The sequence below is a fragment of the Mchenga conophoros genome, linkage group LG20 (assembly GCF_057382185.1).
Source record: "Mchenga conophoros isolate Kocher_MC1m ecotype Shallow Benthic linkage group LG20, M_conophoros_male_GT1.1, whole genome shotgun sequence".
NCBI lineage: Eukaryota > Metazoa > Chordata > Actinopteri > Cichliformes > Cichlidae > Mchenga > Mchenga conophoros.
The window spans coordinates 34,488,445-34,632,623 of record NC_140545.1 but is presented as its reverse complement, the minus strand read 5'-3'; the positions used below and the strand labels follow the sequence as shown (position 1 = coordinate 34,632,623).

At 40.5% G+C, this 144,179-nt stretch overlaps 5 protein-coding genes across 6 annotated transcripts; 1 reads left to right on the top strand and 4 right to left on the bottom strand.

Moving 5' to 3' along the window:
* Nucleotides 1-12,643: 12,643 nt before the first annotated feature.
* LOC146551277 (uncharacterized) lies at nucleotides 12,644-24,926 on the top strand. Of its 2 annotated transcripts, none has more exons than XM_085260687.1 (4): nucleotides 12,644-13,224; nucleotides 13,362-13,733; nucleotides 14,150-14,183; nucleotides 22,622-24,926. In XM_085260687.1, the coding sequence occupies exons 1-4, from the start codon at nucleotides 12,799-12,801 to the stop codon at nucleotides 22,690-22,692; spliced, it is 903 nt and encodes a 300-aa protein (XP_085116813.1). In that variant the 5' UTR covers nucleotides 12,644-12,798; the 3' UTR covers nucleotides 22,693-24,926. The 2 variants fall into 2 exon arrangements, with proteins under 2 accessions (XP_085116813.1, XP_085116814.1); XM_085260688.1 differs by lacking the exon at nucleotides 22,622-24,926 and adding an exon at nucleotides 16,697-17,441.
* A 2,939-nt stretch (nucleotides 24,927-27,865) lies between these two features.
* Nucleotides 27,866-31,170, bottom strand: LOC146551276 (uncharacterized). The gene is made up of 3 exons (XM_085259690.1): nucleotides 30,417-31,170; nucleotides 29,019-29,309; nucleotides 27,866-28,740 (listed from the first exon to the last, which is right to left on the bottom strand). The coding sequence occupies exons 1-3, from the start codon at nucleotides 31,035-31,037 to the stop codon at nucleotides 28,687-28,689; spliced, it is 966 nt and encodes a 321-aa protein (XP_085115816.1). The 5' UTR covers nucleotides 31,038-31,170; the 3' UTR covers nucleotides 27,866-28,686.
* A 13,505-nt stretch (nucleotides 31,171-44,675) lies between these two features.
* Nucleotides 44,676-63,429, bottom strand: LOC146551275 (suppressor of tumorigenicity 14 protein-like). Its single transcript, XM_085258720.1, has 19 exons — nucleotides 63,058-63,429; nucleotides 60,079-60,226; nucleotides 57,603-57,733; nucleotides 57,030-57,100; nucleotides 56,564-56,757; nucleotides 55,660-55,695; nucleotides 55,280-55,508; nucleotides 54,694-54,830; nucleotides 53,900-53,997; nucleotides 53,173-53,273; nucleotides 50,939-51,072; nucleotides 50,750-50,854; nucleotides 50,519-50,626; nucleotides 49,655-49,768; nucleotides 49,390-49,515; nucleotides 49,135-49,306; nucleotides 47,861-48,132; nucleotides 47,008-47,144; nucleotides 44,676-46,261 (listed from the first exon to the last, which is right to left on the bottom strand). The coding sequence occupies exons 1-19, from the start codon at nucleotides 63,097-63,099 to the stop codon at nucleotides 46,100-46,102; spliced, it is 2,517 nt and encodes an 838-aa protein (XP_085114846.1). The 5' UTR covers nucleotides 63,100-63,429; the 3' UTR covers nucleotides 44,676-46,099.
* Nucleotides 63,430-64,321: 892 nt separating this feature from the next.
* On the bottom strand, nucleotides 64,322-100,772 carry LOC146551274 (suppressor of tumorigenicity 14 protein homolog). The gene is made up of 17 exons (XM_085258722.1): nucleotides 100,415-100,772; nucleotides 90,729-90,814; nucleotides 89,573-89,703; nucleotides 88,428-88,498; nucleotides 86,875-87,068; nucleotides 84,046-84,081; nucleotides 83,622-83,850; nucleotides 82,184-82,320; nucleotides 81,206-81,310; nucleotides 80,775-80,879; nucleotides 79,826-79,930; nucleotides 78,465-78,569; nucleotides 73,621-73,740; nucleotides 73,359-73,542; nucleotides 70,651-70,922; nucleotides 67,867-68,003; nucleotides 64,322-66,272 (listed from the first exon to the last, which is right to left on the bottom strand). Exons 2-17 carry the CDS (start codon nucleotides 90,811-90,813, stop codon nucleotides 66,111-66,113), a joined length of 2,178 nt encoding a protein of 725 aa, XP_085114848.1. The 5' UTR covers nucleotide 90,814; nucleotides 100,415-100,772; the 3' UTR covers nucleotides 64,322-66,110.
* Nucleotides 100,773-110,098: 9,326 nt separating this feature from the next.
* LOC146551273 (suppressor of tumorigenicity 14 protein homolog) lies at nucleotides 110,099-135,119 on the bottom strand. Its single transcript, XM_085258719.1, has 23 exons — nucleotides 135,035-135,119; nucleotides 134,720-134,823; nucleotides 132,347-132,423; nucleotides 130,898-130,997; nucleotides 129,738-129,868; nucleotides 128,752-128,822; nucleotides 127,790-127,983; nucleotides 126,488-126,523; nucleotides 126,053-126,281; nucleotides 125,394-125,527; nucleotides 124,895-124,992; nucleotides 124,620-124,720; nucleotides 122,517-122,650; nucleotides 122,321-122,425; nucleotides 122,039-122,146; nucleotides 121,365-121,469; nucleotides 116,820-116,924; nucleotides 115,319-115,435; nucleotides 115,050-115,233; nucleotides 113,115-113,386; nucleotides 112,753-112,889; nucleotides 111,693-111,864; nucleotides 110,099-110,899 (listed from the first exon to the last, which is right to left on the bottom strand). Exons 3-22 carry the CDS (start codon nucleotides 132,407-132,409, stop codon nucleotides 111,703-111,705), a joined length of 2,586 nt encoding a protein of 861 aa, XP_085114845.1. The 5' UTR covers nucleotides 132,410-132,423; nucleotides 134,720-134,823; nucleotides 135,035-135,119; the 3' UTR covers nucleotides 110,099-110,899; nucleotides 111,693-111,702.
* Between the last annotated feature and the right edge of the window lie 9,060 nt (nucleotides 135,120-144,179).

Genomic DNA, 144,179 nt, shown 5'->3' with positions numbered 1-144,179 from the left:
CATGTCAATATCATTACAATCAGTGGATGTTTTATATTTACACATGTGTACAATGTCAATTATTTCTTTTTCCTCCACTGATGTGAGGAACATTGAGTTAGGGTTCCTATCAATCAGGTTTTCACTACATTCTACTGATGGCAGTGACTCAGGAATTTGTTCTGCCAGTTTTGGTCCAATATTTACAAAATAATGATTAAAGCTGTTGACCTTATCAGCAGTGTTTTCCATAATATTGCCATTATCGATAAAGTATTGTGGATAACTTTGTTGTCCAGAATTATTTTTAATGATACCGTTTAAAACATCCCATATTCCTTTCATATTATGTTTATTGTTGTTCAATATTTTACTATAATACTCCTTTCTACATACACGTATAATATTGGTCAACTTATTTTTGTATTTTTTATATTTATTTTCAGCTTCTTTTGTTCTTTGTTTTAGGTATTCCCTATAGAGTGTATTTTTCTTTTTACATGCATTTTGTAAACCCCTAGTGAGCCATGGTCTATCTGAATATTTGTGCTTTCTGTTGTATTTTATTGTTGGACAGTTTTTATCGTACAACTCCATGAATATTCTTAAAAATATGCCATATGCAATATCAATATCAGCTTCTTTGTACACCTTGTCCCAGTCCTGATTTAATAGAGCGTTCTTAAATGCAGTCATAGTTTCTTCTGTCCTTACACGTCTGTATCTCAGTTGTTCTTCATGCTGATTTTTCTTATAATTAGTGTCATAAACTGCAAAAACTGGTAGGTGATCACTGATGTCATTAATTAATATTCCGCTCACAATGTTGTTTTCCATATTGTTAGTGAAAATATTGTCAAGTAAGGTGGCACAATGTGGTGTAATTCTGCTAGGCCTGGTTATTTTAGGATGTAAACTCAAACTGTACATAGTGTTTAGGAATTCGTCGGTCATTTTATGCTTTTTTGGATTCAACAGGTCAATATTAAAATCACCACAGATAAACATAACTTTTTGATTTGTTTTAGAGAATATTTCCTCTATGAAGTCATTAAATACTTGAATACTAGAGCCAGGTGTTCTATATATACAGCTAATTATTACATTTTTTTCTTTTTCCTTATAAATTTCAATTGTTATACATTCTAGTAAATTATCAATTACAGTTGTCATACTTTCTACCACCTTGTAGTTTAGGTTTTTATCCACATACACAGCTACTCCCCCTCCACTCTTGTTCCTTCTATTTACAAAATTCACTTCATATCCCTCCAGTCCAAAGTCCATTCCTTTCTCCGCATTGATCCATGTTTCAGAAATGGCAATAATTCCAAATGGATTTGTCAACTCATTTAGATATTCCTTTATATTGTTGAAGTTGGCATACAGACTTCTGCTATTAAAATGGATTATTGATCATTTATTTTCCGTGTTGATGGTGTGCTTAAACTGTTCATCAGTGAAGTAGCAGCAGTTACAGCTGATGTTGTAGAAGAAATTATTTTCCGGGTCTATATCCTTTTCTAAGTCTAGAACATTATGGTCTGTGTATCGAAATGTTCTCAGTTCCAGATTATCATAAAGAGAATTCCAATGAGTTATGTTGATATTGTTGCCGGATGCAGATGAAGTTCTTTTGGACTGTGCCATGTGTTGTGTTGTGTGTCACGTCACATGTGTATTCATACCTCCAGAGTAAGTTGACCTCAGTATTTGTCCAGCTCTTCCATATTTCTGATGACCAACACTTTGGCTTGTTCCGGTGTTCCATTGAGTTTAATGAATACTTCGCAGTTGGTGGTCCATGTATTTTGAATTTTTCCCTGTTTCTTCAAGTAACGTGCTTTCCTGGCAATGTCCGCATTTCTTTTTATCAGATGTTCGTTCATGAAGACATCGGATCCTTTCAGTTTCTTTCCTTGTTTTAACAGTGCTGTTTTCTGTTTTCTGTTTGCAAATCTCACAATGATGGCTGGTTTGTTACTGTCATTTTTTTGGGGTAGAGGGTGGCAAGCCTCAATGTTGTTATAATCCACTTCCACACCTTTGGACCGTAGAAAGGTAACCACTTGATGCTCCGTGGAGTTGACATCTTCCTCTCCTGGCCCTCCTACATTGTCAGTGGCGACCGCCCGGGCGTATGACCGGGGTTTGATGCGAAGCCCCGTGATGATAACATCGTTCATCCAGGTGTACTGCTCCAAATCCGCCACTCTGTTCTCCAGGTACGCCAGCCGCCGATCCTTCTCGGCGTTCTGGATGCGGAGAGCCTTAACTTCCTCGACCAGGTCCAGGATGGCTTTCTGCTGCAGTTTGACAGTAGAAATCTCCTCTGTCATAAACTCCAGCGACTTCTTAATATCGTCTCCTTCCTCGGCTGACAGAACTTTTTTCGGGCCCATGCTGAGAGACGCTCTCGTAGCTTTGCCGTGACGACCGGCTAGCTACTTCCCAGAATCCTGGGTTAGTAAAGCACTTGAGAATCATGGACATGAAGCGCTCCAGGGACTCCCACCAAAAGTGGCGCTTGATCAGGGCAGTGGTATGGGCAGTTCCAGGGTGACAGGAGAATCGAGAGTCGCATGCCCATGTGATCACTGGAGCACGAGCAGCCGAAGGAATGAACCAGCGTCCGGGAGGCCGTGTTCCTGGGTCGGGTTCATCCTGGAGGGCCAGAAACGCCACTTGACAAGCCATGGGCAGCACTGAAGGAGGTACGGTCTGGTCCGTGTCTGGAGCAAATTGCGGGGAAAGAGCATCAGCTTTAGCATTCTTATGACCTGGGCGGAAAGAGAGGGAGAAGTTGAAACGGTCAAAAAACAGAGACCATCGGGCTTGGCGGGCGTTAAGCCGTTTCGTCGTTCTGAGGTAAATGAGGTTTTTGTGATCAGTGAAAATAACAAAAGGGTGCTCTGCTCCCTCCAGAAGGTGGCGCCATTCCTCCAAGGCCAACTTTATGGCTAACAGCTCTCGATCACCAACACAGTAGTTGCGTTCGGCAGGCGACAGGCGCCGTGAGAAAAAGGCACAGTGCTTTAACTTGGCTCGTGGCCCAGTGCGTTGCGAGAGAATGGCACCAACAGCAATGTCAGAAGTGTCTACCTCTAGGACGAATGGTTTATTAGGGTCAGGGTGTTGCAACACCGGGGCAGAGGTAAACAGGTCCTTGAATCTCTCGAAGGCAGCTTCAGCCTCAGGAGTCCAAAGAAATGGTCTCTTAGTGGATGTGAGCGTGGTGAGTGGTGTAGCTAACTTGCTGTAGTTGCGTATGAAACGTATGAAAAAAAAATGAGGACAGGAGAAGACTAGAAACTCAAGAACGATTCCAGTCCTCCCAAGAACTGGTAAATATTCATTTAGAGATGAAAATTGTACCAGTTGCTTTGTTCTGCGTTATCCATAAAGCTTCACTTTGGTCACATTCCCTACCTCTTCAAAGAAACTGAAGTAGAGCTTTGCATCAGAACATTTATGTGAATTTGTGGCAACGAAGTAATTGTTAATCTTTTGTGAATTCTGAGTAGGTGATTACCTAAAGTCAAGAGAAAAACTAAAAGCATCACTGACCTGTGATACATCAGAGCTACAGACAGATGAGGAGGAAGAGGGATTTAGGAAAAGAAATTAAGCCAAGGTTTGATTTTTAGAGATTTATGGCAAGTATCAAACTTAAAAAACAAAAACAAAAAAACCCCACTTGGCTAGCCATTGATCAATGGCCTCCTTGACTCCGCGCTCAAACCAGCGTTCCTCCCTGTCCAGGATGTTACATCCTCATCATTGAAGACTGTCCACTGGCCTGTAGGTGTAAACAGACTGCAGAGTCCTGGCCTGATGAGTTAGCTCTTCTGTGTTGTGCCATCTGCTTTGCCAGAGGTTGTTTGCAGCCATTCCCCAACTCTCTGTGAATAGTACTCGTGGCCATTAATCAATGGTCTTTGATCAGTGGTTGTTGATCAATGGTCATGACAATTTGCATATTAATGATCAAAGAACTGACCTCACAGTCCATTGTTCATTCGGTGGTGCTAGTCTCAGTCATTGTGCAAATGTTTATAAGATTGGGGAAACCTGCTGAGCCAGTCTGCTGAGACTTAATAAGTCACCTGGATGACTGATGAAATGTTTCTCTCACTGAAAACGCAACGTCCAGATGAACAGAATCAACTTTTTGGGATTTACTTACCTGGATGATTGAGCACGCATCAAGACTAATTTGTACTTACTCAAGTACACCATTACTTTTTGAACTTGAATAAATAAATAAATACATTTTCCAATCAAGACTTGGTCATGTGATTGGCTCATTCAGCACAAGGCAGTAGAACTATATATGTTTAATAATGTTATGAAAAAGGTAGGAAAAACAAATGCTTTGGAAAACCAACCTGTATCTACATGAATAGATACAGGTTGGGATGGCTATAGCTCAGGAGGTACAGCAGGTCATCTGCGAATCAGAAGGTTGGTAGTTTGATCTCTGGTTCCCACAGTCTGCATGCTAAATGTCCTTGGGGAAGATACTAACCCCAAGTTGCTCTCTGATGCATCCATCGGTGTGTCAATGTTTGAATGTTGGTTTGGAAGCACTTAAAAGCATAGAAAAAACGGATTGTGTAAATGTGGTATGTTGTATAAAGCGCTTTGAGTGCTGCCCGAGAGTAAGAATCAGCCCATTTACCATAAATTTAAACCAAACATCCCCAACTACTTGTTTCTCTTTAGGATCTTTTACTTTTAATGACAAACCTAGATGTTCAAACTGTTTATGCTTTGGGATGCATTTCATTTGTTATTTGAGGCATCAGCATGTTGAAGCAAGACAGGGAACACACCCACACACATAAAATACCAACCTATTGCTCCCACAGTTTTAGACCATCAGCATGCTACTTTGAAAAACCAGCAACATGTTCAAGCACGACAGGGCGGCATTTTTTTTTAAGATGTGTGGCCTCAGGTCTTCAGCACTCTTGTGGAGCTGTGGAAGGCCATGTATCCGGGGTCTTTACCTGCCTCACTGGGGGCATTATAGCAGTCTATCACCCTCGTTTTCAAGAACATTCGCTGTCTTACACACACAGAAAACGCAGTGTTTGTTTGTGTACCTTTCTTTGTCTTTATCTTTCAGGTGCTGTGTATGGTTTGAGTGTGTTTTGTTAAAGATGCAGCATGTCTCTCTGTTTCAGCCTCAACCCACCTCCTGCCTCTTTTCTCTCTTTCTGTCTCTTCTTTTCATTTTCCACACAGATAATATTATGAAAACAAGATTAAAAGATGAGCCTACAAAGAGTGGATAGTGCCATAGTGCTCCTCTTGTGAAAGAAAATGTGTTTGCATGACAAAGCATTGAGTCTATGATTCGGTTTGTTAGAACAGTTTTTTTTTTTTAAAGGCCATGGAAGTGTAACATAGTTAAATAGAGTTCAAGTTAAATCCCGCTAAATGGGACATTGGCACCACCTACTGTTGCAAAAGTCACCCTGCAATATTTACAAAGGGTAAGAAATTCTGGGTAATCCTCAGAGCAGTGGAGGATTCTCGTAGAGGTAAGGAATGTGCAAATGTCGTGGACAAAACAATCATGTAACCTGTAACAGCAATATAAGTTGATCCAGTTATTTTTGGTGTCCCAGCGCTCTGAGTAGAGTTTTGTATTCAGTTCATGTTAGATTTGTGATTATAGTTCTTGTGTTATTCATATTTAGCTTTTAGTTGAGGTTAAAGGCAGGAATTATTTATTATTGTGTCCTTGGTCTCTATGTTTGGGTTCTTGTCTAGTTTTATGTGTTTTAGGTTTAAGTTTGTGTTATCATGTCTAGTTTCCATGTTTCCTGTTTTATTTTGTGAAAAGATGGCGTAACATGACCGACTTTTTATTAATGAAACCATGTTGAAACTAAAAATCCAGATCAGGAATGGATAAAGATGAAAAGCCCCAAACAGACAAACAGTAAGGGGTTACAGATCATTCTTCTTTATCAAAGTACTACTCCAATACATATCTTACAATATAACTTATTTATGTTTTATTATCGAATTAACTCCGCAGATAAATTTAAAATGCACGCGTATTGTGTACAGCTATCTAAAATGCATTGGAATACAGTAATCTAGTCATCGTTAACGTTATGTCTTCGTATAGGCTACTTGTTTATTTATTTTTATCATTATTAGATTTTAATGGGTTTCAGGGATGTATTGACAAGTGTCCTGCTCCTGCAAGAGAAGATCAAATACAGGTTGAGCCAGCTGTCATTTTCCTCACACGTCATTTGTCTTTGTGAATCCACGTTAGCTAGTAACCTATTTATTTCCTGTCCAAGAGAGCAAAAAAATCAGAGGACACGGAGGAACACACAAAGATCAACAGGTAGGTTTATATTGTGAAGATATTTTCACCTCCACCAAGGTCACATAAATCACTAGCATTTAAATATGAGAACATAGAGCACCGGTAGAACCTGTGTGTGCTCAGAAACCCCAACAGTAAAGACAAAGAGTATTAGCGTGTTGAGCAGGAAACATACAGGGAGGTCCCCATCAGTGTTCAGGGGTCCTGTTGGGACCCAGCAGAGGCCAGAAAGCACATTTACCTTTACCAGTATAGACACACTATTTTATATGATTACATGTTAAATCTCAGTTAGGTGAATTGATCCAAAATTGATAAAATCATGCCATAAATAAATCTGAGTGAGGGATGAAAATAATACTTAGACTTTAGCTGTTGGTCAGTTTTCCTTTCAAGCAGTGGCACATTTGTCTAACAGCAGCAGCTCAGTCAGGTTTGAAAGTGATGTTTGATCTGGCAGAAATTTACCCCGGATGCTCTTCCTGACACAACTCCATATCACAGGAAGCCAAATGTATCCTGTTTTTCATACCAAGTATCACAGTCTCTGTTAACCCTTGAATTGTGTTCATGGATTTAGTTACTCAGCTAATGTTTATAGTTCTAGTCAACATTTAATTAAATTAAATCTTATTTACATACACTTACAATCGTACAATTTTACAGTTTTACCCGTATTTAATAAAGTAGAGTTTTAATTTTTTTTAGGTTCTACCGTTACCTGTTGAGTTTCATATTAATATTAAAGCCTTGTGAACTGACTGTATGGCTACGGCTCCATCCTATTGCAATAGGTGCCTCCCACGGGTCAAAATAGCACCAAATCACAACGACAGTTGCCTCAAGGCACTTTATATTTTAAGGTATAAAGTGTTGTAAGCAGTGTTTGGTGTAATGCGTTACTAAGTAAAGCGTTACTGTAATTAAATTACTTTTCCACTGAAAAAGTAGAGTAACTAATTACTGTTCATTTTTAGGTATTTTAATTACAGTTACTTACAATGTACTTGCGTTACATTGTAAAATAATTAAACTCGCTGAATATCATTGTTTAATTTCAATAATTTATCTTCTAAACATAGAAGTAAACTCTTAACATCGCTGTAGTGCAGGTGCACGTCATTTCGCACCAGTTTACAGATTTTATTGATTTAACAAAAGGTGACCCGGAACAACCAAGGAAGCAAAATTGCGCAACTGAAGGAAACCTGGAAGACAAAATACACAGCGAAGTAGGGATGGGTACCGGTATCCAGTGCCATGATGGCACCGGTTCTGTCATAAACGGTAGTAACCAGACCGAAAAGCAGCGCACATTTCGGTGCTTTATTTCGGTGCCAGCTGTAAAACTCAAAAACCAGTCTTACTTGTTATCATCTATCGCCCACCTGGGCCTTACACAAAGTTTCTGATTTCTCAGACTTTATATCTAATTTAGTTCTGAGCTCAGATAAAATAATTATTGTGGGTGATTTTAACATCCATGTAGATGCTAAGAATGACAGCCTCAACATGGCATTTAATCTATTATTAGACTCAATTGGTTTCTCTCAAAATGTAAAAGAACCCACCCACCACTTTAATCACACTCTAGATCTTGTTTTAACATATGGCATAGAAACTGAACATTTAACAGTGTTTCCTGAAAACCCTCTCCTGTCTGATCATTTCCTGATAACATTTACATTTACAATAATTGATTACACAGCAGTGGAGAGTAGACTTTATCACAGTAGATAGAGATGGTAAGCTCGAAATAGATGTTTCAACACTGTCTTGAGCGTCTGAAGCGCAGGTTCAAAACACCCAGATCATGCGAACATGACTAAACGAGTTTTTGGAGCGCGTCACCCCATTTTCAACAGGTGGTGTACAGACTGCTTCTAGGCGCCGGCAGATACGATGCTATTCTCTGTTTTTTGGGGGTTTTTTTTTTCAACTTTCACCAGAAAACTTTATTTGGTGCATCAGGTGATGTCATCCTCACTATGATCCATTACTCACATACTGTGCTGCCATAAGGAATATATTTATACTGTTAAAACATATTAAGAAAACAAATCCAATAATTACAGGTGATCTCTTAACATTTTTAGTGGAAAATCAGTTTTTCGCTTTTCCTTTTTTTAAAATTCTCCCTTATGCTTCTGGTTTGAATATCTCAGAAACACTTTAACCAAAACACCAGACTCACAGGAAAACTTCATGCCAGTGTTACAGGATGCAGCATTCATTGCAGAATAAACAACAGGAAAGGTTGTTCATGGTTCAGAACATTATCAAGCTAGAACAACTATGCCAGGTTCTAGCTTGATAGTACGAAGAACAGACTTGGTGACACGAACACCTGGAAAGTTCAAAAATCAGCTAAACACAACCAAAGTTGAGGGCTGTGCACAGAAGGAAAGTCGACTGACCCCACGAACGGCGGTAAACCTGCGTGGTTACTACAGTAAACACAGCATCATTTCCTAATGTTTTTCTTTTTAAATTGACTTATTGTGAGCAACACGAATGTTAACATTATTTTTCTTCAAAATAAGTATCGATCACAATTGCTGGCTGGCTTTTGTAATAAGTAGCTTTGATTGGAATTGTGCAGGGCTTGTCTCCCATCTCCACAGTAACACCTGTGGAGATGGGTTTCAGATTGTTCGGAAGCCTAACCTAGCCTTTATAATGTCTGAATTGGTTAAATTCAATTCAATTTAATTTGTACAGCACCAAATCACAGGAACTGTGCTTTATAGGTGTCGAAGGCCAGTGTCCTGCAGGTTTTAGAGATTACCCTGGGTCAACACACCTGAATGAAATGATCAGTTCGTTACCAGGCCTCTGGAGAACTTCAGGACATGTTGAGGAAGTCATTCAGCCATTTGAATGAGCTGTGCTGGATCAAGGACACATCTAAAACCTGCAGGACACTGTCCCTCGAGGCCTGGAGTTGCCCACCCCTGCCTGCACTACATAAAATCCATACAGGTTATTGAGTGAGCCCAGGTACCAACTGGGGATAATGAGCAGCATCTGAGTCCTCAAGAGAGCAAAGGGAGAGAGAAAGAGAGTGGGAGAGAGAGCAGCACCACATGCATGTATAAATACTCAGCTCCACAGAATGTGGATATTACCTCTAATATTAGAAATGTTGTTGTTGTTGTAGAAAGATCCAAATTCATCACAATTATTTACTGAAAGAAATTCAGTTGGTATGGTTTTGGAGGGATTCAGTTTATCAATGAATGAAAATAAAAAGCAGAATTAGACCAGTTGATTAGCTGGGAGATGATTGGCTGGCTGATTTGATTTGATTGTTGTAGCAGTAAAGTGCATTTTTGTAGTTTTCAAAATGTAATTTATTGCCATGACCATGATGCCAAGTCTCTCTTGGAAATGAGATTTTAACCTCAAGGGAAATTTTTACCTGGAAAGATAAAGGACTAATAAATTCTTTCATCGCTCCTGTAGATTCTTTTTGGCATCTTTACCTTTGAATTGTTTCTCCGGGGAGCTTTTGGTGGGCAGCATACATTACAGTTTGACAGGATAAATGTGGTCAATAATTTGGGAAATTGTATTAGAGAAGTTCTCCATCATTTCCTCACATTATGACCATAATGATAATGTACACGTTGCTATCACTGACATGATACTTGTTGATAATTTGGTTTGTATTTTTTTTTTTTTGACAGATGAACAAAATACTTCTGAAAATATGCAGTAATGATCAGAGACAGTCACATCTTGAACATTGCAACTGTGACATTGAAAACTCTGTGGAAAAAAAATCAAATCGAGGATGTCCCCTTAGGAATGTGTGTTTAAAATCAAAACATTCTAATAAATGGATAAACCGTTTGGAGTCAATCAACTCTGTGCATCCCGGGTGGTAAACACTGGGGCTTTACAGTGTTGACAGCTGAGAGTTAGTAAGTTATACATGAGGAGATAGTAAAACGAAGAAGAAAGATGGTGATTAGAAAGAGAAGTTTGTAAGAACTCAGCCACTTTCTGGCTCCAAATGGTCCCTGATATAAATGCATTTGTATAGCCCTTTACTCAGTCCCTGAGGACCCCAAAGCGCTTTACACTACATTCAGTCATTCACACACTGGTGATGGCAGCTACATTGTAGCCACAGCTGCCCTGGGGTGCACTGACAGAGGCGAGGCTGCCGGACACTGGCAGCACTGGGCCCTCTGACCACCACCAGTAGGCAAACATGGGGTTAGTATCTTGCCCAAGGATATTTGGCTGGAATCGAACCACCGACCATCTGATTAGTGGCTGACCTGCTCTGCCACCTGAGCTACAGCCACCTTCTCATGTGTCTATGTTTTGATGGCCATGATTGAGCAGCAGATGCAGGTGCTCGAAAACATGATCACTCAGTCTGGGATCATTGTTCACTCCCTCCTGCTTCAGCAGTGGTGCTACACAAGATGGGACAGGGGGACGTTACCTAGTCTTTCATAGAGGAGTTTCAGGCAACGATGGCTTCCAGAGGATTGGGTATTGCAGCTGCTGCCCCTCTTATAGGGCAAAGCCCAAACGGTAACAGTGAGCCTGCAGCTGGTATCGAGGGGCAGCTTTGTGGATGTTTAAAGGGCCACACTGCAAGAGTTGTATGAATTTATGGGATTTACTTACATGGATGATTGAGCATGCATCGAGATGCCCTTTGTGGTCACATGGCTAGTGGGCTATGCCGACTATGAAGTGGCACAGTCAGACATGGGAGGAGCCACTCAGTTTTATCAACCTCTTAAAAACATGGGGAGATGGTGAAACCGCTTCTCTGGTAGAGACCTCAGACCCCAACAGCTACTGAAATAGGGGGAAAGCATAATAAGTGTGACAGGAGTGAGCTGTTTCTGTCAGCCTCCTCTGGCGCTGCCCAATGAACATTCTGTTAGCTTTAGATAACTTTTTCCCCTTTACAAAAAACCCATCATTTAAAAACTGCATTTTGTATTTCCTTTGTCTAATATTAAAATCTGTTTAATAATCTGAAACATTTAAGTGTGAGAAATGTGTAAAAAACAAATCAAGAAAGTGCTGTAAAAAAAACTTGTTTTTTTGTACTGAAACATTTAAGAACTTTTTAGGGACCTTCAGCACAATTACCAGGATGTTTGCCTTCAGTTTATTTTCCTTGATGTGCACATGCAAAGCCATCGCCATCACTTTTATTTATATGTATTTATTTTGCTTTGTTGTGCACATTTTTCATCATTTTATTTTGCTTGAACACAGTGAGATTTTTCCATCTGCATCCGTTTTCTTTTTTGTGGAATTGTTTTAGGCTATGTTGATGTTTTGCTTCCCTTTTTTTGCATTTAGCATTTTGTGATATCAAATGGATCAAATATTGTGGCAAAAATAAAATGTTTAGGAAAATTCTTATTCATGGCATTTAAACCTAAAAAGTGAAAGGTTGTCATTACACTTTATTAAAAGCAGCTGTAAGAGAAGGAGGAACTTGGAGAACCTGTAATTCAGACAGCAGCCACTCGAGGTCGCTGCTGCATCACAGTCCTTTCACATACTGTCGTTTTACTTACTGAAGTAAGTATCTAGTTCGAAACCACGTTTCTGTCCTACACCATTATTTTAGGGTCTTTATCTTTTAAAATAAAGGGTCTGAAGGCAACTGTTGACCTGGAAGATTTTTAGGACAATAACCTAGGTTATTGTCCTAAAAATCTTCCAGACTGAGCTCAGTCTTTCCTAATTAGAAGCAGGAAATTAGAGATCATCCGGTGATAGTTGGTATGAAAGACAGGAAACATTTGTCTTCCTGTGGTGTTGGGGATAGATTCAGTGTAAAACGCTGACAAACCAAAGAGCACTTATAGATCGACTTGCTGCTGTTGTTAGCCAAATGTCCAAGCATTTCAAATGAACGAAGTCTTTCTAGCATATGTACTTAAAGTCAGTGCAAACATTAAGTTAAAATATATCTGTCAACTCCAGCTCTGCCTCCTGCCCTAAACCATGCATCATAACATGTCTCTCTGCCATCTGTCACACTTCTGTCTTCTGGGATTTTTCGTTATTAATAAAAAGTTCGTTGTGACACGTGATTTCTTCACAGCATAAAATTTATGTGGATTAAATCACCTTAGATGCTGAACGAAAAGCGTGAAATTCATTGACACGACAGTTTAAATGGTTTTGAACTGAATGCTGTATAAACGCCTTCTCATGACGTCACGTTGCGTTTGCATCCTGCCACCTGTAGGAGCAGCACTCGTGGTTCTTATGTGAGGGTGGGAGCAGAGAGCTCATATCTTCACTTTGACTGGAGGACTTGCTCACTTCACAGCTGCTATAGGACTGAGATATTTGAATTTCAAAGAGACTGTGATACTTGGTGTGAAAAGCAGGAAATATTTCTTTTTGTCTTGTGTCTGTAATTTTACAGGTCAGAAGCTGCAGCCTCAGCAGGCACCGAACTGCTCAAGATGTTGAATAAACTCCTGCAATATGTCCGTAGTGGAAAAATCGGCACCACTGGCACAGGGATCGGGATTTTGTTTGCATTTTACTATCTGCGGGAAAAGATGTGCGCTTGCTCAGGCCACACTTTTGATTGCAATGAAATGGTGGTCGTGCCTGTTCTTTTAGTATTTTTCCTGGTGCTCCTGATAGACCGGACATTTCGGAGCACAGCAGACCATCCATCCACACTTTTATGCCTTGTACTCAAGCGCGTTATCAGAGCGTTTCTAATCAGTCTGCTGTGGATTGTAGCTGTGTTGCTTTTCACAGACTGGTATAGTTGCTGTACCACTGATGAAAAAAAGAGGAAGCTGTTCTGTAAATCTTGGCCCAACACAGCTACAACTAATGAAACAACTCAAATGACTGAGCTGAAAATGAAGTCAAAGGTGAGGATGTTTTGTTATTTTTCATACACAGTGCACATGTAATGTTATTGTTCTGTTTTTTTAATTTATGAAAGTATAATAAATACACAGACACATTAATGCTGTTATGTTTTGCATGTTTGTTGCTTCTTTTTCAGCTTGCTGGTTACTCTCTGCTCCTCAGCATGACTGTTGTCGCTTTCTTCATGACTTGGAGTGGGTGGAGAAAATGGTTTATAAAAAAATACAGTTGGTGCAACAAGAAAACTTTTTACTACAAACTGATTTTGGAAGAAGAGAAAAAGGTTCTGGCGGAGCTTTTGAGGAAAGAAGCAAATGAGACTTTGACTAAAGAAATCACGAGCAACATAAAAAGGAAAGACTGGGACGGCTGTTTTAACGTTGCTCAACAAATGATCAGTAAAGCAAAACATCAAAAACCAGAAGCAACCAACCAGCAGATCAACTGGATCAGTGAGGGGAGCTCCAGCAGAGGGGGACAGCATCATCAAGCAGCAGCACATCAGCAGGTAAAAGGCTCTGTTATATACAGATGTTACAGCTGCCAGACTCTGTCAGTCTAAATTAATGAAACTATTTCATTGTTGCATTCTGACCTGCACAGTCATCCAGGTCGCCATGAATCCAACTCTACTCATTATTAATAGCATTAACATGTGTTGTTGTTGTTTAGTTAACTATGAAACCAAAAAGACACAGATTGCTATGCTATCCTGATGTAACTCTCTGATTAATCTGGGCTTGAGACCATCATTAGAGCACTCTGTGTTTCCTGCCTGGTTGCAAATATGATCTATGTTTGCTCTAACTACTAACACTGTGCAGAAATACAATGAAGAGTGAACAATTAGTGCACAGAGATTCTGTTTTTTTACTTTTTCTATCAGAGTTAACTTTCTTGCTAATTGATAAAAATCTTTTGCAGGCACAAAACTATGAACTTGAAGCAGTGGCACAAGGTAAACGCACCAACACTCCTTAATTCACCGTACAGCTCCCTTAACATCACCTAACTTCACTTTTACAGTGATAACACTAAAAACTGTCACTGATGTGAGGATGGTGGTCTGCATAGTTAGCACTATGCATTTTCCTGTTTTCACTGAGACTGTCTCACATTGAGGGCTTGCTTTGGCCCAGCTCCATGCAAAGCCTCTTTTGCATAAAGACACGACAGACTCTAAATGTCTAAATTTTGTCAGGAGCTGTAACTCAGTTTAGCCATTTACTTTAAAAACTAAAATGATAACAACAATAATAATCTCTTTCACAGGGTTGAAATATCTTATATCTCATAATGAGATTTTTAATATTGCACTGTTGAGGGTTGGAGTTAATTTTAATCACTTTAGAGATTGGCCACAATGTGTTACTGTATAAAACTTTCACACGTTGTTTGTCTCCTGCCCTCCTGCTGCACCATTTATGTTTTCATTTATAAAGTTGCTATCAAAGCTCAGAGTGAAGCAAATCTGTATTTAGCACCTCCCAGTCCTCTTATTTCCCCTTTTGTTTTACTTATGATGACTGATGTGATGATCAGTCTGTTGGAATCAGAATAAAATCTGTAAAATAAAATTTATGGTCTCCATCTTTTTAACAACTCTGTCGACAGTAATGCAGACGACAGACTGTGAGGCAGTTTCTCTGCACTGAAAACATTTACTGTTTATCACTGCAACAGTCTCTGGTTTACCCTTCCTTACTCTTCTTATTCACAGCATTCAGGGTAGTTTGGACCCAGGCAAAGAATTCCTTCGTAACGAGAGTCTACAATAAATTTTTATCTACAGATATAATAATCTGACGTTATAATAAATTAATGATTCATCCTAAATTAATCTTTTTGAGAGCAGAGAGAATTCTGGGTCCTTTGCAACACTTGATTTTGGAGACATGACAGCAAAACAACCATACTAATATAAATATATAAAAGGTTAAATAGCAAGAACATTTTGGAACTGTTAGGATTTTTTTAACTGTGTAAATATTTTCTAGTTGTTGACACTGTCCTCACTTCTATATCATCATCATCATCATCATCATCATCATAATAACAGTTAACATTTTTAAAACTAGGCTGTGGATTGAAAACAGTGGAAACCTTATATGTGCAGGAGTTGCTCATGTGACATTCCCTGAAATGGCAGCTCAGGTGCTCTTACATGGTCAGAGTCCACTTGCACTGCAGGATGGATCCAAATATGATAAAAGTCTCAGATTTAGACAAAATGTCTCATCCTTCTAAAATTATACTGAAATATCTTAAATTGAGTGACTGACATGTAGATAGTTCTATAAAAGCTCAGACACGTCTCATCACATGTGCGCCTTAACTCATTAAACTTTACATCAATTAAAAACTTTTTGTATTTTTCTTCAGCTACACCTGAAACAGTTACTACAGTTGAAGTCTGACCATTAACAGTAACTCAGTAAAACATCTCTATAGCAGAGATGGTGTAAGACAGCCGTCATATGTCAGTGAGGCAGAAATGAGATCAGATTGTAAATATTTAAACTGGGGACAAAACATTTTAACCTCCTAAGACCCGAACTCTTATATGGCATGCATTTTTAAATTCTCTTTGCTATTTGGGCTGTTTGGGACCTGATGAATGTAAAAACAAAGAATTTCCAGATATTTCTTTTTTCCCTATATCAACATATGAGGACATTTTCTTTAAATTTCGATAGAACAGTGTCAGTATAACATTCTCGTAAGTGGATATCAGGCCCTTGTGGAGTAAAATTTTGTATTTTGGTCTAGACATCCCAAAATCTGGCGTCCACCTAGGAGGTTAATCCAGTAATGACAGAAATATTGAAATGCTCTTAAAAACAGAGGTGTTATGTTTAAGTTCTTACTGAATAATTATTTAAAAAATGAAATAGTTTTTCAATAGTTTTTTATTTAATAAAAAAAAATCACCTGAGTTTGGATATTAATATCTCATGACGATGATGATGATGATGATGATGATGATGATGATGATGATGACCATGATTAAAAATACTCTTTTATTCCCTCTAAATGACACAGTGTCACATGCTCACATTCCTCAGTCTATTAAAATGGAGGCTCTGTTTTTTTACATGTTGCCATGGTGAATCATGATATCAGAGCTCCTCTGATGAATCTTTTCCTCTTCTAGTCATCCATGTACTTAACTCAGCATGCTTCCTGTAACAGGGTCCAGAAGTACACAGTTCAAAGTACAACTTCAGAAGATCACAAAACACCCTGTACACGGCTCAGTAAATGACTCCTCAGGCTCAAGTTAAACAGTCAAACCATTTCCAGTATATCTTTATTTTATGTTCATTTCTTGGATTTCATTTTTCAAGTCTTGTTTATTTTCATTCAGTTAAACAGTTCATTTTGGTTTTCACTCCAGTTTAAATATAATAAGTTTGCTCTGTACAGACACAATTCTTTGTTTTCTGACAAAAACATTTTTCTGCCCTGTAGAAAACAGAGACACCATGCCGTTATTTAACGAATCCACCTAAAAGAACATCAAGTGATGCAGCTCCAGAAACATCGCAAGTGACCACAGACATGTTATACACCTTGTCAGGCGACGTGAGGTCTAGAGAGAGAGAGGTCGGATAAAAGTTCTTAATATCCAGCCTTATGTGATTATAAATGAATTGGGATGAATCTGCAAAAAGGTTTTTGGAAAGGGAAGCAGGAGACTGTTGTTGTAGAGTAGATTGATGAGACTGAAGCTGTTCAGTTGCAAACAGAGAGTTCAGTTCCTTGCAAAGCAAACACGTTTAAAACAAGAGAAGAAAAAAGAAGAAAAAAAGTTCAAATGTTTTGTTCTAAATCTGTTGTGTTCTACAAATTATTCGAGAATTGGAAAAGGAAATAGGAAAATACATATTTTTTGTTTTTGTTTTTAAATCCTATGCCAACTCTTTTTAGCTTTGTAAATATTGGCTATAATGTATGGATAACTCTTATTTTATTTTGACTTTATTTTGCAAATTTATTTAAATTAGGCTATCCTAGGATAAATGTTATTTTGTTGGTTCTAAAGATCTGGATTATTTTTTACTTTATTCTTTATTGTAATTTTTTATCCTGTTTTTCAGTTTTATTTTTCAAGACTTGGTGAATTGACCTTTATTTTTACAACTTGGCTTACACTTTTTAGTATGTTGGCTATAATGAGAAGTGTTTTTCAGTTTCTTAGCCCCCTTGACATGGTTGGGGGCGGGGGGGGGGGGGGGGGGGGTTGCGTGCCTCAATGACCCTAAGAGCTGGACCAGCAGAGGCTTAGTCTTCAGGTGGGACACCAACATTGGTCAGTTCTTAGGGTAGATGCCTGACAATCGAATTACATGACAAAAACAGTTATTCAGAGCACCCCACCACCACCCCACCCCTTTCCTGTCTCTGTTGCCATCCTTTGCCTCCTTTACATTTCCGTCTGCCCCCTCATATATGCCTGTCTAGAACCGGCCCAGGTTGCAAAATGTTCCATCCATCCTCTTTCTTCCGCTTATCTGGGGCCGGGTTGTGGGGGCAGCAGCCCAAGCAGAGAAGCTCAGACCTCCCTCTCCCCAGCCACCCCCTCCAGCTTATCCAGGGGAACGCCTTGGTGCTCCTAGGCCAGCAGAGAGATATAATCTCTCCAGCGTGTTCTGGGTCTGCCTTCTCCCAGTGGGACATGCCTGGAAAACCTCGCCCAGGAGGCGCCCAAGGGGCATCCTTGTTATTATTGCAAAATCTTCATCCAGCGATTTGTTTTTAGGAGCCCTTTTTTCTCAAGTGGTGGGTTACCACCATCGCAGCTTTTGATATGTATCTACAAATTCAAATTGATCTTATATTTTTCATTAAATAATAAAATATTTCAGTTTAAATGTCTGATTCTGTGTATTGCTCTGAGTAAAATATGAGTTTGTGAGAGTTGGAACCCTGTTTTTATTTGCATTTTCCACAGCTTCCCAACATTTTCAGCACTGAGTTTGGGCCTATTTAAAGTTATTGTTTTTCTTCAGAGTGGCAGAGAAGATTTCATTATATATCTCTTGATGTTAGAAAATGACTTCTTAGAACAGTAAAACTTAAGTTCTACCTTATGTTCTAAGTAGAACTTCTAACTTCTCTAAGTAGAACTTAGAACATAAAGTATAGAAAAAGCAGCCGGATCAAATGAAGATGTGAAAGAAGTAAAGAACATAAATGAATACCAAAGACATCCACCCTCACCCAGGGAGAGGAAAAAGTCAAGATTGTGCAAAGATAAGATGACAGGACATGATGCACCAACTTGAATAAATATTTGCAGGAGGAAACATTTGGCTTAGGAACCTTGAACCTAAACCACAAGTGTTCCTGTGAATGCAGATGTGGCTGCTAAAGCTGGTGGACCTAAATGTTCACCTCCAAGTCCGTTCACATACAAGAGGGAGGGGAGTGAGTGAGTCAGCGCTCAGGGCACAGAGTTAAACACACAGTTTTAAAATTCGCTCCCACGGTCCCATAATCCCACAGTCCAGCATGTTGCTCTTCTGAAACAGGACAGGAATTTCTCTTTGGGGTGGAAACCACGCCGGCCAGAAGAACAAGGAGGGGGCTGCTGTCGCAGACATGTCTCCTCCTGACAGCGCGTCACTGCAGTCCCGCCCCACTCCACACCTGAACACGGCCTCCCTCGTAGCACAGCCAGATGCAGGCAGAGGGGCACCCCTGCCCTGCTGTGAATTGCGGCCATCGCCACTCACTGTTGTTGTTCCTGCCATTGGGACTGGATCGCCGAACGACTTGTGGCCCCCCACAGTCAGGCAGCAGTTCCTCCAACACATGTGCGGGCTTACACGCGTTTCTTTATCTCCTGCTCACCTTTCGTGCGTCGCTCCTCTTGTCTCTGCGCTCACTATCCCCTTTAAAAGGTCAATCTGGCGGCTGATAGGCCACCTCGGGGAACGCCCCCACCTCACAAGTGCCTACAATTGTCCTCTTCGTCCACAGTGGATTAGAAGAATATTGTGCAACAACACTAAAATACATAATATTATATAAAGATGAGGATAAAACCATGCAATATAAATATCAATAAACAAACATGCAATATAAATTTCACAATAAATTCATGCAAATAAAATCAACACTATGTACCAATACACAGATCGATAAAACATAAAAACACAAATTTCCACTGTGTGACACACAGTTTGTGCATAACGTAAAAATTTGTTTTTATTTTTTTTTTCAGCTTGACTACAAGTTTGTTGGTTATTTGTATCATCTGCTCAATGAAATAATTAATTTAAATGTAGAATTTTAGAAGAAAATAACAATTGTTAGTCTGAATGGCCAATAATCTTCACATTTAGTTCTTACTTTTGTCAAAACTAACTCTGTTCAGGTGATGCTTCATCCTGAGTAGTTAGCTGCAGCTTGTGTTCACTAAAGTTATAATCATGGGAAAACACGCATGCTGTTTTTCAAGTAAAATTTCTCTTGTGATACTTTTAAAATTCAGCCTCAGAACATTTATATTTCTACTTCTGGTTATATTGTAGACTATGAAATGAGCGGCAGGTTCTGCAGTCCAAAAGAAAATGGTAACTTGACTACAATTGAGGACAAAAAACATTCACATAGCAGGTATTGACATAAAAATCAGGCAAGCAGTAGGACACATATGTACCTGTAATGAATGAGCAAAATTTGAACTGTTTCCTTTTTCAATTTATTTTCACAGCATTATTTACAATACTTATACTTCACAAGATGACCGGCAACAGAAGTCACTGTTTTGGATGAGAGGGTGGAATGCTAAGTTAGCTAGGCTAGCAAAGTGAATCCACAGACTGTGGTTGTTGCACAAACAGCACAGATCTCTGCTAAATAGTAGATAGTCTTGTTGTTTGTAGCAAGAACCCAAACCAAAATACAAAAGGGTGTCTCAGGGACCAGAGCTACACCACATGGCTTCAAGTAAGTTCCAACAGTTCGCAAAGACATGGAGTTTCACCCACACCGCTACTAGCCCCCATTACCCACAGAGCAACGGCCTAGCCGAAAAAAAACGTAGAACACAAGGCCAAAGCTGAACATAAGGACCCTTACTTGAGCCTATTGGAATATCGGAACACCCCTGTGGACAACTTAAAGTCGCCTGCAAAACTACTCATGAGCCAGAGACTCCACTCCATCCTCCCTGCAACACCAAAACAGCTGGAACCACAAGTAGTTTGCCAGCAAACAGTACGTGAGAGGAGAGAAGTCTGCCAGCAGCGCCAGCAGACTTATTTCAACAGGGCGGCCCGACCTCTGCCTCAACTACATCCTGGCACACCGGTCTAGTTCCCTCAACAAGAAGGTTCCTAGAAACCAGCTGTGGTCACGCGTTGTGCAGACACGCTCAGAAGCTACAACATAACCACAGTTACAGGACAAGTTTATCATCGTAACCGCCAACACCACCGCAAAGGCAGAAACAGTGTAGGAAGAGAGGAGTCCATTCAACCGACAGTCAACAGTCATGACAGCACTGTGGTATCCCAGCCTCCGCCTGTGGAGCCCCCTGACAAAGACACTACAACACCCAGATACACAACTCGATATGGACGTGTTACTAAACCAAGACAGGTCTTGGTATATTGTAAAGGGTGCAGGCGGATCACTGCCCTAGAAAAAAAAAGAGAACAGCTGTTCATCTGTTTGTTGTTTCAATAATTCCACTAAATGCATCTGCTTATTATGGTAATAATTTAGCCAGTATTGAGACAAATGCTATGATAATGGATGTTGCTCAGGATGCTTATTGCTGTAATTTCAGTTGCCTGACAAATTTAACAAGCCTGAGTTGCTCTGTTGTTGATGTTTTTCTCGTCAGTCTTACAGCAGAAGTACCAGACACCATGAACTAACACAGCTGCAACCCACAGCAGAGCAATTAAAAAAGGCTCTGATAATGCGCTTGACAACAACAGAAGCGTCCCAGCGTGTTTTGCAGCACTTCGGAATGTCGTGTTTGTCAGCAGCATTAAGAAAAATATTAAATATTAAAAACTGCACACCTATAGCTTCAGTGCATCGGAAAGTTTTGGTGCTGCAACAGGAGAGGTACTGGTAATGAAAAAAACGACAATACCTACCAGGATGGGTCACGACGAATACATTGAAAGAGGTTTTTTTTGTTTTTGTTTATTTACCATCCTGTGTGCTGAGAGTGAAGCTTCCTTCCTCTAAAACTAAAGCAGTAAAATTATTTCCTGTATCTAAGTATCACAGTTTTTGTTAACATGGTGACTATTTAAAAATTCAGCCTCAGTCCTGTACTGCTGTGAAATTATCACGTCCTCCTGTCCAAGTGACTCCGTTTTCATCGATCCTCAAATTAAAAACTTCATGAACACGTGCGCCCCTGCAGGTACATAAAAGTGGTCTCGAGACATCCAACTCTGCCGCTAATTTTCTGCTTCTTAATTCAGATCAAACTGAGGTTATTGTACTTGGCCCTGAAAATCTTAGAAATATTGTATCTAACCAGATTCTTACTCTGGATGGCATTACCTTGGCCTCCAGTAATGCTGTGAGGAACCTTGGAGTCATTTTTGACCAGGACATGTCCTTCAAGGTTTAAATCTGGGACTCCCCACCATTTGACCTTCTCGGATGAGAGGTGAAACGTCTTCAAGCAACTTAATCCTGACTGGCCCTTAAAAATGCATCCTTTTAAGGCCCTAGGGACCAAAAATGGTCCCGCCCCAAAAGTGCAATAAAAAGATTATATATTCATATTTTTTTCCACTTTAAATTGGTCAGTCTTTTAAAACTACTTCTCCCTGAAATATTCATATAAAGTTTTAATTATATTTTCGTTGTTTTAACCCTTTAAATCCCAGTTTTATTACATGAGCGCCCTGTTTTTTTAGCCCCAAAAAACAAAAAAACTAAATATTTTCCAAAAAAAACATTTGAAGTAATATTTGTTTGTTATTATAATTAGGCCTTAAATGGACCAAAGATTGGCACCAACATTCATTTCGATCCACTTTTATTTTTTTTGCAGGAGCAGATTTTAAAAAAATGCATCCACCTTTATGCCTAAGGACAATTCCCCAAAAAGTGCTATAAAAACTTTATATATTCATATTTTTTTTCACTTTAAATTGGTCAGTCTTTTAAAACTACCTCTCCCTGAAATATTCATACAAAGCTTTAATTATATTTTCGTTGTTTTAACCCTTTAAATCCCAGTTGTATTACATGAGCGCCCTGTTTTTTAGCCCCAAAAAACAAAAAAACAAAATATTTTCAAAAAAACCCCCATTTGAAGTAATATTTGATTGTTATTATAATTAGGCCTTTAGATGGACTAAAGATTGGCACCAACATTAATTTCGATCCACTTTTCTTTTTTTTTTTCAGGACCAGAAAATGGTCCCCAGGCGGCCAATGCTGCTCCTCTAGGCCGAAAGGAGTGCATCTTCCCGGGGTAAGTCGCGACGATCACCGGGGCATGTTGCGTGGGACTCCTTTCTACAGCACACACGTCCGATACCACGTGACAACAAATACGTCATTTCCTGTTGACTAAAAAAAAAATGCACCCTCTCATGGCCCTAGGGACCGAAAATGGTCCCGCCCGATCAGCGGGCGAAGCCGCTGCTGCACGCCGGGAATGAGGCTTCCTTTCCCGCAGGTCTGTCTAAGCAGCCCGCTGTTTTCCAGCAGGGGTCAAATGTGAAGCAAGGGCGCCACCCGGTGGACAAATAAAAAAATTACAATTCTAAGGCCCCTAGTCCAAAACGAAACCGAAACTTAAGTAATCACCAAGACGTTAACGGTAATAATTCTGCAGTGAAAAATAGCGTTTATAATGGAAGTCAATGGGGCCGCAAACGGCCCCTAGGGCTCTAAGAGGATGTGTATTGTTAGCTTAGCCACTGAAGCTAATTTAAGGAAGTCAGACTTGAATTTTGAAATGAAATTATGCCAAACTTTTTTTTAGAGAATTTGGCTATATTCCATTCAACACAGTGCAAATGGCTTGTAACCGAAAAACTAAAATGTACAAAAATGGTCCCAGGGCCTCAGAAGGCAGAAGTCCAGACGCTTTTCTTTGCAAGATCCTTTGACAACCTATATTAAGGATTTATGATCACATTTACTCTTAAGTTGAATGGATGAAAAGAAAAATATGAAGATTTAGTATTTGCTACACTGACAGATGAATTGGTTGAAATAGGAACCTGTGGCATTTGGGTGGTTATTTGGTCATAGATCCTAGTATTTATAATCAAATATGGAGTGTGTGCTGCATATTGATCAGGTGTTTTTTTAATCAGTTTTTGCATTTTTTTCAATAAGTGTAAATACGAAGTATAAATACAAGCAAATATATTGAGATACCTACAGCTGTATTTGGTATCTCTGTTATCTGTTTATTTTCTATTATTTTTATCATTTTTATTAAACATTTACCTGACACTTTATTAGGTGCACCTTGCTAGTATCATGTTGGAGCGCCTTTTGCCTTCAGAACTTGTTGAGATGTTGAGAATCTCCTGTTCAACATCACAGTGGTGCTCTGTTGATTCCATTTTGAAAAAGCCCTTATTGGACTCCAGAATACTTTCAACGGTACTTTGAAGTATAGTTACTGAAACAAATTTAAAAGTGTCAATCTAACCATGATAAAATATTGATACTTTAACCACTCTTAGCTGTGACATAGAGGCAGCCATCCACACCTAAATGTTTCAGATCCTTAAACAAATTTTAATAGTAGACAGTGGAAATCCAACTAAATGCTCCTAGCTCTGTCTGAAAAAGACTGCTTGTGCCACCGGTGGCCGCAATAGACTTCTTTGCTGAATTGCATTAATTCAGCCACACTGGAGAGTTTGAGCATGAACAGTTTTGGCAAATACAAAACAAGCTTTTGTGTTCCCCATTAGATGACCTCTAACTTCCTTAACTTCAATGAGAACAAAACCGAAGTGATAATGTTTGGACCAAGCGGCTATCCCAGCACCTCTAATTTTAACCTGCACAGTCTTGAACCTTTTGTCAAATCACATGCCAAAAATTTGGGGGTTATATTTGACAGCAATTTCACCTTTGAAAAACACATAAACTCAGTCGTACAGCGGTCTTTCTTCAAACCGAGGCTTTTATCTAAGGTGAGATCATTTTTGAACGGGTGATTCATGCTTTTATTATATCCCAGCTGGACTATTGTAACTCCTTATATGCTGGAGTCAGCCAGACTTGCCTGGCAAGGCTGCAGTTAGTCCAGAATGCTGCAGCTCGTCTTCTGACACGTAATAAAAGATGTGAGCACATTTCCCCGGTGCTTGCCTGTCTTCATTGGCTCCCTGTCCACTTCAGAATTAATTTTAAAATTTTATTGTTGACTTACAAAGCCCTGAATGGACAGGCTCCCGGGTATTTGTCTGACCTCTTGCAGACTTATACCCCCTTAGATCTCTTAGATCAAGTGATCTTTGGCTTTCAGCCGTACCAAGGTCGAGGCTGGTTCATAGAGGCGATCGAGCATTTGCAGTCGCAGCACCTAAGCTGTGGAATAATTTGCCCCTATACGTCAGACAGGCTCCTACTGTCAATCTTTTCAATCTTATCTTAAAACACATTTTTATTTACCGGCTTTTAATACAGCATGAGAGTTATTTGTTAATCTATATTTGGTGTTTGCTATCAATACTCGAAGTTATTTTATTATGTATGTTGTATTCTTGTTCAGCACTTTGGTCAATGCTCCTGCTGTAATTAAATGTGCTATATAAATTATTAAACTATTATTAAACTATTGTTGCTCAGAAGTCATTTTCATGTTGGAACCCTTGCATGTGTGTAGATTTTGCCCATTTTGTTTTTTGTGCTGAGGCCTGCAGTTCTTTTGATATTGTTCTGGGTTCTTTTGACCTCCTGAATGAGTCATTAATGAGTCATTATTCATTCTTTAAGTACTTTTGGTCAGCAACTATTAATGGAAAGTTTAACTGCTGTTCCAGTTTTCTCTAATTGTGGATAATAGCTCTCACCATGGTTCACTGGGGTCCCAGAGGCAGAGAAAGGGCTTTATAATCGTTTCCAGACTGATAGATATCGCAGACTTTGTTTCTCAGCTGTTTAATAAGATTTTGGCATGATGTGTTGTTGTTTGCTTCATTAGAAGGATTTTATATAAGTGATTTCTTCATTCAACATATCTGATATTTTGATAGAAAAATTAAATTCAAAACATGTTTTAGATTTTAGAGTCTTCAAAATATCAACCCTTTGCTTTAATTACTGCTTTGCTCACTCTTGGGCTTCTCTCATTGAGTTTCATGAGGTCGTCACCTGAAATGGTTTTCCAACAGTCTTGAATGAGTTCCCAGAGATGCTGAGCACTTGTTGGTCCTTTTGCCTTTACTCTGCGCTCCATCTCATCCCAAACCATCTCCACTGGCTTTTGGCCAGGTGACTGTGGAGGCCAGGCCATCCTGTGCAGCACTCCATCACTCTCCTTCTCGGTCAAATAGCCGTTACACAGCCTGGAGGTGTGTTTGGGTTCATTTTGCTGTTGAAAAATAAATAATGTTTATTATTCCAAACTGTGCCTTCAGTTTGGAATAAATTCAGCAAAGCACCTCCTCCTCCATGCTTCACGGTTGTGCATGAAAAGACTATCTTTTTACTTTTTCTGCATCACACAGAGACACGCCAGGTGGAACCAAAGATGTCAGATTTGAACTCATCAGACCAAAGCACACATTTCCTCTGGTCTAATGTCCATTCCTTCTGTTTCTTGCCCCAAACAAATCACTTCTGCTTGGTGTTTTTGACCATAAAGGCCTGATTCACACAGTCTCCTCTGAACAGTTGATGTAGAGATATTTCTGATAACTGGACCTCTGTGTGGCATTTATCTGGGCTCTGATCAGAGCTGATGTTAACTTGCGATTTCTGAGGCTGGTGACTTGGATGAATTAATCCTCTGCACTTCTGCACTCCATAACTGATGGTCTCAAACCTCATTAGGAAAGAAAGAAATTTCACATGTAAAACCTGACAAGGCAAGTGGAAACTGTTTCAGGTGACTACAACATGAAGCTCATTGAGAGAAGGCCAGTTTGCAGCACTGTCAACAAAGCAAATGCTGGCTTCTTTCAGGAATCTAAAATATAAGACATATTTAGAGTTATTTATCAATTTATTCATTGCTACATACAGTAATTCCATATATCTTGCTTCATATATGTAATGCCTTCAGTATGTATCAACAATGTAGGAAGTAGTAAAAATAAAGAAAAACCTTTAAATGAGAAGGTGTGTCCAAACATTTGGCTGGCAGTGTACATATAAATCTTGAAGTAGTCTGATGTCCACATGTCATGTTCGGGGGGCTTTTTGTAATACCTTGGAGGCCAAAGGTAAAAAAAAAAAAGCACACCCTTTTTAATATCTAAGGTTTTATGAATTTTGACTTCTTTTGCTCCTTTCAAGAGTCGCCACCAAGGACCACCTCTGTCCATCTCAGAATGATGAAGTTTTATGGAGCTGTAAGGCTTTGTCCAATATTTCCACCTTTCCATCAATCCTGTCCACATGTCTAAACCTCACCAGCATTGCCTCTCTAACTTGTCCTCTGTTCCTCTGACCCATTCATTTCTAATCCAGTGATTCTGGTCACTTCAAATGAAAATCTTAACATCTCCAACTCTACCTCCTGTCTTTTTGTCCCGGAAACAGACAAACCATACATCATACATACAAGGTCTCACTCCCACCTTGTAAACTTTGTTTTTCACAAATTACTCCTTGCACTCATCTCAACTCCGCCCTACGTGCACTCTCTCCCTCCCATTCACACACTTATCTTCTGTCTTCATCTACTGACTCTCATTCCTCTTCTCTGCAGTACATGGCCCCACATCTCCATCTTCCCTTCCATCTGCTGTCACTCAAACAACAGATCATAATGTTGTCTCCAAACATCAAATTTTGGACCTGGCCACCTTGCAGTATCTGAGACACCATCTCATATACTCACACTCAGTGGTTTTCAGGAGCCCATGCAGTGATCGCCATTACAGAATCTGTTCTCGATGCAGTGCAGACTGAAAAGCCATCCTTGTGAGTCTGTGTGCCACAACACCTGAAGGAATATGCTAAATATACATAATAATTGTTTTTGACAATTAATAATAATAAAAAAAAATATATAAACATACAATATGGACCAAAGTTTCCTGGATGATGAGGCAAAAATATTTGCACTTTGAGCATTTGTCCTCCAGGAGGCGCCAAAATAAGAGATCTGTCAGTAGATTGTTTTTTTTTTAAACTGATGATTAGATAAATACTTAAATATTGAATTCATCAGTTAGGACCTCCTACTATTTAATAAAAAAATAACTGACATAATAGCTGAAAACCATTGAAATCTTTTGGTGTCCAAAACATCTGACTTCATGTGGTCTGAAATCATCTCTTAAAAACCTCTGGAAACCTATAGATACAGATAACACAATTAGCAGAAACAGTTACAGTTCAGCATTACCTTTAACTTGAAGTATGAAAACATTTGAGATGCAGAATGTCACCGCCGATCTCGTATTAAACCACAAACAGCACAAACAGCTAAATGTTCAGTGGAAAAAAGGAACGACAAATAACAAAATGCAAAGCTCATGTTTTTTTTATTCATTTTTACTGAAACACATATTACAGTTCAAATTGTGCATTTCATTTGAAAGTATTTATTAAAATATCAGCTTAGCACATTAAAATCCAAATCTCTGTTTTTCTCTTTCTAGACCCAAAAGCTTCATTTTTATGATTTCTGTCAAACCTGAAACTTCACAGCTTCTTTGAGCATGTTGTTTATACACAGGTGGCATTAAATGTTACAGGAACAGTGAAAACTATCTTATTAATGTCTTTAATAGGCTACTTGTAAAATTTGAGCTTAAAGAGACGGTCACACATAAAGCAACTAGAAACAAAATAGCCAACGTCAGTGTGAAGCCAGCAGGTCAAAAGTTAAACTAAACTAACAGAGTGATAAAGTGGCCACGAGGGAGAGTGAAGACTACAGCTGATCCAAATATAAAGGGAAAGTGTTCCCAAGCCAACCAAAGGCTACAAGATAGAGACAAGCTGTCAGCTACCAAGTGATGCACAATGACTCTATAAGGCTTTCTGTAGAAGCTCCTTATAACATGCTCACATTTGTGAAATTCAAACAATATCATAGCGTAAAAATAGCACCATTAAAAATCTACCCTCATGTGACATAAAAAAAAAAACTTTGAAATATATGAAACATACATGTATCACCATAACATGGTATTTAGAAGCATAACATAACAATCTTACTATAGTTTCCTTTCACTTGTGACGTACAGACATATTTTTTTTCTGATAAACTGAAAATGAAACTTCTGAATTCTGATAAGACGGTCGCAGTGACGATAATTTCCTCACATTTCTGTTGTGCGTTTTTCTGAATCAGACTCCTCCATTAGTTTGCCCTCCTGTTTACATTTAAAACACACACACACAAAACTTAGATTACTTAAGTTTGAATAGAAAACAAAGAAAAACAAAGTAAAGTCAGCACAGAACAGACAAAGTGATGATAAAAATCTCTGTTCCTAATTTTATCTGTAATTAGGATCCTAAAGTAAAAACAAAAAACAAAACACGAGGTTGAAATAATACAGAATGTAAAACTGCTTTTGTAGATCCTGAAGTGGTTTACATGTTTTTTTTAAAAAGTCACTGGAGTCTTCATAGAGCAACATGATATTACCTTCTGTGGAGTTTTGTTTTCAATCAGCTTTTCAGCAACATCAAAACATTCCCCCCATGTTCCACTGCCAAGTTTCTTCTGCATTTCTTCGGTCAGCTTATCTTTTGCTGCTTTTCTTATCATCTCTGTGAGTACATTTTCTTCCTCTTCCAAAATCATTTGGTCGTAGAGAAGTTTTCTGTCGCAGCAACTTGGGCAATTCTCTCTCTCTTCACAGCATTTCTTCCATCCAAGTGGTAACACAAAGGTAACAAAAACAAAGCCAACCAAGAGTGCACCCAAGCCAATAAGCTGAAGGAGAAGCAACAAAGATTATATTTTAAACTCGTATTCTGAAATCACAAAACTGTAAAAGAGGGCATGTATTTAGTTAAACAGGTGATATCTGGAAAGAATCCAGTCTGTGTTCTTTTTTTCTTTTCAACTCATCAGTTTCATCGACAATTGACAGTACAGTTACAAAAACCAGCAAATCTGGTGTGCATCTGCTAATTAACCCCTTCCTATAAAGTAGGTGTGAAGTCAGAGTAGAGAGAAAAAAATTAAGTGGAACAGACTAGAGTGCAAAAGCCTCATCAGCTGATGAAGACTTCTGGAACAACATCCTTTGGATTAATGCGACCCAAGGGTTAGGTGGTGAACACCTGAAATCGACTACCAAGCATGGTGGTGGAGTTGTGAGGGTTTGAGGCTGTTTAGCAACCACTTGTCTTGTCACCTTGCTTTGATGGAAGCGTGATTTCCTCTGTATGCTAAAGTATCCTAATGTGAGGCTGTCTGGCTGACAGCTAAAGCTTCGCCCCAACTGAGTCATACAACAGAAAAGAGATTCCAAGCACAGCAGCAAATTTCCAGCAGAGTGGTTGAAAAAGAAAAAACCAACATGCTGCTCTGGCCCAGTCAAACTCCAGACCTCAACCTGACTGAACTGCCCGAAGAGAGCCGTTCATCAACAAATATCTGTGAACCTCAATGAACTGAAGCAATGTTGTAAAGAAAGGTGGACCAGGGATCTGGACCACAATGATATGAAAATCATACAGAAAACAGCTCATTAAGTGTAGTGTGTAGAGTCACGTGAAAACATATCAACATTTGGTTGTTTTGTTCCAAACATTGGATGGTTTCAGCAGCTCTCTGATGCAAAGTCTTCCTGTATTGGTAACTGGACTCTTCAAGGTCAGATGTAACCATCCATACCATCCATTTATACTTGTAATTTACAAGTATAATTAGTGAAAGAGATCTAAAATTTAAGTGAAATAAACTTATTACAAACTCCCTATATCTGCAGATATTCAGCTTTATCGTAGATAAAGGAGTAAAAAAACACAATAAGTCGAGAGAGCAACACAGAGTGGTACTGTATGATGTGTGAAGAACAACAACTTTACTCACCATGGATTTGTTTTTCAGCTTCGCAATCAGGACTCGTTCCTCAGCTGTAATGTTTTCTTTGTCTTTGCAGCCTAACTGTGGATGTTCTTTATACGTATTGCAACAGCAAACAAACCAGTCTCCATCGATGAACACGGACAATACCCAAAGCAGACCAATGCAAACTGCCTTCATAATTTGTAAACACAAAACCAAGAAAAGTTTGCACCTGCATTTGCATAAACAACAACAACATGTGCATGTAGGACATGTGTATTTCCAGACTCTCTTGAATGGCTCGTCTGTCCAGAGTTGTAAAGAAAATAAAATTAAAAAAGGTAGAACCAAGTAGAAAGAGCAGGTTGTTATATCAGCATCGCAAGTGCAGTTTAAATCCTCATCAAGCACATAATTGTGAACAAAAATCACAATCATTGCGACATACGTGCTGTATTGTTTGATGGCAAATTTTGGGAAGAAGGTCTTCATCTTGGGTGCTGAAGTTGGCGTCTGCTGAGAGCTGAAACTTAAACTAAATATTCTGAGAGGAAACTGTGCTCTTCCTGTACACAGAAGAATAACTGCAGCCTCTTTTTTTTTTTTATCTTCCTGGGCTTTGATCTTGAGAAGTTCTTCCAGCATTTTTTCTTATTTCTCTGAATATTTCTTCTGTATGTTGTTCTTAAAAAAAGAAAAAGAAAAAGCTTCTAAATTACAAACTATTGAAGAAATCAGCCAGATAACACTGCAGCTGCAAAGAGTGAACAAAATGTAGCACAATGTAAAGCCTTTTAAAAACATGCATGTTTTTGTGACCACTTTCACATTTGACCCAGTCCTTCAAATCTCAGTAGAAAGAATCTTCACTTGGAAAGATTTTGGTTAAATCAAACAAAAGTGTTGCTAACCAAGCTATGGAGACAATATTGTCATCATTTAAGACAATATGCAAACAAAGACATATGATGTGGGATTGACAGCTGACTTTTTAAAAAACTTTTGTAACTTGTAGGGCAAAAGAGGATGAAGATCAGGGTCCAGCACATGGAATAATTCAGTGAATTCAAATTAATTTGTTTGAGTGAATCTTAAAACTTCAGAAGAAGAAATGAAGATGGCACAAAGACGAAGACACAGGAAGTGTGAAACTGTATTCAGGAGGAACTATTTGGGCTGAGAACAAATTTGAACATAAACCACAAGTGTTCATGGTTACAGGTGCACAGCTTTGTGAATCTTTTGTTTTTTCTTACTACCTAAAGCCTGTTGTTTTCTGCTTTTTTTTTTTAACCTAGTTGCAGGAGGAGAATTTTGGCTTTAACATCTTTAAAACATGTCTGTGAAGTTATTTTTATACTATGCTGTTTGCACTTTGACTTTGGTTCAGTTAAAAAAATGTGCAGTGTGTAACTTAGCATGCAGAGGGTGCAAAACATCAAATAAAAGTGCTGGTGTGACTATACAGCACTGATATGATATAATGAGAAGTCAATATGATCGAGCTTTCATTCTGCTGTGCATTCTCAGCTAAACTAAACTAAAAGTTCCTTCAGCATTGCGTACTGAGGCTGACTCCGGGTGACAGGAAGGAGAACAATCTATAGAAAAGACAAATGTGTTTTTTCCTGCTTTCCTCTCACGTTCTCTTTCTGACTTGCTGTCAAACACAAAATTCTAAAAAGTAAAATTATTGTCACAATAGTAAACAGATACTAATCACACTGTCACATCTGTGGTGCAGATGTTACAACCACATCTGCACCACAGATGCCACAAAGTTTCGGTTTTCGAATTAGTTTATATGTACTGTCATATCTCTGTATAACAATGAAATGCAGAGCTGCTTGTTTTGTTATAGTTTGTGTTCACAGCTCTTTTTAGCTCTCTCTTTGCATTGCAACGTCATTATTAAAATAGTGGTGCTCAGTTAGGCTTTGTCAGGGTCAGGGCAGGTCTTTGTTTCTCTCTGTGTTCAGTTGCATGTTGCTTGGAGGGTGGATTCTACTGGGTTTCCGTCCCCGGGTGGAGCCGAGTCTCCAGGTTTGCTGCCACACACCTGAAGCAAGGCCCAATTTCTTTTCGGTTGTCTTGGTCGCACATTTGTAAAGGTATTTTTTTTCACCTGTGTATCAACACATCAAGCAAAGGTGATAACAAAGTCACGGCAAGTGCTCCAACTAACAACAGTGCAGGCGGCAAATATAGACCCAGGACTGGAAGGGGAGTGTATGAGGTGTGATCCCACTCCTGAAATTCAGATAAATTATCTCCACTTGATATTTGGGATCTGATTTTTATGTGCTCTCAAAGTATCTCACTATTTAATAACTGCATTTTGAATACCAGGAACAGCTAATATCATTTCTGCAGCAAAGTGCAGTCTCATCCCACTCAACTGATACTCAGCAGCAGCAGAGACGTGGAGATACATCAGAACTGAGGAAATGCAGAACAAGGAAAATACAGAGTTTAGAGCAATGAAAGTAGGTTGAAGGTGCATACGTTAGCATCAGAAAGAAATGAGATAACACTGGGTCTTTTATCCCAGTGAGAAAGTCAGTATATTTCCCCTGATATCTCTTATGTAACAACTGGCTCTCAGAGCGGTCTAGATGTGGGGTGGCTCTCAAAGGGTACCAATGCACAACTGACTCTGTAGAAGCTGTGGTACCAAAGTCAGGCCAGACTTAACTGCCACAGAACATCAGACAGACGAGTATATGTGTTAAAAGAAAATTGTACATAGTGTGATCAGCTACATGAAATGTGCCCTTTTTAGGATCACTAAGCAAACCACATGTCTATGTGACCTGCCATATAACAACTTTTGAGTGATAAACTTATTTTAGCAACTAACAGCTTCCTCTATTCTGAGAACATACAGATGTAGAAAAGGGCAACCTCAGCTCTGAGTTCTTGGAATAACTTTGTTATTTTTGTACACACGTGTAACCAGCTTGTATAAATACAGAACGCAGACAGTGAGAGAGCGCCAGTCCGTGAGTGTCTGTCTGCGTATGAGCGCTCTGTGCCCGCCTTTGCAAATAAATCAACTGCAGTGTGTTTGTGTTTTCTAACTCAGTTGTCTCAGCTGCAGAACTGTTTGGGAGATTCTTAGGAATCCCCTGTCAATATGGCACATACACTATACTGCTAGAAATATTCGCTTGTCTGCCTTCACACGTGTTGTTCACACATATATTTGAGTGGCATCTTATTATTAATCTATAGAGTTTATTGGATGTCAGCGCACCCTTTGCAGCTATAACAGCTTAGGCTCTTCTGGGAAGGCTTTCCACACGTTTTACGAGTGTTTATGGGAATTTTTGACTGTTCTTCTAAAAGCGTATTTGTGAGGGCAGACACTGATGTTGGACGAGAAGGTCTGGCTCACAGTCTCCACTCTGATCCCAGAGGTGCTCTGTGCAGGACTCTGTGAAGGCCAGACTTGCTCACCCATGTCTTTATGGAGCTTGCTTTGTGCACTGGTGCTCAGACATGTTGGAACAGGAAGGAGCCATCCCCAAACTTTTCCTGCAAAGTTGCGAGCAGGAAATTGTCCAAATTGTGGTGGTATCCTAAAGCATTAAGAGTTTCGTGACTGAACTTGTTGCACAGGTGGTATCCTGTCACTGTACCACACTGGAGTTCACTGAGCTCCTGAGAGTGACCAGTCTTTTACAAATGTTCTGCATGCCTGGGTGTTTGATTTTATACACCTGTGGCTGTGGAAGTGATTGGAACATCTGGATTGAGTTGTTTGGATGGTTGAGTGAATACATTTGGCAATGTAGTGTGCAGGGGGTGGGGAACTCCAGGCCTCAAGGGCCGGTGTCCTGCAGGTTTTAGATCTCACCCTGAGTCAACACAGCTGAATCACATGACAAGTTCATTACCAGGCCTCTGGAGAACGTCAAGACATGTTGAGGAGGTCATTTAGCAATTTAAATCAGCTGTGTTGGAACAAGGACACATCTAAAATGTACAGGACACCCGCCCTCAAGGCCTGGAGTTCCTCACCCCTGCTATGTTGTGTAGCTGAAAAACAGGGAGAGGAGAGATCTCCCACCAACTTTGAATATCTCAAACAATACAATTTATATGATCGTATTAAATTGTAAGATTAGTAAAATCATGAAAAATATTCAAGTCATTTCAAATCAAACTTTTATTAGTCACAACTTGTAGTGTACAGCGACTCTGACAATAGCGATATAATAAACTTGCAAGCGTATTTGACCGTGTATTGATATCACATCCTATGAATATTTCATCATCACGCACCTTTATCGCAGTAACAGACAGGAAGATTGACAGAAATAATGTTTTGTCTTCTTGCAACAATTATTATATATTTGCAGCCGTATTTGCCAAAATACAATGTAATATACAACAATGTAAAAAAAAAGAAAACATACAGCAAAGAAACAAAAAAAGAGGAAGAGAGAGGTAAAAAGCTGCCCGGCGTAGTTCATATAAAATGTTAAAAATGTTAAACTGTATAGTAAAAATGAAATGAATCTGTAAAAACAAGATATACTTTTAGCTGGACTTTGAAATTTTGATTTCAGGAAACTGCACCATGATTCAGCATTTCACAAAATAAAATCAATCAGCGCTGCATATGTTGATGTAGACAAAGCTTTGGATTCGGTGGTGGTAGCATCTCCTGCGGCCGCATCTGTAGCTCATCTTTTAGTTGTTCTTGTTTTTTCGAAAGTTTTGGTTCACTTGACTTTTCAACCATGTTTGCAGCTGCGTCGAGACATTCTATCCAGTCCTTTTGAGTTTCACTTATTTGGTTAAAGATTGTTCTGGTTAGCTCTTCTTTTGCTGCTTTTGTGAGAATCTCTTTCAGTAAATATTCTCCCTCCTCCAAGATCACTGTGTCAAATACAATTCTTCTGCTACAGCAGCATTCACAGCATCTCTTCCAGTCGAACAGTGACATCAGGGCTGCCAGAAAAATGATGCCAAAGAGCAGAACGAAGCCAATGTTCTGAAAAGGAATCGTGAAGACAACAGGCTGATCGGTCAGAATAAGAACAATGTACAACCTGAAAATAAGGTAAGAACTACTCACCCTTGAGTAATTTTTCATTTCAATGATGATTATATTTTCCTCAGCTGTGATGTTTTGTTTGTCTTTGCATGCTAAGTTTGTCCGATTATTAGACTTTTCTAGATTACAGCAAACATACCAGTCTCCATCCATGAGCACAGAAACGACCCACAGCAGACCAACACAGCCTGCTTTGAGAATACGAGTGAGAAGAACTCCACATAACTCTGTCCTACAGCATTTAGTCTGCTCCTGCCGTTGCTCCTGCTCCTGTGATGCAACAGCAGCAGGTGATGGTGACGGTGAGTCACCATCTTTTTTTGAACTTTCACATCTACACGCGAACGTAAACTTGCAGGCTGTCTTAAATTTCTTGTCTGTCCAAAGTATTAAGATGAAGATAATACAAGTTGGCAGAGCCATGTATATGCCACAGTCAGGAGTTCCTTGTTTGCAGGTGCACGCCATATCTCTCTCAAGCAAAAGATTGTAAGTAAAGCTGCCAACGATGGTGACAAAGATGCTGAGTTCCCGAAAGGGAAAATTTGTCAGGAAGTCCTTCATCTTTGGACAACAGTTTACTTCTGATGAGAGCTGCAGCTTGAAATGTAAAGATGCATCAAGAAGACCACAAGCATTTCCTTTTTGAAAAAAAAAGAAGAGAAAATCAAACTGTACAATGTAGAAAGCTCTTCTGAAAAGGGGAGGGCTTAGAGGTATTCTTGAAAAATCAGCTCTCTGTGCAACATTTCTGATCATCAGAATAATATTGTTTTTTTTTATTTTTAAATACAATGATAAAAAAATGAAAATAACTTAAAATTATTACATATGTAATACATTTTACCATTCTTATTACTATTATTTGAATTATGGATAAAATGGGGTTACATGGTGGTGCAGTGGTTAGCACTGTTGCCTCACAGCAAGAAGGTCCTAAGGTTGAATCTATGGGCTGGTTTTGCATGTTCTCCCTGTTCCCTGCAGGTTCTCTCTGTGGATTCTGGCTTCCTACCGCAGACCAGAGACATGCAATTCATGTATTTCCTGCAGTTGTGATGTGAGCATGAATGAAGGTTGTCTGTCTCCCTGTGTTAGCCCTGTAATACACTGGAGACCTGCCCAGGGTGTACTCTGCTGTTCATCATGGGACAACTGGCAAAGGCTGCAGTAGATGGGCTTGATATTTGTTCATGGAGATGACCCAAAACAGCAGTCAGTGTAGCAGATTATGTAAAGTGGCTGAGGTTTGCATCTTGCATCTGCTCAGAGCAACAGTATATACCTTCGAAGCATATATGCACAGGAAACCGTGGATTTCCTGTTTTTTTTTCTTAAAGCATATTTGCATTTCATTGAGTTATTGTTAATGTATAAAATCTCAATCTTTAAACGTTTTCTTGTTGTCTATTAAATTAGAGTTTTGCTACAATTTTCCTTCGTGATCATGCCTGTGCTTCCTTTAGTTTAATGTTTTATACACTAATTTAAATGATGGATGTGCTCACTGTACAATCAGCTAGATTTGGCATTATCAGGTCTTAATTTAAGAGCAGGTGTGACTGCCAGTTGTTTGTTATTTCTTTGTTTTTTGTTTTTATTTTAACCGGAAGTGACCATTTTACAGTACTAAGCTACAAACTAATGATAGAAGACTTAGGTAACAAGCTGTTCATCAGTGCAGAAACAATCTAATAAAATATTAATACCTTACTCACCAAAACCGAAATCTTTGGATGTATTATTGTACGATCTACTGTACAATATAAAGCGCCTTGAGGCAACTGTTGTTGTGAAGTCTGACGCTAAAGTTTAAGCCTTAATAGCCTCCAGATCGAAAAACAATAACAAACATGGATGTTAAAAAGACCATCAGTGAATTCCAAACCTTGTTCTTGTGTGTCAGCACAATAAATTTCAGGTTAATGCCCCAAGCCTACCTGATCTCCTGCCTTTTGCACCCGTATCAGGGAGCGTTGGGGCTTAAGAGGTTCACAGACCTTCACCTTTTATTTTCTAGTAATATCCTGAAAAATAGTGAGGTGACTTGAGATAGATTACATCACTTTAACTGTATCTAAGCTTTAATTTTCTGTTAAGCTACAACATGACTGAGGATGGTCTCATCCCATCAGCGTCGCTGAGGTGGGTCTGTCAGTTTTCAGTGGACCACAATCTAAAAATGTTTCCTAATTTTTTCCTAGTATTTCCTACTATTCAGTGCATAAACCTAAAGAGTTAGTGAAAGTGAAAGTCAGAAGCAAGTTGACAATAAAACAAATTTGTAAGTAGGAAAAGGGCGGAACAAAAAATACAAAGCACAGTTAGCTGAAATCTGTAACTAAACTTCTCAAATGGCTCTTATGGGTCTCTAAAACAGAACTGCAGACAGCAAAGGCCACGTTGTGTATACTGGGAGGATGCAGGCATTATTTGACATAACAGATTTCACCCAGTACCAGGACATGCTGAATATTTACACTAAAATTCACACATAAATTGTTCCCTCTATTCTTTCAGAATACATGAAAATAACAAAGTATTTAGCTGTGAAGATGGTGCAGATACAGAGACGGGAGGGAGGCGTTTTATGTTCACATACTCTACATCTTATTGTGCAAGGAGGAAATGGCATTAAAACCACACGGGTTTGCTTAATACCTTTTCATCTTGAAGGTGCCAGCTTCTCCAGCTCTGCAGTGCATGCTGTTTACATTTCCCCTCACTCGTCTGTATGCAGCGCAGTACGGTGGTTAGCACTGTTGCCTCACAACACATAATATCTTTACACATCTGGGTTAAGTTACCCCATTATGTGTAATCTGTGTAAGTGGTGGCACAAAAGTGGTTATCAACTCAATGACCAACCCAAGGCTTCCCAATCTAGCTAAGAGAGCTTTCACACGAAAAACAAAGAAAATCAAACTATGTAAATATGAAGAGATAAAAACAAAGATTGAAAACAGCAGCTATTGCAGCCAAAGCTTCTGAATAGAAACGATCCTAGTTATGGGCTCATGACCTACTGATAAAAGTCCTTTTTTTAAGAATTGCTATATCATCTATTATGAATCCATCAGACTTTTTTTTTAAAATTCAGTTTAGTTTGAGTTAGTTTCATTGTAGTTTCATTACTACACCAGGGTGCCAGTTTCTCTGTTACTGCTCCCTTCTTGACAAAAAGCAGCAGCTAACCTTTGTGGCACCGGACAGTCAGAGCAGCTCTCAGTAACATGTGGCCAAGTTTACAGCTCAGGCCTTTTTTTTCAGTCAAATGCTATTCATGCCTCTCTTTGCTACAGCAGTTGCTGAGTCTGTGTTTCCACAAACCCCGCTAGTTTAGAGATTTATTCCTCATGATGAGCGAAATTAAGACAGAACATCTTCAACCGGTCTTTAACTCACTAACGAGGGAAGCTTTGGTCAAAACCAGGCAGTGGAGCAATGCTCATCACCTGTCTCTAGCCCAAATCCTTGAACGAGCAGCTGTCCTCGTAGCCTTTTATTCCCATTACAGTTACAGTTCACACAATACAACACAAGTAAGCACCACCCTACATAAAAAACCCCTTGGTTACAAAGACAAGGCACTATGTGTGTGTATGTGTGTGCACGTGTATGCGTGTGTGTCATGGGGGTGCGTTTGTGTGACCTCCTGCTCACCAAAAGGGTCATAAAAGCAGGAAGCTTACAACAGAAGAAACAGATCGTTCAGATAGGATGCATCTACAATAAAACCTCCCCCAGCACAGAGTGGCTGGAGAGGTGGTCAAAGACAAAGGAATGGCTTTGATCCTACTGCGTGAACTAAGGCTTTACAAATTTAAACACCACAATGACACATTTAACAATTTGACTTAACAGCAGTTCATCCTCCCAAACCACTGGTTCCAAATCCTTCCCCTCATAATTCCTCAAGATGCTCCCTTCATTTCTCATGTGCTCTCACCAGCATCATCTGTCACAGTTGTCACACTCCGGTCCTCGAGGGCCGGTGTCCTGAAACTTTTACATGCATCCCTGAACACACCTGAATAAAATTAGTAGATCATTAGCAAGACTCTGTACAACTTGAATGCATGCTGAGGTGGAAATTCAACTGGATTCATGTTACAGCAGTTCAGTTCAAATGAAATAAACAAACAGTAAGTCAACCCCCTCTCCATCTCCTGCTTTTATGATAAACTCAAGCTGATCTGGCAGGCCCATTACCTCAAGCCTCGAAACTCCCAGCATGCTTCACCACCAGAGCTTATGTTCAGTCCAGCCCCATCGCTACCTTATTCAGGTTCCCCCCTCTCATCAGAATTTCTTCTGATCTCTTCTTCTGTCGCTCCTTCCCCATATTTGCAACAAAGCAGCCTCAATTCATGCCCAAGCCATCTGCAATAATCTACTCACAATGCTGTCAGAGCTAAAAGTAAGATGTGGTCTCAGCTGGTGAATTTAAACCTAAAGGGGAAACCTCCCTGAGTTGTGAATGATAACTACCTGCACTTTGAGCTTTTACCCTCAGGGAGGCATTATAGACAAAAAGATGCTACACAGCAGTATCCTGTGAACTCTGCAACCCCAGGAACTGAATATCCTGACATTTTTTTTAGAGATAAAAGCTGCAATGATCTGAATTTATAAGCAGATAAACTTTCATTGCTACGTAGTTTATCCTGCATCCTTCGTATTTATGTGGTCTGAATCACATTACTGAGTAATTACTGTAACTGTTCAGTAATCTAATTCTTTAAATGATTCTGCACATCATTGAGTAACATAGGACTGCCTCTAAATACTACAAAACTACAGCATTCTAATTACCATAAAACCTGTGTTGATTATTTGTTGAAATGAATTAAAGACTGAAATGAATGAGATTATGTTTTTATTTATTTATTAATCTGTATGCATGCTCAATCATCCAGGTAAGGAAATCTACAAAGTTAATTCTGTTCATCAGTGGGAGAAAATTTCTTCACTCGTTCAAGTGACTTCTTCAGTCTCAGCTGACGGCAGGTCTCTCCAACCTTATAAACAGTACATTTGCGCAATGTCAGTTCCTTGGTCATTATTATGCAAATTGTCATGACCATTGATCAACAGACACTGATCAATGGTCATGACAATTTGCATATCAAACCCCCTGAAAAAGCTGTCCAGATGAACAGAATGACCTTTTGGGGATTTCTTTCATGCAACAATTTTTGCTCAAGATTAAATTTTTTTTAATTAAACCAGTAAATTTCCATTCAAATTCAATTTATCACATGATATATATTATATGTATATAAATGAATGGCCAGTATTTGATATGTTGGGTTTTATAGTGTTAAGCTTTTCTTCTTCTTCTTTTAGGACCAGAGTATACTGATCGAACATACAAAGGTTGAAATGCACGATTAACAAAATGAAAGAAAATGAATAATTACAATGAAAAAAAAATGTCCATCCAACCATCTTCTACCGCTTTATCTGGGGCCAGGGCATGGGGGCAGCAGCCTAAGTAGAGAAGTTTTTATTTTTATTGCATGATTATTGGCAGCTGTTTCCTAAAAGTAAACACATGAACAATCCCCATGTGAGTTTATTACAGCTTAAAATTGAAAAAGAAAGAAAAAATATTATTCTTCAAAAGAAAAACAATTTTTTTAGGCTGACAAAACAAGACCAACCACATTTTTTCTCTGTTCTTTATAAAACATCCATCCATCCATTTTCTTCCGCTTATCCGGGGCCGGGTCGTGGGGGCAGCAGCCCAATCAGAGAAGCCCAGACCTCCCTCTCCCCAGCCACCTCCTCCAGCTTATCCGGGGGAACACCAAAGCGTTCCCAGGCCAGCCGAGCGATATACTCTGTCCAGCGTGTCCTGGGTCTGCCCCGGGGCCCAGGACGCGATATACTCTGTCCAGCGTGTCCTGGGTCTGCCCCGGGGCCCAGGAGGCGCCCAGGAGGCATCCTTGTCAGATGCCCGAACCACCTCAGCTGGCTCCTTTCGATGTGGAGCAGCAGCTGCTCTACTCTGAGCCACTCCCGGATGGCTGAACTTCTCACCCTATCTCTAAGGGAGAGGCCAGCCACCCTTCGGAGGAAGCTCATTTCCACCGCTTGTATCCGCGATCTCGTTCTTTCGGTCACTACCCACAGCTCGTGGCCATAGGTGAGGGTAGGGACGTAAATCGACCGGTAAATTGAAAGCTTTGCTTTTACACTTAGCTCTCTCTTCACCACGACGGACCGGTGCAGTGTCTGCATCACTGTGGCCGCAGCACCAATCCGCCGCAGCACCCTTCTCCCATCACTCGCGAACAAGACCCCGAAATACTTGAACTCCTCCACCTGGGGCAGGAAGTCATCCCCGACCCGGAGTGGGCACTCCACCCTCCACCATGGCCTCAGATTTGGAGGTGCTGGTCCTCATTCTCGCTGCTTCACATTCGGCTGCGAAGTGTTCCAGTGCAAGCTGGAGGTCTTCACCCGATGAAGCCAACAGAACCACATCATCCGCAAAAAGCAGAGATGAGATTCTGAGGCCACCGAAGTGAAAAAAAAACTGTGTACTTTAGAATTTTTCACATGAGTGTTAAAAAAAGAAATCATTTTTGATTACAGCTTTGATTAGAGGTTATTAATAATGTAATGAAGCATCTAACAGTGTGATTATTTAATCTGGTTCTTTGCTGCTCGTGCTCCTTATTCAGAAATCCTCGGTGTAGCACCCGCTCTAATCAGTTCCTCAGCAACATCGAAACACTCTTCCCATTGTTCAGCACGTATTTTGGTCTCAACTTCATTGCTCAACCTGCATATTTCCTCAGCTTACCTTTCAGAACACTTTCCTGCTGTTCCAATGTCAGTTTGTAATACAAATGTTTCCTCTCTGAGCTCGAAGGTCTCTTCCATTAAATTATTGACCACAGGGCACAGAAATGATACCAAAGAGCAGAAAGAGAGCCAATAGTCTGAAAAGGAACCAGAAAATGTTAAATGAAACCAACAGCTACTTCAGCAGTTGTTTATCTTTAGCTTGATGTAAAGCTTAGACTAGCTGCAAACACCTGGGGAGCAGACATATGAGTGACTAGAGACCTTCTTTATTGAACTTAAGCACATAAGCTTCATCTCTTGCAGTTGCTGTAGTTATCTCTCCAGTTGCTCCTCCATCAGGTTGTGCTCCTCATCCTTCCAGGTGCTGCAACTCATGCCTTGGCTGTTGTTGATGGTCTTGGTCCTGTTGTTATTGTTCCATTAGCCATTGTCTAATTCTCTCTTTTTGCTGATCAGAGAGTCTTGGTTCACTGGCGTTTTCAGTCATTCCTCCAGCAACACCAACACATTCTCTCCATCTTTCTCCCTGTACTTTGTCAGTGATGATTGCTTTCATATCATCTGCTAATGCTAATCAAAGTCTCCTTTACAGGGAGTGCAGAATTATTAGGCAAGTTGTATTTTTGAGGAATAATGTTATTATTGAACAACAACCATGTTCTCAATGAACCCAAAAAACTCATTAATATCAAAGCTGAATGTTTTTGGAAGTAGTTTGTAGTTTGTTTTTAGTTTTAGCTATTTTAGGGGGATATCTGTGTGTGCAGGTGACTATTACTGTGCATAATTATTAGGCAACTTAACAAAAAACAAATATATACCCATTTCAATGATTTATTTTTACCAGTGAAACCAATATAACATCTCCACATTCACAAATATACATTTCTGACATTCAAAAACAAAACAAAAACAAATCAGCGACCAATATAGCCACCGTTCTTTGCAAGGACACTCAAAAGCCTGCCATCCATGGATTCTGTCAGTGTTTTGATCTGTTCACCATCAACATTGCGTGCAGCAGCAACCACAGCCTCCCAGACACTGTTCAGAGAGGTGTACTGTTGTCCCTCCTTGTAAATCTCACATTTGATGATGGACCACAGGTTCTCAATGGGGTTCAGATCAGGTGAACAAGGAGGCCATGTCATTAGTTTTTCTTCTTTTATACCCTTTCTTGCCAGCCACGCTGTGGAGTACTTGGACGCGTGTGATGGAGCATTGTCCTGCATGAAAATCATGTTTTTCTTGAAGGATGCAGACATCTTCCTGTACCACTGCTTGAAGAAGGTGTCTTCCAGAAACTGGCAGTAGGACTGGGAGTTGAGCTTGACTCCATCCTCAACCCGAAAAGGCCCCACGAGCTCATCTATGATGATACCAGCCCAAACCAGTACTCCACCTCCACCTTGCTGGCGTCTGAGTGGGACTGGAGCTCTCTGCCCTTTACCAATCCAGCCACGGGCCCATCCATCTGGCCCATCAAGACTCACTCTCATTTCATCAGTCCATAAAACCTTAGAAAAACCAGTCTTGAGATATTTCTTGGCCCAGTCTTGACGTTTCAGCTTGTGTGTCTTGTTCAGTGGTGGTCGTCTTTCAGCCTTTCTTCCCTTGGCCATGTCTCTGAGTATTGCACACCTTGTGCTTTTGGGCACTCCAGTGATGTTGCAGCTCTGAAATATGGCCAAACTGGTGGCAAGTGGCATCTTGGCAGCTGCACGCTTGACTTTTCTCAGTTCATGGGCAGTTATTTTGCCTCCTCTCGGTGGGACATGCTCGAACACCTCCAGGAGGCGGCCAGGAGGCGTCCTTGTCAGATGCCTGAACCACCTCAGCTGGCTCCTTTTGATGTGGAGGAACTTCTCTCCCTATCTCTAAGGGAGAGGCCAGCCACCCTTCGGAGGAAGCTCATTTCCACCGTTTGTATCCGTGATCTCGTCCTTTCGGTCACTACCCACAGCTCGTGACCATAGGTGAGGAACGTAGATCGACCGGTAAATTGAGAGCTTCGCTTTTACGCTCAGCTCTCTTTTCACCACGACGGACCGGTGCAGCGTCTGCATCACTGTGGCTGCAGCACCAATCCATCTGTCGACCTCCGGCTCCCTTCTCCCATCACTTGCGAACAAACCCCGACATACTTGAACTCCTGCACTTGGGGCAGGAACTCATCCCCGATCTGGAGTGGGCACATCTGAGCATTTACATTGTGGAGTAATGCTGCTAAGTGATATTCTTTACTATCATCATTGTTATTGTTATTACTATTATTGTTATACTGAGATGTATATATACGCTGCATATATAAATACAGCCAGCAAAAGACACGTCACAGCAAAGAGTGTAAATACAAAAGATAAGACTGTGGCAAAATCAGCTTCTTTAGGGAAGTGCTGCTTAAAGAAAGACAACAAAGGCTTTAATTTTTAACAACCTTAAAAAACAACACAAACTTATAAAATGCCCCCAAAAATGACAAGTACAAAGGTTTTTAAAGGTAACTTCTACTATCTCACATTACTAACTGCTCTAATCTAGAGAAAAACAACATTTAAAATGAGAATTTTGGAGGTTTTGTTCTGTCAGCTCCTTTTCTGTTAAAGCTCACCTCTGATACACAAATACATCAGAGTTCCCAGAAAGCTGACTCTGGATGTAGCATTTTGTTTAGATCAAAGTTTTTAGATGAAAGTTTTTATCCCCTCATTCAAAATTTTGAATGCATTTATTTTTGCTGTGTTTTATCTTTCAAGTTTTCATCTGAATTCCAAACTTACAGCATTTTACTGCTTATTTGGAACATTTTTAAATTTATTCCTCAATTAAATGTTGTGTAGCTGCAATATAAACTCCACCTGTAGAAGAACCTCTTTATGTTCAAGATGTCGAAGCATTCGGACGTATGTAGCGGCACAGTGCTCTAAACTGCACAGTTGGCATTGAGCACCTACAATTTTGTTATACATGTACAGTACAGTAAAGTGCTATTCTATTCTATTCTATTCTATTCTATTCTATTCTATTCTATTCTATTCCAGTGCCACCTCTCATTATATTTACTTCAAATGTTAATTTAAAAGTTAATTAACATTAACAGAGAACTTTTTCTCCCTAATAAATAAATTAGACTTCTAGATGAATTTGAAGAACTGGGTTAGCTAATGACAAAAAACCCTGAGCCCCCAAAGTAAACCTTTTATTATGAGATCATATTTCTGATTTGGCCTTACCTTCAAGCCTTTATCCTGTTCAACTAAATCAGTTAAATTTGTAATTCTGTTATAATTAAAATAGAAATCCTGAGCCTTGAAGATATTTACAATTTGAATGTAAGTAAGCAATGAATATTCACAATATTCCATTATGAATATCCTATTAAGCCCCGAGAATATTTCAAGCACCATTTTTTACAAGCCAGCTCACCTTCACAAAGAACATATGTGGGACCAGGATGCGTCACAAACTTCCACCACAATTTACCAAAAGCAGTGCAAATTAGCAGGGCACAGAAGAGCAGACCTGATGGGTGATTAATATCCTTACAAAAATAACATGGTGAAAGTGCAGCTTTTACACTCTGGAAACAACAAGGCAGTTCATATAAAAACAGGCAGTGGATGAGAATGGATATGTTCTGATGTAAGGGTAAAGTCCTGATAGGAACTCGCAATTCTCAACAAGACAGTTTATGTTGGATGTTGCAAAGTTTTGTGCATGTGCTGCAGAGAAAATACATGCAGAGCCGTTTTGGTGCTGCGCATTCCACAGTGAATCCAAGAGAAACACCCGTAATCCAGAGAACCTGTGCACGTTCCTGTTCCTACACTCCACTATTTTCTTTTATCCAGTTGCGATATTTGGTAACTTGGGTATAGATGCCAGGTTTGTTCTTGCGAGCGCAGCCTTCGCCCCAGCTCGTCACACCAGCCAGGAAGACCCGCCCCTTGGTGCTGGTGAAAGACAGGGGTCCACCAGAGTCACCCTGAGAATCAGAGAGGAGAGAGATTATTTTCAGCTTGAAGGTTTTCTGTGAGTCCCAATAAGCATTAAAAAAGGACATATTAACCGATCCCCGATAACCGACATGATCCCCTTTTTTGGGACTTTTGGAAAAACACTCTGTGGACTGATGAGACATAAACTGAACTTTTTGTGTCCCATAACATCTGGCGTTAAAGTAACAGCATTTCAGAAAAGGAACATTATACCAGTACTTTTGGGTTTTGCAGGACAATGATCCAAGATAAACCAGCAAGTCCACCTCTGAATGTCTTAAGACAAACAAAGTGAAGACTGTGGAGTGGAGTAGTCAAAGTCCTGACATGAATCTGACTGACATGCTGTGGCGTGACCTTAGAAAGGCATTTCCTACTTGAAAACCCTCCAGTGTAGCTGAATTACCCCAATTCTGCAAAGATAAGAGAGCCAGGTTTCCTCCACAGCGCTGTAAATTACTTTGATTGCCATTAATTGCAAATGCTTGATTACAGCTGCTGCTGCCATGGGTGGCCCAACTAGTTACTAGGTTCACTGTTTCACACAGGGCCATGCAGGTTTGGATTTTCCCCTTAATAATTAACACCTTTATTTACAGACTGCATTTTGTGTGTTATCTTGTCTAATATTCAAATTCGTTTGATCTGAAACATTAAAGTGTGACAAACACAGAAATGTAGTTTATTTGTTTTAAATAAAACATCTGTCTATTACAAGCATTCGAGTTTGTACCTGGCAGGCGTCCACGCCTCCTTTGAGGACTCCAGCACACAGCATGTTGTCGGTCACCGGGTCTGTCAGGAGACTCTTGCACACTGTGCTGTTGATGATCCGGACTGCTGCCTTCTGCAGTACAGCCGCCCCAGAACCTGATAGACAGCAAAATTACTTCTAACAGCGCTCTGGTTCTTTGTCATGATCTGACTTTCAGATGCTTAAAGTTTGTTGTTTATGTTTTTGTTTTTTAGATCAGTCACCTCTTTTATTCATCTTATCCAGTTACCCAAAAACATTTTAACGGACACACTGTGCACCGTGCCATGTTAAATTTTCAGCTAACAGTTTTTAGGGTACAAAAATACTCTTATACCTGTAAAATGTAAAGTGGTGTATAAACACAGGGCAACTTGAGAAGCTCCCAGCAGTCCTATTGCAGTGAGGGAGAGTTTAGGCTCTCTCTCTAACTTTAAGTTTTGTCTAAAGGGAACGTTTTAAGCCTAATCTTAAAAGCAGAGAATGTGTCTGCAAACTGAAAGGTCCGTGGAAGAGGGCCTGAAAAATGAAGGCTGTGCATCTCATTTTACATGTAAATATCGCACATTTGAACCAGCAGTCTGAGAGTGAAGTGCTGTGGTAGGGTGAATTTTATGTTGAGGAACATTGTTATCTTTACTATTAGGTCTTTCAGAACAATGCTTAGTGTTGAATCCACTGGCTGGCTGGGCAGACACATCTGTGGGATCAGTTAAGTTTGTTTGTGGGAACGTTTCATTGCAGACACATTTAAAAACTTCCACAACACTTCCAGTGTGGGATATTCGGACGTTTCAGACAAGCTGTGTTCTCGTCATTCTCATCATCTCACCTCCCTCCCTGGTAGCTCCCCAGCCAGTGATCCAAGCCTCTTCTCCTACTGGGAAGTCATGCGCGGGGGAGGGCAGGCAGATGGGCCAGATGTTCTGGTTGAGCGTGACGCTGTTGTCCAGTTCCATGAGAGTGATATCATTATCGTAGGTCTCAGGGTCGTAGCCCGGGTGAACGATGATCCGCTTCACGCCCCGCTTCATGGTCCACTTGCTGGTCTGACTCTGCTCGTGAAGACCCAGAAGAGCCTCCCATTGGTTAGCCTGAGAGAATCTACATGAAAAAACAGCCAAGGAATTCTTTCAGTTCATTTATGTCATTTGTCTGATTTTACATTAAAAAGCACATACAAGTACATTAAAAAAAACAAAAAACTGTAAAATTTGTGGTACACAAAATTCAAAGCTAGAGCTCCACTAGAAAGGATGTGACTTGTGTCTGGTTTTGGGAGGAGTAGTTAGAGATCAAATGAGCAGGATGTATAATATACAGGAAAATACATTATTTTGTAGTTAGTGATACTGAAACAGCCGGTCTGTAATCATGCTTCTGTGATATATATGAAGTTATTGGGTTCTGAACTGCAAAGAAACAGTTGAGTGCATCTCATAGTTTTCGATCACTCTACACATGTCCCCCACTTATACCCATGCCTCTACAAAGTGTATGCAATCTAGTTGAAGGAGTGTCCTTTATTTCAACAGCGGTGAAAAAGTCACAGTGACTCAAATGTGGTGAACAGCACTGGTGGTGAGCAAAGATTGATTCAGTATCAGTAAGGCTCTCGTGTTTTCAGTGCACTCTAAGCTGACAGATGACGGCACAACCACAGTCCCAGTCGTTTCTACCTAAAGTTCATCTCTGACACAGTGTTCACAATCTAAACAGGGATTCACAGTACAAAGTGCCACGGATGATGAGTGCTCCACAGGCCGCTGGTCTTGCTGCTCACTTGTAATGACATATTCACACTTTGAAAGTCTGAATTCAGCCTCTAAGGACAAAATGTCTCTGTTATAGTTGGAGATTGAATTCTCATCAACGGTGATGCTTAACAGAGAATTTTGGTCTGAAACAAAAGCTGATGTCTGCACAAGTCTGACGTCCACATTAAAAATAGAGAGCACTCAGTGTAAGTGGTGAGAACAGGAGAGAGAGATGGGCAAAATTTAAATAAGGTTTTTGGTTTTTCTGAGGTCTGTTTCTGGAACTTTTTAATCACACTTCATATCAGTAAACACTCAGCCCCGTCATTTCAGATAGAGGAGCTCCTACTTGTCCTGAACGCAGTGGGCGGCGGTCAGCAGCCAGCGGTTGCTCAGCACAGAGGCTCCACACACATGTCCCATTCCCTTGAAGTGGAGGCTGACCTGCCAGGGCCACTCGCCCTCCCGAGATGCTTGTCCTCCCACGATGCGAGAGCTGCGGTACGGCCTTATCCCGCACTCTGAAAGCACACATATGTGCAGGCGTTACCGCCACTAAACTCCATAACACAACCATCTGTAGGCAAGTGTGTGGTTAACTTACCACAGTTATCCTCATCAGAGTCGTCGGTACAGTCCTGCACTCCATCACACTCTGGGTTCATTTTACTGATGCAGAGTTTGTTTTTGCATTGGAAGGTGAACTCTGAGCATGTCTGCAGCACCAAAGCTGAAAGACGAGAGACACGTGCAGTATCAGTGAGCAACTCTGACCCACAGGTATCCTTTACCTCAAAATGCTGTTTGATTAAAGATTTTCATGAAAACCATACATTTTCAGAAGTTCTTATTTGAACTTTACTTCTTACATTTTTCACATTTGGACTCATCAGACGCATCACCGCAGTCATCTTTTCCATTGCACTTCAAATTCTCTGCAATACAGCGGCCATTTTTGCAGGAAAACTGCCCTTTGCATGTTTCTGTAAAACAAGAGAAAAATCACTTATTTACTACCCTCCACTCGAGTGTTTAATTTGACCTGTTGCTATTTTAATTCCAGAGCTCTTTTAAAGGAGTCAGTTTCAACAAAGACAAACACAGGCTAGTCTTCCACCTTTCTTCCACATACACTGCCTCTGCATGTCAACAGATTCTTATGGAAATGTGATTGCACAACCCTCTGGTCTGATTTGCCTGCTGGGCTTCCTACATTCCTCAACAAAACTGGCTTTACCGGCAGAACAACCTCTTGCATTATCTGCCACCTTGCATTTATAGTCCAGTTTTTATTACAGTACTGTTTATGCACATATTACTTTAAAATGTATGGAGAAAAGTGATAAAATTTGCCTGTTGCTTTGGTGAAGTTTCAACTAATTCTTTGTATCAGTACTTATTGAAAAAAGACATCTTTTTGGCTTTTATTATTTCCTTCAACTTGAATGTCTTTATACATTTTTTTAATGCAGACCCTCAGTTTATTCTCCTTTTTTTAATCTCCTCAGGTTTCTTCTGATTGGCTGCCCCTCCCAAATATAAAGGATTTGATTGGCAGGCAGGTGGGGCTAGTGCAAATGCAGTCAGACCTACTTATCTAACAAGAGCATATTTGGGATATCCTCTGTCACTGACAACACTGCCTGAGTTTTTAGTGCAATAAACTTTAAGCGATGTTTAAAATAAACATCAACTGCTGAAATAGCTCCAGTTTATTGTTTCGCTGCACTCACCACAGTTTTCTTCGTCCGTGTTGTCTCCACAGTCGTCCACCCCATCACACAGCCAAAATTTTGGTTTACAGTGACCATTTTTACACTGTATCTGAGACGCATCACACTCTAATGAGGCACACAAAGAGAACCCAACATTGTTAGGGACAGAAAAGGTGAAAGACCATTTTCGATGTGCTCCTTTAATTTCATTCTTTTCAGACAGAAAGAAGTTTGACGGTTTGGACTCACTGCAGTTGATCTCATCGCTGTCATCTCCACAGTCGCCCCAGCCGTCACACCGCAGAGTGTTATTGATGCACAGGTTGTTGCTGCACGTGAACCTTCCTGGACAAGCTGATAGGACAAACATAATATTACCTCATTTGTTCGCCGGCTTCAGAGAACGCTACAGTCCTTAAATTAAGCATGTATCCTTACGATTGTTCGGGGTGAAGGCCTCGTACTCAGCAGTGAAGCCCTGATCAACGTAGGAGGAGTCCGACTTAAATGTAATGGTCATCTTGTTGCTGTTGATGGTGAACACTGGGCTCTTCAAGTCGCTGCCACACAGCCTATAACAAAAAAACACAAAACAATGTAACTAGGTTACATATTTTACACACACACACACACACACACACACACACACACACACACACACACACACACAGAATTCTACTTTATTGTCATTGCACATGTCACAAGTATGAGGCAACAAATTGCAGTTTGCATCCATCCAGAAAGGGCTTTTGCAATAATATAGATATAATACAGGATATAGATCTATTATAGGTATGTTACACATATGAAGGTATGTTATGAAGATACTATAACTTTAAGTATGTACCGGCTGTAGCTGTAGTGAGTGTACAAGCTATGTACAGGTTATACATATGGTTAAACAGTTGTAAACAGTTATAAAACTGTAATTATTGTATTGGACAGTATGATTGTCTACACAGCATTTACAGTAGTACACTTATCTACTTTTTCTGTCATTCTCAGTCCGGTCCTTGTACCCGACCATTGGGACAAAATGTTTTGGTTTATTAAGCCACTCATTAATCATAAGTGACTAATCATGACTAACTCATCAACCATTCAAACATCAAGGCAACAAACTCATGCAGCAACATTACTGCAACAGTCAGTAAACATTTGGACAGAAATCAGAATAATCAGCAAGTATCCAAAGACCTCTGAAATGATCTTCAGGAAGCCTGGAGAACTATTCCTGAAGACGACTTCAAGAAATGATAAAAACACTTGCCCAAGAATAAAAAGTAGCCATTCCAGGTTTTTGCCTCATAGGCTACGTTCACACTGCAGGCGAAAGCGTGTCAAATCCGACTTTTTTGACCATACCCGATCATGGTGTGACATCGTGAACGGCACAAATCTGATTTTCAAATTCGACCTGGGTCACTTTCGTATGTGGTGCTGAATCCGATACATATCTGTCTAAGGAGTTTGGAAAGAAAAGCGTCTGGACTTCTTTAAGTTGCTTGAAGACGTTTCACCTCTCATCCGAGAAGCTTCTTCAGTTCTAAGGTCAAATGGTGGAGAGTCCCAGATATAAACCTAGTGGGAGTAACCCCCCACAGAGGGACAAAAGGACCCCCTGATGATCCTCTAATCACATGAGCCAAGGTGTGAAAGCGAGTGCGGGTCCCAATCAGCCAGGGTTTCGGGTGAGCTCATTGTGAAACCTGGCCCCACCTTATCATGTGATTTCCTGAGGTCAGATGGCCCAGGATGTGAGTGGGCGTTAAGGCGTCTGGGGAGGGATCTCAAAACTGGATTATAGATTGCAGACAGTTGGTGTCGTAAACCCCGCCTCTGTTCAAAGATGGTCGCTCACAGTGGACATAGATGGCTTCTTTCACTCCTCTTTCAAACCATCTGTCCTCTCTGTCCAAAATGTGGACATTGGCATCCTCAAAAGAGTGACCTTTGACCTTTAGATGCAGATGGACTGCTGAGTCTTGTCCTGTGGAGGTGGTGTCGCATTAAATCCGTCTTTTACGTCACCGACACAAGACAGACACCAATTATCAGCACCTGAGAAAACATCGTGAACGCTTCCTGGCCATCCAGTGAAATTGTTGCGAAGACAACGTTGGAGAAATGCGAACATTTTCTTTGTATATAATCTGCAGATTCTGACAGAAATCTGCAACTATCCTGTGAAGCACCGCTCCTCTAAAACAGCAATAATGATCATTATTAGGTCAAATGTAAATAACAAAATAACTTTATAACTTAAAGCAAAATTGGGAAACGTAAAATCCGAAACAAGTCTTTATATTAAGGGCCATCAGTCAAACAATGCTGTTTTGGTCTGGGTCCAAACAGAGCGCGTTGTGTGTGACGTCTTCTTTTGAGCATGCGGAGCTCTCTGAGGATTCACACTAGAGCGCGTTTGCTGTCACATTTTATTTGTAGTGTGAAGAAGCAGACAAAAAATCAGATTTGATCAAAGAATCGGAATAGAGCATCAAGACCTGCAGTGTGAACCTAGCTATATACTGTATTTCCATGTATTTCACTTCAGCTATTTCCCGTTCTTCAAGCTAAATATAAGGACATTGGTGGTAATGTAAGACCTTTTAACAGCACTGTATACTAAGAATAATCTTTCTTTAAAAGGCATAACACTGCTCGTTACTGACCTTTCACCATTGATCTCAACATAGTCATGGCCGCAACCTTCAGTTTTATTTCCCAGCGAGAACTTATTGAACAGAACCTTCAGAAATTTGTTGTTTGCAACCTGAAAAACAAAGTAAAAAACAAATGAAACAGGAGTGTAAAATATTTAAAACATGATCAACTAATAAAAATAAGTCCAATAAATAGATTTTCTGATTTGTGCTTTTAATAAATTTAAAATGAGCAATGATGGAAAAATGTCATTGTCGTCATCATCATCATCTATGGGGTTTATCTTTATAAATAATAATTATATTGTTTTGCTAAAGACTCAGTTGGTCAGTGTAAGAGAAAAGTTCGTTTGGTTCTAGGTCAGCTAACTGAAAAGTGTCATTTCAGTGGAGGGAATGAAATTCAGTTTGTGTTCAGGTTGGCAGTGAAGCATTTGCACCTGGAGGCAGAATTTAAAGTTGCATACAATCACTAAATGTCCTGCAAATTATTAATTAAACAATAATCAAGCCAAAATGCAAGAGTGCATAGAAAAATAAGTACACTCCTATTAAGAGAGTGAGTACTCGAGTAATTGAGCATCATCCAGAGTGAGCGCCTCTATAAAAACAGGTGTTTTGGCAGTTTGCTGGTCTTTGCTGGTTGTTCAGGTGTCTGTTACCATGAGTCTGCTGGAGTGCGGTCGTAGGAACAAATAGGATGCTGTGCAGAAGCCTCAGTAAAATGAAGGCTCACCTCGATGTTCCACACACATGTGGTGCGAGGAGGGTAGTTGGACGGGAAGAACGGTGAAGAGATGGAGCCTTTCTCTCCAGTCAGCGTGCCGCCACAGTCTGAGGGACGCACAGTTCATACTGACATGTTAGATCATCTACAAAGACTTTAGCTGCAGAATTAATAAAGTTTATGCCGAGATAGCATCCTTTAGATCTGACCTTTAACACATCCATCCATCCATCCATCCATTCATTCATTTCCGCTTATCCTTTTCAGGGTCGCGGGGGGCGCTGGAGCCTATCCCAGCTGTCATAGGGCGAGAGGCGGGGTACACCCTGGACAGGTCGCCAGTCTGTCGCAGGGCCAACACACAGGGACAGACAACCATTCACACATAGTGACAATTTGGATTATCCAATTAACCTATCCCCACAAGCTGCATGTCTTTGGACGGTGGGAGGAAGCCGGAGTACCCGGAGGGAACCCACGCAAACACGGGGAGAACATCCAAACTCCACACAGAAAGACCCCGGCCTGATGGTGGAATTGAACTCAGGACCTTCTTGCTGTGAGGCAACAGTGCTAACCACCGTGCCACCGTGCTGCCTTTAACACAATTACTATTATTATTATGTACTGATTGAAAAATTATTACTGTAATCTCTGGGCTGGAAACATTAGGCAGTCTTAAGATTTCTGCTGCTGTTGCATTTTTTCCCAACACACATTTAAGTCACACATTTCAAGTCTTTCATGCCCTGTGGAAATATTTCACAAAGAGCTGACAGCTGTTCAGAAGACGTTTGATTTACTTAGTGTAGTCTGAGGAATCGGAGAGTAGTTTGCTCTGAAGCCGGGGAAGTTTTTCTCCTCATTAGTGACCAGCATCAGCAGCATGACGTTTCCAGAGGAGATGAAGGACAGCGGCTGGTGAGGGTATCCACACTGTCTGAGCGGACAAGGGAGAGACAGAAAGAAACCTTTAGTGCTCCTGGGGCCGGGTGCATAACGCATGTGTCGGCACAAAAACGTTTTAATGCCTTTTCCCCAACACAAACTGGTGTTGTACGAGGCATGCCCTCTCCCTCCTCTGCGTATGCCTGACATGTCCCTCTGATTTCCTCATTCCGTATCCTGTCCAATTATGGTCACTCTGAAACAACTAAATATATATCTCCATATCTTTACATTCGTTCCATAGTCTCTGCCAATTTTTTAACCTGAGCCAGTGTTTCAGGGTAAACAATATTCAGGAACCCGGTTACTTTAGTCTGAACATCCCTTTGTGTTAAAAATGAGCAGCTATTAAAACACAGAATAAGAATATCAGCCTGTTTTGTCTTGTTTTCTCTGAGATAGCTGACACTTTAAATTCTAGGAAGAGATCGTTCGTCTCACTCTGTCATAGCGCGTTTCTCTATGGGGACGAGCGAGTCGTAGATTTTGATGAAGTCTCGCTGACAGTCGTCCTCCAGGATCAAGTCATCAAAGTCGAGCTGGATTCGGTGTTGCGGGTCTGCCCGAAACTTCCACTGCAGGTAGGCGTTTGAAGGGTACGGAGAGTTTGGAAATCCCGGAGACTCAACGTGCCCGGAGTTTTCGATGTGGATGTCGATGCTTTTCCTCTCTGAAAATATGACGAGAAGAACATGTTTTGGATGAAGTACACCAGTTGTGAAACAAGCAACTTTAATTTTTTTGGAACATTTTAACAAGTCAAACTTTACATAGAGAATTACAGAAAAAAAAGAAGTTCCCACCACGAAACTGGTTTATACCTGAAAGCTTGGTTTTGGTCAAGCGTGGATCTATAGCTGTAAACACAAAGATAAATGTGTTAGTAAACCACATATATCAGTTCCTCGTTACTAATTAAAACAACAATAATCATTTTTGCGTTTTTGATTAAACTTTACTCGATGTTTTTAACAAAACCTTGGAGGAAGAATTCAGAGCAGATGTAGCGTCAATATTTGAGAACAGACGTATCGTAGCGGGACGTCTTGATGCCTCACTGTCGTCATTGGAAACAAAAGCTTACTGCTTAGTTTTGCTGTACAAGCAGCAGTGCTGCAGTTTTTTGATCATTTGTGAATCGCAGTGAGACACAAGTAAGCTCCTGTCTGTCACCAAATGTTATAGTTATGATTATACATATACACCAGGACTATGACTCTTACTACATATAACTATATATCCTCCAAGGGTTTATGCAGTTTCACCACTTTAGGAATCTATTCGCTCCTCAGTCTTTAACAGTGTCCAGCATCATGTTTGTATGAGACAAAGAAGCTTCTAGAAGATGTTTCCCCATAAGAAAAGATAAGAGCTGAGTTAAAGAATCCATTAACCATTAGAAGAAGAACCATTCATCGTTAAAATGTCTGCATGTAAGTTAAATATACTTTTTAAATTAATTTAATAAATTTTTTTTTTAATTAATTAACTAATTTTTCCAAGAGTTGTCAAAGACAGCACAGTGCTCCAGGTTTAAAGGGTCATATCAGAGCGTAGATTTTACTTTTCAGTGCAGGCAGATCAAGAACAGACATATGGAGAACAGCTGGTGGTTAAGTGCCCATAGTGAATACAAAGCTAATAATAATTTGATGTAAAAAAAAAAGCTTGAAAATTGTTTTGGATGAACAACCTTGTAGAAAACTAATCTGTGAGCCGTCAAACCTTGTGTCACGATGTCGTTGACACTCAGGGCGTCTGTGGGTTTCAGCAGGAATCGTCCTTTTCCGCCCTCCTGACTTCCTGCTGGAGGCTGCATAGAGTCGATGGCTTCATCCAGCGAGGCTTGCTGGGGTGGGGGGACATCAAACTCTGATTCGTAATAAGCCACAATGGTGTTCGACCCTCTGTCGCCCTCACTGCACAACAGGACACACAGAGGATTTGTACAGGCTTCATTCAGTGCAACAGAGAAGCAACTGCGCATTACAGCTATGTACCAATCAGCCGCCTCAATACAACAATCAGATTAGTACTGTGTAGGTCCATTTGCTCTCTGAACTATCAGAGCATGGACTGCACTTATTGCCTTTATTTCTGACCCCTTAAAAGATCTTCATTGATATTCACTTTTCCCGTCACTGGTGATATTGTTGTGGCTGGCTGGTACACGCTGTCTCTTTCACAGTACCTGAAGGCCTGAACGGACGAATGGTTGAAGTATCTGTCCAGCAATGAGTTTTTGGAGTACATCAGTTTGAGCTGAAGAGAAAAAGGTCACATTATGGCACCTATTACCTTTATGGCCTCAACAAATAGAGAAACAAGTGACAGAGGAAGACACAGAGCAGAAGTGGTTAGAAGTAACATCAAGGTTACAACTCAGACTCGCAGCACACAATCATGTAGTGACGCAGAGTGGAAGTGTAGGAGTGCTATCACCTCTGCCTACTGATAGTGCTGATAGTTGTTGGAGGGTTCTATGTTAGAAATTTGTGTTTCTAAGTTGAGGGTGTAATGGATGCTGGTGAATGAAGACAGCTGCACTCCAAGATACCAATTACACACACACACACACACACACACACACACACACACACACACACACACACACCACTATACATGCATCTATATTTCAGATTGTTCTTGTATGTCTTCTAAATATTTATCTCTATCACAGAGCAAACCTGAAGGTCTCATGATGAATGTATAACACCGCATATATGGAAAATTCCCATGATGCTTTGGAACTGTCAGGTCTCACCTGTTTGCAGACCTGAGCAGCCAGGTTAGTGAACTCAGAACTGCCAGGCTCCTCATACTGTGGCAGGAATTGCTTGTTGTTGATTTCCATGGAGCCGATATAAATTCTCTTCATTTTCACATGCTGGGGCTCTGAAGACACACAGAGATGTTTCCAATATCTTTATACACAACATTCTGATCACAACTGTATATAATTGTTATGACAATTTTATGGGTGAGTTTCCCTTGTGGACTGGACCTCTCTCTCTTACAGGACAAATAACACTGCTACAGTCGTGAGAGGAAAGCTGGGGTAGTTTCTTCACTCATTAGTGAGACGTCCTGGCTTTGCCGAGGGTATTTTTATAGTGACAAACTCTTCTTTCCAATAAATGAAGATCTTCTAAATTAGCGAGACACCATTTCCTCTCCATTATCTGCATCAAGCTGTGTAATTGAGATTTATATCAGGGAGTCAATTATTCTGAATTTGAAGCTTTTGTTTTCATAGGAGCCATAGTATCCAGAGTCATACGCAGCGAGGACGTAACACTATTAATGAGATAATCCAGTCCAGGTAGCTGCTCTGTTTCAATTAGACCTTACACCTGCCAGACAAGGTGTGTCCTAGGATGCTTAAGGCGTGTGCTGCTGAACTTGGGGAGCCGCTACAACGAGTCTTCAACCTCAGTCTGCGACTGGGGAGAGTGCCCGCCCTATGGAAGACATCCTGCATCGTCCCGGTCCCCAAAAAGAACCGGCCCAATGAGCTGAATGACTTCCGACCGGTGGCACTGACGTCACATCTTATGAAGACTCTAGAGCGGCTCTTCCTCAACCTCCTCCGACCACAGGTACAACATGCCCAGGACCCACTACAGTTTGCATACAAGGCGGGTGTCGGAGTGGAGGATGCCATCCTGTACCTCCTACACAGAGCCCACTCACACCTGGATGGGGGAAAAGGCACGGTCAGGATCCTGTTTCTTGACTTTTCCAGTGCCTTTAATACCATCCGGCCCTGTATGCTTCAAGAAAAACTGAACAGGATGGAGGTGGACCCCTGCCTGGTGGCCTGGATCTCCGACTACCTCACCGACAGACCACAGTACGTCAGGCTGAAGGACATCACGTCTGACACTGTGGTCAGCAGCACAGGAGCACCACAGGGAACTGTGCTGTCCCCTCTTCTCTTCACCCTGTACACCTCTGACTTCTGCTACAACTCTGAATTATGCCACATTCAGAAGTTTGCAGACGACACAGCCATCATGGGGTGTATCTGGGATGATCAGGAAGAGGAGTACAGAAGTCTGGTGAGGAACTTTGTCGCATGGAGTCACACAAACCACCTGCAACTCAACACCTCAAAGACTAAGGAACTGGTTGTGGACTTCGGGAGGTCCAGAGAAGGTCCACTGCCGGTTCAGATAGAGAGGGAGGAGGTGGAGGTGGTCAACAAGTACAAGTACCCCGGGCTGTGGGTGGACAATAAACTGGACTGGTCATGCAACACAGAGCACCTGTATAAAAAAGCCCAAAGCCGACTGTACTTCCTCAGGAGGCTGAGGTCTTTTAACATCTGCAGGAAGCTCCTGAGGATGTTTTACCAGTCGGTGGTTGCTGGAGTACTTTTCTATGCTGTGGTGTGCTGGGGGAGCAGCACAGCAAAGAGGGACTCATCCAGGCTGGAGAAACTGATCAGGAGGGCTGGCTCTGTGGTCGGCATGAAGCTGGACACTCTGGTGACAGTGGCAGAGAAAAGGACACTAAAGAAACTGATGGACATTATGGACAATGCTGGGCATCCTCTGCACACGGCCATAAACAACCAGAAGAGTCTGTTCAGTGACAGGTTGCTTCTCCCCAAGACAAGAACTAACAGACTTAAAAACTCCTTTGTCCCACACGCCATCAGACTGTTTAACTCCTCTCTGGAGGGGAGAGGGAGGGGAAACAGGAGGACAAAGGAGGGGGGAACAACTAAGCTGTAGTGCCTCTTCACCTCACTGTACAATACCTTGTGCAATACTTTTGTAAATAGTCAACAGTGCAATAGACTCAATACTTGAAATGTGCAATTCACTTGTATTTTTATTTTTTATTCCTATTTATTCTATTTATCCCCTTTGTATATTTTATTTATATTGTCTCTGTATTTATATATGTGTGTGTGTGTGTGTGTGTATGTATATGTATATATATATATATATATATATATATATATATATATATATATATATATATATATATATATATATATATATATATATATATATATATATAACAATTCTGTAACTGTAACTTCGGTCGTTGTGCTTTTTTTTGGAAGTTGAATTTCCCAGAGGAACCCACCCGAGGGATTAATAAAGTTCTATCTTATCTTCTCTCTCTTATCTTATATCCTGTCTGACATCAAGGCGCTCAGATATGTATTTTCAAATCCAACCCCCAGCATCAGGTTAGCTGAATGTAGTTTGATGAAGTCAGCTTACGGCAAAACAGCCCGACCAGCAATGCAATCACAGCCAGAACACCAATCACCAAGGCGACTCCTATCCCTGCCCCCTTCTTGTTGCATGACTTCTTCTCCACGTCCTTGGGATCTGAAGCCTGCAGAAATGCTTCCTCAACGTCATTGTCCTGCATACAGAGATAGTTGGAGAAGACAAAGTTTATCAATTGGTTCAGGACTGTACAAAATCTCAAAGTGGCCTCAACATTTTTGTTTTGTTCAAGGCCAAAGTTTGTTTTTTATCTTTGTTTTTTTGTGTGTGTTTTTTTACACAGTCTGGCGTGCAACGTTATCAGGTAGGAATAGCAGGTTAGTAGACAGCAGACTGTGGGCTATTTACTCGACTGCAGTATTGGATGGTGTTTTCCAGTGACAGCAGCACAGCGCTCGGTCTAAATTCAACAGTCCCCCAGCTTTTTGAAGATGCTGCTGTTCAGCATGTTTGTATTCACTACAGACTCTATATAAAAATGTAGAAGACTCACTGTGAGATTTGAAGCCTGAACCAGCAGTTTGCAGTTTTTAAGGATTAAAATGTCCAAATTGGACCACAGAGTGGACTCCTAACTTAATGGGAAACATAGTGACCTGAGTAAGTTATTATATCCATGTCACAGCCTGACTGAGAATCCAGCCATCTTCTTTTGCTCATCCTTATTCCGGGCAGCTGGAGCCCATCCCAGCTCTTACACCCTTGACTGATCCATTAACAATAGTCAGTAAAAGGCACCAAGCAAAATGGAGTGCTCCATCTGATCCCTAATTTCAAGTATTAAAGTTAACAAAAAGAGGAGTTATAAAAACAGCTATTATGACAACTAGAAAACTAGCCCCACAGGGTAAACCAGATTTTGTATAACAGATGTAAACGTGTTTATTTCTGTTGTATAGTTGTGCTCTTTAATACGGGAGTCTGTGGCGACTGACTTAGTATTTTGGCACCTGGTTCAACTGTGCTTCCTGTTTGCAGGTTAGTGACAGATACATAAGTTCATCCAAGTTCATCTCATGTAAATTTGACTTCTGTCAACTTGTTTTTTTTTTTCACAGGTTTTGTGTTTGTACAGCCACAGCTTTTCAGATTACTTTTCAAAACTGCCTGTTTTGTTCAACAAACATGTTTGATGCACATTTTACACAAAACTACAAAAAAGAGAAACTTGAGGCAGCATGTGCATATGTACCTCCATTCCTTCCCATCAGTCTTAAGCAAATATGCATACATTAACTTTTTCCTCCCCTCATGTCACTGCTGACATTTTGAAAATAAAATGATCCAGCAGTGTGAATGGGAGAAAACATCTAGAACTATTAACTAGTGCTACAACAAAGTGGAGTCAGAATATACAGTGAGCACAGCAGACTGTAAGCACCAGGGACATCGCCCCAACCTGATACTTTAGTTCAAAGTTGATGATAAATTTGTGAAAAGGTGTTGCCTTCAGTTTTTAGTTGTACTTATGACTGTAAAGGCAGCAAATGAGGACACAGTGTGTTTTCCAATGCACTGTAAACCTGTTCAGCTGTGTCAAGCAGGGTGTTGCTGCACAGGAATGTCTCTATGACTGTTATGAAATGCCAGCATGTTGTATCCTGGACACACCATTAGATCTCTAATGCAGTGCTTTAAAGAGCTGGTTGGTGCCTCATTATAGGGTGTGACATAAATGCTCTCCCTTCAAACAATCCAAAAAATCATTTGTCTCAAAGGCAAAATTGTGTGAAGCAACTATGCAACTAGCAACTGTGAACTAACCCTTCCACAAACCCTGACATAATGTGCACATCTAACCACAATGTGTGATTAACATTAATCTCTTTAATAAACTAGATATTACACGCTTACATAGAAGATCCAGAATGACTGACCAAACAAACACTGTTTGTCTTCAGAAGATAGAATTGATATCAGTATAGTTTTGCGCAGCTTTTCTACCAGGTTCTTGAATGAGCTCCAGCTCTATTCTGGATTTTTGAAGCCATTTGGTAAAGAGGTTAAGGTCAGTATTACTTTACTAATTAGTTACTACTTTCATGGGGGAAAATACTTTGTGAGCCTTATTTTTTTAATGTTACAACTGGCAAAGGGCAAGAAATAACCAATCTAGTCCAAATACTAATCACTCCACTGACGTCCACACACCTGCAGAAACACTGGTGGTGAGATAAGAGTTGTAAGGTTGCACACCCTGACGGTGCACACCCTGGACCGGGTGCCTAACAGTGGGGTTGTTTGTGCCCAGGTCACTGATCACAGGGGACCTTCAACTGTGTCCACAGATTATTTACTGACAGGTGTGGAGGAGGTGAAACCATCTACATTCTTTCGATGCCTGAGCAGTGTTTAGTCTACTTCTGGTTTCACATTAACAAACATACAAACACATTTACAGTGAAACTGTATAATGTTGCCACATTAATCAGGCACTGGAACATAACTGCTTTTGGGGTGGAAATTTGAGATTGATTGCTTCAATCCATCTCCATGTCGGTTTCTCAAGTTAAATGTTTGATCAGAAAATGTTAATCAGCTCATTATCATATAAAACACCAGAAATCAGAAAAGAACAAACGCTGATGTCGTTTCCAGCTCTTTGATTATTAAAACTGAACCAGGCGCCGTTCTGTCATTTAAACAACTAATCAATAAAACCAAAATCCACCCTCAAAGAGTGAAAATATGCAGGTTCAATGCCAGAGGCGCGCCAGGTTTCAGTGGAGTTCAACAGAAACCAGTGCTCACATTACTCGAACAGATCGCACTTAAACTAATAAAACCCGCAGTGTGACGTGGGAACAGGTTCAGCCTATGTTGTAAAGCTAATCCAGAAATCCTTCTGCACATTGTGCATATCAGTACGTTCATAATTCCGATATAAATCAATCATATTTATGTTTTTTAAAACCTGTTCCTGGTGTGACGTCACTGAGAGGTTACCATAACAGGTGTTGGACTTACCGGTTTGGGACGGAACTTTTGTCCTGAATCCAGGGAATCCATTAGTCCCTTTGACTTTTTCTTTTCTTTCGTTTTTTTTCCCTCTTTTGTCGCTTATCGATTTTTGTCCAACACTAAAATCGCAGCGCGGTCATGGCGGCGACAGGTGAGCAGCGGCAGGTGTCTCTCTCTCTCTCCCTCTCTCTCTCGCTCTCTCTTCCCAGCTGAGCAGAAACGTAAACAGCTGTCTTCTTCTTCTTCTTCTTCTTCTTCTTTGGATTTTTGTCTTTTTCTGACAGGTTAGTTAAAGATGCTGTAGCCTGGCCAGAGTCGGTGGTGTTTCTGGGTCGGTGTCAGAGCGGGTTCTACAGCGAGAATGAGGAAACAGGGCAGGGCGGAGATCAATGGGGGGGCCAGAGAGGAGGAGACTGTGTGCTGCGGGTGGAGCACACACCTGTTACTTCATCTACAGACTTCCCATCAGCCGCGGCTAAACTCATCAGCGTATGCACCTCGTATCTGGCTTCATTGCAGTTTTGACATAGTATTTATTTTATTTTATTCTATTCTATTGTTTTTGTTATTTTATGCTGCTCTTAACTTTGTGCCGTCCGCTTTCTGCCGTGACCAAGCACATTTCACAGTTGTGGGACTAATAAAGGTTTATCTTATCTTATCTTTTATACAGTGTGTACAGTAGTACCTTATTTATACAGCGCTAAAACAGCAATGCACTTTATTCTGCAGTATTCAACAGATCCTGCGTTATTATGATATTACATTAAATTCAATCCAATAATCAGATGATCTCCCATGTGCACGCAGCATTTCACTTCAAAATGAGGTATTAAAAACCAACCAGTTGTATGTACAGCAAGTAAAATGTTGTAATATGAATAAGGAACACTAGAGGTCAGTGTTTATTCAGGTCATGTCCCTGATACTGTGACACAAATGATCACGTCAAGAAAGCATTTTTGTCCTTTTCATTTATTCTGTCGTAGCCATTGTACAATGAACACATCTGGTGTGTGTCCCGTTTGCCTCCAGATGATTAAACCTGATTACTTTAATAGCGGGACAGTACTGCAGCTGGTAGAGTCTAAGCTACTCCTGATGGAAACTGCATCACAATAAAAATAAAAACAAAACAAAAAAATCCATATTTGATTCAAAACCAAAAGGAAAATCTGACATTTAAAATTAAATAAATCAAAAAATAGTTGCTATTAAAGCTAAATTCATTTATTTGATCAATAAATGTAAAACATATTGTTGGGTTATTTATTCAGCCAATTATAAAAGGGACTAAATCATATTAATATACTGATGTAATAACCCTAAAGCAACCATTAATAAAAGTAATTCGGAGAAGTTATTTTTTTAACTGTGATTTTAATGATTGTGTTATTTATATATTGCCTCCTCAAGTACAGAGCCATCTGCAGGTGAAAATGTTGCTCTATTCCTCAGTTAATTAAGAGGCCAATTAAACTGCTAATCTATTGAAATTATGCTCATTAATTACAAATCACTGTACTGCTTATTCTATTTACATTATGAAATAATTTTCATCATGTTTGTAAATGGAAACATTTTTCAAGCCGTTTGGAAAATGAAATATTGAATAATAATAATAATAATAATAATAAATATTATTATTATTATTATTAACTGGGCATTTGTGGTTCGTATAGGCATCATTCATTTATCAGATATGCAGAGTGGTCCACTGTGGGGACTCCTTGTGACAAGGGAGCAGCTGAAAACATGCCAACACTCCCGATTTTTCCGGGAGAATCCCGAATTTCAGTCCCCCCGTCAAATAGAAGTGTGAGATGGTCGAAAATTTACGCCAGCGTCCGGTTATATTTTAGACAGCAAGGAGCAGACGGTGACGTAATTCTGAAGGCTAGAGCGTCCAATTTCACAGTCGCTTATTTCCGATCTACCTGGTAAGTATGGCTGAAAATATCTTCTTCAGTGATATTTAAAAAGATTTTTACTCAAAGAGTGTAAAGACATTGATAAAGAATTACATGTTTCAAGTTCAGCCTAAGTTCAGCCTACATCACCTGTGAAGTGCATAACTTGGAAAAAGCCAGATCAAACCAGACAACAATCAACCACTTAATCGATCAGTTTAGCAAGGTGGCAAGAGTGGATCAATAACTAATGACTAAACAATATAAGGAGGCCATTATGAAGTCATTCTGTGATTAAAATCGTGAAAATTACAATCAGATCAAATACAATGCTAATAGCATAAGTCATCCATAAAAAACATAAAAATGTATTTTTTTATTTTTAAAAACAATAAAAATACAGCGACAATATTACCCAGAGAGGTGGAGATGTTTTGAATTCAGTTAGGTTAACACACATAAGCACCACATTTAGTTTATTTATATGAGATTAAACTGAGTAACTATACTTTGAGCGAACTACAACTATGTTGCTGTTTTTCACATATTTTTAAAAGATACAGTACCGCACTATGTCTGCTCAGTCATGCTGCTCATGCACGAATTTCTAAGTGCTCCTAGTGGGAGTTGCAGCCTGCACAACACAACGCCCACTAGGAGCATTCATGCCTGCATAAACTACCTTTTGCCTTTAAGTCCCATTTCTATGACTCATTTAAATCCTCTTCTAACTCTGTTGATGCCTCAGAGGTGTAAAATTGTCTCTGTGCCTGTCGAGTTAGTCCTTAAAGATTTTTAATACCAAAACAATGTTTTGAGCTGTTGCAACCTGATAATAACTTTGGTCCTGCTTTTTCTAGAATTTGTGCATACTGGATTATTTATAGTTTATAAAACATTTGTTTGCAATTTTTACATCTGCAAAATCAAAGGCCAGCTGAGGTTAATATATTTAAATCTTATTAGAGATGCTGCCATTCAACTGAGCATCTTATCTTAATGTAACAGTTTAACTGTTAAAATACTGCATTTGATGCCTTGTAAATGTGCATGTCATCATTTTTGGTATTAGGGTCATTAAAAAAAAAGTTCAAAAAATGTCAACATCTGGTTCCATTTCCAGGAGGAATGTGTGTAATCCATAAGTTTCTACACTCCAGTCTTCTGTTTTATCCAGCTGCGGTATTTGGTAACCCGAGTGTAGACGCCGGGTGCGTATATGCGAGCGCAGCCTTTGCCCCAGCTCGTCACACCTGCCAGGAAAAAACGCCCGCGGGAGTTGGCGACAGACAGGGGCCCGCCGGAGTCACCCTGAGAGAGAGCAGAACATTACAATCAACTATTGCTGTGAAATATCTGCGACTGAGCTGCGTCCCAAGAAGCATCACATTACAAACAATTTTGAAATCCACTGTATTCTTAATATTCTGTTTTTTGATATTGTCAATGTGTTTATACAAAATGCTACTGTATTTAATCAGTGCTGAAGCAACAGTCACCCCAATGCACTTTATACTGTATTATTCAACAGATCCTACATTATTATAATAGTCAGCTTTAGCTTTTGGGTGCTACTACAGGTGCCTTTGACGGTGCAAAACGTTTCGTCGACATTGTTGTGTTTGTTGGGTAGAAAACTTACAGTACAGCACTTCAGAGTCACACTGCTAGCGATTGAAGACTTATGTATATTTGACCAGCTGAACGCATTCTGTACTGTATAGGAGACACGGCACGAGATTGATTGACAGTGGCCTACGGCCAATCAGGACACACAACACAATGCGCTGTAAAAAAAAAAAAAAATCAGCGAAACAGCGAGGCCACGTAAGGTGAACCGCGTTATGGTGAGGGACCACTGTACTGAAAACCAACCAGTTGTATCTGTTGTAAAATGTGCCAGGACTATGTGATGTAATATGAATAAGAAACACTAGAGGTCACTGTTTAATCAGTTCATTCCCTTTATACATGTCATGTCCCTGATACTGTGACACAGAAGCTCACATGAAGAAAGGATTCAAGAAAGCATAGCTATCGTTTAACAATGAACACATCTGGTCTGTTTCCTGTTTTTCTCCAGATGATTCAACCTGCGAGCAGAACAGTACTGCAGCTGGTAGTGTCTATAATAAGCTACTGCTGATGTAAACTGCATCACAATTAAAAAACAAAAAACTTAAAATTAAATAAATAAATAACAATAGTTGCCGTTAAGGCTAAATTCATTTATTATGTTTCATATACATACATTGGTTGCTTCTACTGTGTAAGTTTCCCTTAAGTTGCAACGTCTGGTGCCGAAAACCTTTATACCATTTATTAGTAATTACCTTTGCAGACTGGTCTTAAAAATAATCAGAAGTTATTGTGAGCTGCATAACTCACCCAGTGGGTTTTTTTAAGGTTTCAAGTTTTAGGCATGGCCCCCTTAACAGCACAGGCAGCATAGGCTCTACATCATCAAATGGACTCATCTGTGATCATATAGCTGTGTGGTACCACACTCCCAATACATTTCACTTCTGCTATATTATTTTTAACCTGTTTAGCATAGCATGTAGCTATGTGGAGCCTTATGGACTTAGCTTGCTAACCAAGCTAGCACTACCTACTCTCTTCATGCACTTCCTACACTCTTCCAGACATGGTCACTTTTGGCTCCAGAAAATCACATATTATAGAGCTATGAAGCTAACACTGAGGCTGATGAGTAGCTCACAAACCAGTAGGTGGCAGTGAAGTGGCTGTATGCATCTTTTATATACAGTCTATAGGTTCCTCTTTGAACTAAGCACCCTTGTTTAGTAAATTCATCAAACAAATGCAGCTGTAAAAACCAAAACAGCAGCAAAGTACTTCACCTTTCCTCTCACTATTACGAGTGTGTGTGAATTATCTGTACCTTACAGGTGTCCACGCCTCCTGAAAGGACTCCAGCACACAGCATGTTACCTGTGACCCTGTAATTCAGTAGAATATTACACAGCCAGCTGTTGATGATCTTAACTTCCGCCTTCTGGAGGATGGCCGTCGCGGCACCTGACAGACAACAAAGTCGTGTTCTATAAAGCTTGTTGATGAATGACAAAGCAATTCACTACTGTTTGATCCTGTTTATGCTGTTTTAAAGGCAGCACATAAATCCTAATTTCAAAGTGGGGTTTATAATCAATCGTAGCTTCTAACAAGTTGCTAAAACCTTGAACTCATTTGGTTACCCTCTATTCTTTACTCAAGTCAAGAAAACCTTGCTTCCAGTGGTACACACTTTTGAGTAAGAAATACAGGCTAGGCAAACACATTTATAGGCAGCTGTAAAACAAATATGATGTCAACACAAGCTCAAGTTGTGGATTATAGCTAGAATAATTACTCTTCTGACCCTGTCTGTTGCTAGGTCAGGTTTTTTAGCATGCTGTATTGCTCCTGAGGTGGATTCCTCAAGTGATAGATGGCAAGCCTTCCCACCTTGACGGATTTTCCATCGTTTTCCACTTGAGGATCTGATGCACCTTACGGTATTGTAGGCCTGTATCACCCACATGTTCACACACAGTTGGTTATACATAAGACCACTGACTGACATTTTCTCAGTTGCATTTTTGGACTATAGGCTACCCCTTGGACAAGTTTTATTTGGGACTGTCAATAATAAGAAAATATTCTCCACATTTGAAAGGTGTGTGAGATCTTCCTTTGAATGGACACTGAATTTGAGAAATCTGTTTTCTATAACAGTTTAGGATTCAGGTTACCAGGGTGCACCCAACATTGAGAACTGAGAGCTAAGACTTGGCCAAGTCTTTATATTAGTAGTTTTATGTGCTTTTACCTTTATTTGTTTATTTTTCATTTCTTTCTTTAGTGAAGGTTACAAATGATCTTCTTATGGCCTCTGACAGTGGACTCATCTCTGTGCTTGTCCTGCTAGACCTCAGTGCAGCGTTCGATACTGTCGACCATAATATCCTATTAGAGCGATTAGAACATGCTGTAGGTATTACAGGTACTGCGCTGCAGTGGTTTGTATCATATCTATCTAATAGACTCCAATTTTTGCATGTAAATGGAGAGTCCTCTTCACACACTGAGGTTAATTATGGAGTTCCACAGGGTTCAGTGCTAGGACCAATTCTGTTTACAAGCTTCCCTTTGGTAATATCAGAAGACATAGCATACATTTTCACTGCTATGCAGATGACACCCAGCTCTATCTATCCAATGAGTTAAATTGCAGGAATGTCCTAAAAACATAAAGACCTGCATGGCCGCTAACTTTCTGCTTCTTAATTCAGATCAAACTGAGGTTATTGTACTCGGTCCTGAAAATCTTAGAAATATGGTATCTAACCAGATTCTTACTCTGGATGGCATTACCTCGGCCTCCAGTAACACTGTGAGGAACCGTGGAGTCATTTTTGACCAGGACATGTCCTTCAATGCACATATTAAACAAATATGTAAGACTGCTTTCTTCCATTTGTGCAACATCTCTAAAGTTAGAAATATCCTGTCTCAGAGTGACGCTGAAAAACTAGTTCATGCATTTATTACTTCCAGGCTGGACGACTGTAATTCATTATTATCAGGAAGTCCTAAAAACTCCCTGAAAAGCCTTCAGCTAATCCAAAATGCTGCAGCAAGAGTCCTGACAGGGACTAGAAAGAGAGAGCAGATTTCTCCTGTATTGGCTTCCCTTCATTGGCTTCCTGTTAAATCCAGAATTCAAAATCCTGCTCCTCACATACAAGGTCTTAAATAATCAGGCCCTGTCTTATCTTAATGACCTTGTAGTACCATATCACCCTATCAGAGCACTTGGCTCTCGCTCTGCAGGCCTACTTGTTGTTCCTAGAGTATTTAAAAGTAGAATGGGAGGCAGAGCCTTCAGTTTTCAGGCCCCTCTTCTGTGGAACCAGCTTCCAGTTTGGATTCGGGAGACAGACACTATCTCTACTTTCAAGATTAGGCTTCAAACTTTCCTTTTTGCTAAAGCATATAGTTAGGGCTGGACCAGGTGACCCTGAATCCTCCCTTAGTTATGCTGCAATAGACGTAGGCTGCTGGGGGATTCCCATGATGCATTGAGTTTTTCCTTTCCAGTCACCTTTCTCACTCACTATGTGTTAACAGACCTCTTTGCTGAATCACACTTGTTATTAACCTCTGTCTCTCTTCCACAGCATGTCTTTATCCTGTCTTCCTTCTCTCACCCCAACTGTCGCAGCAGATGGCCCCGCCCCTCCCTGAGCCTGGTTCTGCTGGAGGTTTCTTCCTGTTAAAAGGGAGTTTTTCCTTCCCACTGTCGCCAAAGTGCTTGCTTATAGGGGGTCATATGATTGTTGTGTTTTTTTCTCTACCTATGAAGCGCCTTGAGGAGACTTTTATTTTGATTTGGTGCTATGTAAATCAAATTGAATTGAATTTTTTCCACACTTGTGTAAAGTGCCTTATCCCTGTGGTTGTCAAAACTTATGGTTCGCTAAAGGCAGCTGGTTCTTTTCAGTCACATTCCTGTCTCTGTCTCTCTTAAACACACCCCTGTGCTCCTATAGTTGAACCTATTGGCCCATTAATATAATCTATTCAGTAATTCCCCTTACTGTGTTACATTGTCATCACCTTCCAGTGTAGAAAGATATTAACTTTGATACAGTGTTTCAGTACTTCTTTATTCTCATCTCACCTCCCTGCAGGGTAGTCCCCCAGCCGGTGATCCAAGCCTCTTGGCCTGATGGGAAGAAGTAGGTGGAGGAAGGCAGGCAGATGGGTCTGATGTGCTGGGTTAGGCTGACTCTGGTGTCCAGCTCCATCAGCGCGATGTCACTGTCTTCAGTGTATCTGTTGTAGTACCTGTGAGTGATGATCTGCTTCACACCCCTCTTTACTGTCCACTCATTGGTCTGGTTCTGCACTTGCAATCCCAGGAAAGCCTCCCATTTGTGAGCCTGAGACAGCCTGCACCATGAAAACAGTCAGGGATGTAAACAAATGCTTTAATTGCAATTGTAATGTAATTACACTTCAAATGAAGATGGTTCAAAAATATTAAACAAGGATTAATGCTGAGAAAAGACATGCAGTATTTAATAATGACGCAGTAAACTATCTTTTGCCTTCATTAGGTCACATTTGTTTGATTTAAATTCTCTTGTAATTTTGTTGATGTCTCTACTTTCTAAAATTGTCACTGTAACTAACTGACTAAATTCTTAGTTTTTAACACCAAAACAATGTTTGGAGCTGTTGCAGCTTCATAGTAAACTGACATAAAGCTTGCTTTCAAAAAAAAAAAAAGATTTTTAGACACAAAGAATTTTTTGAAGCATGAATAATAATAACCACTGCAGCCAAAAAGAGAGCCTGACGAGCCCAGTTGTAAGTAAGCTTTTAAGACTCGACTGTACACCGTGTTCGTGTTTTCCTCTGAAACAATAAGCTCCGTTGGAGCAGCCTTTCAACACCTCTCTCTGTCTCTTGCTAGCAAACTTGAACCAGACAGTAAAGCTAGTTTTCGGCTACGAGCCCGACACGAACCCGAAGTATTAGCCAGAGGTCCCTTTACTACGGTTCAGAGCCGCAGACGTGGCCGAGGTAACAAAAGAGTACAAACAAAAAGAAAACTATTTTCACTAGCTGTCAAAAATGAATGTGTACACTTATGTCTGCATTTTTATTTTGTTAAATACAAACAAATATAGTAGAAGTGCTGACATGTGTCTGGCCAGAAAGAGAGGACCAAATTATTTATTTGGTAGTTTAATGAAAGGCTTCAGTTGCAGTTTTGTTTTGTTATACAATATTTGAAATTGCGCCCTGAAATCAAACAAACACTACATTTTAGGAAATATTTGTGAGTCTTTTCTTGTTTGTTTGTACTACTTGAACACTGAAGTGGCCCTCCAATGTGATGATGGTGCCAGCAGTGGCCCGCGGCTGATTTTAGTTTGAAACCCCTGCTTTAAAGGAATTTGAATCCTTGTGCCGAGGGAGGGGCCTTCCATATCCTGTGGAGTGGGAGGGGTACAGACTGGAGGAGCATCCCCAGGCTGCCATCTTGTATAAAGTGATGCCTACAGACTTCCATTGTGAGCATGTGCGGCTTCCAGGAGGTTCCCATTAAGGGTAGAAGAAGAAGGGGTGGGGAGGTGGGGTGCACTGCTATGGTCCCGCCTTCTCTCCAAGCATCTTGCCACACTCTGCCTCTTTCTCTTTTCACTCTGTTGTTTGTTTTGGTGTCTGTATTCATGCGAGTACTCTGCCTGGGTTCCCGCCCTGCACACCTGAGGAACATCACCCACCTAGTGCTGACGAGTTGTTGCTGCGACCTCTTTGCTGGATCGTTGACCTACCTCGTTAGTGACTTTCCCAGTGTCTCATCCCTGGTGTATAGTGAGAGAGTGTTCCTACGTCTGAGAGAGAGCTTTTATTGTGAACTGGATGTGTGAGCCTTCCCTCTATGTCCCCGGAGCCTTTGGATAACAATCCCCTGTGTCTGTGCTTTTTGGATTAAGTGACTGTAAAATAAATCCTTTGAAGTTTTAAGAAAGAAGCAAGTCCCATGTCTCGAGTCCTGCCAGCTCCATTGGATGTGACAAAAAGTTTTACATTTACAACAAGAAAGAGCAGGTGAGGTGGCTACTAGTTTTCAGTTCAATTCAACTGTGACACATTTGTAAAACCAAACCACAACAACAGTTGCTTCAGAGCACCACGTTGTGAGGTAAAGACCCAATAATAATCAAGAAAAAATCCCAAACAGTAAGACAACTTTTCCATTTTAATAGGAAGAAACCTCGGGCAGAAAAAGGCTCGGGGAGGGGCGGGGCCACTTTTAAATACTCTAGGAAAAAGGAGTAAGCCTGCAGTCTGTGAATGAAGTGCTCTATTGCAGTGATATGATACTATGGGCATTAGATGGGGTCTCATTATTCAAGGTCTTTTATGTAATGAGAAAGATTTTAAATTTAATTCTGGATTTAACAAGGATCCAATGAGTGAGAAACATGCTCTCTCTTTTCTACTCCTTGTCAGTACTTTCGTTGCTGCACTTTGGATCAACTGAAGTTTTTTCAAAGTGGGACATTTATGTCCAGCACATCCCACAGATGCTAGATCGTTAATCCCCCACTGTTCCTTCCTTGGACCATTATAGGTATGTGGCGAGTTTCCTGCTGCAGGCGCAATGGACGCACCTGCGTGGCATCTACAAACCACTCCCCGCCACAAGGTACATAGTGACCACTGCAGACTGGGAACTACAGGAGAGACAGTTTTGGAGATGCTCTGACGCAGTCACCTAGCCATCACAATTTGGCCCTTGACAAATTTGCTCAAATCCTTACACTTTACAACATTTGCAGCAATATTTATCACTTAAAATAGAGCTCCTACTTGTAAACTGTAGTGTCTTGGACGCAGTGGGCAGCAGTCAGCAGCCAGCGGTCACTCAGCACAGAGGCTCCACACATGTGTCCTAGCCCCTTGAAGTGGAGGCTCACCTGCCAGGGCCACTCGCCCACATTAGCTCCCCGACCCCCCACAATACGAGTGCTACTGTACAAACTCGTACCGCAATCTGAAAGCAAACACAGATCTTAATACACTAGAAAAATCACACTGCAACCATCTGTGGGTGAGTGTGTGGTAAACGTACCACAGTTAGCCTCGTCAGAGCCGTCCTCACAGTCCTGCTCTCCATCACACTCTGGGTTCAGTTTACTGATGCAGAGTCCATTACTGCATTGGAAGGTGAACGCTGAGCACACCACTGAAGCTAAATGAAAGGAGACACACATGACATTAGTCTCTAAGAAAATTCTAATACAAAGGCATCTTTTAGGTCAAAATATCAATTAAAATGTTTTTTTCATGAAATCTAATCTTAATTTTTAGTATCTCCAAATCATTTATATTAGCTTAAAGTTTTGTCATTCTTCACATTCATCAGGCCAGTGTTTCCCAACCACTGCTCTGGTGTTCCATCCATCCATCCATTCGCTTATCCTTTTCAGGGTCGCGGGGGGTGCTGGAGCCTATCCCAGCTGTCATAGGGCGAGAGGCAGGGTACACCCTGGACAGGTCGCCAGTCTGTCGCAGGGCCAACACACAGAGACAGACAACCATTCGCACTCACACCTATGGGCAATTTGGATTAACCAATTAACCTATCCCCACTAAGTGCATGTCTTTGGACGGTGGGAGGAAGCCGGAGTACCTGGAGAGAACCCACGCAGACACGGGGAGAACATGCAAACTCCACACAGAAAGACCCCGGCCTGATGGTGGAATTGAACTTAGGACCTTCTTGCTGTGCGACAACAGTGCTAACCACCGTGCCACCGTGCTGCCCTATAAAATAATTGCACCAGAGCAATTATTTTGCTCTGGTGTTATTTATTTAAAATTATTTAATTTTAATTAACTGGTGCAAAAAATACAATTTAATGATTACAGCAAATACTAAAATCATTGTTGGGCATCTGTGCTTTCAATGCAGTGACTGGTAGAGTAATTACTCTTTCATGTCAGTAGGTGGCAGCAGGGGCGGAGCGTGGGGGTGGCTTACGGGGCTTAAGCCCGGGTTGTTTTGTCAGAAGCCCGGGGTATTTTGGAGTGTAATTTTTTCATAGTTAGATGCCTGGCTGACAACTGTATAAAACAAAAAGTACACACAATATTCGAAGCACATAGTGCACACTGTGGGAATTTACGACTGTGCGTGAATCCCCCCTGATATTGGTATGATCCAAGCTCAGGCACTAAGCGACTGAGCGAGGGGGCGGGGGGAACTGCTGCCCGTGAGTGCGCTGTTGGAGAGACGGAGCCAGCCATACTAAGGAGAGCTTAAGTTTGAGCAGGTACCAAAGCAAATCATTCGTACCGTACAAATAATGTAAATATGACGGTGCATCACGAAAGATTGATATGAAACTGATCACTTGACCAATATTATTTTACTTGCTCTTCAAGTGAATCAACAAATGGCGAAATGAAAAGCCGAACAAATGCTATTTTTTAGAGAGTCTTAGCTTACGTGTGTTTATTTCATATTTTCAGTTCTTACCCTCCCCGACTAAATCAGTTTCAGTTATGTACTGAAATATAAGAATGGACATTAGAGGCTTCTTTCAAAGAAAAAACTCAGGTAAATGTTATTTTATATATTATGCTTTGTATGTTGTTCAGTATATTTCTATGCAAAACAAGAGGGATTTCAGTACACAGCAGGATATTCACATTTGTAACCAGATATTTACATACACTTTAGGGAGAAAACATAAAACATTTTTACTGTACAACATCAATTTAGAGTAAACTTTTGTTTTAGATAAATATTGAAATATATTTTGAATTAGTTAAATGTCAGAATAAAGAGAGAGAGAGATCTATTTTTATCACTTTCATCAAATTTAGGAGTACATGTACACTAAGTTTATTGTTAATTAATAAGAAAACTCCAGACGACTCCATTCTGAGCTGAAGAAGCTTCTGATAGGTTAGTAGAGTCCATGTGAGTAAATTGGTGGCACAGCTGTGGATGCATATAAGGCAAAACACAGAGCCTGTTTCTTTGACATGGGAAAATCAAGAGATGTCAACCAAAACACCAGGAAAAGAATCGTGGAGCTCCATAAGTGTGGCTCAGTTTGAATACAATTTGGTGCCATTTGCAATTAAAAAAACACAGACAGTTTCTCTCTTTACTCTTAAAGTTAACAAATATGTTTTTATATTTATCAATCTAAAAAAATAAACATTTAGTCTGATTTGATGTTACAATTAAAAAAGTGTTTGTGTTTTGATCTGAAGAGTTTGTAAATATCTGGTTTCAACTGTATATTTGATGATTGTCAGCACAAAGAGGGAGAGAGAGGAGCAGAGATTGAGATGGAGAATGAGGACAGAACAGAGATGAACAAGAGCAGGTGAGACACACATGTTAGTCAAATGGTTGCTTACTAAAAGTATCACTGTATCATAGGTACTCATGTATCTCGTACCTAGTGTTTCTTTTTAGGTTTGCTATTTTTCAAATTCTATATTTATTAAGTTCTGCAGGCTTGTTTGCACAACAAGGCTAAATAATTATATAAACTTTTCTCAATCTAAATATTGTACTTTGGTAGAATTAAAAAAATAAGTGTAGTGCAGGTCTATGATGATTTTTAGTGCTACTATCATCTAGTTCTGATTGTGGTTATGTCTTGGTTAAGTCCTCAGTAATCCTGCTTTTGAACTGTTGTAGTCCTGTTTTAATTCTGGATCAGTTCTGGGTCTGGTTGAATTGGGGTTTAGTCCCTGTGTCTTGATACAGCCCCGACTTCGTTCTGTCTTGCTGCTCAATTAAAAAACTAGTTTAAGGTGTCCTGCATGTGTGATATATATATTTCCCTATATGAAGTCATTCTTTTTTGAACAAAACTCAAAACAGAGCCTATTAATCTTTCAGTCATTTCTACACCCCCCCCCCCCCCCCCCCCCAAAAAAAAAAAAAAATCCCACATGCATACTACCCTTTAGGGCTAAGCCCCGGGTGTTTCAAATGTCTGGCTCCTCCTCTGGGTGGCAGTGGGTAGCGAAAAGTGAGCTTGCTAAGTTAAGACAATAGAATTAGTGATGCATGTGGTACGTGGCAGTTGGAAGACATACAACAAAGCTGAATAAATATTTGAAAGGAAAAATTGTAGACTCCAAACTGGGGCCTGGACAACATTCTAGTCCAGAAGAGCCGAGTATGAGTGGTGGTCAAAAGAAAGCAAAAATCGGTGGGCTCGAGGCAGTACAGCAAAAGTTATCTTTTGTTTGGATTTACTTTCACTGGAGATCCAACTGCACCAATTCTATTATGTTTGTGTGGGGAAAAGCTCTCAAACAGTGCCATGGTCCTAAGCAAGGTTAAACACCATCTGCACACAAAGCATCCCTCACTTCAAAACAAGGACGCAGACTATGTTGTTTGCCTGCGTGAACATGCTGAGAAACAGGTAACTTTAATGAGAAAAAACACAAAGGTGTCTGAAAGAGCTCTCAAGGCTCTCAGATAGCACTTGTGTTATGAGAGATCTCAGATAACACAATTGCCAGACTTTCTAAAAACTAAAAACAGAGTGCGATTAAGAGCTGTTGAGGAAGAGCTTCATGTTTGCCGTTCTTCAATTCCTGCCAGAGTGTCATCTTTGTGTTCTGCTAAACAGGCCCAGGTTTCACACTCAGTGTAAAAAGATCAAGAGACTAACTTGCCATTATGTGTACTGTATTAGGCTAGAATGTGTCATTTTGGTTTGGTTGGTGGTGAGCCGTGGGATATTTTTAATCTATAAAATGTGCCGTGACTCAAAAAAGGTTGAAAAACACTGCATCAGACACCCGTCTTTTCCACGACAGATGCAGATCCTATTTTTGCATCAATATTGCCCATTCACCAACAAAACTTTTCACTTTTCAAAAACTATTTGAAAAGTGTTTTTTTCTATCAGACCTTTGACCCAAAGCTCCTTTGAAAAAGCCAATTTCATTACAATGCCACAGCTTAGGCTGCTCTCATTTCCAGAAAGCTCTGAGTACATATGGAAGTTAATAAATCACAACAAAAATTTCTGGCACAACTTCACATGCTTCCGAGGTGCATGGAGAGGATGAAAAAAAATCACAATGCGGGGACTCCAGCAACACTTAAAGGGAAGAGGAACAAATTTATTGACTGACCAACACGTTTTGGCTTTTAAGACAGGTGGAGATTATGTGTGTTCCCCCCATCAATAGAATAGAATAGAATAGAATAGAATAGAATTCAACTTTATTGTCATTGCACATGTCACCAGTACAAGGCAACGAAATGCAGTTTGCATCCATCCATATTAGCCATAATATAGATATATTACAAAATATATATTAGCAATAATATAGGTATATAGATATATTACAGAAATGGGACTGTTATGGGTTTGTTACAATGTACACGGTATGAAGGTATGTTATGAATATGCTATAACTATAAGTATGTACAGGCTGTAGTTGGTATACAAGCTATGTACAGGCTATGAACAGGATATAAATATGAAACTATACATACATATGAAATATAAAGCTATACAGAAATATGCAAGTTATAAACAGTTATAAACAGTTGTAGAATTATAAGGATCTAGTCCAGTATTTACTTGGGCGTGACTTAACCAATTAACCAATACCAACCTGTTATATGTCAGCTGGTTTATCTATGAAGATGTGATTGGTTAATTTAATTTTTTTTTCAGTTTCCTGCCTTTTATTTAAGCAAACTTCTACTATGTGTTACTTTGACCCTGATGAAGGCCACAAGCCAAAACGTGTTGGACAGTCAAAAAAGTTGTTCCTCTTCCCTTTAAGTGTTGCTGGAGTCCCTGCATTGCATACATGTGGAAGTTACAGTGAAACCAGTCATTTCTTGCACTAAATATTAGGGGCTAACTTTAACTCTTTTTAAACGTTAGACAAAGAGATGTTTGATGGACTTACTGCAGTTGATTTCATCGCTGTTGTCCCCACAATCGTCCCAGCTATCACATTGAGAAGTATTGCTGACGCACCTGTTATTGTTGCACTGGAATTTTCCTGGACAAGCTGATAAGACAAACACAAAATCAGTTCATCTATTTACCTGATTCAGAAAATATGTTAGTCTTACAAGACATGTAGATCAAGTCGATCAAGTAAATCAAGTTTTTGTTTTCCTCTCTCATGCTGACCTCCCATAAGGAGCCCAGTATGAGTAGATGTCTCTTTTTGCCCTCCTCCACTTGCTCATTGTATTGTACATTTCAATCTTTTTTTCCAAATTACCACCTGTCTCTGACCTGTCTTCCCACGTCATGTCTTTGCTATGTATGTATGGTCACGGGCAGAGATGGGCAGTAACGCCTTACTTGTAACAGTGACAGTGACGTAAGCGAGTGCGACGTTCGTGACAACAGCTGTGTGCAGATCAACAATGGATCATATATCGAGTGTGGGAGAGAGTATGAGCGTGCAGCGTTTAAAGCGTGGAAGTACTGACCTTACTTTGAGTTTGATTCCATAAAAAGTGACAAAAACATTAGTGTCCGCTGTGTGTGGGAAGAAAACTTCTTTTTACAGCGAAAAAAACCCCTAAACTTCCGAGCAAGCACCGAGTAGCTACGACGTAATGGGAAACTCACAGAGAAACTCGCGGATTCTTCCACACCTGCACCAGGGTAAACCTCCGCCTACCCCACTCCTGCTTTACAGGTGAAAATAGAGCAACAGGACCGCTGAGTCTTTGGTTTTATTTATTTTCTGCTGTGTTTTACTTGCATCTATTTGAAAGACTGAGTGTAAACACAAAAATATTTTATTTTATGTGCTGGAATGTGCAGAAAATAGGTTTAAATATTAAACAAATTTCTTCCAGTCAGAGAATGGTGCATATAATTTAATTTTTGCTTGATGCATAAAGTTTAAAAAGATTAAAACTAATAAAACAAGTTTAAAAAAAAGAGACTTTTCCATTTGATTACATTTTGTATGATGGATTATGCAGAAAAAGTAGAATTGGGCTGAAAGATCTATCGCTTTATCACCTCTTCAGGTTGTAAATCGTGCTTTTAAAAAGTAACTAAGTAATTAATTAATTTTGAAAATAAGTAATCAGTAAAGTAACGGGATTACCTTTTTGGGGAAGTAATCAGTAATTAGTTACTGATTACTTTTTTCAAGTAACTTGACCAACACTGGTCACGGGTCTGTGCGTGTGTGTGTGTGTGTGGGATCCAATTTTGATGCAGGTGTAAACATTGCATGTAACAAATAAAAGGCTTGATTGATTAAACTTTACAAAAAGACACGTTTGATGAACTCACTGCAGTTGATTTCATCACTGTTGTCACCACAATCGTCCCAGCCATTACAGTGAGAAGTATTGCTGACGCACTTGTTGTTGTTGCACTGGAACATTCCTGTACAAGCTGAAAAGTCAAACAAAAATCAGTTTATCCATTTATCTGGTTCAGAAAATGCGTTAGTCTTTCGTGTAATCACTTATTTAAAAAAGAAAAAAAATCATCTTAGTGATCGTTTGGGTTGAAGTCGTTACTCATCAGTGAAACCCTGGTTTATACATAGAATGAGTTAAGCTAAGTGTTGATTATGTTGTTTGTTGCTTTTGATGGTGACCACTATACTTTACATATATATTTATCTCAGTAAGTACAAATAATGGATTGCATTTATATAGCGCTTTTCGGGGCCCTCAAAGCGCTTTACAATTGCACTATTCATTCACACACTGGTGGCGGCAGCTACAGTTGTAGCCACAGCTGCCCTGGGGCAGACTGACAGAAGCCAGGCTGCCATACTGCGCCATCGGCCCCTCTGGCCATCACCAGTAGGTGGTAGGTGAAGTGTCTTACCCAAGGACACAATGACTGAGACTGTCCGAGCCGGGGCTCGAACCAGCAACCTTCCGGTTACAAGACGAACTGCCAACTCTTGAGCGACGATCGCCCAAAGCAGAATAGTTTCAATTTCTGCTGGTCTTGATACAGTTTTCTTTATCTGTGTTGTCACCATAGAGATCCAACCCATGACACAGGCATTATTTTGGTTTATATGGACTTTTTTTTATATTGTATCTTAGAAGTATCCCACCCTAAGCTGACACTCCAAAAGATGGGATAGTAAAGAACGGACTTAGATAGACTGAGTGTGACTGCCAGTTCTTCTTAAACAATTTCTAGTTGAGATTTAGTCCACATTTGCTGCTAAACCTTCCTTTTAGACTTCACAAAAGGAGAAGTTTGATGGACTCACTGCAGTTGATTTCATCACTGTTGTCCCCACAATTGTCCCAGCCGTCACATTGAGAAGTCTTGCTGACGCACCTGCTATTGCTGCACTGGAACATTCCTGTACAATCTAAAAAGACAAAAAAAATCAGTTTATCTATTTACCTGGTTCAGAAAATCTGTTACTTTTTCCATGTAAACATTCATTTTAAAAAGAAAAAAAATCATCTTAGCAATCACTTGGGTTGAAGTCAGTACTCATCAGTGAAATCCTGCTTGAGATGTGGAACAAGTCAAAACTTAAACTTAGTAGTCATTATGTTGTTTTTTGCTTTTGACAGTGACCGTTATACTGTAGATGCACATTTATCTCAGTAAAAAACAAATCCACATTTGGTGCTAAACCTTCTTTAACTCTTTTTAGACTTTAGACAATGAGAAGTTTGATGGACTCACTGCAGTTGATTTCATCGCTGTTGTCACCACAATCGTCCCAGCCGTCACATTGAAAACTCTTGCTGACGCACTTGTTATTGCTGCACTGGAATCTTCCTGGACAAGCTGATAAGACAAAAAAAAATCAGTTAATCTATTTACCTGGTTTCTACCTACTTTAGAAATTGCTGCAGTCCTTCAGTCAAACTTTTTTTTTTAAAGACAAAAATATCTTAGCAATCAGTTGGGTTGAAGTCCACAATGAAATGCTGGGTGACACCTAAGAGGAGTTTGAGTTAAACTTAGTGGTCAGCATGTTGCTTGTTGATTTTGTTGAAGATCATTATATAGCATTACAGCACAAGGTGAGCAGACTGGACATTTAACTGTAGAGATATTGCGCAAATGCAAGAAGGTTACAACTCATCCTCTTATGGCCTCTGAGAATGGACTCATCTCTGTGCTTGTCCTTCTAGACCTCAGATCAGTGTTAGATACAAATGAATATCTGCTTTTCTCTGGTCTACGGAGCTTGGAAAGAAAAGCATCTGGATTTCTTTAAGTTTCCTTATAGACTCTGCTAAATACCTTCAAAAAATTACTGTCTGTACTTTTCACATTTCACATATGTGGCATACAGGCGATCGTGGCTCAAGAGTTGGCAGCTCGTCTTGTGATTGGAAGGTTGCCAGTTCGAGCCCCGGCTCGGACAGTGTCAGTCGTTGTGTCCTTGGGTAAGACACTTCACCTACCGCCTACTGGTGATGGCCAGAGGGGCCGATGGTGCGATATGGCAGCCTGGCTTCTGTCAGTCTGCCCCAGGGCAGCTGTGGCTACACCTGTAGCTGCCTCCACCAGTGTGTGAATGAATAGTGCAATTGTAAAGCGCTATATAAATGGAACCCGTTGTTATATGCATTTTCGTCACATATTCCCAGTGAAAATATTTGTTTTTAAAAAGAAAACAAACAAAACAATACAAATTGTATCTGAATTTACTTTGTTTAGCCAAAGGAATCTGGGAGTAGCTTGCTTCAAAACCAGGGAAGTTTTCCTTCTCATTTGTGACCAGCGTCAGTAACATGACATTTCCAGAAGAGAAGAAGGACAATGACTTTTGAGGATTCCCACACTGTCTGAGAAAAGAACACAGAGACAGAAAGGTTAACCTTTAAAGAGGAACTTTACAGAAGCCTGAAAAGCCTGTTTTATTTCTGATAACACACAGCAGAGATACCACAGTCCTGGGGCAGGATGCATAAAGGATGTGTGTGAACAAAATTCCTCTTCTTGAACATACACTGGAATTTATAGTAAAAGACTGGTGTTTTAAAAATACACAGCTATCCCATATAGTTTAGACAAGGTTTATACATGGTTTTGTTATGTTTTTTTATAATTGTCTTTTTACGTAAGTTAAACAGGAATTAAAGAAGTTTGCATTTAATTTCCAAACACATCTACTTCATTGTGAATGTTATAATTCCATCAATTAAAAAATTTGTGCATGTTTCATGCATCTGGCCTGCATGGTACATCTGTGCATCCCTATAATAAGGTGAAACGTCAAACACACAGAGGTCACCAAATGCAAGACCTTCAGTTAAGATGGACATACATAAATCTTTAAATGTCTTATTTAGCCGTAAAAGGGTGGAGTGCCCACTCCGGGTCGGGGATGAGTTCCTGCCCCAAGTGGAGGAGTTCAAGTATCTCGGGGTCTTGTTCGCGAGTGATGGGAGAAGGGAGCCGGAGATCGACAGACGGATTGGGGCTGCAGCTGCAGTAATGCGGACGCTGCACCGGTCCGTCGTGGTGAAGAGGGAGCTGAGTGTAAAAGCGAAGCTCTCAATTTACCGGTCGATGTACGTCCCTACCCTCACCTATGGCCACGAGCTGTGGGTAGTGACCGAAAGAACGAGATCGCGGATACAAGCGGCAGAAATGAGCTTCCTCCGAAGGGTGGCTGGCCTCTCCCTTAGAGATAGGGTGAGAAGTTCGGCCATCCTGGAGGGGCTCAGAGTAGAGCAGCTGCTGCTCCACATCGAAAGGAGCCAGCTGAGGTGGTTCGGGCATCTGACAAGGATGCCTCCTGGGCGCCTCCTTGGTGAGGTGTTCCAGGCATGTCCCACCGGGAGGAGGCCCCGGGGCAGACCCGGGACACGCTGGAGAGATTATATCTCTCGGCTGGCCTGGGAACACCTTGGTATTCCCCCGGATAAGCTGGAGGAGGTGGCTGGGGAGAGGGAGGTCTGGGCCTCTTTGCTTAGGCTGCTGCCCCCGCGACCCGGCCCCGGACAAAGCGGATGAAGATGGATGGATGGATGTCTTATTTTTTCTGACCTAAAAACCCAAACATTCAGTCTACTCAGGCAACAAACAGAAACTTTGAGATAACTGACAGTTTAAATTCTGGGAGAGGGATTATTTGTCTCACTCTGTCAGAGCACGTTTCTCTATGGGAGCCAGCGAATCATAGGCTTTGATGAAGTCGCGCTGACAGTCGTCCTCCAAGATCAGAGTGTGAAAGTCGAGCCTAACTCGGTGGCCGGGTTCCGCCCGAAGCCTCCACTGGAAGTTGGCATTTGGAGGATAAGGATAGTCTGGAAACCCCGGAGAATGCACAATTCCACGATTCCTGACATGGATGTTGAAGAACTTCCTCTCTAAAAATATGTTAACAAAGTAACATTGCATCATTGTTACTGTGCAACAGGATATGAAGGTCTTATGCTTTGTAACGTATTCACCTAAATAAATAGACTCTTTTACATTTTGAGGCAACTTAAATCTGTTTTAAATTATTTTAAGAAAATTTAAGCTTTACATTTAGAAATGCTTGAAGAAAACCCAGTACTCACTAGTTAATTTGGACCTGGTCAAGCGTGGATCTATAACTGTAAACACAAAGATAAATGTATTAGTAAATCACATAGATAATAAACTTTGCAGTCCTAAACACCTCTCTGCTTCTTCTCTCCTCCTGTTAAAATTGTGGCCATTTGAAAAAATAAATAACTTGTAACCATTTTACAGATGTAACATTATCTACAGCTAATTTCACTACCATTGGTAATTATTTAGAGTCTTTTTATTCAATTGATCTTTCTGAGTTAACTTCAGTAATTACTTCCTCCAATACCCATTCCTACAAGACTGCTCAGGGAAGTCCTACCATTAATTAATGTTAATGAAAAGTTTCAGGTTTCAGAGCTCATCACAGCACAGAAACAGCTTTAGTGAAGGTTACAAATCATCCTCTTATGGCCTCTGACAGTGGACTCATCTGTGTGGTTGTGCTAGACCTCAGTGAAGCATTCAATACTGTTAACCATAAAATATTATTACCGTGATTAGAACATGCTGTAGGTATTACAGGTACTGTGCTGCAGTGGTTTGAATCATATCTATCTAATAGACTCCAGTTTGTGCATGTAAATGGAGAGTCCTCTTCACACACTGAGGTTAATGAAGCGCCTTGAGGCGACTTATGTTGTGATTTGGCGCTATATAAATAAAATTGAATTGAATTGAATTAATTATGGAGTTCCACAAGGTTCAGTGCTAGGACCAATTCTGTTTACATTATACATGCTTCCCTTAGGCAGCATCATTAGAAGACATAGCATACATTTACACTGCTATGCAGATGACACCCAGCTCTGTCTGTCCATGAAGCCAGATAACACACACCAATGAGTTAAACTGCAGGAATGTCTTAAAGACATAAAGACCTGGATGGCCGCTAACTTTCTGCTTCTTAATTCAGATCAAACTGAGGTTATTGTACTCGGCCCTGAAAAGCTTAGAAATATGGTATCTAACCAGATTCTTACTCTGGATGCTATTACTTTGGCCTCCAGTAGCACTGTGAGGAACCTTTTTTGACCAGGACATGTCCTTCAATGTGCATATCAAAAAATATCTAAGCCTCCTTTATTTGCACAATATCTCTATTATTAATTCATTAAATCTCAAAGTGACACTGAAAAAGTTCATGCATTTATTATTTCTAGGCCAGATGATTTCATCTTATAATCAGAAAGTCCTAAAAACTCCCTGAAAAGCCTTCAGCTAATCCAAAATGCTGCAGCAAGAGTCCTGACAGGGACTAGAAAGAGAGAGCAGATTTCTCCTATATTAGCTCCTTGTTAAATCTAGAATAAAATTGAAAATCCTCTCTTAAATAATCAGGCCCCATCTTATCTTAATGACCTTGTAGTACCATATCACCCTATTAGAGCACTTCGCTCTCGCTCTGCAGGCCTACTTGTTGTTCCTAGAGTATTTAAAAGTAGAATGGGAGGCAGATGACATTGACTGTGACAGAAGTTATAAGTGTAAGTAGTAAAATCACAGTCTAATGTGGATGGAAAGATGGCGCTGTCTAGTCCATGTGACACTGCGAGTATTTCACCTGCTAATATACTGCATACAACCTTCTTGACTCTCACAACCATGCAAGGGGTGAGAACTTTCCACCTCACCCCATTAAGTTAATACAGTGTCCTCGCTGAGTGCTCTTGTCTGAGGCTCCACTAAACACAATTAACTTCAAGGCACACATACTGCCTAAGTGCTGTAAGTGCAAAACAAACATTGCAGTTTACTGAGTATATAGCATGCTTCATGCAAAGTGTACACAGTCTCCTTTTTTTTTCCACGTAGTTGCTTGCGTCAAACTTTACATCTATCAAATTTAGTAGTTTTACTAATTTACTAGGAGGCATTAGTAGGCCATTATTCTTCTTGCAAGAAAGCGAATTTTGCTTCCCAGCTCATCGTCATCAAAATATATGGACTGCATATGCTGAATGTAGCTTCCCTGGTGTATTTTCACTTGTCAGATCTGAGCACGCTGTGAGAAGTAACTCACTTTTGCATTCAAACATGCAGTGCCAAACAGTTTAATAGCCAAAACAACATTGAACAGCACTATCTTGCACACAAGACTGTATTGTTGTTCAAGGTCTATGGATGTAGGTTGCCGTGCTTACATTGAGACTCTCCTTATCAAAAGATACCAATGATGCTTGTAAGTATAATACTTATGATTCATATTTATGAAGCATTACAAGCACAACAATTATCGTGTTTGATCATTTTTTCTCTTAACAATTGCATTCTTTCTTACTCAGTTTTGGATTTCTCAATGATTTCACATTATCTCAATTATGGCAAATTTATTGAAAAGATGTAGGATCCATCCATCCATCTTCTTCCGCTTATCCGGGAATGGGTTGTGGAGGCAGGAGCCTAAGCAGAGAAGTCCAGACCTCCCTCTCCCCAGCCACCTCCTCCAACTTATCCAGGGGAACACCAAGGCATTCCTAGGCCAGCCGAGAGATATAATCTCTCCAGCGTGTCCTGGGTCTGCCCTGGGGCATCCTTCACGTCGGACATGTTCGGGGCACCTCGCCCAGGAGGCATCCTTGTCAGATGCCTAAACCACCTCAGCTGGCTCCTTTCAATGTGGAGGAGCAGCGGCTCTACTCTGAGCCCCTCCCGGATGGCTGAACTTCTCACCCTATCACCAAGGGAGAGGCCAGCCACCCTTCGAAGGAAGCTCACTTTGTATGATCTTGTTCTTTCAGTCACTAGATGTAGGATTTGTTTGGCAATAAAGTTGGTAACAAACGATGAAAAAACCTGTGGAAAACTGAACTTAATAAATCTGTGAGCTGTCAAACCTTGTGAGATGATGCTGCTGATGTTCAGGGTGTCACTGGGTTTCAGCAGCCCTTGTCCCTGTTGGCTCCATTCACTTTCTGCTGGAGGCTCCAGAGATTCAATGGCTTCATCCACAGTGGTCCGTTCAGGGACGGGGACATCAAACTCCGACTCATAATACACCACAATGCTGTTGTCCCCGCTGTCACCCTCACTGCTCCACAAAACACAGAGAGGATTTATACAGACTTTATTTTTAAAGTGCCCCACTGAACAAGAGAGTTCAGTATTTTAGGTACAAACCAATCCACCATATTAAAACCAATCATACTCTGCAGAATCCCGAATGGAGCTGCAATGCCAAACTTAGCAATGGAAGACACACCTGAGTGACGGGCTGAGGTTGAACACCAACAAGACTGAGTACTTAGAAGCCGGCCCCCAAACCAACCGGAACATTAGCGTTGATGGAAAAGATCTGGCAAAGGTGTCTCACTTCAAGTACCTCGGATCGATGATCAGCAACGATGGCAGCATCCTGCCAGAAGTACAAGCCAGGATTAATGCGGCCTGGATGAAGTGGCGCTAAGTCACTGGTGTTCTGTGTGACCGACGAATCCCCGACTGCCTCAAGTGAAATATCTACAAGAGTGTAGTGCGCCCTGTGGCCCTTGATGGATCCGAATGTTGGCCGGCAACCGCAACGCACGAACAGGCCCTTCCCACAATGGAAATGCGGTTGCTGCGATGGTGCCTGGGCCTGACACGATGGGACCACATCATGAACATCAGCATCCGAAAGCGGCTGGGCATCACACCGATCACAGAGAAGATGCAAGGAGCGCGACTGCAATGGTATGGGCACATGGTCAGAAGTGATAAAAACTCAGTGGCAAGAACAGCACTGCGACTCAGCCCCCAAGGCCGGCGATCAAGGGGCAGACTAAAAAGGTGATGGATGGATAGAATCAAAGATGACGTGAAGAAGATAGGTGCCAACCTGAACGATGCCCTTGATCGTGCTGAATGGAGGCGGCTTTGCAGAAAAGCGGATCCGGCAGAGTGGCAATAATGCTAGGAGGAAGAAGATCAAATCATCTGCAGATTCATAAACTTTTGCATGTATAACCAGCACAGAAACTGGGTGGGGCTACATGGCATAGGTTTCCATGGCCAAGGCACTCCTGTAGCTGCAATGTATTGATGTCTCAATACTTTTGTGTATAATGTATCTACGCATGCCTCTGAGCATTACTGAGCCCCGGGCACACAGCAGTGATTGTCCTTCCTTTGACCTTTTGGTCAGAACGAACTACTGGATATCAGGAGCAAGCAACAGACCAGCTGTTCTGGAAGCGCAGTCATAACCATTACATCTTGATACATGTCAGAGTTGCACTGACTCTAATCCATCTTAGGAAACATTACCTTCAAGAACTGACAGTTCAGCACCCTAACATCTTTAACTAGATAAGCTGATCACAGTGAACAAATGACAAACACACAACACTTAGCAGTCAGCATGACACCATGGCCAACTGACAGGCACAGTCAAGTTCCTGTTTCACAGTACCTGAAGGCCTGGACGGAGTTGCGGTTGAAGTATTTGGCCAGCACTGAGTTTTTGGAGTAAATCAGTTTGAGCTGAAAGAGAAAAAAGTCACACATCATTGCAGTGACTTCCTTTAATTGCCTCAACAAAGACAGAAACACACAACAGAGGAAGCCACAGGTTTGTGATAACATCAAGATTACAATACAGATTCATAGCAAGCAGTCATTTTGATCCAAATCGACAGGATGGCATGGCGCGTTATCTTTATGGAAGCATCAGAAGGTAGGTACACTGTAGTCATAAAGAGACTGTAACAATCCTCAGACAGGCTGTGGTGTTTAAATGATGTCCAGTTGGTACGAAGTGGTCCAAGATGTATCAAGAAAATATCCCCCACATCATTATAGCACCAGCAGCCTGAAGTGTTGACAGAAGGGATGATGGAGTCATGGTTTCCTGTTGTTTTACACCAAATTCTGACCCAAATGTCACAACAGAGACTTAGAACTCAAGACTTTTTGAATTTCTTAGAGTTGATTTTACAGGCCAATTTATGAAACTGTATGCAAATAGAACTTTAGGATTGTTGTAATCTCACAATAAATGCTTTTATAGTGCTTAACAAATTTATTCGGCCACCATCCACCCTAAGGTTTATGCCGCAGTTGCCCCGAATTAGCAGCATCGGTAATTACCCAAATTATTTTTTATGTTTCCCCCATGGTTAGTCAACCAGTATCAGCAGGCTCTGTGACAAAAATTCTATATTTTTTCATCTTAATGCCATTTTTTATGTCATTGAGATGCTAAATTACTGTTATTTACTTTTGTTGGTGTTTTAGTGGTTGAATGTTATGCTTGATTAATTTCTGACTTGTGACAGTGTGCTGCCTCAAATTTGGGTATAAAAATGTCAATTCAGTTGGAAATTCCTCACTGTTGTTCAAAATGGTCAAATATAAAGAACTCACTGAAAAGGAAACCGTCTGCATTAAAGCACTTTGTGATGCTGCTCTTTCTCACTTTTATGACAGGTGTGTATATTTCATACTACTCTTCTTTGTTTCCTGAATAATTCTTTCTTCACAAGATAAAAACTGGAATCATCATAAAGTCCATAACGTGTCATAAAGCATATATGCTGTGAGTCTGTTAGGTCTCACCTGTTGGCTGACTTGAGCGGCCAGCTGAGTAAACTCTGAGCTGCTGGGGTCTTCATGCTCTGGCAGGAATCGCTGGTTGCTGATTCCCATGGAGCCGATGTAAATTCTCTGCACCGTGTCATCGTTGTGTACTGATGACACATACGGATGTTTAAAATATTTTATACACAACCTGGAATTTTTTCAAAATTTACTCAACTAAATTGAAAAAGTTCATTTTTGAACACTTAGATAAAAAATGTCACAGTTAGCTGTGAAAGCATGTTTTTCAGAAAAGTTACCCGAGTTATACCAAAACCTTCAACTGCAGCAAGTTTCACTTTATATTAACAGGAACTAATACAAAATATTTGTGGGAAAGTAACACACAGACCATAATACAGCACATACACAAATATTAGAATACTTAATATTGAAACACAGCCTCCATCATGACTTGTGATAGTTTGAAGAACTGCAATTATATAGCAAATAGAGAAATGAATGTGTTATCAAAACTGGCTGCAGTGGGGAATTGTTTTGCCATTAGCTTATAGTCAGCAGTAGACTGATTACAGAACGAGCCATCCTTTATTTACAGTTCTCCCATCATCCTGGAAAGAAGGTTCATGTTCTCTGTAACCCCCACAAATGTGGCATTGATAGAAAACCCAGCATGTCCTCTTGACAGTACGATAGGACTGAAATAGATTGTGTAAAAGGTGAATGACATAGAGGTCTCGGATTCATGTCCTACACAGAAGACAAAAATGAATTGCTGGGTCTTAACCTGACTTGACTGCTGTCACTTTTTAGTTATGGGGTCACAAATGCCAGCTCTGCAAAATGAATCTGAAAGGACTGCACACAACAGCAAAGTTCAAATTCTAGTTAGTGTCCTTATTTTATATTTGGCTCCATTTTTATCTATTTACTTATCTTTTAGTTATATATATATATCTGTTCTTAGTAAGTTTGTTCTTATATTCCCTTTTATTGTAGTGTAATTAGTGCCTTCAACCTGCTGAGATATGTGGTACTTTGTTAAAGAGCATTTTATTTAATCATGTCTTAATTTCCCTGTTTCTATTGTAAAGGGCGTTGGTGTACTGTTGGTTTTTTAAATGTGCTATATAAATAAAGTTGTATTGTATTATGTTGTATAAAGGCAGCTTACAGTGAAAGGGCCAGGGCAGCAGTTGACTCATCACAAGCAGAATAGCGACTGCTATCAGCAGGGTGACTCCTATCCACACCTTCATCCTGCAGAGATGAAGTTACGTAAACAGTTACAGTTTATGTAACTGTAGACAGAGAGGGAGACCACTGTTAGAGTTTATCAGTTGTTACAGACTAAAAAATATTCCACTGAAATACAAAAAATGGTATTATGAGGAAGACAATGACACGCAGACACTGCAGAACTGAAGACGGCACACAAGGACTTTATCAGCCACAGAGTGCTGCAAGGATATTTAAAGGAACACATACAAGATTTGGCTATTAAAACATTTAAGCTATGACAAATATGAACTACGAAAGGAAGCCTTTAAAGGGACACTGACCACAACAACAACAAGAAAAAGATATTTGAGGAGTGCCTTGAAATTTTAGATGAAGTAAAGTGTAGCATCAATGATGACAGAATGTTAACAGGTTTTCAAGACTATGCACACATATCTGTCTAACACAGCTATAGGGTCGGGCTGCATGTCTGCATTTCTTTTCAGAACATTTGCAGAGGAACCCACTGCAGCCCAGCACAGATGCATTTAGTTCTTTGTTGACTGAGACACTGTGCTGTGCTTTATAACGCCTGTAGAAGAAATCACAGCACAGGTGGTGCCATCTCCACAACGATGCACTTTGTTCTAAAGTGTCTGCATATGCCACTGACTGTAGTTCTGCCTTTAATATGATTTATATTCATATTGTGCTTAGCAAAAAGGATTAACCTTCAGCTGAACAATTCTTTATTAGGAGGTATCACACCTTTTATGAAAAGGAAGTGAAATGTAATTCAGTTTTATGTGACATCACAAGTAGCACAGTGTCACAGAATGGCTGTGCGCAGGCAGGAAAGGACCCAAACACAGACTTCACGGAGGCGAAATGTAAACTCAAAAGCAGCTTTATTGCTGACACAAGGGAAATGATACCAAACTATACTGGGGCATGTCTGTGAACTAGTAAATGAAGAGGCACACTGGGAAACACACAGCCATGAATGAGGGAGATCGCAACGCTGGACAGAAGAAAACAAAAGACCTTAATACACAGGGAATGACGAGGGAACAGGAAACTCATGGGGAACACAGTTGGGGCAAATTACACACAACTAGTGATGGGAACTCAGGCTCTTTTTAGAGAGCCGGCTCTTTCGGCTCCCAACCGGCTCTTCAGGTTGTTTTGTTGCTTTAATTAATTTATTATCAACAACAATATGAAATTATGCACAAAAGGAATTCCGGGTTGGGAAGCTTATCTTGTAACCAGAAGGTTGCTGGTTCGATCCCCAGCTCTGTCTGTCTTGGTCATTGTGTCCTTGGGCAAGACACTTTATCTACCGCCTACTGGTGTTTGCCAGAGGGGTCGATGGCGCGATATGGCAGCCTCGCTTCTGTCAGTCTGCCCCAGGGCAGCTGTGGCTGCAACTGTAGCTGCCTCCACCAGTGTGTGAATGTGAGAGTGAATGAATAGTGGCGTTGTAAAGCACTTTGAGGGTCTCGAAAAGCGCTTTATGAATACAATCCATTATTATTACTAATGTAAAAACAAACATATAAATCTAAACGGTGGCCCCTGGAGACAAAGCACAGAGAGAAAGAGAGCCAGGGACAACAACCAGAGACAACATAGTCACATTAGAAAGGTATAGTAATCGTCCGTGTTGATCATCCACAATTATTTTCAGTTGCAAATGATAAAGGATTCAGAAGGTTTATTCATGCAGTGAATCCTATGTATGCAATTCCAAGCAGGAAAACACTCTCACACTTTAATTTATATTTAATTGTGTTGTGGTTTGCAGTGTTTTGTGTTGTTTCACTTTAAATTTGTTTAAAAGGAAAAAGCTGAAAATTTAAATAGTTAAAAGTTGAAATGTAAATACTTGGTTTTTGTATTTTATAATTTATTTATTACATTTTATGTGGAGTGAATAAATACAAGTATATTTACGGTGGCCCCTACAGACAAAGCACGTACAAACTTCAAAACAACACAAAACACTGCAAACCACAACACAATAAAATATAAATGAAAAGATGCAAAGAAGATGCACATTCTCTGTCACATAGGCCTGGGATGATTTTTTGGGAGAGTGTTTTCATGCTTGGAATTGCATACATAGGATTCACTGCATGAATAAACTTTCTGAATGCTTTATCATCCACAAATGAAAATAGTTGTGGATGATTACTATACTCTTCTGATGTGACGTTGTTGTCCCTGCTCTCTTTCTCTCTCTTTAACTCCCACTCTGTTCCTGTGCTACTGCGAGCGTAACCACGGCCCCTCCCCCCTCTGCACTAGAGACCTAGACACTAGAGAATGAACTTAAGACTACCAAAGAGGACTTAAACATGAAACATAATACAAAATGACATCAAAAAACAAGAAAACTCAAAACACTGGGTCAAGTAACCCAGGATGGTGACACACAGGGATTAGTTTACCTCCTTTGTTTAATCCTGTGAAGCAAGAGAGGAAAGGTTCATGTCATAACCATCATTTGCACATTTTTGAATGGAAAGTAGAAGAAATGAGCCATTTTTCTTTTACCTATTCTAAAAAATTGTTACAACTAAGCAAGATGGGGGAAAAGTTTAACAACTATTTGGGAAATTGTCATTTTTAAAGTAAACTATAGTGATATTCATCGGTGACTGCCAACAACAGGCAACTCATTGGAATCCTTTATGAGAAAGACTATAAGACTGTGCACAGACTATTTCCTGGTGTATAAACAGCTGAGAGGAGGAACCACATGCATCCTTTAAATGCCTGTGCAGTTATATTCGGTTCAATGTTATTCATACAGCACTAAATCTTAACAGTCACCTAAAAGTCCTTTGTACAGAACCTCTAATACAGGCTAGTATGTCCACCTGGTAATACGGTGGATTTTTAATATCAATTTTGCATTCAATAAAGAGGGCCACTGCTATCCATACCAACAGACCTGGATAAATCTGTAATCAGGTCTTTGGAAAACACCTGACCAACTCAAGAAACCAACTGAACTGAAACACACAAAACCTCAGCATCTGAATTCAAGCATTTCACAAAATGTGACGCATATCAGTAAACCACAAACAGTCAAAGTGGAAACACCAGAATAATTTCTAAACAAAGTACAGCATGGAAAGCGAGCAGTACAACACATGCATAAGTGCATGCGGTTTATGAGGGTTTGAGAATGAGCCAGATGATCTGAAAGAAGCTGAGGTCCAAAAAGAGATGCAGATAAGAGACCGCGCACGGCCACTACTCAAGATCAGCTCAGATATTTGCTTCTGACAAAAAACAAAACGTATGAAAAATATAACTAATACTAAAACTAAAAGCAAACTAAAGTCAAATGTTTTTAATAATAAAAACTGAAATGATTCTGGAAACTTACTGAAAGAGAAAAAATAATAAATAAATATGCAAATATAAGAGATAAATGTAATAATGCTACGAAATAATCTTGTGTTTTAAAATGGCTCATTTGATTGAAAGATTTCAATATTTCTTCGTTTGAAGCACAGAACATCCTACTTGTCCATTACTTCTGTCAGTGTGGGAGCAGCACTGCAGAGATCCAGCTACAACCATTCTCATCCAGCAACCACTTGCACCTGGATGTTGTGCGATATAGTTTGCTGTGTTTAATATATCTTCCTACCCACCCTGGAGTAGGAAATTTCAATCATTCTTTGAGTTAAGCAGCAGGCTCTAGTTTGTATATACTGGTCTTGATTGTATATATTTCTGTCTTACTATTTATGTTTTATTCCTGCACAGTTCCCTCGGAGCACCCATAAATTTGTTTTACATGTACAATGAAAATAAAGGGCTACTCTTCTTCCTCATTGTCACAGCAACACTATGCTACTGACATGTGCATTTAAATAGTTTTTGCGTAATAACTATTATAGGCTGATTAGTCATGTGATCAGTGCTACATATGATACTGACAAATACATTCCTTTATTCTATAAAAATACTGCACCTGCATTTATTTAGAGTTTGTGTTCGGTTGGATAGAATTGGGACACGTCTCTGGAAACCATCCAACCTCTCCTGACTACCAGCAATGCAAATTTGTCCTCTGTAGAGCACCTTTCTAAACCTGAATATCTCCCATGCACTGCATACTACAGAATTGCCTCCTTTTGGTATCTACAGAGGACATTTAGGGCTTTCCAATGATACCAAATGTGAAGGGGTGGAGCTTTGGGAACTTTAGTTTTTTCATTAAGGAACATGGCAGCCATCGCTGCAAGCACATTTTATGGGAAGAAGAAAAGTAAGTGCATAAAACTTCTTATTGAGCAATTTTTAGCTATAAATGTTGTTAGCATATTTTAAACAAGTCTCTTAATAACACATTAAAACATAGTATGCTTAATTCTAACTTCATTTTAGTATAGTATTGAAGTGTTTAAAAAATGGCCTCCATAGTGGACATTTGTAGTCATTTCTTCCATTTTGTTCTGTTTTTTTAAATGACCAGAAAAGGAGTCCTTTTTAGAAGCAGAAAGAAACTTATTGCAGTTTGATGAGGGAAACCCAGATCTTGAGTTGTCTGATGAAGAAGATCATAGGGAATAAGCCCCTGAAGAAGAAAGAAGGAGGAGCATCAGGGATGGTACTCAGACCTGAACTTGCTGTCATTAAGTGGTTGGACAGTTGTCATGGCATCCTCTGCCTATGGCAATCAACCTCAGGACAGATGCACAAGATGGTCTAAGAAAAACAAAAGGTTTGTCCATGTGCCAAGTCCACTGGCAATTGCTGAGTACACTACCAATATAGGTGACGTGGACCATATTGAATGTTGAGATTCTACAGGATGGTCTCTCACACTCAGAAATTGACAGTATGTGCAGTTTTCTACTTTTTGATCTGGCAATCACCAACTCGTGGCTTCAGTATAGCAGTGACTTGCAGTTTTGGGGGAAGAAACCACTACAGTTCCTTGAGTTCAAACTTCTCCTTGGTGAAGAGTTGAAGAAAATGTTTGCCATCAAAGTTCATTTTTACACGTTCGGCCTTCCAATGTCCTCTGCAGTGGACGTGTGATATCTAAAAAATGTAAACTTTTTTTTCCCAAAAATTTTTTTCAGTCTTCTAATTACCTTACAAACATTGGGGGATTTAAATTTTTTTTTGATTGGACAACATTTTTTTTCCTGGTAGTCAGGATAAAGCAGCTATATTATTAAGAAAGGGTTTATGAATCTGCTGGGATTGAGTCACTGACAAACATTAGAAATATCTGTTTCAACCACAGACTTTAATGACCTGAAAATAGTAAAACTACTTTTCTGTAAAAATGTTTTGTTTCAACAAATTTCCCTTTGTCTTTCTTATAGATGACGTTGGTTCTCTGGCTAACCACAAGGTGACTGTAGGTAACTGTGACGTCATTATTTTTTGTTCCAAGTGCCATCTTTTGCCATCATTTGTCCCGGCTCAGGTTCTTCCTCCAGTCAATGTAGAGGAACCACAGAAGTACAAATTTCACTGTGTAAATGTGTCATGAAGGCAGGAAACTGCAGTGTTTTTGATTTGGTATGACCAGTGTTGGAAATCCCGTTTTCTTTCTTTTCTTTCTTTGTAATTAAGCTTCTCTTCCACTTCTGAGAAGCATACTTGTTAAGCGAGTAGTGTGCTGAGAGTGCTTAATGATGTATGTACTCCACAATCTTTGTGCTTGTAGAGAATTTAAACAGTGCCTCACATATGCAACAGTGGAACTTGCTAAAGGAAAAAAATGTTTAATAAATGAATTAATCAAAAGGTGCGAATGTCTGCCGCAACAATAATCAACAAATTAAGATGACAAATTAATTGTAAAAATGTAGCAAGATGTGTGAAACCACGTGTTTTTAAGGTATTAGATAAGGTCAGGGGCGGATCTAGAAGGGTGGCATGGGGTGCCACCCTAGTTTTGCATATGACAGTGTTGTTTGTTAAAATAAGATAGCATTAACACTTTGAGTGCAGTTACAGTTTACAGTGAATCTAAATTCTAAAACTGAATTTATTGCATAGTGTTAGGTTTGTCCTTGTGCTGTTCTCCTCTGTCTTGTGGCGGACAATTTTTTTTACTGGCACAAGAAGTTTGTGGGGCATCTTATTGTGACACCTGATTGTTCTCTCATTTTAGTTTTAGTAGTATTTTTAAATGGTTGTGCCAAATTTTAAAAATGCCAGCTGTATTGGCTGCATTTTCAGATAAAGTTGTATATGTTTACAAAATGTGTGCACAAGTTTTCAAAATGTACAATTTATATTTGCATTTCAAGTTATAAAAATTATTTACTCAACATGTCTGTGGTTTTGACAGTAAAAAAATAACTACTAGGATTTTATGTTTTTTGTGTGATTTCAGATCAGTTGTGTTAATACAGTATGTCAATGAAAAAAACAACTAAATTCAGACACAAGAGGTTGAGCTGAAAAGAATGATGCAGGAAAACAAGGCAGGAAAAAAATAAATACAATGAAACAATTTGAGGGTGAAATACAAATGTAAAATCAAAAGGAGTCAAAAATGTCCATTTATATTTTGTTATTTTGTATCTCAGAGGGTTAACCTAACAAAGTTAGTCATGAAAAGTTAGGTTTAGATTTTTGTTCATGACGCTGCAGATTTCTGACATTTTGTGTAAATTTAAGCATGTACAATTTGTTTTTTTTCTAACAAAAACAGTGTGAAACTGAAGTTAGAATTGTGTTTGTAAAGCAACCACCCCATGTTCTGTTGCTTTCTGGATTTTATACTTATTGGGCTACATATTTAGTCATTTATTATATAGGCTATACCAGCGGTCCCCAACCCCCGGGCCTCGGACCGGTACCGGTCTGTGAGTCGTTTGGTACCGGGCCGCGAGAGTTGAGGCTCAGGTGTGAAATGTATAGTTTTCAGGGTTTTTATCGGTTTTCAGCGTTATTTTGTTATCGTTTTTATCGTTTACTCGGTTTTCCTGGGTCTTTTCACGTGTGAATAAATCTTCTTTTTTACGGTACCGGAACTAGTTTTATTTTGTTGTATTTATCCGCGACACCTTAAAGGCTGGTCCGTGAAAATATTGTCGGGCATGAACCGGTCCGTGGCGCGAAAAAGGTTGGAGACCGCTGGGCTATACAGTACATAAAATCAAAATTTGCATGTGTTATGTAACTAAAGTGTTTAATTATATGGGCTACAGAAAATAATTCAGTTATAGACTATATTTATATGAAAAACGTGTATACTTACTGTAATTGAATCATTTTAACCATATGCAACCACCTGCATATGTGTTTGAAAAAAAAAGACACCCTATTTGACTTCCCTCATGATGCTGGCACCCTCATGCCACCCTAAGAAAATTTCTCTAGATCCGCCCCTGGATAAGGCATTTAGTCTGTAATGGTGATCCTGGTAACTTAACACAGCTAAATTTCCTGGGAGCAGAAACAGCTGGAAGGTGGCTGTGAGTGGGAGAAGCGCTGTAAACGGTGAAATTTCTCAGAACGTCTGTTTTTTTAATTGAAAATTTACCTGAATGTAACGTGGGACAATGTTCCCTCAGTGCTCCCCTGTTAGCTGGGTAGTGTTCTGTATTAGGAAGTGTTTCAATCCTTTTGCACATTGACGTGGAAAGCCTTGATTAGAGAGGATGCCCACTCCTGCTGTGTGGTTTAATCAAACAGGGAAGTTGAGCAGGTGCCGGTTACACCATTTTCAGGGTAGCATGTATGAAACATCCCATAACTGACTGAATTTAGAAAGTTGAATGCGTTTTGTAATATTTACATTGATACTCTAGATATTGGCAGTTGACCGTGGTGCTCAAACCTTTTAATTCAGCTACTATTGTTGTTTGTTTTTTTAATAATATATTATCCTCATTTTTAAATCAAGGCGTAGGCCTGTTTTGTGATATTCATGGCTTCTAGACTTCAGGAAGTCATCGACTGCAAATGATATTCATCCAAGTATTAAAAACAATGCTTATATTTAAAAACTATGTTTGTTAATTTTGTTACTCTGTTTATAAAAACGGTTGTTATTCCTTATAATTTACTAAGAACTTGTATTTATTAAAAGCTTTTGAATTTAAGCTTATTTTTACTTTAATCACATCTTAACTGCTTCATTTAAAATCTGCTGAGGTGGTGTACAGAGGCAAAACTACAAAATTAGTGTCTTAATTCAACACATTATGAGCCTTCCTGTATACACGTAGGAACTGTTTCATAAAAGATTCTAAATACAGGCATGTCAAAAAAGCCAATAATTTCGGCTTTTTTATATTTTTTACAGCATTTTAAATGTACAATAAACAAAGCAGGAAAGTATTATACAGTAAACCAGAGTTAACATAATTTAGTATAAATCTGTCATACAAAAAATTATGAGCCAGGAGTAATTACTGCACTAAATTACACTTCGTTTTATACCTGTAGCAATTTATTTGAATAGAACATGCTGCTCGCCTTAATTGGATGTCCGAATTTAGGATTTGAGGGAATGAAGGCATGCATGGTGCAGAGGCTCACAAAGCTTTTGTTTGAAACTTACATACAGTTCATATTTTCTGCCTATACACAATATTGCACAGTTTAGGTCAATTCTGACCTGTGCCAAGAATTCCCTCATAAGTATCTATAGCAAATTTAGGACTGTGGATACATTTAGAACAAGCTATCTGACATTATTAAAAGGATGTTAATGTGAGTCCTTAATGTTTCAGAGGAGGGAACGTCTATCTTTTAGAATTTACAACACTTGTTATTGGAAAAAGACCACATCAAGTCCTGTTTTACTAAAGACATGACAACATAGCAGCCACAATGATTTAAATATATTTTTATCAAAAATGAAAAGTGGCATGAACGTTCTGAACCTCTCACTGCTGTATCGTCAAAAACATCCTATTACTTTCCATTTATAACAATAAATATAAGTTCAGTATTAATTAACACTTTGAAAACTAGTTTGTGCTTTCAAATCACAAACTGGGGGAGGGGGGCAAATGGCTGCTCGGCGGTCGTCATAATTTCCCCCTGTTGAATGGTCTAGTTTTAATCTCAGAATGAGCTACATTGTGGGTGATTGTCCATGCAGGTGAAACTTTAATATACTCATTTGTATATATAGCATAAATACAGAATATTTCTCTAGCTTTACTGCCCACTCAGAGCAGTTTTAACAATACCTTCATGAAGCTCTTTTATGTTTATGCTTCTAGAACATTTTACAGCCAAAGCTGATTTAGAATCACTAGTTTAACTAGTAACCTTGTTAATATGAGGCAGCGGTGCTAACCACTGCACCACCATAACACCTTTTTTTCAAATCTTGTGCCTGTTGCATCTCTGACCTCTGTAGCGCTTCAGTTTCATTTGTGCACCATATACTGTTTTACTGTTTTGACACATCATTCAAAGACCAACAGGTACATTAGAACCATCAGTCAAAGGTACAAGAGGCACCAAGTCATGAAAATACTTTAAAGGTAACTGTACCATTCAGAGAGAGTCAGAATAGATTGCTGAAGAACATTAGCAGGTTTAATCATGTTAAACATCAGATTAGTTGACTGCATGTACAAAATGAATATAATTGTATGCATTGAGACAAAAACATCAACAACTCACCTTTGACTTATTTTACAGCTCAGAGGTGTTTGTGTGGCTGACAGGTGTAGATGTAGCTCCTTGTTTTAGAAAACTTCAGCAGATGTTTAAAACTCTGCACATATGGCAGGTTGTAATCTACAGAACTAAGTCACTTTGATCCTGATACATCTGAACCGACAGGAAACCAAGTCTTTCTTCGGGGTGTGACTTCAGTTGACACATTCTCACCACCCACCACTGCTAGAGTGTAAAAAACTAACAAACAAAAAAAACAAAACACGAAACATGAATCGTAGTGAGATGTGCATTCATTTACTGTTGTCTGTAGTACTGGTGTGAGACTTAAGACTTGGTGTTCATGTTTGGTGTGGAAGAGAGAAAATAAAAATAACTACATGAAGGGAGAAAGAAACAAATCAATGCAAATATCAGTGAAACCGTCCAGATACAGTAAAGTCTGATCCAAAATGCTGCAGCAAGAGTCCTGACAGGGACCACAGAGAGAGAGCATATATCCCATATGTGGGCGACCGTGGCTCAGGGGGTTGGGAAGCGCATCTGTAACCGGAAGGTTACAGATGCGCTTCCCAACAGAGGCTCTCTGTCCTGGTCGTTGTGTCCTTGGGCAAGACACTTTACCCTACCGCCTACTGGCGGGCCGAAAGGGGCCGCTTCTGTCAGTCTGCCCCAGGGTAGCTGTGGCTACAACCGCAGCTTTCCTCCACCAGTGTGTAAATGCGAGAGTGAATGAATAGTGGAATTGTAAAGCGCTTTGGGTGCCTTGAAAAGCGCTGTATAAATCCAATCCATTATTATATCTCCTGTATTATCTTGTTGAACTTGTTGTTCCTAGAGTATTTAAAAGTAGAGTGGGAGGGAGAGCCTTCAGTTTTCAGGCCCCTCTTCTGTGGAACCAGCTTCCAGTTTGGATTCAGGAGACCTTGGATCTCTACATTTAAAATTAGGCTTCAAACTTTCCTTTTTGATAAATCTTATAGTCAGGCCTGGATCAGGTGTCCATTAACCCTCTCTTAGTTCTGCTGCAATAGACCTAGGCTGCTGGTGGCTTACTATGATGCAGTTTGTATTAAATAATTAATCATTGATAATGATTAAAAATAATTTTGATCTCTGGGTGTGTTGCTTTTGTCCTTTCTTCCTCCCCTCACCCCTCACCCATCAGAGCAGATGGTTGCGCCTCTCTGAGCCTGGTTTTGCCGAAGGTTCCTTCTGTTAAAATGGATGATTTTTACTGACACTGTCACTCATGGGGTCGACTGATTGTTGTGGTTTTCTCTGCATTATCGTTGGTCTTTGCCTTACAATATAAAACACATCAGTTGACTGTTGTTGTGAATTTGTCTTAACTATTTAAATAAGTGAAGAGGACAACCGATTCAAAATCTCTGCACTCCTGAATGTGTGAGAGATGCATAGGAAGAAAAAAACTCTGCACATTGACTTACTTATCACTATTTTATGAGTCTCAGTGTTTTGTTCCAACTCACCTTCATGAGGTATAAAACATCCAAAAACATTCCAACTCACTAAAGTAGAAATGGCCACAACTCAGTACAGCAGCCAGAGAAATGGAGATGAAGAACATGACCCGCTCACACTTAGTGTTGGAATGCTGTTTGTTGGACTGAGCCTCTGCTCAAAGTAAAGCCTCACTACAACCTTTGATGTCCTGTAGCCAAGTGCATTTATGCTGACATTTGCATAAATCATGATTAGCACAGTCTAACAAATCTAATAACAGAACACCACTTGGGTTTAGATTGGCCCAGCAGTTCCTCCCAGTCACACACCCCCAGCTCTCACTGTTACATTGACCGAGACAAAGATTTGGCTTTTACATCTACTGAATTTTTGGTATTTGTTTTATATATCTATGTATATAACTGAAAAAGTTAATTTCCCTTTTCTTTGCCTAATTATATCTATAATGGTCGTCATCCTCATTATCAAACAGAGTTTGAGAAGTAAATGTTACCTCATCAACTGTGTCCATTGATTACCTTAGATACAGACCACAGCAGACCGATAAAATTTCATATGGTAAATGGCCTGTATTTATATAGCGCTTTACTAGTCCCTAAGGACCCCAAAGCGCTTTACATATCCAGTCATCCACACATTCACACACACATTCACACACTGGTGATGGCAGCTACATTGTAGCCACAGCTGCCCTGGGGCGCACTGACAGAGGCGAGGCTGCCGGACACTGGCGCCACTGGGCCCTCTGACCACCACCAGTAGGCAACGGGTGAAGTGTCTTGCCCAAGGACACAACGACCGAGACTGTCCAAGCCGGGGCTGGAACCGGCAACCTTCCGATTACAAGGCGAACTCCCAACTCTTGAGCCACGATATAATATATAATAAAAAGAAAATAGAGAGACTTGAAAATTCTAAACATGTGTAATTCCAGAACCTCTGATAGATTCATCCCATGCAGAGAAATAGGACAACCGCAGGCCGAGTCATATATAAACAGGGAACGGTGGTCTGCACATCCACACAAAATCATTTTCAAATAAGACATGATGGGACATGATGCAGAGAATAGATGGCGGTATTTTAACAGACTGGATCACTACATGATTCGTTGTGACTGCATGTTTGATAAAAGGTGAGAATTTACTGAGGAAACAAATAGCCTGCAGCCTGACACCTGTGAACAACTGTGGTTTCCAGCATGAAACCAGTTTTCTTTTTCTTTGAATTTCCATTGCAGTTGCTTGTGGTTTGATCTGCATTATAGCTCATTTGCCTTCAACCAAACTCATGGGAACCACACCAGCACCTTACCAGTACTTGACACATTTGTCATTTCTGCTAAATCCATCAAAGTGACTCACTCATTATGTAGGTCAGAGATATATCAATGTTTTGTTTTTTTTAAATGGGCCATCTGAATTAAAAAAAGAAAAAAAGAAAGAAAAAAGAAAAGAATAAAGCAGTGTGGAAACAGTGTGGACCATTTATGTAGAAACACCAACATGATTTTCAGGATCAAGTGAAGATTTGTTCTTTTATGTAGATGAATTAAAATGGGTTGAACAAGAGTTTAAACATGTTTTTTAATTGAATAACTAATTTTACCTGCTTTTATTTATTAAATAATTTATTTATTACCTGCTAAGTATTTATTAAAAGTCATAATTCACTTTAAGCAATAAGAAAAGGCAGAATATTATGCAATAGATTTTTATGTCTATCAGCTAGAGATGATTTCAATAATTTTACCCATTATGAAATATGTAAAATAGTAAGTAATCAAAGCTTTGAACTAAAGCAAAGTAAAATACTGGCCTCCAAATACAGTACAGCCATCCAGAGTACAAGTTAAAAGTAGAACAACACAGAGATGCTTAAAATACAAACATTCATTTTGCACAGGAAAGTACTCAAGTAATAGTATTAAATTACATCTGAACACTCGGCCTATCACCACTGGAGGAGACAGTGATGTTGGTCACTACAAACTTCCCCTCCCAGTTTGTAAATGATACCAGCATTACTAAACTGTTTACTGGCCATGTTCAGACACTGATGACTTTTGACTAGTCTGTAGTGCAGTGCAACCACGAGACAGGAAGCATGTACTGTACCGCTCTCTGTCATCAACTGTGTCCCACATACTGTGATGAAGACACTGACACCACTTACTAGCAGGTTAAACTGTTTATGTGAATGTGAGGTTATTTTTATTATAACACTATGTATTAATAGACCTCTCTGCATTGAATCATATCTGTTATTAACCTCTTATGAAGCGCCTTGAGGCGACTTTTGTTGTGATTTGGCGCTATATAAATAAAATTGAATTGAATTGAATTGAATTTCATTAGTAATATTATCATACTACACTTTATGTTAATATTACTATGGTTTATGAAAGCACTTAAGCTATTCACGTGCTTGTCTTCCTCTTGAGCTGGCGTCTTCTGCAGTGATGATGGTTACTGTTGTGAGCTGTGTTGGGACTAACGCGTTATTAAGTAACGCGTTACAGTAACTACGTTATTATTGTGGTAACGAGCACGGTAAGTAGTTATTATGCCAAAATCAGGAACGCGTTAGTCGTTACTGGGATTTAGATAGGCTCGTTATTCGTTACTTCGTGTGGTGGCTATCGCGGAACTTCCACAGATTCAGTAACATTAGCAAGTGGTGGAGGCCAGCAGGTGGATGAAGGAAAGGGGAGGCAGGAGGAGAGACCCGAAGCGGCCGCCGGTCCGAGTGTCAGGTGAACTGAACTTCAGGTAAGAAGTTATGACCTGCAGTCTATCTGGGTCAGATATAAACCAAGTTTAGGTGGAGTTTATTTTCGTTATGCTGACTTTTCTTTACTAGCTAGCATGACGGAGTTTCTATACAGCTGGGTGGGTGCTATGTTACTGATGTTAAACTTTATTTTGTTCATAAGGTTAATTATTAGAGTTTCCAACCGTCCCCTAAAAAACTGAGTCGTCTGGTATTCAGAGAAAATATTTTCGTTTCGTATTGAGGTGAAAAGGAACACAGTTTGTCCCGGACTTCAGCTAGAATGAAAAAGACACAAAGCTGGAGTTATTCTGCGTCTTTACGCTGCAGCTGCCTCTTCTTCTCTCATTCTCTCCCCTCCCTCTCCCGTTTCTACTTCAATCATGAAAACTGATCAATGATCAGCTGATCGGCTTTTCTCTCTTGTTTGTTTATCGCCCACTTTGGGCCAGAAAGAGGAAACCAGTGGATGTCGCACTAAACAACAGCAGCACGTTTAAGCTTGATCAGCTGTTGTTAGAATTTATTTAATATTAATTTCTAGTATCAGCTGATGTTTGCTGGAGCCACAGCTGTAAAGCTGCTGGTCATGATATGGTTTGGTTATGTGGTGAGAGGGAAACATGAAGATGAAACCAGGAGATGTCCTTACTGAATTATCAGAGCTGTGATGGGGAAACAGGTTTACCTTTTAGGTGACATGAATGAGTTGAAGGGAAGTTATGAACTGTTTCTGAGAGACAAATAACACCAGGATCCTTTTCTGTGTAGCTGACAGCTGGTAACTGTGCAGGTGCGGATCTAGCAAAGTGTTGCCAGGGGGGCAGGTAGGACATTAACAGGGAGAGGGGGGCACAAAGAAATACTTTTCTTACTTATTCTCATTTAAAATGTCTCACTTTTAATAAATAATTATCTGAATCTTACAACAAACGATAGATTGATACATATATACCATCAAAACAGTGTACATCACTGTCACAACAGTGTTTGTTTTCATTCAAAGGCTTTATGATTTTTCCTATAATGGCGGCCGGTCAGTCAAAACGCCCGGGATGATTTTTTGTCCCAGTCCAGCCCTGTATGCAGCTCATCTGCAGTCTGGTGTTACCCACATCTTCCTATTCAGAAGGCAGAATTTCAGAGTTCTGAGTACAATCAAAGCACCACGACTGCAGTTTTTGTGTTGGATGTAAAAGCGCACATGACGCTGTGACGTAGGCTAGAATCATGGCAGCAGTCAATGACGGTCCAGGCGTGGGATTTCTCTCGTGGAAATATGCACATTATCTTTTCCTTTCTATTGGTAGGTGGCACAGTGCACCGTGGCAAGTAAGCAAGCTAGAAGACTGGAAAAGTTATGGAAGCAACACATTAACAAGAGAAGTCTGAGTAAAACCAAAGTTACTTTCCCTAGTAACTAGTTACTTTGAAAGTAACGAGTAACTTGAAGTAACTGAGTTACTTTTGATGGAAGTAACTGGTAATGTAACTAAGTTACTAATTTAAAGTAACTTACCCAACAGTGGTTGTGAGTCCACTGCCTAACCACATGAAACCAAAGAAGGAGAGTTAACTGAAAGCAAAACAAAGTAGTACTTTCTTACACTCATTTCAGCTGAATCCTCTGCTCCCACAGGAAGTATGCAGTGTCCTCATTCTGACAACCGCATACATTAAAATCACTGAAGACAATTTAAATGAACGACGAATTCATTTTATGTTATAATGTTTATAAATAAAATTGAAAAATTTAATTAAATTTTGAATTAATTTTTATCAAAATGAGACATTTTCAATTTTTTAAAGAAAAAGAAATACTGAAACTGAACAATCACTTTTATGTATGAACAATACAATTTTTGTTTTAATCTTATTTTTATTAAATACTAGGGTTGGGAATTTAATGCGTTAATTGCGATTAATTAATTTGAAAAAATTTAATCGCACTTTGCATTCCAAGCAAAGGGGAACTTTTGTCAATGCAAGATTTCCTGGTATACTGATTACACTGATGCACACATCAGAGCTACAAAGAATCAGGAGAAAGCATGTTGCTTGAACTGATCTGAGGCAAATTTCATTTCAAAAGACTACCTGACCAAAGCCTTGATAAAAGCGTGGTTTTGTGCAAATTGTGCAAAATGGAGCTTGCATACAACCGAAGCACTTCAACCTTACAGTACCATCTAAATGCAAAACACGTTGCAGCATTCCACAATTTGGGATTGAAACAGAGATCTTGGTAGGGAGGCGAAACTGTCTAACAACTATGCCCCCGAAGGCCGCTGTTAAGGTTCAAATATTGAGGAAGGAGAGTACAAACAACCATGGTCCAGAAGATCTTGGTCAAACAATTGATTTTAATGAATACACGCGTGGGAAGACCATTCTGTACGCAGACAGCACTTGATCTTCGACTTAATCAAAGCATACACAGATTTTTATAGCATCAGGGTTTAAATTAACGACGCCCCTTCATATGTCACAGACAGAATATATACACACGTCAAATCAAAACCACAATGACTTTTAACACAGTTTAAAGGAACGTTGTCTTCGTCTCTGATTTTTGCAGATGATGTGGTTCTGTTGGCTTCATCGGGTGAGGGCCTCCAGCTCGCACTGGAACGGTTCGCAGCCGAGTGTGAAGCAGCGGGAATGAGGATCAGCACCTCCAAATCTGAGGCCATGGTTCTCAGCCGGAAAAGGGTGGAGTGCCCACTCCGGGTCGGGGATGAGTTCCTGCCCCAAGTGGAGGAGTTCAAGTATCTCGGGGTCTTGTTCGCGAGTGATGGGAGAAGGGAGCCGGAGATCGACAGACGGATTGGGGCTGCAGCTGCAGTAATGCGGACGCTGCACCGGTCCGTCGTGGTGAAGAGGGAGCTGAGTGTAAAAGCGAAGCTCTCAATTTACCGGTCGATCTACGTCCCTACCCTCACCTATGGCCACGAGCTGTGGGTAGTGACCGAAAGAACGAGATCGCGGATACAAGCGGCAGAAATGAGCTTCCTCCGAAGGGTGGCTGGCCTCTCCCTTAGAGATAGGGTGAGAAGTTCGGCCATCCGGGAGGGGCTCAGAGTAGAGCAGCTGCTGCTCCACATCGAAAGGAGCCAGCTGAGGTGGTTCGGGCATCTGACAAGGATGCCCCCTGGGCGCCTCCTGGGTGAGGTGTTCCAGGCATGTCCCACCGGGAGGAGGCCCGGGGCAGACCCAGGACACGCTGGAGAGATTATATCTCTCGGCTGGCCTGGGAACGCCTTGGTATTCCCCCGGATAAGCTGGAGGAGGTGGCTGGGGAGAGGGAGGTCTGGGCCTCTTTGCTTAGGCTGCTGCCCCCGCGACCCGGCCCCGGATAAAGCGGATGAAGATGGATGGATGGATGTCTTCGTCTCGTCTGGAACACGAGCCCCACATCCTGCCAGACGCTGTTCCTCTTTCCAGAGACAAACATGACCAACCTCTCACCTATAAATGAGTCTACTAATGTGTGTGTGTGTATGTGTTGACCCTACATGCTCTCTCATCTCACCCGTTGCACTTCTGACCTTTTACCAGACCAGAGGCTCATCCTTATGTGTAATAACCTAACTGAAACTACATGTACTATGTTGAATAAATGTTTTAATCAAGAACCTCTACTAAAAGCTTAGTAAAAGAATATAAAAGTATAACAGACAATTTGAATAAGCTTGTAATTCAAATAGCCTCGTCTAACCTGCTACTCAGAATAACTTAGACTCTGCTTTCAGTTCTACAAACTCTCTGCAACTTCCTGTCAACTCCTGCCTGCAACTTAGTCTTTCTGAAAGACACACTGTTTAAACCTCTGAATACAATATCAATGCTGCAGATTATATTATTAATACAATGGTAATGATGATGATTATTTAACAATAGCAGTAAAATAATTTCCCTGCTCCACACCGCTAAGGGGCTAACGGTAGAGGATGACAGCTATGTCAGTGTTTGCACGCTAAAAGCTATGCTGGAACAGCAACGTGAGGATCTGACTCATCAACAGCAAGATAGCTTCAAGCCATTTGTCAAATTCAAATCATAGATAGAACTAACAAGAGGTTGGACAGCATTCTGAAGGAATGATGGTGCTGTTGATGAGCTGCAAACTGAAGAGAAGCGTGTGAAAAGCAAACTGAACGAGTTTGAATCAGCGGTCAGCAGCATGCACGAGAAAAACAAAGAGTTAACAACCAAGATGGATTGTTTAGAAAATCAGTTGAGGAGGATGGATGGAGGACGTAGCAGAGGATTAATAGAAGAAAAAGCAGAAACTTGGGAAACATCGGAGGATAAAGTCCGACACTTGCAGAAGAAGAAGCTGGGCCTGGCCAGTGACAGCACTGAAATTGAACGCGCTCACAGAGTCGGTCCATACAAGTAGAATGGACGAGCTGGCAGACTGTGGACAGATGTAAAAAGAGACAATTAATCCTCTCATTCGAAAGAAAGCTTTACAGTCTTTACATCAATGAAGATGTTTCAGAGTCCATCAGGAAGATGAGAAAATTACTGTTACCACAGCTGAGAGTGGCCAGAGACAGAGGTGATATTGCCGTCCTTAAAAATGATAAATTAATTGTCAAACCGTCAGACGTCAGTAATTTTGTCATTTGTAGCTTTTATGATTGTCTGTTTGTAAATGGCCGACTCTATACTTCTATATACTATACTACTCCCAGATTCTCCAGAACAGATTTTTCAGTAGCTCATGTTAATATTTCTGAGACACATTTAGAAGCTGCCTTTGAGAATAATGAATCTGAAATGAATGGTAAGTTGTATAGGAAGGACCGAAACAGATTTGAAGGAGCCGTAGCCCCTTATATTAAGTGTCTTGCAAGGGGAGAGTGAAAAGAGGTTTATACCAGCCTTGAGGCCCTGCTGCAGGTACAGTGTAAAGATGCCACCACAAAGGAGCCAAAGACAAGGAGCCTCATCCTCTCTGATTCAGATGAGGAAGCCCTGTATAACTGAGCCCTGAGCTTGTGCAGAGCAGAATCCACCATCAGCTAGACGACTGCCTGCTGCAGTGAGGGTCCAGGTGAGCAGGGACCCACCCACAGCTGTCTGTACTGGCCCGCAAGTATTTGATTAGTCCCACCACTTCTGTCCCATGTGAGTGACTGTTCTCACTTGGAGGTCACATAGTAACAAAAAATGTACTTAAAGTACTTAAAATAACACTTAATTTTTAAGTCTGCCCAGTTTTGTCCAGGGATATTATTTTTGTTTCCCTGTTTTGAATCGGAATGTAGTTTAAATGTTGTTGTTTTTTTCCATAAATTAAAAGAGCTTGAGTTTACAATATTCATGTCCGTGTCTATTATTTGATTCTGCGCCCACTAAAATCCTTTTAAAGTAAATAAAAAACCTTCTGACAGTTTCAGCTGAAAATAGTTTGACTGGTAAAGATTTTTATTGAAACAGTGTAAACACATTATGATTGATTAAGATGACATGTTTCAAAGACATTCACAATACATCATCTGCAAGTTTGTTGTTGCTTATTTAAGATATTCAATCAACCACTTAATCAGCTTAGCAAGTTAGCAAGCGTAGAACAATAATTAATCAATAAGCAAAATATGAAATCTTTAAGTCGTCACAAGTAATTAAAATCATGATAAATGACAAACTGACCAAACAGCATGATTCAAGTCTTAGTAACAAGAGTGAACATATATTAAACATATTTTAACTTCATTAAAAGGAACAGTGATGGCATCAAACAACACTTTGACATTTTATCTCATGTAAAGAAAACAAACTAAGTACAATACATTTTTTGAGCAAGCTAAAACTATGTTGCTGTTTCATATAATTTTAAAAAATATAATTCTGGAAAACGTTCAGACTTCTGAGATGCAGAATCTCAAAGGCCCAGCAGTACTTCTTGTGCCAGCTGCCTCAGGAGTTTTTATGCAGTAACCCAGTGTGCTCATCTATCACTGTATACTTTAGATCAGCCACCAAGCAGGAAAAAAAAGACTGCAATGCACTGTGATGTCTGCAGAAAAAATAATTTGTGCTGACTCGCTCTCGATTCAAGATTTTTACAAATCCAGTATCAGGAAGCAGGAAATATCACTGCAGAGCCATCACGCCCTCCTCACAGCCTGATCCAGCTCCTCCCTGCTACAGAGCAGTGCACGCCAGGATGGCCGATCGGAGCAGCTGATAGGAGAGGAGGTGGCAGCAGGGACTGAGCTGACATGGCATAAAATAAAACAGAAAGTTCACAAGCATCCATACATACATACCTTACACATATTGTATATATATGAACTAGTTATGCATATTTTAGATTTGCATTTAGGCATACGTATTCGATAAATAATCGAGAATCTCTGCACCATAAATGTGCTATATGTGTTTTTATTGTCTGTGACATTTTGATGTCAGGTTGACAGTACTGTCGCTGTCAACTGTGTTCTGTACACTGAGAGCAAGGGAATATCTGGAGCCCCCCCCCCCCCCCCCCCCCCCCCCCACCCACACACACACACACACGTATGATTGACCAGTATAGAACACTTATTAATCTATAGTCTATCTAAGTTCACTTGCTAATGTAAACCTGTGAACAAATTGTGGTTTCCTGCTAAAAGCAATTTAGTTTCAGGCAGTACATGGTGTATTATGATGATTTAGTTTCATATTGAATAACAAAAAGTTTACTGGATCTATTTATTAAATTCCTGGCTAAACTTGGATCAGGGTTAGGTTAGGTTAAACTTCCAAACTAATGAAAATGCAGAGTATTTACATAGTAAACTTTGAAGTAAATGGCAGAATAAAACATTTCAACTTGGGGTTTTATAATAATGTGTTTTAGTTTTCAATAGATAATTGAAAGGCTGATTTTATTGAGCTCTCTTTTACGTCTTTGTGATTGCTCCTTAGCACTTTTCATGCAAACAATAAACAAAGCTGGGGTTCAAAATGTCAACATCTGGTTCGATTTCCAACAAAAATATCCATAATCCGGAGAACTGTTCACCTTCCTGCTGCTACACTCCACTTTTCTCTTTTATCCAGCTGCGGTATTTGGTAACTCGGGTGTAGACACCAGGTCTGAAACTTAGAGCACAGCCTTTGCCCCAGCTCGTCACGCCTGCCAGGAAAAAACGCCCATGGGAGTTGGCGACAGACAGGGGCCCGCCAGAGTCACCCTGAGAGTTAGAAAGAAGAGTCACAGCAGAACTTGACATTCAGCTCACTTAATTTACTGAGAAATATCTCCGACTGAATCCCAACAAGCATCACAATACAAACCATGTGAATTTCTGAAGGCTTTTACACACTAAAAACTGATGTTATTTTGCTGGAAGGATTTGTGGAATTTCTTTTCTTGAACCAGGCTCGATTTTCTGATCCGAATAATCATATCGCTGATTTTGGAAATCATATGAAGCTGCCAACAAGAGCTCAAACTGCCTTGCAATGTGTACGACAGCTTTACTGCTGTCTTTGCCAAAAAGTGATTTCTGGTGTTTGCAGGAATTTAAGGTCTTATAAATAACTTGTTGACCTAAAATCTGTCAAAAATAGGTCAATCACATCTCTCATGAAGAATATCAATTAGCCAGAAAGTGACTTTTATATATGCTTTAATTATCCAGGTAAAATTAACATTGACATTAAAAATGTATTTTAAGCTTACTTGAAGTGATCAAAAAAGACCTGGATTGATGAGAATATGGGTACAAATAAAAAGAGAAGATATTTGAAGAATATTATGAATATTATGAAGATATTTCAAAAACAGACAATTTCTTTGTTTTATATGTAACCCTGTCATAAATCTTTTTCACGACAGTCTTTTTACTGATATAAGTAAATATATCAGACGTAAAAAAGAAAAACCCACAGACAACCATTGGAAATCACTTTTTGGCACAACACTGGCAACAAAGGAAATTTCTACAAATCAACTACAATAATTTCTACAATCAAATCAGTCGATCTGAGTCGAGTCGAGTCGTGGCCAGTCGATCAGAGTAGGCACTAAAGAAAAGGTGCTAACAACCAGATTGCAAGCATGTGTGAATGGTTTGTACCTGACAGGTATCCACGCCTCCTGAAAGGAATCCGGCACATAACATGTTATCTGTGACCCTGTAATACAGGAGGAGATTACACAACCGACTGCTGAAGATCAGAATTTCCGCCATCTGGAGGACACTCGCTGAGACACCTGAGAGACAACAAGATCAAATCATGTAGAGCTTGTGGATGAATAACAAAAAAAATAGATTCTGTTTGTAAAAGTTTATATTAAACCAAACTACCTCCACAGATCTGCTCCCACTAACTACTCAAATGTTTGTCTTTCTCATTATTTTATTCAAACTCATCACTTCCAGTGTGGAAAGAGCTTTGAGACGGGCAGTGTTTCAGTACTTCTTTATTATCAGCTCACCTCCCTGCAGGGTAGTCCCCCAGCCGGTGATCCAAGCCTCTTGGTCTGAGTGGAAGTAGTAGGTGGAGGAAGGCAGGCAGATGGGTCTGATGTGCTGGGTTAGGCTGACTCTGGTGTCCAGCTCCATCAGAGCGATGTCATTGTCTTCAGTGTATCTGTTGTAGTACCTGTGAGCGATGATCTGCTTCACACCCCTCTTTACTGTCCACTCATTGGTCTGGTTCTGCACATGGAGGCCTAAAAAGGCCTCCCATTGGTCAGCGTGAGAGAGCCTGTATCAATAAAACAGACAAGGCTGTAAACAACTTCTTTAACCTCAAATCTGGAATTGAATTTAAAATAAAATACTGAATTAGATCAATGATTATTAGCCATTCAGTGAAAAGACTAACTGTCAGGGATTCTAACAGCTAGTCCTTTTACTGAATGGCTAATCATGTAAATTAATAAATAGATCATTTTAAATTTATTTCTACTTATATTTAAAGGCATCTTTACTTTTACGTGGTTTTAAACAAAGCATTAAAAGGATTGAGGAGAGACTTGCATAGCCTCTTGTTTTTCTTAGTATTTAATGATGGCACAATAAACTACCTTTTGCCTGTAATAAGTCACTTTTGTATAATTAGTTTAAATACTCTCCGAATTCTGTTGACACTGTAAAACTGTCAAAGTATGCAAACGTTAAAACAATGTTTTGAACTGTTCCAAACTCAGAGTAAATTTGTTTGTTTGTTTGGTTTTTTACTGTCTTAAAAGTACAGTTTGTCTCCTGAATCCAAATTGGGAGTTGGTTCCCACATAAGAGGTGGCTAAAAGGCTCTGACTCCCATTCTACTTTTAAATATCCTGGGAACAAAGGTAAGCCAGGAGTACAAGACTTAGGTACCTGATTGTTCAAGACTTTAGGCAATTGTTGTTCTATTTCCCCGCTATATAAATAAAATGAAATTGAAATGAAAGTTGAATTGACCTTGTGTGTGATTAGAAGGGTTTTAATTTTGATTTTGGATTTAACAGGGAGCCAATAAGGAGAAGCCAGTACAAGAAAGAGATGCTCTCTACTCCCTGTCAGTGCTCTTGCTGCAGCTTTTATGATCAACTGAAGGCTTTACAGGAAGTTTTTAGTACCGCCAGATAATAACGACCTACAGTAGTCCAGCCTAGAATTAATAAATGCATAGGCTATTTTTTTTAGCATCACTCTCAGGCAGGATATTTCTAATTGTAGAGCTACTACTGCAAGAAAGCACTCCTACATTTCTGTTTAACATACACATTGAAGTACACATGGTGGTGAAAAATTCCAAGATTCCTCACAGGAAGCCATAGGAATGCCATTTAGAGAAAGTATACAATAATAACTAATAATTCAAAAACATAATGGGGTTCTTAGGATAGAGTTACATAACCTCCACATATTATTTAATATAGTCCACTACTTATTGGCAGTGAAAGCCCTTTTCAAGGCCATATTAACAGTGTCTGTCACACATGAATTGTTATAAAAGGATCTGTGACTGGCCTCAGACTACAGACTGAAACCTTACCTGAAATAAATTAAGCTGATCTGTCATTCAAGGTCATCTTCTGAATCTCGTTCAGTGTGTCTAAATGGCAATCATTAAAAAACATTTTTGTTTTTGTGAAAAAAAAGCATCCAAAGTGAGGCACATTGGATGCTCGGGGTTAAAATTTTGGGTCTGAGATGGAATTTCAGACGACACAACCAAAGAGTGAGAACTGGAATCCCAGGTAGAGAAAACTAGCATTGCACTGGAAGCTGTCTAGAAATTCCAGAGTAGATGACTATGAACGAGAGACTCAGGCAAGGTTTTAAAATTTTAGATGTCTGATCATGGATCCAAGTACAATCAATGATCAAACATCTGAACACTACTAAACACTCAGTACTTCAGATGGAGGAGCTCCTACTTGTAAACTGTAGTGTCTTGGACGCAGTGGGCAGCAGTCAGCAGCCAGCGGTCACTCAGCACAGAGGCTCCACACACGTGTCCTAGCCCCTTGAAGTGGAGGCTCACTTGCCAGGGCCACTCACCCACACTAGCTGACTGACCTCCCACGATACGAGTGCTACTGTACAGATTCGTCCCGCAATCTGAAAGCAAACACAGATCTCAATGTCCAAGTAACTAGAAAAGTCACACTGCAACCATCTGTGGGTGAGTGTGTGGTAAATGTACCACAGTTAGCCTCGTCAGAGCCGTCCTCACAGTCCTGCACTCCATCACACTCTGGGTTCAGTTTACTGATGCAGAGTCCATTACTGCAGTGGAAGGTGAACGCTGAGCACACTGAAGCTAAATGAAAGGAGACACACATGATATCAGTCCCTAAGAAAACTCTAATCTAACATGTCTGTGAAGGTTCTCAGTCATCCAGGTCATTGTAGTCTAAGGAGCTTGGAAAGAAAAGTTGCTTGAAGACGTTTCACCTCTCATCTGAGAAGCTTCTTCAGTTCTAAGGGTCAAATGGTGGAGAGTCCCAGATTTAAACCTAGTGGGAGTTTCCCCCAAAGAGGGACAAAGGACCCCCTGATGATCCTGTAGCTAATCACATGAGCCAAGGTGTGAAAACGGGTGTGGGTCACAATCAGCCAGGGTTTCGAGTGAGCTCATTGTGAAACCTGGCCCCACCCTATCATGTGATTTCCTGAGGTCATATGGCCCAGGGTGTGAGTGGGCGTTAAGGGGTCTGGGAAAGGATCTTAAGCTTATGTCTTCTATATTGTGTGATGATTCATGTGCCGAGTTGATTTTTTTTTCTATTCTCAAACTGATCTCCCTGTTGGAGCTCAGTCTGGGGGAGTTCTTTTTTTTCTCCTCGTCTTTCTTCATGTTGTGCATTTTCCATTGTTATAACTCTCTGACCTGTCTTCCCCATGTGATGTTTGTGTAATGTATGTATAGTCGGAAGGAATTCCTGCGCTGAAGACACGCACAACTGTCGTCTACAAACTTTGCCGGGTCCTGATGATTACCCTCGTCAGTGGTCCACAACTTAACAGTGTGTGGCTGAGCTTCAATCGACACTGGATCTTTGAGTGACCTAGTCAGTACAGCCCTGGCTCTGATATGAACCTGTCTTTTGCTCTTGTCTGTGTGAACGCTAAATTGATCATCATATCCTGTTTTATTAGGAACCTGAAAAGGCGTGTGTCACAGGAGAAGAGCATTATTGTAAATATCGAGTGTTGGGTTTTCATCTTTCACACCATGGACCACGAGCACTGTGCGGGAGTTGGGAGTACCATGAAGAAGTCACGTCTTTGGAAACTGTTACATTATTTATAATGAATAGTGAGTAAACAAACTAACTGTCACTAACCACAAAGTCCTGCATTTGGGTCCTGTTCGTGCCCTGAACCTGACATGGGGAGGTAGGTAGGTAATCGGCGGGGTAGGGAGGTGGGCGGGGTGTTGACATGCAGTTGTTGCTTGTGAAATGAACTATCAGTTGTATGTCTGGGACTTTTGTATAAAGAAAAGAAAAAACTGTTCTATAGATAAAGTTGGGGGGGTGGGAAGGATTCTATCAGAATATTTACTTCATCTTCTTTTAAACAGGCTTTGTGTAGCTTTTAGCTCTTCTGAGACCAATTCAAGTTGAGATTTAATCCACATTTTTTGCTAAACCTTCTTTAACTCCTTTTACACAAAGAGATCTTTGATGGTTTGGACTCACTGCAGTTGAGCTCATCACTGTTGTCTCCACAGTCATCCCTGCCGTTACACTGCAGAGTCTTCTTGATGCACCGGTTGTTGCTGCACTTGAACTTTCCCGGACAAGCTAACAAGACAGAAAAAAAATCCCTTCATCTATTCGCCTAGTTCAGAGAATGCTGCAATCCTGTAATTAAACATTTATAAAATAAATAAATAATTCTATTTAAAATGATTTGGGTTCAGGCCTCCTCCTGGCATCTCCACCTCTCTGCTCATGTCATGGTCCAGGCTCTGTGACTCCATGTTTATGTTTAGTTTATTAGTATTCTGTGGTTTTGGTTACCTTGGGTGTTTGTACTCTTCTGTTTCATGGTTCATGTTCCTATGTTCTGTGTCCCCCAGTCTGTGTTAAGTTGGTGTGTTATGTCATTGCGTGTATGTGTTTCCTGTTTTATTGTGAAGGTCTGCGTCTTATGTGAGTGTTTTCAGTTTGCCTCCCTAGTCTCGTCACGTTAATCACTCCCAGCTGTGTTCCCCACCTGTGTGTAATCTCCCTGTGTTCAATTCAATTCAATTCAATTTTATTTATATAGCGCCAAATCACAACAAAAGTCGCCTCAAGGCGCTTCTCAGTGTTCTCTGAGTGTATTTAAGTTGTGTCTTCTGTCATAGTAGTTGCTGGTTCGTCTGTGTTGTTTCCCCTCGGTCTCCCTGGGTCTCTCCGTATGTATTTCCCCAGACCTCCCTGCATCTTCGTTTCTGGTTTGTTTTGTTAGTTTTACCCAGTTTAGGTTTTCCTGTTTCACCTTCACCCACGCCATTGCTGTTTGTATTTTCTTTTGTTAAATAAATGGTAAATGGCCTGTATTTATATAGCGCTTTACTAGTCCCTAAGGACCCCAAAGCGCTTTACATATCCACCCATTCACACACAGGTGATGGCAAGCTACATTGTAGCCACAGCCACCCTGGAGCGCACTGACAGAGGCGAGGCTGCCGCACACTGGCGCCACCGGGCCCTCTGACCACCACCAGTAGGCAACGGGTGAAGTGTCTTGCCCAAGGACACAACGACCGAAACTGTCCAAGCCGGGGCTCGAACCAGCAACCTTCCGATTACAAGGCGAACTCCCAACTCTTGAGCCACGATCGTCCAAATAAATACTCACCTGCACCAGAGCTGCCACCTTTTGGGTCATTTCTACAACTCCACACGTCTGCCACACCGCGGTCGTGACAGTACGAACCAGCCAGCATGGACCCTGCAGCACTCAATCCGTCCGAGGAGCTCCAGGATGACATCAGCTACAATGTGGAGATCCTCCTCGGGCTGTGGCTGGAGAATCCTCCGTACGAGCTTCGCCGCACTGTTGAAAACCGGCTACAACGGCTCTTTTCCGGCCTGCCATTGCTTCTAAAATCGCTTCCTCTGACCATGCAGGCTTTTCTCCGGCACACACCTCACCTTCTCTCAGCCACTCCTGCCTCGCTGCCCAACTCGCCGGATGTGATCTTGCCCGGCCCGTCGGAGCCGTCTGCGGGGAGGAAACGCCGATCGCGCCGCCGGCGCGCCACCCCACAGCCGGACGTTCGGGCTTCTAATTCGCCGGCTGTGGTGAGTGAGGACTCTTTTCCGTTTTCGGACTGTGTGACTGTTCATTCAGGGGCGGTGTTCTGTGCGGCAGATGATATTGTGAACAGCATATCACCTGCTCAGCAGCCACTCTCAGCTCAGTTAGCTGCCCTGCAGCCACTCTCAGTTCTGTCTCCAGTGTCACCAGTGTCACTTTAAGTTCAGTCTCCAGAGCCTCCAGTGTCATCTTCAGTTCAGGCCCCTGCGCCTCCAGTGTCACCTGTAGTTCAGGCTCCAGTATTACCAGTTTCACTCATTCACTCCATGCAGGGAGAAAGTCTAATTTCAACTCAAGGTGCTTTTCATAGTTTAGCCGCCATTGGCACAGTTTGCCGCTCCAGGGCTTCCCCAGAGGCTAGGTCTCAGTCCCCAGCTCATTCTGGACCCCTGAAGTTTAAGCAGCCACCTGAGAACTGCACCATGTCAGCGTTGCCTGGGCAGAGCCAGTGCTCAGTGCATTGCTAGTCGCCTTTGTGTCAGCTAGTGGCCTCCATGACTGCTGGCTTAGTAGTGACTTCTGCTGGAGGGTCCGTAGGACCGCTCCGGCCTTCATCTCCAGTCTCCGCTGGAGGGTCCGAGGGGCCCGTCCGGCCTTCGTCTCCTGTCGTCGCTGGAGGGTCCAAGGGATCCGTCCAGTCTGCAGCGCCTCCGGCTTCCACGCCACCGCCTGCAGTGCCCCCGGCTTCCACGCCGCCGCCTGCAGCCTCGTCTGGTCCAGCTTCAGAGCCGTCAGCCTCGCCAGCTGCAGCCTCATCATCCGCGCCAGCTGCAGCCTCTGCTTCAGCGTCGCCTGGCCCAGCCTCTGTGTCTTCATCCTCGTCTGGCCCAGCCTCCGTGTCTTCAGCGTCGCCTGGTCCTGCCTCGTTTGGGTCTGCAGCTAACCGGACACTTTCTAGGCCACTGGCCAGGCGCCATCGCCGTCGTGGGCGGCCCCCAGACCCTCTTCGCCTGAGTGGCCGCCGTTGCCTTCCGCACGGCCGGCCCCCGGTCCGCCATCGCCTGAGTGGCCGCTGTTGCCTTCCACACGGCCGGCCCCCGGACCAGTGCTGTCGTCGTCACCGTTGCCTTCCACATGGTCGGCCCCCTGAACTGACTCCTGTGCTGGCCGGCCCCCTGACATCTTCTGTTTTGGACTCTGTTTTCCTGTGCTCTGGTGTGCTTCTTTTCTTTTGGTTTTGGACTCGTGTTTTGTTTTTCTTTTTGTCTTTTGACCTTCTGGTGCTCCTGTTTTGTTTTTGCCATGAATGAGGAATTCCTAATAAGCATGGGACAAAATCTTGTGCTGTTCAGTGGTAACACTAATTGTCTTCAGAGCAGTACATCAGGAGTTTAAATCCCAACCACTAATGGCCTGTATTTATATAGCGCTTTTTTACTAGTCCCTAAGGACCCCAAAGCGCTTTACATATCCAGTCATCCACCCATTCACGCACACATTCACACACTGGTGATGGCAGCTACATTGTAGCCACAGCCACCCTGGGGCGCACTGACACAGGCAAGGCTGCCGGACACTGGCGCCACCGGGCCCTCTGACCACCACCAGTCTAAGGTGGTGGTCAGAGGCTAAGGCCCCCAGGCTACATATACCAAAGCTATCCAAAGCCTACTTCAGTATATGAGAAAGAAATATATAAATGAAGCAATGCCCGCTCGGACGTTGCCTATATTAACAAGATCCACATCAGGTGTTGAGGGGCACGGCATGTTAATGAGTTATGAGAAAGCTATGAGAAAGGGTATTATCAGAATGCTACTACACCAGTTACCCCTATGAAAGAGATTACATGAGGATTTGGGACCTATGAATTATTTAACGCCACAATTTACACTTACACTCAAACATATAGTTGCTCACTGTTCCAACATCTGTAAGAGTCCACAAGAAGCAACTGCTATTACTTTCTATGAGGTCTTCTACTAGAATATCTGAATACTGCATTACAGACAATCCCCCTCTGGCAGCACCATGTGGAAGGTCCTGTCCATTTGGCTAGGATAAACAAGCACATGGCTCAAAAATGAGCAGTGCCCAGAAAGGAATTGGCTGAAACACCAGAGGGGCAAAACACCATCTGCAGATAGCACATTCACTTCCTTTCAACCTGTGCACTGCCTGGATTGACGAAGAAAGCCTATGAATTAATGTGTCACACATTGGTGGCCACAACTGCCCGTGTGCTTAATGAATAACGCAGGCAGCAGAAACCCAAGAAAGAAGAGGAGCAAGAAAGTGAACCATCGTGAAAGGACGGGCCCCTGCATGGCATGTAGCAACAGCAGAAGAAGTGGCTGAGAAATCTTCCCAACAGCTGGACCTAACGACAGCACAGAGACACTGATCACAGCACAAGAACAAGCTTTAAGCACAAGATCGATAGAGACTGGGGTCTACCACAACAGGGAAGACCCTACGCTAGCAGGCAGGGCATACATGAAATGCCACAACCTAGTGGCTGACAGTTATATTTGTGCCACAAAACCAACCAATCACAGACTTGGATGCAAAAAATTCTGATTGGCTGTTTTGGTCTCCAGTCAGCTCACTAGCCACTGTAGCTAAACCCAGGCAAATATCCCAGAATGCATTTTGTCCAAAGCTCAAACGAGGCAGTTGTGGAGGAACGCAGAGTGGCGGAGTTTGAAATATTACTCTTTCTGGGTCACAACATAAACTTTGTTCATTTCTTCACTCAAAATAAATGTCTGCTCAAAGTGCAACACTTATACAATTTTTTAAAAAAAAATTTTATATACGCTCTGAATAGTGGCACAGAAATAACGCCATACTCCACAGATGCTCGACCTATTACAAAGCCATGATTTTGGTTTACTGCGAGTGATTTCTTTTTCTTTTTTTTGTTAGTATCCAAGACACGTCACACACAAAGCACAGTCACAAAGAAAACCCGTGTTTGTGTCTGGACTCACTGCAGTTGATCTCATCGCTCTTATCTCCACAGTCGTTCCAGCCATCACATTGAGAAATCTTGTTGATGCACAGGGTGTTGTTGCACTGGAACCTTCCTGGACAAGCTGATAAGACAAAAACAAAAATCATGTCATCTATTTATGTCATGGTACCAGAATTTTAGACTTCTGCATTCTATTTTTTGCAGGGTTATCTTTAGTTTTCTTCTTAGTTGTTATCAAGGTTTCTGCTTTGGCTCCAGTTGTGATTATGATAGTCTGTCTTTCAGTAACACTGCTTCTCCAGTAAGAACCATGTATTATGAAGTCTTCTTTCTGTGATTTTTCCTTGTTTAATCGCTTCCTTCTTTATTTTGCCAACCCTAGTCACCTGTGTTTAGTGTTCTGTTTTATTTTGTCTTGTTTCCCTGATTAGTTTCAGCTGGGTTCCCTCGTGTTTCCTGGTTTTTCAATGTTTTCAATACTTTCCTTTGTTACCTTTTGGGTTTGGATTGCCTTCAATAAAGAGTTAATTTAATCCCTGCCTGACAGTCTGCATTTGGGGTCCTCATTCACACACACACACACACACACACACACACACACACACACACACACACACACACACACACACGCACAGCTTTGAATGAACAGATTAGTAGAATATGTAGAAATTAAATTTCTGCTTTACTCACTGCAGTTTTGTTCATCTGTGTTGTCTCCACAATCATCAATCCCATCACACAGCCAAGATTTGGGTTTACAGTGACCATTTTTGCATTGTATCTGAGATGCGTCACATGCTAAGCAGAGAAACAAATTGAACACAACAACAATAAAATGCTACAGACTGAGAGTGATTTACAGTTTTTTTGAGGTCAATTCCAGTTGATATTTAATCTGGATTTTTTTTTGCTAAACCTTCTTTTATTCTTTTTAGACTTCATACAAAGAGATGTTTGATGGTTTGGACTCACTGCAGTTGATCTCATCGCTGTTATCTCCACAGTCGTTCCAGCCATCACACTGAGAAATCTTGCTGATGCACAGGGAGTTGTTGCACTGGAACCTTCCCGGACAAGCTGATAAAACAAAAAGTCCCTTCATCTATTTGCCTGGGTTGGAAAATGCTGAAATCCTTTTATGAAAATGTTTTTTAAAAGTCCTCTTTACAGTCAGTTGGGATGAAGGCCTCATACTCAGCAGTGAAACCCTGGTCAACATAGGAGGAGTCCGAGTTAAACGTAATGGTCACCTTGTTGCTTTTGATGGTGATCACTCTGCTGTTTAAGCCATTGCCACACAACCTACAACAAAAAAAGAGATAGACAGACACACACTGAGCTGTCTGTCAGTCTGTCCATCTAAACAGACATACATACAAGTCCTAAAATAGTGTTTTCAACACAGTCTAGTAACTAATACTTTCAGTACATAATAATGGATTGGATTTATATAGCGCTTTTCAAGGCACCCAAAGCGCTTTACAATGCCACTATTCATTCACTCTCACATTCACACACTGGTGGAGGCAGCTACAGTTGTAGCCACAGCTGCCCTGGGGCAGACTGACAGAAGCGAGGCTGCCATATCGCGCCATCGGCCCCTCTGGCCAACACCAGTAGGCAAGTAGGGTAAAGTGTCTTGCCCAGGGACACAACGGCCAGGACAGAGAGCCCGGGGATCGAACCGGCAACCTTCCGGTTACAGATGCGATTCCCAACCCCCTGAGCCACGGTCACCCATACAGTGTGATTCTGTTGAATAACACAGAACAATACTCGTCCAGCTACAGAGAAGCTTCATGACCAAACAGCCAAATGTATAAACTCAAGTTTGTTCCTGAAATGTAAATTTGAGCCAGAAATCTGAGCTACAGACTCCTCAAATAGATCCAATCAGTCATAAGCTCAGGTACTTAAATCCCCCCACCCCACCCACTCAGTGTGCAATATCACTGATCACACTCCACCTCACAATGCACCTGCTCCTCAGAGGGCATGTATGTGTATGTATATATATGTAAACGTGTATGTGGAAATATGTGTGTGTACATATGTACGCATGCATGTATGTATGTGTGTGTATGCATGTATTTATGGGTGCATCCATGCAGGTGTATGTATAACTTGTACATATCTTTCTTGTGTACATTTGTCTGTGTTATTGTGTAAATACGTATGCTTTTGTGTACTTCACACACATGGAGAGATGCCAAACTGCCTTTCATTGTTTTTGTAACAATGGCAATAAAAAGCTATTCTATTCTATTCTATTCTAGTCTATTCTACATGTTGAACTAGTTGGATGTGAGAGAGTAACTTCTTATTTGTACCAGAAAGAACACCGCTCCAGTAATGTAGCCAAGAAAAAACAAAAGAATATGTGACTTTTTCATGCAAAGCATGACTGCACAACTTACTGATGTGTGGCTCAAAGGTTAGAACTGAGTCTAATTTTACCCCCTTTAGATTGTAGCAGTTGGCTTCACATTAGCATGTATGGGGATGAATTTCAAAATTGTTGATGTAACTTTCAAGTAATTTTTCAAGTGGCCTTGAGCGAAAGCTTTGCAGGCATGAAGAACAATGACCCATGAACCATTCAAGTATAAAAAAAGGGATGGGGCAATGTTGTGCCAACACATAACCAACTACAGTAATTCTACATTAATTCTGATTCTGTGGTCATCACCCAGTGTGCCAATGGTCAGCACAAATGCAGTAAGACAATTTTTTTTTTGTTTTAAGCGTGCTGTCAATTCTAAAATAGGAGTTTTTCTACACCTGGGTCTGTATGATCTCAGATATTAGGAAAATCCTTTATATGGTCACCGTGCGCACACAGCTGTGCCTGTGAGCACACAACCTCCATCCACCTGCTGTTCCAACATTCTGTTTGTGAGCATCAGTTCATTAGTAAAAAGTTGGCTTTTTAGAGAGGAGCTTGTTTCAGACTGCGCTTAGAGGCTACATCAAAATCCCATTATCAGATATATTATTATTATATGAACAGTGAATCATGCAAAGCTACTCTAGTCCAGTCCAATAACAAAAAATTGAGATGAAAATGAGCAGAATAAATCAAATTTAAGGCAATATTCACAATTTGAGTGATCAAGTCATAAAACTCTTCTGACACATTGACTTGTGGTCTTTATTTGGGACTTGCTGACTCAGAACTCTGCAGTCTTAATTTTGGACTCATGCAATCCCACCACTGACACGGATGATGTACAAAGTCAGTAAAAGGAGGCATAAACTGATGCTTACTTACCTTTCACCGTTGATGTCAACATAATCATGGGGGCAATGCTCACTTTGATTTCCCACAAAGAACTTTTTGAAGTCAACCTTCACAAATTTTTCCTTTGCAACCTGAAAATCAAATACAGCTCAAATGTGATTATTAACTGAGAAAATGTTGTGAAAATGGATGTCAAGGTCATCACAAATCTGATGTAGATGATAGCAACCCCTTATTCATTTTTTTATTCTTAATTTTTTAATTTTTAATTTAAATGAAATTAAAATAGGATCTTGAGGACTTACCTCGATGTTCCACACACATGATGTGCTTGGAGGGTAATTGGAGGGGAAAAATGGTGAAGAGAACAAGCCTTTGTCTTCAGTCATTGTGCCACCACAATCTGAACAACAGATAGTTCATCACTATACTCAGCTTCCATTTATTAAGTTTCTAATATCACAAGAATCAGCAGAAATGTCAGGAGATGGCGTTTACACTGACACAACATAATCCTGCAGGTCAACTGAATTCTATTTCCGTACACATTCACGTGCATAATCCCAGTTACAGTGACATGTTTTTGCCAGTGAGCTCAAACTTATGGGTTTTTTTTTATTGAATAATTATACATTTCTGAGAATGCATCAGTTTCTTGGAAGACAAAATTACACATTAATCTATGTATATAAGTGCAATATTATTTTCATGAAATTCTTTGAGACCCAGTGAAAACAATTGTTTCTTTTTTTCCTTAAAAAAACATGAAGAAGTGATAACTGTTCACAATGTGTCTGCATTTACTTAGTTTAGTCACAGGAATCTGGAAGTAGCTTGCTTTGAAGCCAGGGAAGTTGTTCTCCTTATTTGTGACCAGCGTCAGTAACATGACGTTTCCAGAGATGAAGGATAATGATTTTTGAGGATGACCACACTGTCTGAGAAAAGAACGGATATATTAACTTTTAAAGAGGAACTTTAAAGAAGCCTGAAAGGCCTGTTTTATTTCTGATAACACAGAGCAGTGATACCACAGTCCTGGGGCTGGATGCATGTAAAGATGTGAAAAAGAAAAAAGAAAAAACATCCCAAGCATTTATAAAGGAAGAATGTGTCATACAAATACACAGCTCTCCCATATAGCTCAGACCAGATCTACACAGTTTGGTTTTTAAGTTAGGCAGGAATTAAGGTAGCTTACCAAACTAAAACATCTATCTACATTATTACAAACTTAGCGTTCAAAAACTTCTTTGCAAACAAATCCAACAATAAAAAGAACGAGTGTATACACTCATACACCTTTCTGCCTTTTCCCATACACATAGCTTTAGCTGTGAATTTGCAAAAATTCATGCATCCACCCCTGAAGTATATCTGCCCATCACTGTAATAAGCTAAAATCTCAAACACACAGAGGTAGATGACAGTTTAAATTCTGGGAGAGGGATTATTTGTCTCACTCTGTCAGAGCACGTTTCTCTATGGGAGCCAGCGAATCATAGGCTTTGATGAAGTCGTGCTGACAGTCGTCCTCCAAGATCAGACTGTGGAAGTCGAGCCTAACTCGGTGGCCCGGGTCCGCACGAAGCCTCCACTGCAAGTTGAGATTTGGAGGATAAAGATAATAGGGAAACCCTGGAGAATGAACAAATCCAGGGTTTCTGACGTGGATGTCGAAGAACATCCTCTCTGAAAATACATTGAAAAAAGTTCTTGTTTGACCCACACCAGCACTCCCATGAATGCATCACTTTTTTTTTCCCAACAGGATATGAAGATACAAGCTTTTATATTTTGTAACCTATTTACCTCCATAAACAGACTTCTTTACATTTTAATTTTAATAAAGTTATATACTTTACTACACAAATGCTTGCAGGTAAACCAGTTCTCACCAGTTAATGGGGTCCTGGCCAAGCGTTGATCTATAGCTGTGAACACAAAAATACATTTATTAAGACACCACATATCAGTTCTTCACTACTAACTCAAATTTCATCATGCTGAAAATGTTCAGATAAATACTGGTGGAATTTTCTTTTTTAATCGAATTAAGCGAAAATGGAGACAATGATGCATTTTAGTCATGTGATGCAGTCATGTGACCAATTAAACTAAGATAGCAGAGGGCATTATACAACAGTTGTTTTGTTTGCTCTCAATTTTGACAGCCCTGTTAAAGATTAATATGTCTGCACATGCTCCAGATAGCTTTTCTTCAAATTCTTTAACTCTCACTCGCTTTTGCACTTTTGTACATTTGTGATACTCAACATCTCCACCTCATTGTTAGTCCATTTAAAAAACTCAGTGCTTTTTCTCAACATTTTGCTGCAACGTTTCAAAGAGCCGGAAAGCAAATAACCGGCTGACAGAAATGATGCAGGCTGAAACTTCTTGCGATTCACGCACGTGCAGGACTGGGACGTAAGCGTTTTCGGCTGTTTTAATGTGGAAGCACAACTCTGTGAAAACGATTGAAAACAATAATGTGAGGCAGAGCGTTTTCAGGCAAAAAAATCTGTTTTCAAATCTATCCGGGCTGGTGTGGACGTAGCCTGAGTCCCCATTGCCTTATTAGATACAACGCAGCAGTCTAGCAGCCACTAGAGCAAATCCAGTGTTTCAAAGACTTCAAAGTTTCTCACCACTGGGAGACAACAGTGATACAGAAGTAGATATGTTATTCTAAGTGGTCTCCAGCAAACATCAGTGTTGCATGTACCACACACTATAAGCCATTTTCAGCAGTTGTGCAACCACTTAGGAATCTCTGATATATTCTGAATCATTTAAATCAACTAAAATCCCACTGTGAGGGAAGTGGATACCAGAAGATCTCAGATATATGTTAACTTAATATTTTTTAAAAAGTAAATATGGTGCTTTGAGTTCAAAGGCTCATATATTAACCTAACTTAGATCATTCCTGCACTTTTCAGAACTTTTGAGATGGTTGAAGAAATGTGTCCTCTTATGGACTATGTGCATCTTCCTGTCTCATGCTGCCATCTGTTAGTCACTGCCGAGTCATATACCTGTTGGAAGTCTGAACTACTTCCTTGACCAGAACGACCTCTTGACCAGAAAGCAACATTTACTCCAGGAACCCATTTACAATGGCAATTGATTGGGTAACAAACCACAAACAAACCTGTAAAAGAGTGTAAATTGCATGGATCTATGAGCTGTCAAACCTTGTGAGATGATGCTGCTGATGTTCAGGGTGTCACTGGGTTTCAGCAGCCCTTGTCCCTGTTGGCTCCATTCACTTTCTGCTGGAGGCTCCAGAGATTCAATGGCTTCATCCACAGTGGTTTGCTGAGGGACGGGGACATCAAACTTCGACTCATAATACACCACAATGCTGTTGTCCCCGCTGTCACCCTCACTGCTCCACAAGACACAGAAAGGATTTATACAGACTTTATGTGCCCCACTGAACAAGAGAGTTCAGTATTTTAGGTACAAACCAACCCACCATATTAAAACCAACCATTGAATACTCTACAGATGTATAGAGTTAGCAAGTTTTGCACATAGTCCAAAAAAATTGAATCAATAATCAGGTTCAGACCTCCTGTGACATAAAAATCAGCACAGAAAAGGGCTACAGCTCAGCGTTTAACATCATAATCCCAGACATCCTCAAAACCAAACTGGCCATATTTATAAAACCTAATTTATGTATTCAAAATATTAATATGTGCATTGCTGGTAAATATGGACCCAATTTTGAATATCCCTTCTTTTTTCATACCTCCCAGTCTTACATATGTGGTTTTAGTGTCAGGGTCACAAGGTTATGTTTAGGCTGAGGTTTATGATTAGGCATTCATTTCTGATGGTTAAGGTAAGCGGCTAAGGAAAGCATTGTGTCAAAGACAGGTCCCCCCTAGGATAGCAACACCTGATATGCGCATGCGCGTGCGTGTGCGCATGGCTGGGCATGGCTGCCTTCTGACCACCCTGGGAGGCCATTGCATCTTGATCCATGTCACAGTTGCACAGACTCTAATGAACTGACTGTTGATTCAGCACCTTAACATCTTCAACTAGATAAGCTGATCACAGTGAACAAATGACAAACACACAACATTTAACAGTCAGCATGACACCATGGCCCCTGACAGGCAGTCAAGTTTCTGTTTCACAGTACCTGAAAGCCTGGACGGTGTTGCAGTTGAAGTATTTGGCCAGCACTGAGTTTTTGAAGTAAATCAGTTTCAGCTGAAAGAGAAAAAAGTCACACATCATTGCAGCGGCTTCCTTTAATTGCCTCAACAAAGACAGAAACACACAACAGAGGAAGCCACAGGTTTGTGATAACATCAAGATTACAATACAGATTCATAGCAAGCAGTCATTTAGCAAAATGAACCATGTTGTAACTGAATCATTAAGCAGTTAACCCTGCAATTTAATCAGGTCTCATTGTGTGGATATATGCATGAACTGCTTTAATTCTTTGTGGCACAGATTAAACAACAAGATCTTGATCCATCTCGACAGGATGGCATCACACAGTCGCTGGAGATTTGTCACATGCACAGTGACATGTGAGACTGTGCATGTGACAAAGACCAGTTGAGACCAGTTGACTACTGTGAAGTCAATGTCATGTTCAAGAAACCAGTGACATGGTGCAGCCAGGAGAAGTTGAGTATCATCATCGAGCCCAAAGAGGCCCAAAGTGTACCAACAAAATATTCCCTACACCACTACACCACCACTACCAGGATGAACTGTTGACACAAAGCAGGATAGGGCCATGGTTTCCTGCAAATACTGACCCTACCATACAAATGTAGCAGAAGTCAAGACGCTTAAAACTGGGCAATGGAAAAAAAAATTCATAACATAGAAAAAAGTCTTAGTTTAAAAATGTGAGATGTTTTCTGTCTTCTATTGTGAATAAAATATTGGTTTATGAAATGTACAAATCATTGCAGTCCTATATTGTACAGTTCTTTTGATGTTACTGAACAGCCACAGTTTCCTGTTCCCAGCCGACAGGAGACGTACCCAAAGTGGATTCAGAGATGCTGTTCTGCAAACCTTGGTTGTAACCAGTGGTTAAAGTGATACATGCGATACAGCATACATGGAGAACACCCATCATGCTGTGAGTCTGTTAGGTCTCACCTGTTGGCTGACTTGAGCGGCCAGCTGAGTAAACTCTGAGCTGCTGGGATCTTCATGCTCTGGCAGGAATTGCTGGTTGCTGATTCCCATGGAGCCGATGTAAATTCTCTGCACCATGTCATCGTTGTGTACTGATGACACATATGGATGTTTCAATATTGAATATATAATTACCAAAATTTTCAAACAACTGTTTGCATAGAAAAAGCCATAAGTAGCTGTGAAAGTCCAATTCAGAAAAGTCACCTGGTGTTATACCAATTACTCCAAACCAAGTTTCCGTTTATTTTTATATTATATTATATTATATTATATTATATTATATTATATTATATTATATTATCAAATAAAGAAGCTGATGTGTTATCAAAACAAGTGTCTGCATGTTTTCACTTCATGGATGAAGCAGGATGAACAGGTGAAAGAAGTAAACTTTTTCAGTACTTGGGGAAAACAAAAAAAGCAATATTATAAAATTAACTAAAAAAATATATAAAGTTCCTTATAGTTTGTGGCTGTGACTCAGCAGGTTGAGCAGGTCATTTGCTAATGACTTAAATGTTTGGTGCTTTGATTCCTGGCTGCTACTGTCTACATACCAAAATATCTTTGGGCAACACACTGAACCCTGGGTTGCTGTTCATCAGGGTGTGAATGTTAGACAGAAAGCACTTAGAAGCAAAAGAGCGCTCATATAAATGTGTGTGTGAAATAGAAATGGTGTATCTCAGTGCACAAAGTAGTAGTATTAGTAGAAAAGCAATTTAACTGTCCACTACATTTCTGTAATCCTAATAAATCAAAGTTCAGACTCTCAGATTGAAGACCCAGTTGGAATTTTGGCAGTACAATCACTAAATCTGCAAAAAAAAAACATCACTTAACCCTAATCCTTGTAACTGTAAAAAATAGAAGCAACAACTCCCATCATTCTGAAAAGAAAGTTCATGTGCTCTGTTAGCCCAACCATGACTGTGGCATTGACAGAATGTCCTCTTGACAGCACAGTAGGACTGATATAGATTGTATAAATGGTGAATGCAGAGGTCTCCAACTCATAAAGAATTGCTGGGTCTTTGAAGGATACCTGCTGTTACTCCACTGAGCTGAACGAACTGCACACCTTTACAAATGAGTAAAGTTTAATAAAGTCTACTTACGATTAAGCGTCACCAAAGCCAGAAAGGATACTATCAGCAGACCGACTCCTATCGACAACCTCTTCTTGGACAGACTGCAGTTTGTGCAACGGTCACCATACTGCAGACAGGAGACTGTTGTTAGAGTTTGCTCAAGATGCAGATTTGGTCACTTAAAGAATCAAACAATATATTATAAGGAAGACAATGACATTGATCAAGAAACATCTTAGGACTGGAGTCAGCACAAATTGACTCAGTCAGTAACAAAGTCCTGCAAGGATGCATTAAAAGAAACACACAAACAAGGATTCTCTATGACAAACATTTAAGCTATGGAAAATATGAACTATAAGAGGAAGCTTTTGGCTGCTGGCAATGAGACAAGGGCAGAGAAAGTGAATTGTAATCGACACTTAAGGAACATTTTATTTTATATATTTTTGTCAAGTCAGAAGTAAAAATATTGAAGAGGAGAAGGTGGAGTGCTAAGTTACTGGGAAACACTAGATTAGTTAAGGTTTGCTAGCACCTGCATCCATAAAGTGTACAGCTGAATTACACACATACAGACAGCTGCTCATTGTTGTTAATACATTTCAACATGTCTCGGTCCTGGGTGGGTGACCCAGTGCTTTGAGTTTCTTGTGTCTCTGAGTTTTTGTATTAGGATCTTAGTTCTTTGTTGCCCCAGTTTATTCTTTAGTGTCTTAGTTTGGCTTTCTTGTATTCTCTTTAGTTCTCTGAGTATTTAGCTGCAGTCTGTGTCTCCCTGTTATTGTTCTCTGTGTTTCTTAGTTGCTCTGTCTCCCCTAGTCAAGTCTGCGTCTGTGTTACATTTCCTGTTTTACTTTGAAGGTCTGTGTCCTACGTGAATGTATTGAGTTTCGCTTCCCTTGGGTCTCGTTATGTCCGATTTCTCCCAGTTCAGTGACTTCAGTTAGCAGCTGTAGCTACAGCCACACTCCCAGCTTCAAGCCTTAAGAGTATCCAAACCAACAAGTGGTCTAAAAATGGTTAGGGTTATTTTTATGAAATAAAACCAGTTACTGCGACTCATGTCCACCATCTGGATTAGTCACTGTTTTCATTAATGCTATTTTTAGGCAGCCTTCTGATGACAGCCTGAGAAATCACCCCAACTTCTCGCTATAAGTGGGCGGTTTCTCAAAAGGCAGAAATTCAACCGTTTCCTTCTCTTTTTTTTTTTTACTTTTTGTGATTAGCGTTAGGGTGAAAATATGAAAAATGATTAATGAGATTCTGTCTCTTCTAAAGAGAAAACAGTGGTGAGAGAAAGACTACAAGACTGTGTGCACAGATTATTTAGCGGTGCACAGAATTTGGAACCATTAACAACATATTAATATAAAACAAGAACATCTCTGTTTTTTAATCTAAGCTGAAACCAACAAACCTGTTCCTGATGTGACATAATGGGCAGGTTAACATTACAGATACTGGACTCACCTGTCTGGTACTTAAACTCTCCTGTGAACCCAGTAAATCCACAGTGTCAGTGTCCCAACTCATGGTTCCCAGGGGGCCTTAAAAAAAGATTCAGTGTGGTTTATTGTCCTCTTTATTTTTTTTAATTTTTCTTTATTTAAAGATCAGCAGGTCTCTCTCTCCCTCTCTGGGTAGAAACCGACGGGTTTGTGTTGGTTCTTATTCGAAGCTCAGTTCTGGAAAAAGACTGAGTACAGAGATGAAAGATGAGATTGGTGGCCTGTTCTTTAAACCGTATTCAGATTCTGATATATGTATGAATCATCCTAATTTTAATCACATCAAATTATTAAGACAGAAAAGTCTTGAGTTTTTGAGATATTAATCTGAACATTAATATCTCAAAAACTCTCTAAAAAGATCACATTGTCATGTCATGCCGCTCGTCCTTTTCTAAATAAATCTGTTTAATTTGGGACAGTTGCACTAAAAAAGTCTGAGTACCAGATGGTTGATACATAAGTCAGACCCATGTTTGGGCAAAAGACAACAAGTACCATTTTTTTTAAGTGGTTTTATAGAAAACAGTACAGCAGCAACAGTTTTCTCCTTTTTGTACAAAGTTTGTCTTTCATGCACTTTGACACTTTAGTTTGGTTTTTGTTTTTACATGTTGCTATGATGTAGTAAAGAACAATCACAGGGACTTCATGAGTTTCAAAAAGTGTTATTTGCAAATAAATAAATATTTGTCATTGGTGCCGCGACCAAAACCTCTGACTGACGCTCACACTCATTTCTGCTGATGCCCCGCCCCCACAGGATGTGTGTGGTCTGTTCAAAAAGAACTAAAAGAAAACATATCAATTTAAAAACATTTTTCTAAGAATGCTGACATGACCAGATGTATATCTATTTTCTAAATGTTATCACTATTTTACCTCACACCATAATCCTTTCTAAACCAGAGCGCATCATGGAAACTCATATCTGATTGTTAGCAGAGATTTTGCACTTGAGAAAAAAGATGATAAACAACAAAATGATTCTGGAAACTAACAGAAGATGAATTTCATTAAAAATTAAAACAACAATAATGCATATTAATCCAAATATAAGAGATAAATGTAGTAACGCTGTGAGATCATATTTGTATTTGAGAAGAACTCGTTTAACTGAAGATCTGATTTTTTCTTCTTTTGAAAGCTTTAAATATCCTACTTGTCCGTTGCTTCTGTCAGTGTGGGAGCAGCAGCACAGAGTCTTTAATGTTGTGTTTGAATGCAACTTCAGCAAAAGTGACTTAAACAACCACAGTAGATTTATGTGTCAGAATAACTTAACAATTTAGTTTATTTTACCGTCTGTGGGAAAATAGAACTTTTGGCTCAGCTAATTTAAGTATCCCAATATGTCACAATGATACACCAGTATTCACAAAAGGCAGCAGGGCTGAGCACACCGCAGCAATTTTTCAACACCTCTTTTAAAGTTAAAAAAATTTTTTTCCTTCAATTCAGCCGGCGGGACAAAAAATAAACGACATAATAATATTGAGTGCGCAGCTGCAACTCAGCTGCTAAGTTGTACCTGCTCCACCTGCACACCTTCTTCTCTTCAAACGTTTAAAAATACTGGCGACCACCAGTGATACCCTGCAGCCTCCTACTAGATACACCTATGATATCAACTAGTTATCGAATTCACTAGATTTTCAGAAACCTTGAGCTGAAAACCAGGAGCCAGGACGGCAAATACACACAGTCCTACCGCTCACAGAGAACTGCCTCAGAGCATGAACACTTCTACTTAAGTAATGAACACTTTTGCCACCTTTGACTATCAAACAACATAACAGACATGAAGGTTAAATAATAATAAATATTGTTTTAAAGGAAAATGAAAAGTGGATTCATTATATAAAAATGTAAAACCATTACATCAGTGAAACACTGTTCTCACTGCTATATCATTAGAAAAGAATTAATTCAAGTTGAATTGACACTTGAAGACAAAACCTGTTTATTGCAGACTAATCTGTTCATTCAAAGCTGTGCGTGTGTGTGTGTGTGTGTGTGTGTTTTGATGTGGTTTAATCTCAGTTAGTTTAACTTCAGTTAGCATAAAGAGATTCTGATTTGTTCATTTTCTGATGATTTAGTTATGTTATGCTTGCAGATCCACATTTACCGTACTGACATTTATATAGTAATCCGTAGTTTCACTGACCAGTTACATCCTTGCAGCACTTTATTCTAAATTTCAAAAAGTTGATCTATATCACATCCTGTGAGGTGACAGTGCTAACTACTGTAGCACATCTTGTGCCTCAAGACACAATGTACAAGACACAAGACACAATGTACTTTTGCGCTATACGTGATCACAGCTTACTATTGAGATTCCTCCATGATCGGCAAAAAGCAGCAGGAACCCTTGAACCTGGGAATCTGGATTAAGGTGGTGGGAACATTTCTTGGGACATGGGCAAGGTTCTCCTTGAATTCAAAAATTAATTTAACTTAATTCAATTCACCACTGATCCATGAAACTTTGCACAGACATGGCATATTTGACCAGGACAGTATATAATAATTAATATTGCTCCTTAATGCTGAACAACAGATGTAATCATGTTAAACGCCAGATTATTCAACTGCATGTACAAAAACGATTAGAATAGTTTGTATGAAGACAGAAAACACTCACCTTTGACTTATTTTTCAGCTCAGAGGTGTTTACGTGGTTTTCAGCTGCACACGCAGTCGGTTGTTTTAGCAAACTTCAGCAGATGTTTAAAACTGTCCACATTTGACATTTGAACCAACAGGAAACTAAGTATTTATTTAGGGAGTGACTAACGTTGAAACCAGTTCTCACCACCCACCAGTAGCTGCCAGTGTTAAAAGAACCCACAAAAAAACAAGTGAATGTGAAACTACTTTAGTAAAGCAATATTCAGCTACAGTTTTCTGTAGTAGGGGAGACCGGGGGTAGTTGTAACATGGGTCAGTTGTAACACTTCCAATTTCTCCAATCAGGGCTAAGTTTCAAATGATGTGACTCATCCTGTGCATGCCCAACTCAGTTCTGCTATCACATGTGAAAAATCAGCACATTTTGTCAAAAACAGACAATTTAACATGAAAAAAAGTAATTTGTATGCCAAAAAGTAAGTTTTTCTACTTCATTTCAATGTTTAATAGCATTATCTGCTTTGCAGTTAAACTCCATCCATCCATCCATCTTCATCCGCTTTATCCGGGGCCGGGTCGCGGGGGCAGCAGCCTAAGCAGAGAAGCCCAGACCTCCCTCTCCCCAGCCACCTCCTCCAGCTTATCCGGGGGAACACCAAGGCGTTCCCAGGCCAGCCGAGAGATATAATCTCTCCAGCGTGTCCTGGGTCTGCCCCGGGGCCTCCTCCCGGTGGGACATGCCTGGAACACCTCACCCAGGAGGCGCCATGGGGGCATCCCGGATGGCCGAACTTCTCACCCTATCTCTAAGGGAGAGGCCAGCCACCCTTCGGAGGAAGCTCATTTCTGCCGCTTGTATCCGCGATCTCGTTCTTTCGGTCACTACCCACAGCTCGTGGCCATAGGTGAGGGTAGGGACGTAGATCGACCGGTAAATTGAGAGCTTCGCTTTTACACTCAGCTCCCTCTTCACCACGACGGACCGGTGCAGCGTCCGCATTACTGCAGCTGCAGCACCAATCCGTCTGTCGATCTCCGGCTCCCTTCTCCCATCACTCGCGAACAAGACCCCGAGATACTTGAACTCCTCCACTTGGGGCAGGAACTCATCCCTGACCCGGAGTGGGCACTCCACCCTTTTCCGGCTGAGAACCATGGCCTCAGATTTGGAGGTGCTGATCCTCATTCCTGCTGCTTCACACTCGGCTGCGAACCGTTCCAGTGCGAGCTGGAGGCCCTCACCCGATGAAGCCAACAGAACCACATCATCTGCAAAAATCAGAGATGAGATTCTGAGGCCACCAAAGCGAAAGCCCTCCGCCACTTGGCTGCGCCTAGAAATTCTGTCCGTAAAAATTATGAACAGAACCGGAGACAAAGGGCAGCCCTGGCGGAGCCCATCACCCACCGGGAACGAGTCCGACTTATTGCCGGCAATGCGAACCAAGCTCTTGCAACGGTTGTATAGGGATCGAATGGCCCGTAGCAATGGGCCAGACACCCCATATTCCCGCAACACCTCCCACAGGACACCCCGAGGGACACGGTCGAATGCCTTCTCCAAGTCCACAAAACACATGTAGACTGGTTGGGCAAACTCCCATGCACCCTCAAGTATCCTGGAGAGGATAAAGAGCTGGTCCAGTGTTCCGCGACCAGGACGAAAACCGCATTGTTCCTCCTGTATCCGAGGTTCGACTAACGGACGAACTCTCCTTTCCAGCACCCTGGCATAGACTTTCCCAGGGAGGCTGAGGAGTGTGATCCCCCTGTAGTTGGAACACACCCTCCGGTCCCCCTTCTTAAAGATGGGGACCACCACCCCGGTCTGCCAGTCCACAGGTACTGCCCCTGATCTCCACGCAACATTGCAGAGGCGTGTCAACCAGGACAGCCCTACAACGACAGCCCTACAAAGAGGAGACATGGGCCCATCCTCCCGCAGGCCCACCACCCGCAGGAGGCGCCATAGGGGTCGGGTGCATTGTGTGCCGGGTGGCGGCCAGGAGCGGAGGCCCTGGCGGACTGACCCCCGGCTGCCAAGACTGGCAATTGGGACATGGAATGTCACCTCTCTGGTGGGGAAGGAGCCTGAGTTAGTGCGTGAGGTTGAGAGGTACCGGCTAGATATAGTCGGGCTCACCTCTACGCATGGCTTGGGCTCTGGAACCAGTCTCCTGGAGAGGGGCTGGACTCTGTCTCAGTCTGGAGTTGCCCCTGGTGAGAGGCGGCGGGCTGGGGTGGGTATTCTAATATCCCCTCGGCTTGCTGCCGGTACGTTGGGGTTTTTCCCGGTGGACGAGAGGGTTTGTTCCCTGCGCCTTAGGGTCGGGGAACGGGTCCTGACTGTCATCTGCACTTATGCGCCGAGTGGCAGTTCAGAGTACCCAGCCTTCTTAGAGTCCTTGGGGGGTGGGGGGGGGGGGGGGGTGCTGGAGGGTGCTCCACCTGGAGACTCTGTTGTCCTGCTGGGAGACTTCAATGCTCACGTGGGTAACGACAGCAAGACCTGGAGGGGCGTGATTGGGAGGAACGGCCTCCCTGATCTGAACCCGAGTGGTGCAGTTAAACTCATCAAACTTAAATTATGTTATTTGTATGTCTATGGGGATATATTCTGTGTAGGTCTTTAGTGCTAATGTTTTAGCCGTTGGCTGTAATGTTAGCTAGTTCATGGCTATAGGAGTCTGGGTCAGCTGTAACAGCAACAGTCTGGGTTAGTTGTAACAATAATGCAGATGTTACAACTTACCACACTATTACTTTAACTTATATTAAACAAGTTGGGGCAACGACATCAGCAGAGAGAGGTTCACTGGTCGCTTTTGTATATGCGGTTAATGCCATTGGCAACACAATTCCTCCACTGTTCGTGTTCCCACACATACATTATGCAGACCACTGTGTTAGAGATGGACCAGTAGGACGTACTGGTAGTGGAAATAAATCAGGATGGGTGCAAGAAACAGATTTCCTCATCTTTCTGAAGCACTTTGCAAACCACACCAAGGTAAGCCAGGATAAAAAGTAATGGAATTGCGATGCTGGTGAACAACTACATTTTTTCAGCTTCATTGTTATGTTCAAAATTGGTGCAAGAGTTGTAGGTTATAATGCCCACTGAGCCAATGAGGCCAAACTCAAGGAAGACCAACCAAAATTAATGAAATATTCAGTTGCAGAAAATTTGGGGGGTTGGAATATGTTCAAAAGCTAGATTTCTGCATTCTGTCACACGCACACACACAGCTACCTAAATGGATGTAAGTGCATTCATGTGTTGAATAAACAAAGATTACATGTTAATATTTTGTTAGTACCCTTATTTCATTGTGTTACATTTTACCCCAGGATATGTTACAACTAACCCAGACTATGGGGTTAATTGTAACATTTCACTCTTTGTGTTTGAGGCCATACCATGCAATGGGTAATTGTGCTGCAGAGAAAATAGCTGCACTATTTAATAGCAGAGACATGTAAATACTTTGCATTGCATTTTGAATCCACTACCTTAAAAGAGCTTCAATTTACAGACAGAAATGTGAAAAATGTTACAACTATCCCCGGTCTCCCCTACTGATGGTAACTGGTGTGAGACAATCAGACACAATTCAATTAATGTTCAAACCCTCAAAACCACATCATAATAATCAGATACTGAAAGTAATAGAAACATTGTTTTGCAGATAAAACATTCATAAGGCTTCCAAAGCAAAGACTAAAAACTTCAATTTTCTGTCAATTTACACATGAGAAGATGGAAACAATGGTATCTACTACTGATATGACGATTTTATACTTGTATAAAACATTATGTTGAGTACTGGTTCATCATTAATTTAAAAACACTGGAAGAAACCACCAGTAATTTCCATTTGCAAAAGGACTTAAAAAAAAAGGCAAATTAAACATAAGTTTAATTCACCAACTTAAAAGGAATTATCCAGTAGCAGCCCGCTTCAATCAGCTAATGACGAGGATGTAGTTTTGTGGTAATGAGTACATAAAGAAGGAGCTCATGACTCGTTACTGAGGAGAAGAGTCTTGGATTATTCATTGTTTTATTTTTTTGTCGGATACATTCTGCTGCCATGTTTGTATATTCTTTAGACCTGCAGGGATCTGTACTCTGGTTTTTGAAAACACCTGACCAGGTTCAACTTCTCAAACATGACGGAAGCCGGACCACATCCAGTGGTTTTTAAGTGGAAATACCGCGAGCGACTGAACCAAAGCATGGCCTAGAAAACGAGCAACACGAGACATGCAAGATGCATGCAGATAAGAGTCGGTGCACAGCAACTTCTCGTGATCAGCTCAGATCTTCATGACAAAGGAAAAAAATCTGTAAGAACAAAAGTAATAATAACAGGAAACTAAAACTAACAGAATAACATTAAAAAGTGAAAATTACAAATTAAATCATCATTCTTAGAGTGAATTAACTAATGTTCCATGATATCTCGATCCATCCATTTTTTCCCTTTTTAAATATGGTTACACGGCTCAAAATAAAATCTTTCCTCTTCACGCTGAGGTTTTCTCAACCCACCTAAAAGATGTAATCTTTCTAGAGAGTCCTTAGTATATCCTGGGCTTCCTTCTTGTAGGGCATAGAGGTGCCCAGACCACTTCACCTGGCTCCTTTTTATGTGGAGTAATAGCAGCTGTATTCTGAAGCCCTCCCAAATGACCAAGCTCCTCCCCCTCATCTCTTAGGGAGAGCGCAGATGGACTCCTAAGCGCTTCCTCTCTGGGTCTTAGGTGATTTCACTCAGTTGGTCACCTCATAATTATAGAGCTGAATTACAGAATAAATCTTAATTATTCCACCATACCACATTCTGCAAAAAACAAAGATTAAGACAAAGATTCATCCATCATATCTTTTTGAACAGTATAAGCATGTCTGTTTCCAGAACCTCTGAAAGATTTGGACCACAGAGCAGTAAGACAACCACTATACATGCAGGCAGAGTCATATATACAGTGGCGCAAAAAAGTATTTAGTCAGCCACCGATTGTGCAAGTTCCCCCACCTAAAATGATGACAGAGGTCAGTAATTTGCACCAGAGGTACACTTCAACTGTGAGAGACAGAATGTGAAAAAAAAAATCCATGAATCCACATGGTAGGATTTGTAAAGAATTTATTCGTGAATCAGGGTGGAAAATAAGTATTTGGTCAATAACAAAAATACAACTCAATACTTTGTAACATAACCTTTGTTGGCAATAACAGAGGTCAAACGTTTACTATAGGTCTTTACCAGGTTTGCACACACAGTAGCTGGTATTTTGGCCCATTCCTCCATGCAGATCTTCTCGAGAGCAGTGATGTTTTGGGGCTGTCGCCGAGCAACACGGACTTTCAACTCCCGCCACAGATTTTCTATGGGGTTGAGGTCTGGAGACTGGCTAGGCCACTCCAGGACTTTCAAATGCTTCTTACGGAGCCACTCCTTTGTTGCCCGGGCGGTGTGTTTTGGATCATTGTCATGTTGGAAGACCCAGCCTCGTTTCATCTTCAAAGTTCTCACTGATGGAAGGAGGTTTTGGCTCAAAATCTCACGATACATGGCCCCATTCATTCTGTCCTTAACACGGATCAGTCCTCCTGTCCCCTTGGCAGAAAAACAGCCCCATAGCATGATGTTTCCACCCCCATGCTTCACAGTAGGTATGGTGTTCTTGGGATGCAACTCAGTATTCTTCTTCCTCCAAACACGACGAGTTGAGTTTATACCAAAAAGTTCTACTTTGGTTTCATCTGACCACATGACATTCTCCCAATCCTCTGCTGTATCATCCATGTGCTCTCTGGCAAACTTCAGACGGGCCTGGACATGCACTGGCTTCAGCAGCGAAACACGTCTGGCACTGCGGGATTTGATTCCCTGCCGTTGTAGTGTGTTACTGATGGTGACCTTTGTTACTTTGGTCCCAGCTCTCTGCAGGTCATTCACCAGGTCCCCCCGTGTGGTTCTGGGATCTTTGCTCACCGTTCTCATGATCATTTTGACCCCACGGGATGAGATCTTGCGTGGAGCCCCAGATCGAGGGAGGTTATCAGTGGTCTTGTATGTCTTCCATTTTTCGAAAGCTCTTTGGTCTTGGCCATGGCGGAGTTTGGAGTCTGACTGTTTGAGGCTGTGGACAGGTGTCTTTTATACAGATGATGAGTTCAAACAGGTGCCATTCATACAGGTAACGAGTGGGGGACAGAAAAGCTTCTTACAGAAGACGTTACAGGTCTGTGAGAGCCAGAGATTTTCCTTGTTTGAGGTGACCAAATACTTATTTTCCACCCTGATTTACGAATAAATTCTTTACAAATCCTACCATGTGGATTCATGGATTTTTTTTTCACATTCTGTCTCTCACAGTTGAAGTGTACCTCTGGTGCAAATTACTGACCTCTGTCATCATTTTAAGTGGGGGAACTTGCACAATCGGTGGCTGACTAAATACTTTTTTGCCCCACTGTAACCACCAGTCACAGCTTTTTTTCTTTGCATCCACACAAAGTCCTTTTCAAATAGAACGTAGTAAGAAATAAAGCAGTGAATAAAGCAACAATGCTGGCTGTTTTAACAGACTGTATCACTGCATTATTCATTGTGACTTTTAGACTGTATGTTTTGGTAGAAGGTGTCAGTTTCCTGAGGAAGCAAATAGCCTGCAGCCTGGCACCTGTGAACAATCGTGGTTTCCAACAGGAAACTTTTTGGGGTTTGTTTGCTTTTTGAATTTCCATTCCAGTTGCATGTGGTTTTAGCTGCACATCATTTGTCTACACCCGAACCTGTGAGAACCACACCAGCACCTTCCAAATACTCGACAAACTTTGCATTTCTTTTAAGATGCTCCAATAGAATCACTCATTATGTAGTTTATGTTTTTTTAATTGAAAAACTGCTTCACAAAGTACTGAAACAAGTTTAAGGACTCTGAAATAAAAGTAATAATTGTGCTCAGGCAATGAGAGAAATAAAAATTGGCATTAAAATATCCTTAAAGTAACTAAAGTACAGTAAAGGCATCGATTATTAGTATAATATATCAATAATATTAATTTTTTAAATTGTGACTGTTTATTGTAGGTTGTTAATATGAATTTCACTGTAAAGCTGCAGCTGGAGATGGCTTTAATCATTTAAGTCTGATCTATAATATTACAGCACTGTATATGAGTAGCTTTATATTTTGAATTCTGTAAAATAATAAGTAATCAAAGCTTTAAACTATGTGGTATAGACAGATTATTTAATGTCATTGTGCAAGAAACTATTTTCTAGTGGTTCGTCATAGCTGAATATGGAAGATAAAAGAATAAAAAAGGGCAAGAGAGCTGCAACGAGGTTAAACTGCTAAACTGTTAAAAGAACTGTTTCCTGTTGAACTTTCCTCTGCAGTTCTGGTGCTAATTGGTGCAAAAGTTGGGACTCTCCCACCAGGTCAAAGTGTCAAACCACATCAAATCAAAGAGGAACAAAACTGATACTAGGGAAATTTTCCAGGTTACAGTTTTACACAGTAAAATTGTAACTTTAACACAGTAAAGTTTTCAAGTAAAACAAGTTAGTCCTGTCACACACTCATACTGACGGATGCCTCTTTCCCCACGTCTACTCACACACGTACAGATAATTTAAAAATAATTTTAAAAGAATTTTGACATCAGTGCCAGATGACTATTTCTACTATTTCATTATTATTGCTTATTATTGATTTGTAAATAATTGGACATGACTAAGCTGAGCTTATTATATTACAGTACAGTACGGGATATTTCTAAATCATCACACAGCTCATTCTCGTTCTCTTGACAGTAAAATCTTTAAACATACTCGAAATGCTTTTTGGCGTTAAGTTGAAAGAAAGGCAAATGTCAAATGTAAAAGTGAGGTCAGAGGTCAAATGTAGTGTAATATTTGGATGCAATGTGGAATTAGAATCCCCATGTAACAGTATCATTTCCTAAATGTAGCTAACACACACAAAGACAGCTGAATTTTAAGCGCTGCTTTAAAAATAATAGACATTTTATGAAAAATTTGACTCTACTTGACTTCAAAGAAGAGGTCATATGTCCAAAGTAAAGTGATATTTAAAATCCTTGTATATTACTCACTTTATGCCTATATATTATCAATACAAATAATAGCAGTTAGAACTTTTTTAAAAATAGATATTTTTAGTATTATTATTACTTTGACGCGCAGATGAATCAAGTACTTTCTATATGTTGACAACAACACTTGTAAGAATCATAGTTTTTAAGTTATAAGGCTTTTTGTCCATTTTCCACCAATAAATCATTCAGTCGACCTTGAAGACCGCGGTGGGTGTAAGCCAGATTTTAATGGACTGCTGACATGACCCCACTCTACATCGCCTGCAGAGTGTGGTCAAAATTCATGCAAAATCTTTCAAGATATACAGATGTGACATGCACACGAGCACTACCAAAAACATAACCTCCTTGATGGAGGGTCAGATAGATAGAACAGAGGTGTCAAAGATATGGCTGAGGAGCCAGAACCGGCTCACCAATGCACTGCTCCTCACAGTGTGATAACTGCAATGAAGTAATAGGTATACGTTTTTTCAGAAAAATCTATTTCTGTTTCTGGTGTGGTGACACTAGGTTTACTCCACAGGAGAAAAACTGTCTGGCCATGAGGAGATGTAATGTGTAACACACAACTCTGAGGGTTTATGTATGTCCTCTGTAATCTGTAAGACTTGATTTAATGTGGAAAACTGACATAGACTGTTGAAATTGTTGAAATTGCATAAGGTCTTGATTTATCCTGTATTTCTTTACAGTTTATTAGGAAAATGTAAAATTTATTGACACATGCAAACATACAACAAAACACAAGGCAAAAACTAGGTTTATAATTCTAACAGGTGTGTGTCTATGAAGGTATGGTTTTAGTGTGTTTGGGATTTTTATGCTGAAAAACGAAGCTCTTTGGGAATCGCCTTCTTAGTACAGAAATAGTATTTTATGTCTTTGGCATTTTTCGTTTGTTCACATAAAAAAAGAGGACACATGGTATCATGTGAAGCTTATACACATGATATGTTTTTTCCAATAGGCTTCTAGTAGCGAAGTGCCTAAAGATGGAGTTTAAAATGGGCTCTTT

Coding starts and splice junctions, on each gene's coding strand:
- LOC146551277 (XM_085260687.1), top strand. CDS start 12,799: ATGTTGAATAAACTCCTGCAATATGTCCGTAGTGGAAAAATCGGCACC. Junction 13,225..13,361: donor AGCTGAAAATGAAGTCAAAG/GTGAGGATGTTT, acceptor CTTCTTTTTCAG/CTTGCTGGTTACTCTCTGCT. Junction 14,184..22,621: donor ACTTGAAGCAGTGGCACAAG/GTAAACGCACCA, acceptor TTTTTTTTTCAG/GACCAGAAAATGGTCCCCAG.
- LOC146551276 (XM_085259690.1), bottom strand. CDS start 31,037: ATGCTGGAAGAACTTCTCAAGATCAAAGCCCAGGAAGATAAAAAAAAA. Junction 29,310..30,416: donor AGCTGAAAAACAAATCCATG/GTGAGTAAAGTT, acceptor CTTCTCCTTCAG/CTTATTGGCTTGGGTGCACT. Junction 28,741..29,018: donor AAAACAAAACTCCACAGAAG/GTAATATCATGT, acceptor AAATGTAAACAG/GAGGGCAAACTAATGGAGGA.
- LOC146551275 (XM_085258720.1), bottom strand. CDS start 63,099: ATGGATTCCCTGGATTCAGGACAAAAGTTCCGTCCCAAACCG. Junction 57,734..60,078: donor GCTGGTCGGGCTGTTTTGCC/GTAAGCTGACTT, acceptor GTGTGTCTTCAG/AGCCCCAGCATGTGAAAATG. Junction 57,101..57,602: donor CTGCTCAGGTCTGCAAACAG/GTGAGACCTGAC, acceptor TTTTCTCTTCAG/CTCAAACTGATGTACTCCAA.
- LOC146551274 (XM_085258722.1), bottom strand. CDS start 90,813: ATGAAGGTGTGGATAGGAGTCACCCTGCTGATAGCAGTCGCTATTCTG. Junction 82,321..83,621: donor GAGAAACGTGCTCTGACAGA/GTGAGACAAATA, acceptor TTCTTTTCTCAG/ACAGTGTGGGAATCCTCAAA. Junction 79,931..80,774: donor CAGTGATGAAATCAACTGCA/GTGAGTCCATCA, acceptor TTGACTTTTCAG/CTTGTACAGGAATGTTCCAG.
- LOC146551273 (XM_085258719.1), bottom strand. CDS start 132,409: ATGAGTTGGGACACTGACACTGTGGATTTACTGGGTTCACAGGAGAGT. Junction 124,993..125,393: donor GATTCCTGTGACTAAACTAA/GTAAATGCAGAC, acceptor TCTGTTGTTCAG/ATTGTGGTGGCACAATGACT. Junction 115,436..116,819: donor CAGTGATGAGCTCAACTGCA/GTGAGTCCAAAC, acceptor CCTTTCATTTAG/CTTCAGTGTGCTCAGCGTTC.